Below are 144,179 nucleotides of genomic sequence, written 5' to 3' on the forward strand. Positions count from 1 at the left end.
TGTATGAAATTATAATCCAATGGCACAGTTAATAAAATATTCTGATATATAGTTATCTTATTGGCATTACAAATATTTAATGGACTAAAATAAAATGTATTTAATAGTATAGAAATACTTATACTTTATACTTTTTTTTCCCTGTTTGTGTTTATTTATTTAACGAGCAGTGGTACTGCGCTTGCTACAAGCCAGCACCGTCTTAAGTCTCTACAAATATTAACTCGAGTTCTTATGGTGATTACGACCAACCGTCTGCAAGCCTGCAAGCGGATTCACACAGATGTCCCCCCAGTCCCAGGGTCCTTTCTTTGAAAGTGTTGGGGTGGGGAGTCTCGCCTGTCTCAAAAGCCTCGCTTAACTTTCTTAACTTTCCAGAAAATGTTTCTGCTTTGGTACAGTGGCAGAAATAAGGATTCAGAATTTAAGCTCTGCTACATATGTACCTCCCATGTGGTCTTTAGAAAGTACCTCTAAGCTTATATTTTCTCACCTGCAAAATTAGAATAATAGTTAAAACCACTTTTTATAAATCAAAAATATTTATAAAATGTCTATCAAAATTTTGTAAAGTAAAAATTGTTGAAAGTTTGTTTTGAGGCATAAATATTCATAAAAAAATAGAAGTTACTGGTTTTTGCTATGTGAACAAGGAGTCCAAAGGAGTTATACTATGAAAGCTGCTAAATACATACAGAATCCTACAGACTCATAGAGAATGGTCAAAGAGTAGAGAGTAGAGTGAGTATAAGTGTCACATAGTACATAATGGACTACAGTACACTCAGGACTGTGACAGATGTTCCTCTTGTGTATCTACCACCACTCCACCACTACCAGCAGGAACATCAACATAAGGATAGCTTTTATTTACTAAAACCTCACTATTTGTTAGATTCAGTGTGGCACATCCCATTTATTTTTATTTTTTTTAAAGATTTATTTATTTATTTATTCAGAGAGAGCGAAAGAGAGGCAGAGACACAGGCAGAGGGAGAAGCAGGCTCCATGCACCGGGAGCCCGATGTGGGACTCGATTCCGGGTCTCCAGGATCACACCCCGGGCTGCCGGCGGCGCTAAACCCCTGCGCCACCGGGGCTGCCCCGCACGTCCCATTTAATTGTTACAAAATTCTTATTGCACAGTTGCCCACTATTGGGCGACCAGTGAAAGTGGTCAGATCTAGGATTTGAAAATAAAGCTTTTTGACGTCAAAGCTTATATATATCCTTACCATTATAACATTTAGTTTCAAATTTTAGTGGGTATTAAAACATATCAGAAATACAGATTTTGGGATCCCTGGGTGGCACCTGCCTTTGGCCCAGGGCGCTATCCTGGAGACCCGGGATTGAATCCCACGTCGGGCTCCCGGTGCATGGAGCCTGCTTCTCCCTCTGCCTGTGTCTCTGCCTCTCTCTGTGTGTGTGTGTGACTATCACAAATAAATAAAAAATTAAAAATAAAAAATAATAATAAAAAAAAGAAATACAGATTTTTCTAACCTTGCCCCAGAGTTTCTGATTTGCTAGGCTTGATTTACCTGCATTGTATCATCTTTTCCAGTGGTTCTCATGCTATTGGCCAGTAGGTATTTTTTAAGTAATACTATTTCAACTACTTCTTAGTCCTCATCCCTGACAAAGTATCTGCAAATGACTTCTGTTGGCAAGCCTCTGTGTTTGCAACAAAGGTGACAACAAGAGGATCATTGTTCCTCTATGCTGTGCTTTCAAGTTCTTAGTCTCCAGGATCAGCCTCTCAGATGATGATGTAGTAGAAGAGAAGGGATTGTAGATTGTGGCTTCTTTGGTGGAACAGAGACAGAGTTAGGAGCAATATGCATATTCTGGGTTGTAAATCTATTGTTGTAGATTAGAATTCAGGTCTGCAATAATGTTACTTTAGTATTTGCTGTTTTGAAGGGGTTCAGAATGATTCTGATAATTAGACAGGTTTGGAAACAATTGGGCTAAATCCCTTCAAACTTTTTTCGTTTCTATTCTGTTGTATGATTAAATAATTTCATAAGTCCTGGTTAGAGAATCAAACAATAAATCATATGCAGTTGTACCTTGTCTTTTTAAGATAGCCTTTTCATATTTTTAACAAGTGATATTTTGAATACTCGTTTGTACAAGGCACAGAGCAAGGTGCATGGGTAGATGCAAATATGGAGCAGACATAGGGTAAATGAGGCATGTCCAAGAGTAAAATGCACTACAAGTTGAAAGTTTGTTGAATATCAATATGCATGGGAGTGCTGTGCTGTGAGAATCAGGAAGGGAGAAAAGACTGAATTTTTAGTGGGGGCGGGGGGATTTAGAAAAATCTCACAGAGGAAATGATACTGGACTAGGCTTTTAAGAATGAATATGATTTTAACAAGCTAAAATAGCATGGAAAACCACACCAGGCTGAAAAAGCACTACAAGCCCACACAGGGAATATATTCAGATTTAACCAAAACATTTTTTGAATAGTAGTAATAAACTAATAGGTTTCTGATGTATTTTAAATATATAAAAAATTTAGCATTAGTAAACACTGTAGATCAAAACTTATCAAAGAGTGAACAAAAGTAGGAATAAAACAAGGTCCTGTGTATACACAGGCCATTGTCTAGTAAGTACAATGCAGTGCAGGAAGTGCTCTATAGAAGTTATCTGTCAACTACTAAAGGACTGTTTTCAGAACCATATTCTATGTAACATGAGAGTCACGGAAATTGTTCTTAGGTGCTAGGGGAGAAAAGCTTCTTGGTTAATAAGTATGGAAATTGCTGGTTTAAACAAATGGTTAGTTTTATTTTTTCCTGTGGAATTCTCCAGAGTCATTAATATATCATGCAGCATTTCTCCATGATTTATTTATATTATTATTATTTACTTATTTATTTTGTAGAGCATCTATTAACATCTTGAGAGCTGATGTTCTAGTGAAAACAGTTTAGAAAACTGTGCTGGAAAACACAGTAAAAGGAGTCTGTATCATTTTTTGGGAAAGATTTCATGGAAAACTAAAAAAGGACAGTTAATGATAGACAAATTAAGTTATAAATATGCATTTTAATGGTAGTATATAATTTTAGTTTATACATAAGTTCCATATTATTTAATTTTATCCAATATTATATCTATTAAATAGAAATTAGACTGGTCCCTGTAGAATATTGTCTTTGTATGAGGGTTTCTTCTCAGATGAGAAAAAAAAAGCTCTTTACTAGTGCATCTATTTTCTTTTCTTTTCTTTCTTTTCTTTTTTTCTTTTCTTTTCTTTTCTTTTTATTTTTTATTTTTATTTATTTATTCATGAGAGACACAGAGAGAGAGAGAGAGAGAGAGAGAGAGGCAGAGACACAGGCAAAGGGAGAAACAGGCAGAGGGAGAAGCAGGCTCTATGCAGGGAGCCTGACGTGGGATTCGATTCTGGGTCTCCAGGATCAGGCCTTGGGCCAAAGGCAGGCACCAAACCGCTGAGCCACCCAGGGATCCCCAGTGCATCTATTTTCTACTGTCAAAATTCAAGCACTATATAGTGGGGTACCTGAGTAGCTCAGTCAGTTAGACATCTGCCTTTGGGTCAGGTCATGATCCCAGGTTCTGGGATCCAGCCGGTGTCAGTCTCCTTGTTCAGTGGGAAGTCTATTTCTCACTCTCTTCACTTTTCCCTCCCCTCATGCTGTTTTTCTCTCCTAAATAAATAAATAAATAAATAAATAAAGTCTTTCAAAAAATTTAAACATTCGTTTTATAGGTTTTAAAATTTTATTTATTTGAGAGAGAGAGAGTGAGTGAAAACAAGAGCAAGAGAGAGAGTGAGAGAGAGCTTGCACAGGAGTAGGGCCAGGGGTAGAGGGAGAGGGTGAAACAGGCTCCCCACTGAGCAAAGAGGCTGAGTCCTGGAACTCAGTATCATTACCTGAGCCAAATGCAGATGTTTATTTACTGAGCCACCCAGGTGCCCCCCTTTTTAAAATAGGTTTTAAAAAATGTTTATTTATTTGAGAGTGAGAGTGACTGAGAGAGAGAGAGATCAAGCATTCATCTTACTGAAAAGTAATATTCAGCAATATTCAAGAAATCCTGTAGTCCTTATATTATTTTGAACCTCATCTATTTGGATGAATGTCCTCAAATATTTCAAGGGTAGCAAGTCAAAGGAAGACTATATTGAATGCATTTTTAAATTTTTAATTAGATTATTCTTTCATTATTAATTAATAGTGGAGCCCGTACTATATTTTTGAAGTTGTTTTTTTTATTTTCTGTTGTTGCTAAGTCCATGTGGATGAAGGTAATCACGAAAGTGTTCTTTGAACACTAACAGTGCTCCCCTCCTTCCTAGAATTTTCAGTTGTTTACACATTTTCTTGAAGGTTGAGTTAATTTATGTCCCCACAGAATGGCTAACTAAGGTATACCAACTTATGTAAGCTGACAGTTCCCTATTAAATATTTAGCTAAAGAAGATATGTTCATTTTGGTTAGTAGAACAATATTAAACTAAAGATATACGGCCCAGATTCATGAGTTTCTGAAATGGATACCAATATTGCAGTTCACAATAACGTAAACCTGTAAACATTTTAAAATCTAAGTGATCAACAGAATGAAGCTGATTTCCTTTGAATTCTGAAGAATACTAACATTGTATAGCTTTTTTTTTTAATTTTTATTTATTTATGATAGCCACAGAGAGAGAAAGAGAGAGAGGCAGAGACATAGGCAGAGGGAGAAGCAGGCTCCGTGCACCGGGAGCCCGACGTGGGATTCGATCCCGGGTCTCCAGGATCGCGCCCTGGGCCAAAGGCAGGCGCCAAACCGCTGCGCCACCCAGGGATCCCCATGTATATCTTTTTTTGAGCATGTTTTATTGAAGACCAGAGAGCTGAGAATATTGGCCCAAGGTTAACAAATGTGTCCTAGAAAGAGCTAGAACCCAAAGACTAATTTCCCATTCCTGCTCTTTTGATTACATGTATTCTGTCCTCTTTCCTAATACTTTGCTTTTATACAGTTTATCCAATTTTGTTCTATAAATTCTCTTTAGGGCTCCATTATGTCAGAGGCTGTGTTGCTGTTATTTTCTTTCTTTGCTTATCTGAGTTATCAAAAGAAAATAAAAATAAAGCCATCAGTGTTTATTTAGCACTTACTTTGAGCCCTTCAGTTTTTAAGCTGGGTGGGATTGATATATAAGCAATATTCATGTCCACAGTCTTATCCAATGGTAGCACATACACAAGTCAAATAGTTTCACTCCATCCTGAATGTTATGAAGAAAGTTATAATTATTAAATTATTATGAAGGAATTCCAGTCTTCAGTTCTGTTCATTCTGATGGTTTTAAAATCAGCAACATAATGTCCTAACACTTATATCCAACTGTATACTTGATGTCTCTACTTGGATTTTTTTAAAGATTTTTATTTATTTCTATTTATTTATTCATGAGAGACACAGAGAGGCAGAGACACAGGCAGAGGGAGAAGCAGGCTCCCTAAGGGGAGCCTGATGTGAGACTCAATCCCAGGACTCCAGGATCATGCCCTGAGCTGAAGGCAGACGCTCAACCACTGAGGCACCCAGGTGTCCCTCTTTACTTGGATTTTAATCAGCATAACAAAATTAACATGTCCAAAGCCCATTTATCAACTCATCCCTTTCTCAATCTTGCTGACTTCAGTACATGATAACAGCATACATTCAGTTTCTCAGGCCAAAAATCTTAGAGTCTTTCTTGATTCTTCCCTTTTTTATACCTCATGTCTAAGCCATCTTTGTTGGCTTTACTGTCAAAATTTATTCTGAATCTGGCATCTACTCATGATCTATCATTACCCTTCTATTCCATTGTCCATACTACTGCAATAACGTCCTAATTGGTTTCTGCTTCTGCTCTTTTGCTACCAAATCCCCCACATGTCAGCTAGAGCAAAACTTTTAAAACTAAAATTGGATCATTACATTCCTGTTTTCAAAACCTTCCTAGCACACTCAAAATAAAATCCAAATTTTAAACTTTTTTTCTTGGCCCGTAATATTTGATATGGTCTTAACACCACTGTGTGTTGTTATCTCATTTCCTACTTGCTCACTCACTTCTAGCATCACTGGTGCTCTGGCTGGATTTTGACCTACCCAGAACACTAGTACCTCAAGGCCTTTGCCCTTATTATTCCTTTGGCTTGGGGTTATTTTGCCCAAATACTTGTGTTATTTTCACCTTCACTTATCTTTGTTATTTGTTCAAATACCCTTTCTGTGGAAATAATTTCCCTGACCATCTTACCTGATATAATAATCTCTACATTCCCTTACCAGTTATCCTTGTTTTATTTTCTTTTATCTCTCAGTACCACTTAGCATTATGATATGTAGTATATTAGTTATTATCTATCTTCTCACTTGAATGTCAGCTCAACAATTGCAATTGTTTATTGCTATATTTCAAGTGTGCAGTATAGTGAATGACTCATAGATGACATCTAGTAAGTATTAAGTATTTAAATAACTTATGTAATTAAGTAATTAAATGCTTGCAAATGTGAACAAAAGCAGACACACACACATATCAAACTGTAAGTAATTCTAAGTTCTATAAAGGACAATTGGCTGAGTCAAGGAGATCAAGAAAGGCTTCTCAGAGAAAGAGCATCTCCAAGCCTAGAACCAGAGGGGACAATGCAATTAACTAGGTCAAGAGAGAAATGGAAGTCTTTTGAGTAGTTCAGCAGCATGCCAAGTATGAGAATCTCAAGCAAGAAGGACCATGTGGCTGGAGCAGAGAGAACAGAAGTGATCATGAGCAGAGGAGTGTTATACACAGAGAGATGGAAAAGTAAGTAGGAGCTGGATCCTACAAGGCTACATTGTCTATATTAATCGTGTGCTGTTTTTATTTTAACCACAATAGGAAGTCTTTTTGGCATTTTAAGCAGGGTGATGTCATGATCAGATATGTGTTGTAAAAAGATGTGTATGACTATAGTGTGGAGTTTGAAGTAGGGAAAAGTGATGCTCAAAATGTTCTAAGAGAGGTATTATCAATAATTTACCAAGGAGGTGATAGTAGAAGATGTTCTCCTTAGATCTGAGTGATAAAAGAGTATATTGTCTATAGAGAATTTAAAAAGAATAATATAAGCAATAAAAAGTCCAACCATTTTTTATTATCACCATGTGCCAGTAATTCTAAACAACGTTGGTGATTAAAATAGTCTGCTCAGTTGGTATAGCACTGGAGATGGTATATAACAGCTTGGACCAGAGAGTTTGGCATTTATTCATTCAAAAATATTTTTGAGTATCATCTACGTGCCAAGCACTACTGCAGACATGGGAATGCATGGGCAAAATGATAAAAATGTCTGCCCACAAGGAGCCTACATTTTGCAAGGAGATTGACAATAGTAAATACATATCTAGCATGTCTGGTGATGATGAGTTTTGTGTTTTTTTTAAAGATCTTCTAGATTTATCTTTGAGAGAGAGAGAGAGAGGTGAGAGAGTGCATGTATGTGATCAGGGAGAGGGGCAGAGGGAGAGAGAGGATCCCAAGCAGACTTTGTGCTCAGCATGGAGCCCCATGTGGGGCTTGATCTCACAACTCTGATAGCAAGATCTGAGCTGAAATCAAGAGTCCTGCACTTAACTAATTGAGCCACCCAGGCATACTGGTGATGAGTTTTTTGATATGTACAAGAGAAAGTTTTTTTTTTTTTAAGATTTTATTTATTTACTCATGAGAGACACAGAAAGAGAGAAAGCAGAGACACAGGCAGAGGGAGAAGCAGGCTCCCTGTGGAGAGCCTGATGCAGGACTCGATCCCAGGACCCCGGGTCATGACCTGAGCCAAAGGCAGACGTTCAACTACTGAGCCACCAAGAGAAAATGTTAATTAAACAGTTGGCCATAAGGGCCAAGAGCTCATAGGAAATAGCTGGACTCATAATAGGATTTTGAAGGTCATATGTTGATAGATAGCTATCTGAATTATGAGTATAAAAAGGAGGTTGGGAAGTAACTATGGAGTGAGAAGAACCAGTCTAAATCCTAACATTGAGATGCCCCAACATTTACTATCCAGATAAAGATGATTCTTTAATGGAGACACAAGGAGTTGTTAATTAGATACAGGGCATACCAAGGACTGTTGAAGACATTATAAGATGATTAAAAGATCAATAGTCGAGAGAAAGTTGACTATAACACCAGTGCAGCTTCTTTCTTATAAAACTTTGAAATTGTCTGGATTGAATATTTGTATTTTCCCATTACAAAGATGAACAGGCTTCTGGGATAGCTAGGCTAATCTCCCCAAACAACTAATTTCCCTGTCACTCCCCTTCTAAAACATCCTTCAATGGCTTCTTTCTCATGAAATGGAGTAGAAAGTTCAAAGGTCTGACATTCAGTGTGCTCTGTGACTCAGTCCTAACTTTTCTTTTCAAGTATGACCTCTACTGCTCCCCTACATGAGCCTTTTGCTCCCTTAGGTGAACCTTCCGCTCTTGGCCATCTAGCCATTAAGTGTCCTTTAATAGCCTGGGATATTCTTTTTTTTCCTGCCCTTGTATCATTTCAGGTTTTTGGAATCTCTTCCTCATTCAATCAATGTCAGATCAATTCTTGTCATTCCTCTTCTAGAAAATCTTCTGATTTTTACTCTGGGAACCATGAGAATAATTTGTTGATACTGTAATATAATCAAGGATGGAGGCTGTTTATTATGTGCTTGTGTCCCTCACAACATCTAGCTCACATCTCTATGTGTTCAATATTAAATAGATACTTATTGAATAGCTATTACGATCCAGGCGCTGGAAAGAGCCAAACAAACAGCTGCTGGTTGAACTATTGTAGTTGTTTTCCTTTTGAGTACTGGGATGAGCCTATCCAACAGAGCACAGAGCTCTGGTATTCAAGGTGGTGTGGTATGGCAGAGATGGTATCTACGCTTTTATGAGTAATTTCAGCTTTTTTTTTTTTCCGGTTGTTTCTTACATGGCTTACATTAGTTTCCACAGTATCAGTGTTTGAAAGGAAAGAACAATTCCTTCTTTCTTTTTAAAATGATGAAACCTTAATATTTAAAAGCCTTTCTGTGCAGAGCTGTTGGTATGAAATATCACAACATCACGTCTGATAGTTCAATTTAAATATTAATGAAAACCTTAAGCTTTATCTGGAATAGTTAATTTGGAATTTCAATTCTTATTCATATTCTTGTGCAAAAAGAAGGGAGAATAAAGGGGGAGCTTGTGTGTTTTAAAGGATTTGTGAATAAGATTCCCCAGCAGACGCACTGTTTGCAGACAAAGCAGCACAGATGTTACTTGTCTGTCATAGAGAATGCCAGTCTATAATGAGACTCACTTGACTTGGTGTGTGTATGTATGTGCATGAATGTTGTGTGTATGACACAGCTAACTCACTGCAAAACCCAACAGTAAGCACCAGTCAATCTGCCATATACATAATAGAGTGTTCTGTAGGAGAACAGCAGAAACACAGCACGAAAACAAGGCTCTAGTCTGTGAAATCTAATTTAAAATGGGGCAAAATAAGTGTAGGTTTAAGATTATCTGGAACCTGTGAATCTATTTGCTGATCAATAAATGACATTAAAGTTTAATTATATGACATAAAATACTAAGCATTTACAAAGTATAATTTTATATAATGCCTAGGAAAATTCTTAGGTAGATGGTGTTTGGGGAATGTATTTCTGTGTCCCTGTGGATTCAGGCATAGGAACAGCTTACTGCTTTTCAATCTTTTTATGAATGCCCCCCAGAAAATATTCTTGAATTTGGCTCATTGTGTTATATGAACAGTGATTGATCTTGTCAGGAGAAAGTCAACCACACTTAGCCCCTTGCAAAGCAAACAGCACAGCCAATATCTTAGTCAAGTTCTCTTTGCTGCTGCTTCAGCTGTCAAAGTCACTGGTGCAATGCAGCATTCAAGGTAATTTCCATTTAGTGGTGAAAGCTGTTTTCTTCAATTTCTTGGCTTCTTTGTCTTTTTACTTGCCCCCTATCCATCTAATACCATTCCTGTGTCATTGGCACACTTAGATTTGCCTCACCTCGCTGATTTCTCCCCACCTGCGTGACATGCCTAGAGCCCCAGTGCTGCTGATGCATTATCCATCCAGGGCTTTGTTGCTCGGTGACATTCCAGAGCAGAGCTCAGCCCACGGGCATCTGCCAATGTGTAGGAGCTCTCCTCTCCGGCAATTATTCAGTTTGATTACACACGATGATAAGCTATTAAGAGGCACTCATGCACAGCCCTTTATTTACCAACAGTTGAAATCTCCCGTTTGTTTCCACTGTGTAAGAAACTAATTGTGGTGAAGTAAACAAAAGGGAAGTGCAGTCACCTGTGGTGGGGAATAGTGCTACAAGGTAGTGAGTGTAAGTCTCCCAAATAAAAATGGTGTCAAAAGACCAGTGAGACCCATCTCCCCAACTAATAGGTAGAGCAGCTGAAAAGAAGTCCATCTAGTGAGTATGACCATGTAATCTAGTTTTCAGAACCCCTATCCCTGTTTCTAATCAGTCAGATGAGCATTTTATTAGGCCAGAAGGGGATGATCTTATATACATTCATACCTCATCAACAAAATGCAGATTGGGATTTTGAAACGTGCCTACACGAGAAAAATTCCCTTTAACAAAAACTATAATGAGGGCTATTTAAATTTCCATGTCTCCATTTACAATCTGTAGAGTGCTGCTTTATTAATTTGGTTACAAGTGTATTTTCTGTGTAAATATTCACAGCAAATAATGTTTTGCATAGAAATTCCAATTATTATCATTCTCTAACTCTAAAAAAAACGCCTAATGGCAGACTTATGTGTTGAGTGCATGTAATTGCCAGTCGTTTGTGAGTCTCTTTCCATTGTGAGATCTAAACAAGCAGTTTTAGAACAGAATCTTTTATTCTGAAAAGAAATCAATCTGTAACTAGGCACTCTTAATTCCCTCAAACCGGTCACCTTAAATAATTACAAACATCCAGTCTAAAAAACTCCATCTATAATCCCTTTTTTCTTCCTTTCCACTGTCCCATCTCTCCCAGCCCCCAAAACAAGCATTTGGAGCCTGGAGGAAGAAAGAGGAAATTAATTTGTTTATCAGGTAGTGTTGGAAAGTAAATGGCTTTCCTTTGAGGGTTTCTTTCCTTCTTTTCAGTGCATTGAATTTAGAGTCCTTCCTCCCCTACCTTTTCTTCCCACTTGTTAATGCACTGCCTCCTCCCAGGGCAGCATCAATAAAGAGACCTAGAGATCCTGTTTTGAGTTTGTTTACTCTCAGTCACAACTGGGAATATGATTTCTAGCAGTATACAATGAAATCTTGTTGTTGCAGGGGAGAAGAAGGAGATGAAAACTGTAATGTCCTGTGGAGTTCACTGCAATAAGAATATATTGTACCCATGTAAATAAATACTACACTTATTTATGTATTTATGTTATTTTCTGTATGTCCGTATGGGAAGTTGGTTCAATAACATGCACAGTCCATGCACTGTAGGTAAGGGTAACTATAGGGATGACAATACTAACATATTTTTGTACACACCCACAACTGCACATAAGTACTAAACTGGTATGTCTATTTCATTTTACGCATGTTTTTCAGTGACTCATCTCTGTAAGTAAGTAAAATAAATGTTTTAAAAAAATTTTTTAAACAAGTATTTTAGGTGTAAATAAAACTAGCTTCTTTAAGCACAGTGAGTTTTTTGGAAAACTAAACAAAAACTTTCTAAACATTCTGAGTATCTTTCCTAAGTAAGAAAATCACATCAAATCGCAACTATTTTTGGTTGGATACAGAAAGATAAGAGCTCTAATTAGAATACACAGAATGTTTAAGGTGCCTAGGAGATGATTTTACTCTGAATCATCTATCTTCACAAACTAATACTCAGAAGATCTAAACATTTCTAAGAGAACTATATTTTAGTTATTTGGATATGAAAACTTTGTGAAGTTAGCAAGTAATTTCTGGAAACCTTAAAACATTAGAATATGAGTATTGCAAAATTTAATACTTGAAAATCTTTTTAGAAACTTTAGAAATATTAAAAAATTACTCTTATGTTTCAAATTTTTATGATGATATAACAATATTACTACTTACTGCTTTATCCCTTCTAAACCAAGTAAAGAAAGATATTCCATTGTCCAAATTCCCCATTTCCCAATCTGGTTGTGGTATTGTATGTTCATAAACAGTATTCACAGGGGCTAGGATTTCTGATCTAAATGTTTTAATATTTTTCATTAGAAATGACCCCAAATTCATTTTAAATAGAATACATATAGCTTTAAAATTAAGTTAATAAGTTTATTTAAATGCTGTAAAATATATATATGTGTATATATATATATATATATACACACACACATATATATAAGTTCATACACTCTATTTTAAATAAAATTCATAGAAAAAAATTAACCAAGACACTCTGCAGGTATTTTAAGAAAGATGCCAATATTGAGATATAAACTATATATATATAAACATAAAACAATGCTTTTATATTGAATTCCTTATGCGAACTTTGATTTCTTCAGTTACTGACTGAGAAAATATTCTTCTAAGTTTTATTCTAAATAGAAATTTCCCTTGATGATGGCATTTAATAAAGAACAATTCTCATCCTTCAATCTACTAGTACATTGGTTTAGATTGTCATTCCATAGATAGACTATGATAGACTTTCCATAGACTATTTTTCCATATTCCATAGAGCTCATATTATACTGGAAATCTTAAGTTGTTTGGTTTATAGGCTATTTCATTATTTTCAAGATATGTAATCAGAAGGAATGTTTCCTAGTAGAGTTTCCCTGGAAGAGGGTGGGGCAGGGGGGAATAAATTGCAAACATCCACAGGGCAAGGAATTTGCTTTATTTGTGTCTTCTCAGTGTGCAAATACATGTGCTGTCTGAAGTGAGCCTTCAGTGAGTACTATAATGAGTCATTCAACTTTAAAGCAGGTTGTATTCTCAACTGAAAATAACTTAGGCTTGTCAGTTATAAGCGTTATAATAAAGTACTCTTAATAAGTAAATTCGCTGATGTTAGAAAAGTAATTAAACATTATTAAAAGTGCTTTTGCTATAGATATTCCATAATTAAAGCAACAGATAGATATGCTAACAAAAATATTGTCTCCTTATTGTCTTCAGGACATGCACTCACTCATTTTTATGTCCATTCATTTATTTTCTCATTCATTCAGTGATTGTTTTTTTATTTATAGGCTGTCTAGTGTGTGTACATAGTACTGGTTTTCATGTGGCTTACAGGATGGCATTGAAGACCGATGTTAAAGAAATAATTACACAAATAATAGTAAAATGCAACTGCAAAAAATGCTGGTTGCTCCTAGAAAGGGAATAAGGGAAACTAAACTTGTCAGGGATGGGGGAGGATTCAGAGGATGAAGTAGATTAGGGAAGAAATCTTTGAGGAATCTTTGAGGAAATATCACTTAAACTGAATCCAAATGCAGGAGAGTTTGCCATCAAAGAGCTGAAAATAGGGAAGAGAAAAGTGAGCCTTTAGGGTAGAAGGAATGATGAAGTAATGTTCTAATTCATGAAAGTACATTTTACACAAGGCAAGAATAAGGTGAGTGGGGTGTGACAAGGAAAGAGTCAGGAGATATAAATTGAGAATTAGAAGGAGTCAAAAGAAAACGAATGGCCTTCATGAAGTTGTCAGTTCTTTTAAAGATATTTTTAGTATTCTGAAGATATTTTAGGGAAGTATGAAAAATATCTAATTTCAACCTAGAATAATTTTTTAATAATTATTCTATTCTTTATCTATATGGATTGCCAATAACTTACTTTTAAGGACTTGAAATGGGAAAATACAGGAGCTGGGTATGGGAGTTTATGATTAATTGAATAAGCCTGGCTCTTAGACTAGGAAGAGGAGAGTGGGTGTGATGAAAATTTAAGGAGATAGAGCCAAGCCTAAACAGCTATCCCCAGTGAACTCAATTTTCCAGACAAAAACCACGCCTTAGATTTGCTGCTACGGGAAAAGAATAGCTCAACTAGCTCAGGGCAAGCAGTGGTAAGGAACTGACCTCACCAAAAGGACTCTACAGTAGGGGTCACAAAATAGGATTTCTCAGTGTAAACTCCTATTTCTAGCTTTTCTATGTAAATCACATAGATGACAAGCTATTGTTTTTTATTATACTGAAATGCACAGCCCTTGTGTATCAACAAAATCTAAAGCAAGATATATCACTATAGCAACTGTAACTCCGATCTCAAACCAGAAAATGGACATTCTGTGATGTGCATGGTTTTACTGAGGTAGTGGCCTCATGCAGTTCTTAGGCCTCTGGTAGCAGAGACAAGGTATGAGTAAGAGTAAGAAGTCAATACACAGTGTTATCAATAGGTTGGTTAGTAGGCGGCATCTCTATACAGCTCATTTCCTCTACTTTGTCCTGCCATTATACTCAGAGATTGTTATCTGTCTGAAAGCATGGCTTTGGCATTGTGAGGAAGAGGTTGGCTACTGACAGACGTTTCCTCATGGCTTTGACTTTCTGTATTACCCTGAATTGATTGTAGGTGATTTTATACAGATTACTAGGCAATATCATGTATTTTCTTTTCAATGTTAACCTTGGTACACTTCAGTTAAGAAATTGACATCAAATTTTCACCTAATCATGTTTGTCCATATATTCGCTTATAAATAATATACTGTAAGAAATTTAAAATACCTAGAAAAGAATTGTGGTACATTCTTATGCCATATTAATACATTTGCACTTTTAGATGGATTAATATAAAGATGATCAATACAGGATTCCTATTTGTAAGTGATATGTTACTAGGAATCTTGTGGGGAAAGGCTTAAAAGATACGAGCTATGTTGCTCATTAAACAGCCTTCTGAAGAAGCTTATTTTTAAAAATATTTTGTAGCATTCAAACAAAGAACTTATGAAAAAGGAAGTTTTCACTTTGAATTAGTGAATTGAATGTATCAAGAGAATCACAACTAGAAAGCAATATTATTTTAAGCCTTTCTTACATTGATAGAAAATGTTAAGTCTTTGTTATAGGAGAGCTTCTAAGTTGAAAAATATGGCTTTTTCATATATTCTTGAAAACTAATAATTTGATATTAAAAATCTGGAAATTCTGGTCAAGCATATGAAACAGTAAGTGAGGATATTAACAACTTGGTTATTCACAACAATTTAAGCATACCCAGTTTTGTTTCTTTTTTTCTTCACATACATGTACAAACAAAATATCTTCAATATCAATGATTTATTCTCTCAACAACTCTGTTAAGGAGAGAAAGGAGAGTTGACACGAGCAAGTGAATTATGAAGGAAAGATGAGGGAGAAATAAATCACTTTCAAATATTTTTAATGACTAGAAGGCATTCCTTTTATTTACATTCATTTTGCACTTGACTTCTCATTAACATATGCCCTTATTCATCTTTTCATTAGCAGGCATTCATAGCAACCTAGAAAGAGACAGACAGACATTGTAAGCTTTCTTGCATGATAGAGTAGAGGACAAAGTTGTCTTGTTTGTATAACTTTAGCCTTTTTGATATTACTGAGGAGTAATAGAGCAACCACACAAGAGCAACCCTGAATTATAGACATTGGGATGATGAATGAGCAATTCATCCAGAGCTTCCTTTGGGTAGGCAAACAATCTTAGACCTGTGTGTGAGCTACTCTTCAGGCAGCTGGGGAATAGGTCAAGTCAATGTCATTATTTCCCTGAAAGTACTTTCTGTTCTAGGCATGGAGTCTTTTCAAGGCAGCAAGAAGTATCACACAGATGACTCAGCGTCATGCACAGGTGCTAGTTGGATTCAGCCCTTGGACCTGGGATTATAGCCTATTCAGATCATCAGTGAGATGTTAAAGAATTCCAGTCCAGGTTCAAAAACAAAGCAAGCATTCTCCTGTTTTGTTTTCTTTTGTTTTGTTTTCCAGTTGGTTTCCCATGATCCTTTTTACGTGTAAATTCTATTTATTTTCCTAAAATTGATAGTCAAATTACTGCCTTAGATCCTGACTTATTAACTGTTTAATTTCTCTTTGTAACATTACTAAGCTATCTTATTTCAGCTTTACTGTCTTCATCCATAAACATGAGGGTACTATAACCTAATTCACAGTGATATTTCCAGGATTAAAGAGATAACACATAGAAAACTATGGCAAAATCTTTGGGTCAGAGAAAGTCAGCCTTCTTCCAACAAATAAATCAGAGTTTAGCCCTCTAAGCATTTTGTTCTCATTCTTCAACTGTTTCTGGTAGATAGCTTTATTAAAGATAAAAACCAGGGTGCCTGGGTGGCTTAGTTGGTTAAGCATCTGCCTTCAGCTCAGGTCATGATCTAGAGTCCTGGGACTAAACCCCTCACTGGCTCACTGCTCACTGGGGAGCCTACTGTTCTCTCTCCTTCTGTTCCTCCTCCCTCCTTGGGTTAGAGCCTGCTCTCTCTCTCTCTCTCTCTCTCTCATAAATAAATAAATAAATAATCTTTTTAAAAAAAGATAAAAATGTAAAACCTTTACTAATATGTCTGTATGGAAAACTGAAACTTCATTAAGTAGTTTTATACCAGATTTCATGGTCTGCTCTAGCAGTTTCCTAATACTCTATTATGACCCTGTCTTAGTTTGGAGAGATATACGTAACTTCACAAGAATACATCCGAAATTGGAGAAGGTAGAGGCAAAGTAAAATCTCTGATTCCTTAACATCAGGTAACTTATCTATTGTAGTCTCTCTCTGTCCTGTGTGGTTAAACTAGGCTATTCTGATTCCCTTTGACTTATTGAAGAGAAACAATGACTGGAAATTGAAGTAGTATTTCCAAATTCCTTTATGGTCATGAGGAATCATTTTAAGGTAGAACCAAGTCCTCTTACATGTGTAAACTCATAGCCTGCTTTAATAATCAGTAGGACAAAACATAAAGCAAATGTTCTGATTAGATAGAAGTTGGAATGTATTTGAGATCTTTAAAAAGTGTTTTTTTATTTTTTTGCATTGTTAGAAATTATAAACAATCAAACTTGTGTACATGAAGCAGAGTGTGGTCAAAAGTCTTTATCTCAAATTTTATCTTAAATAAGTATAGCTAGTAATGCCATTTTAATGTAGAAATAATCCTTTCACTGCTATTAATATATTTATTATTATTATTATTAAGCTTAATGCTTCCTAAAATTCCACTGTGTCAGAAAACCCAGGATGACCTAATTTTTTCTTAATGGTTACTAGGGGTCTTGTACAATTCAATGAAATTTCACCTATAAGTGGTCCATTGTAATAAAGTATGTAACAATATGATTTTAGCTAACAATATGATTTTAGCTAACAATATAATTTTAGAATCATCTCCCTCCCAGATCTGCTTTAAGGTTATCCGTATTGAAGGGACCAAAAATATACATAATAATCAAGGTATGCAAAACTTATTTGGTAGAGGTTTGTAGAAACAAATCTTACTTCCATATCCTAATGATTACCCAATATACTTATGAATCAAATTCTATTCCTTTTTCTAATTTTGTAGTAAGTTTCATAACTTTCTTTACAATTAGTTAACTTACTGCCAAGATTGACTATGGTCATGAAATTATAAATCTTGGGGAAAATATTCTGGTTCTTTACCAAACATTACAATGAAATAAATTATCTTAATTTCCAAGAATACTTTATTATTTTTATTTTTTCTCTAATAATATTCTCAGTTCCTGAGTGCAACATGTTTTGGGGAAGTAACTTTATTTATTTTTTTAAAAGGTTTTATTTATTCATTCATGAGAGACACACGGAGAGAAGAGGCAGAGACACAGGCAGAGGGAGAAGCAGGCTCCATGCAGGGAGCCGATGTGGGATCACACCCTGGGCTGAAGGCGGAGCGAAACTGCTAAGCTACCTGGGCTGCCCATGGTGAAGTAACTTTAGAGTGTACACTCTAAGACTTAACTTTGCGGTTGGTTTACGGTAGAAGCCGAATGAAATTTAACTGATTCAATTTGTCATAACATACAAAGGCCAAAAAAGGATAATTGAGAAAATATTCTGAAAATAGAGTTTAGCTTGGTGATCTCTTATAGTATTTTGCTAAAATTTCGGCTGTCAAGGGATAATGAGCCAATGAAATGAACATAACATTAGCTAGATGTTTCACTCATGTAAAGATTACTATCTTAGTACCTATTATATAGTATTCATTCAACAAATATTCACTGAGGATTATCAGATGCACAGTATATTGTTAAATGTTCAAACATTTGAAGTAAAATTGTTGGACGGGGGTAACCTCAAATTAAAACTCAGATAAACATTTATACAAACTAATCAACAATTCAAATCAAAGCAAACATATTGATAATGATACAGGAGTTCAGAGAAAGGGGAAAATGATTTATGAAGGAAAGCCAATTAAAGATGTGCCACATTAGCAAGTGTTGAGGAGAATGGGCATGATTTGTATACACAGACAGAGGAAGAAGATAACAAACATTCTGAAATAAAGGTAACATAAATAGAAGCCTGAGATTAAAAGAGTGTGTTGTATTTAAGAGACAGGAAACTATAAAGGTCTCAATGGAATATTTATAGTAGTGCAAAATAAGGTTAGACAGAATTTTGAAAGCCAAGCTGAGATTTGAGAATTTATACAATGAGCACTAAGGAGTTATGAGAAGTTTTGGAAGAAACCCTTCCCTGATGATTGTAGGGAAAATTAGTTCAATATTTCTGAAAAGTTTCATATTCTTTTACCCAAACTTGGCAATTCTTGTAATTTATCCTGAGAAGAGAAAATCAGAGGTGACTTAAAAATGAATGTTTTACCTATTAATAACATTGAGAAACTGAATTTTGCCCATTTGTTCAACAACAGGGATATAGTTAAATGAATTATAATACCTCTTGGAACATGACAAACTTATTAAATGCCAACTTTTAAAAGAAAATCTATGACACAAAAAAAATGTAATCTATTTGGTAAATTAGGATAAATCAGGATAAAAACAGATACTGATAGTATTGAAAAGTACACAAAATTATTAACTCTGCTTATCAATGGCTGAGGAATATTCTGGGTGATTTTTCATCCTTTTATGGGTTTATAAACTTTGTACCATGGAGTTTTCATAATTTTGTAGTACATAATATTTTCCAAAAACTAAATAATCATGAAGTAATTTGTGGCAAGATATTGACATAAGGACTTCTATATTTTAAGAAGAACAATGTGTGAGAATATACTGATGAGATATGGGGAAGTAGGAGGCATATATAACTGTATATACTTGAAAGGATGATTAGAACATAAAGAATAGGTGAGGGAAAGAAACATAATCAGGATTTGATATCTGCTTGGAAAGCAGGTATGAAGGAAAAATGTTGTCAAAATTTCAATCCTTAAAATTAATTGAAATGAAAATCAGTACTTTCAGCAATAAAATCAGTGATTATTTTAATATTGAATTATTTTAGGATCATAATAGTTACCCAGAATATGAGGATAGAGCTTATTTGAAAAAGAGGAAGTTAAAAATATGCATTTAAAGATCATCATGTAGTATTTTAAGCTGTTAGAGATGATCAGCTAGAAAATGAAAAGACAGCAGAAAGAATGGAAGCCCAACTTCAGCCTTGGAGAATAAAATCCATAAATGGAGGAGGATAAAACAGCAAATAACCTAGAGAAAGGTGGTCAAGGAGCAGGAAGTTGGAGAACAGAGGAATCTACAATGTCACTGGAAAACAAAAAGAAAAAAGGAAGGGAATGTTTCAATGTGACAGTTGTTAGTGTTGTCAAATACGGTAGTGTTCTGAAGAAAATGTGTTGCAAAAGAATGTCACCAATATAAAACATTAATGAGGGAATGGGCAGAGGAGAGGCCTGTGTGCATCCTTAGTAACTGCAGACTTGAAGTTGAATTAGAAACTGTTGTTTGAAAATTTGGGACAGCATGGAGAAGTTGTGAATATTTAGGAATTGTCTTTTCCTTCCTACCTGGAGTCCACGTGCACAATGATGTTCATGAATGAAGTGCGTAATACTTTCTCTACTATACTATTTGTATTAGAGGCCAATACCTTAGACAGAACCAAGAATTTCACAAAGTGTTTTCCTAAAACTTCGGTTCCATAGGATTTCACTCTAGTGTGAGAATTACATAAATAAAGTGTTCTGGAGTAAAGAGATTTGGGGAAATACTGAATTATACAAAATTAAGTAAGAAGGTTTCTTTAAAGAAAGACTTCATGTAACTTACTATTTTTATATGTACTGTGGATTTCCATACGGGGCTTTGGAACAAAATCATTTCCAAAATTAATAGAGCATAGAATTCTTTTTCCATGGAGCATCTCCTAAACTAGTTTTCTGTGGACTTGATAGTGGGAAATGACAGACTTACTGTAGTGAGAAGTTTGGCCTCTCCCCACCCCAAGGGACACCTGTTCTACAACTTCAGTTTTGATTTCTTTAAGCTCAGAACAACAGAGATGCTAAATACCGTACATTTATAGAAATTCTCCTTGTCATTCCCAGTTTTTATTTAGAATTATTTAGTAAAATATTCTTCATAAGGTGACTGCAGCCAACATAAGACCACATAGATGCTGTTCTTCTTTAAAAAATAAAATCTGTCTCTCATGAATAAATAAATAACAATCTTTTTAAAAATCTGATTTTTGATCTTTGATGATATTTAGCATTCCAGTGCTTCTCTTTAAGAAGAGCTATCATTTGGATGTAGTAAATAGTTGAACAATAATTTGAGGAAAATAAATTTCAAGGCTAAATGATTAGCCTCACATTCAGTATTTCCTTTTCTATTATCCCACAAATATGGACTATTTTTCATTCATACGCCTGAACTGGATCAACATTCTCCACTTTCTCTACTTCCTGCCTTTGGTTCCCTAAACATAATCTCATCAAAGGGATGTCTGTGACTCCTAGGCCAAAACCCCCATAGAACTCTGTGCCTACTGCTATCAAATAATTTACCACTTTGTATTGTAGTTGCCTGTTGTCTAGCCTGTCTTTGTACTGAACGGGTTTGGAACCACTAAAATTATAGTATCTAGGGTCTAATCATTGCTTAATAAAGGTTCAATAAATGATTAAGAGTTAATTAATGGGTCTTTTGTGCATTTATGAATTCTGAAACTATACATAGTGTTTGGTTATAGGAGATTATTTAGAAATGCAGCATGTATTTTTTTTTTTTTTTTTACTTTTTGAATCACTTCCTTTGGATTTCTCCCACGCTAGTGAGTATTCCAGAATTCAGGGATTTTTATTTAAAGCTATATTTTACAAATATGAAACGAGAAATTTCTCCCAATGCTTCATCTCCCGTCTTCCTCCTTTTTTCTAATTACCTTCTTTTCCTTCATCCTTTAAAATGAACAGATGGGCTGCTCCAAAGTTTTTGCAAATCTACTTGCTAAACATTCTTACAGACTAAGCAACAATTGAAAATGAAATCCAACAGTTGTTTTACTGTTTTCCCATCAACTGGAGCAATAAAATGATTCCATGGGAGCATTTCTGTCACTAGAAGTGTGATAGTGTCGTATTCCATTTCCTTGTACTTTCATAAGTGGTAATAGATGATTTCTTCTTGTTTCTCCCTCTCTCCTTTCTTGTCATCTTCTGCATATGCCAGTGATTTCAAATTCTTTTAGCTGCAGAAACTTTCTTTAAAGATATCTTATGTACATTTCTAGTTATGGAAAAGTAGAACTGCTCTGTATGACAATTGGGGAACTATAGTGTTAGGTGAACTCCCACCTTGTTTTAAGCATCTGTGGTGGCCTCTGTGATGTATCCATGGAACATAAATTCAAAACCAGTGAGCTAAAAGTTTAGCTTTATTCTAAAGAATGCAGGACTCCATAGTTGATATTTTAATCTAAATAAAGTCTGCCTTTCTGTAGCAGGACTCGCTAGACTTCAAAGTTATGGCCAATTCTTTAATATTAATAATCAAGTGATAGAATATGTGAAGTCATTCAATGAACCAAAAACAGTATCATGCTTTGGCTTGTTTGTTTGTTTTATGGAGGACCTATAAGCTGTGTTTTTGTCTGAAAATTAATAAATAAATAGACAAGAGGAAATAATAGGGATCTAAATTATTTGGAGCATTAATACAAATGAGACATAAAGAAATTTACCTCTAGGCTAATAATCTGAATTTTTCAGAACAATAACAACTAAAAATTGTCAACCTCTGACAGCTGTTTGATGGTTGATAGAAAATGTGGTAGGACTCTCCATCTCATTCACATTATGCAGGTGTCCACATTTTAAAAAAATCATAATTGGCACTAATTAAGACTATTGTTGGCAGCTTCAGCAAGAAGGCCAGACACTGAGTGGGCAGGAAGACCTGCCTGGCCTCTCAGCCCCAGACTTCCTGGCAGGTCACTGCTGAATTGCATTAACAAAGCTAAGTTATTCTTGCTCTTCTTATTCTGTAGAAAGAGAAACTCAATTTGCTATTACTAGCAAAATAAACAATTCCAGTACATTTATTACTATACATGTATTACATATATTGGAAAGTCCAGGCTGCTCAGGATTATCTTTGGTAATAAGAAGGGGCACACGTATTATGCATGGTCCCTTATGAGAAGGCAGTGTAGACAGATCACTGGCATGAGATCTGCAGTTAAAATCCACACGATTGACAGGAGAGGTAATTCTTATTAAGTGTGTGATGGACCTGGATCAGCTGATAACCATGAGCTTTGCTTGTAAGTCTTGCTGAAAATGCCTTTGTTATTGCCTTTGTATTTCAGTTGTAATGTGTGACTCATATTTGCCGCTGGACTCATTTGTGACTTTTGTCTTGTTCGCAAATGAGAATAAAGTTGGCAATTAAACTTACTGTCTTGGGATTCTCATCCTGAAAAGTACTTTTATATTTTCAGGGATGATAAGATGGTAGCATAAAAGATTCATTCTCGTTGGTTGAGGAAGAGAGGGAAAAGTGTGTCTGTGTAGGCCAATCAATGTGAAAAAGGTGCCTGGTGTTGGATTTCAGTAAGTGTATTTACAAATCATTCAACCTTACAGACCCACGCTCAGTTTTACATTCAGATGCAGGCCTGGATTGGGGATGGGAGGGAAATAAAGCCCTGAAGTGGGGTACCTAATCATATGAAGGTTTGCAATTTTGTTAGGAATAATAGAGAAGCAATATTGAGAGCTATGGGGTTAATGAACACGGATGTGGCTTTCATGTGCAAATTTCTTTTGATTAGATGGAACAACAATTCCCAGAGTTGAGACTGGTGTCCACACACCCAGGCCTGCATCTGCATGTAAATGGCTTCATTAGAGCCAGATCTGTGTGCACCGATGAACTGTACAAGGCAGTCACAGAGTCTCCGCTTCATGGGCTGCTTTCTTGCTGTGTCTGTTTCCTGTTCAGAAAATAAGTGATATATTCCTCCTCTCTGCCAAGCTGTTGAAGAAAAGGGATAGCTCGAGGACACAAAGGGGTGAGGGCAGTGTACTGTTAACGCATTTGGTCTCTTTTTCTTACTCTTACGGACTGAAGATTGGAAACCTATCCTTTTATATTTCTGAGTAAAATTAAACTTCCTCAAATTTACCGTGGCAGTTACCGAGCTTAGAGGTTTTGTGGTTTGCCATTTACTCAGTGCTGACAAGAGAATGGTCCTTGTGTTCAACAACGGTGTCACCGAATATACAAAGAATCCGACTGTCTGCTTATCCTACCTAGGCTGAATGAGACCTCTACTGCTCCCTGGGTTTTTACTTTATGATTCAGGGCTTATTGTTAAGGAGATCAGTCTCTTTTGTGAAAGAAAAGGATGCAAGATGTCTTCAATACTTGGTTAATGAAATTCTGAAGCATCAGTAGTTTGGAATTTCTAGGGAATTTTCATCAATCATAAGTTGCTTTTTAAATTAAACTGGTTTGCTTTCAGTGGTAGTACATTTATTTTAGATGGAGTTCATTGGTGCCTGGTTTTGGGGTAGTGCTAACTTGGTGGGCTCTGAAGTAATAAGACATATGATATATAATAAAAATAGTTGCCAGGTTATATCTGCTCACAGTTTTTAGGAGACCAGTTTTAGTAACTTTAGTGAGGCTTGATTCACAAAGCATAAAAAGCATAGGTTTTTAAGTGCAGTGAAGAATTTTGCTGAGCCTGTATACCATAATCAAGATATAGAACATTTTCTGACCCCAAAAGATTTCCTTGTGCCCTTTCCTAATCAACTTTCCCTACCCTACCCCCGGACTTTGATGACATTGATCTGCTTTCGATCAATGTATTAGATTTCTTCCCTGCAGCTTTAAATAAATAGTATCATGTGCATTCTTTTGCATCTGACTTTTGTTCTCAGCATAATGTTTTAAATATTCATTCATATCATTGTATGTATTTATAGCTTATTTCTTCTTACCGCTGAGTAATCTTCTTTGGGATATACCACGATTTGTTTATCCATTTATCTGCTGATGTTCTTCTGGACTATTTCCAGTTTGGAGCTGTCATGAATAAACTTGCTGTAAACATTTGTGTACAGATCTTTATTTGGACTTAAGTTTTTATTTCTCCTGAGTAAATACTTGTGATTGTTGGTTCATATGGTAAGATTATGCTAAACTTTATTAGAAACTTCCAAACTATGCTAATGTGACTCTACCATTTTGCATTCCCACGAGCAATGTGTAGGAATTCCAGTTGTTCCATATTCTAGCTGACATTCAATATTGACCATCTTTTAAATTTTAGGCCTTCCAGATGACTATTAAACGGTACTTCACCTCAGTTTAAATTTTCATTTCCCTGGGGGTTAATAACATTGAATATTTTTTCCTATATGCATTGGCCTTGTATATGTCTCTTTCTGTGAGATTTTGTTCCTGTTTTTGATACTTTTGCATTCCCCTTATTGGTACATGTGAGTTCCTTAATTATTCAGATCTGGCAAGCTCATTTTCAGAAATATGGATTGCAAATATTTTCTCCCAATTAGCATCATCCTTTTTCATTTTCCTGATCATGTCTTTCAAAGAGAATTTTTTTTTTTAATCATGAAGCTCAATCTATTGTTTCTTTTATGCTACTGCTTTTTTTGAACTCTCTAAAAAATATTTATCTTCTGTAAGGTCACAAAGAGTTGTTTCCTAGAAATTATAGCTTCAACTTTTTGTTTAGTCCTTTAAAAATTTTATTTTATTTTATTTATTTGACAGAGAGAGAGTAAGCAGGGAAAGCAGCAGGTAGAGGGAGAGGGAGAAGCAGGCTCCTCACTGAGCAGGGAGCCTGATCCCAGGATCCTGGGATCATGACTGGAGCTGAAGGCAGATGCTTAACTAACTGAGCCACTCAGGCGCCCCTTTTATGTTTAATTCTAGCTCCATTTCAAGTTAATTTTTGTGTGTGGTGTAAGATAAGATTTGAGGGTTTTTTTTTTCTTACAGTGTTATTTTATCACTGTTTTTTGAAAAATGTTTATCTTTTTAGCATTGAATTGCCTTAGCAACTTATTAAAAATCAAGTAAATATATCTTTGTGGGGTTATTTCTGGACTCTTCTGTTTCATTAATCTGCATCTCTATCTTTAAGCCAGTGCCACATTGTTTAAATTATTGTAGCTTTAGAGTAAGTCTTGAAATCAAGTAGTGTAATTCTTTCACTTCTGTTTTTCATCTTCAGTTTCAATTATTCTTGATCCTTTGAATTTTCACATAAACATTAGGGTCAGCTTGTTAATTTCTACCAAATGAAAACCTGCTCAAACTTTTAATGTACTTGAGTAGAATCTGGAGCTCAGTTTGGGAAGAATTAAATTTTAAGATACTGAATATTATAATTCATCAACATAGTATATCTCTCCATTTACTTAGATCTTAGATATGTCTCAGAAATCTTTTGTAGTTTTCAGTGGCAGATCTTAAAAACACTAATTTACCCATAATTTTTTTTTAACATTTCATTTGCCCGTTCATAAGTGACACAGAGAGAGGCAGAGACAAAGGCAGAGGGAGAAGCCTGTTGGGGGACTCAATCCCAGAACCCCGGGATCACGACCTGAGCTGAAGGCAGGTACTCTGCCACTGAGACACCCAGGCTCCCCTATCTATAAATATTTTGTGGTTTTGGATGCTGTTCTAAATGTTATTGTTTTAATTTTGGTCTCCATTTTTTTCTAGAATATGGAAATATAAATAACTTTTGCATGTTCACCTAATATCCTGATAACCGGCTAAGGTCATTTATTAGTTATTTTTTATTGGAAGTGTTTTATTTATTTTATTCTATTGTGTGATTTTTGAATGATCATCTGTGCCAGTTACTGCGCTAAGCAAAGAACAAACATTGCCTCAGTCAATAATTAAACAATTCTTGAGATAGATTCTATTACTATTTTTAACAGCTTTATTGAGGTGTAATTAATGTACAAAGAACTGCACATGTTTATTTTATTTTATTTTATTAAGATTTTACTTATTTATTCATGAGAGACACACACACACACACAGAGGCAGAGACACAGGCAGAGAGAGAAACAGGCTCCGTGTAGGGAGCCCAATGTGGGGGACTCGACTCCGGGTCTCCAGGATCATGCCCTGGGCGGAAGGCAGATGCTCAACTGCTGAGCCACCCAGGAGTCCCAAGAACTGCACATGTTTAATGTGTACAATATTGATGAGTTTGTACACATGCAAACACTAATAATACCATCCCCATAATCAAGATAACAGATCTATCCAACACTTCCCAGCGTTTCCTATATCCCATTTTTGGGGGGAGGAGGGGTAAGTAAACCACAATATGACAGCTCCATTTTAAACAAGTCTTGAAGTGCATAATACTGTATTGTTAACTCTAGGTACTACCATGTGGTACAGCAGATCTCTAAAACTTATGTATCTGACATAAGTGAAACTTTATACTCTTTGAATAACATTTCCCCATTTCTCCCATCCCCCAGCCCCTGACAATCAGTACTGTATTCTCTGCTTCCATCAGTTTGACTATTTTAAATACTTCATTTAAGTGGAATCATGCAGTATTTATCCTTCTGTGACTGGCTTATTTCACTGAACATAAGAAATGTTAGAGAGATTGTGGAGAAGTTGGAACCCTGTTGGTAGGAATGTAAAGTGGTGCAGCAATCATGCAAAACAATATGGAGGTCTCTCAAAATATTAAAAGTAGATCTACCATATGATCTAGCAATTCCACTCTGGATATATATAGAAAATAATTTAAATCAAGATCTCAAAGCTCTCTCATGCTCATTGAAGAAACACTGTTCACAATACCAAAATAGAGAAACAACCCAAGCATTCATCAATAGATAAATGGATATAGAAAATGTGGCATACACATACAGTGGAATATTACTTGATATTTAAAAATTTAAAAATAAGGTAATTCTTGGGGTGCCTGAGTGGCTTAGTTAGGTAAATGTCCAACCATTGATTCCAGCTCAGGTTGTGGTCTGGAGTCATGGGATTAAGCCCTACATTGGGCTCCACACTCAGTGGAGAGTCTGCTTGAGATTCTCTCCCTCTCCTTGTGCCCCCCACCCTGCTCTTTCTCTCTCTCTCTAAAATAAATAAATAAATCTTTAAAAAATTCTAAAAATATTTAAAAATAAAGAAATTTGTAACATCATTTATTCTTGAACGGTATTCTTACTCTTAAACCAAACTTTACTTCTTGAAATAAGCATCATGATGTAATATCCTTTTTATACATGCTGGTTTTCATTTGCTAATGTTTCGTGAAGGCTTTTTGCATCTATGTCCATGAAGGTATTATTTTCTTGTAGTGTCTGCCTGATTTTGGTATCTAGGTAATGCTTTCTTCATAAAAATCACTGACAACTTTTCCTTTCTTCTCAATTATTTGATAGAGTTTGTGAAAGACTATCATTAATTCTTCCTTAAATGTTTGATGAATTCGTTTAGTATGGACTGTCAGGCCATTTTTTTCTTTGTGGGAAGGTTCTTAACTAAAATCCAACTTCTTTAGTAGATATAAAATACTTAGATTTTCAATTTCTTTCTGAATCAGTTTTGTAATATGTATTTTAGTGAATTAGTCTGTATCATCTGAGTTTTCAAATTTAGCAACAGTTTTCATATAATTCTTTTATTATCCTTTTAATATCTGTAAGATATATGATGTCCTATTCTTAAATTCTAAACATTGTTATTTTTGTCTGCTTTCTCATTTTTTGCTGTTGTTTTTGGTAAATCTAGCAAGTGACTTACAGATGTTGTGGGTCTTTTGCAAGGTTTTATTAATTTTCTCCACTCTTTTCTATTACATTTGCTTTCTTTAATATATTTAATATTTTCTACTTTTGGCTTATTGTATTCTATTTGCTCTTCTTTTTTAGTTTATTCATGCAAAAACTTAGATCAGTGATCTGAGACCCCATTTTTGCTAATCTAAGCATTTTAAATTAAAATCACATTTTTCCTACATACACTGCTTTAGCATCATCTCACATTTTTTGACATATTGTATTTTCATTTTCATTCAGTACAAAATAATTTCTAATTTCTTTTGCAGTTTCTTCTTTGAATCAAGGGTTATTTAAGCTTGTGTTTTAAGCTTTTCAGATACTAGGGATCTCTATATATTTTTCTATTATTGATTTCTATTTTAGCTTCAGTTTGGTCAGAAAATATGCTCTTATGATTTCAGTCTCTTTAAATTTATTGAGTCTTACTTTATGGTCTTTCTTTATGAATGTTTCATATGTTCTTGGAACTAATGTGTATTCTGATGATGTAAACTGGAGTATTCTATAATGTCAATTAGATCAAGTTAGTAGGCAGTGTTGTTCAAATTTTCTATACGATTTCTTATCTTCTGCCAAGAGTATTAAAGGCTTCAACTGCAAGTGGAAATTTATTTCTCCTTAGAGTTCTGTCATATTTTGCTTCGAGTATTTTGAAGATTTGTTACTGGGTATATATATACATAGAGCTTTTAGTTTCTATTAGTGAATTGATTCTTCAGTCATTATGAGTTATCCTTTGTTATCATTCATAATATCCCTTGTTTTGAGGTCTGCCTTGCCTAATATTTACAGGACTCCAACTTTCTTATTATTGTTTGCAAGATATATCTATTTTCCAGAATTTATTTTTAACTTAGCTCTTTGTATTAAAAGTGGGTTTCTCATGGAGAACAAATAATAGGTCTTGCTTTTTTATCCAGTGTGTCAAACTCTCCCCTTTCATTGGGGTTACTTAGATCATTTACATTTAATGTAAGTATCAAATTTGTTAGGTTCATATCTACATTATGCTACTACTTGAAAAAAAATTCCCATCTGTTCTTTGTTATTTTTTTATATATTTAAAAAAGTTTTTTCCCCATCTGTTATTTTCCCCTTTTTTGCTGCTTTATTTTGCATTAATTGAGGAAATTTTTATTTTCCTTATTCTAAATCACTGGTTTATTAACCACATCTTTTAGGAGTTGCTCCACATTTTGCAATATGCATCTTTCACTTATAACACTCTACTTTCAAATGATATTATACCAGTTTATATATAATAACAGTTTTCTAATTTAGGCAATTGAATTAACCTTCACATAAGGAAAATTAATGTGCTTCAGAATCCATATTTCAACCTATTGGTGCTGGCCTATTTTTCATGGGAAACATATTATTGCTATCCTAAATATACATGCTTTTGGTCACAAGGGTACTGGGATAAGGTGGCAAGGATGTAATGACAATCTTTTCATGAAACCTAAGACAGACAATAGGGTAGGTACTTGAAAGTTGTGTTTTATGTATCAGTTTATCCACAGAGCACAGCACAGTGTCAGATCAGTTTCATCTGGAGTTCTAAAAATATATGTAGTCAGAAGATGAATATATGACCCACAGGATGGCTAGCATAATTTGGACAAATAGCCAAGAGCTCTAGTACATTATTAAGTTGTCCATAGTGCCTTTGCTACATCCTTTTAGTCAATCATCAGATTTAGTATAGTTTCATTTAAATAGTTTCATATATCTGAAAATATTTTTATGAGGAGGGAAGTTAAACTTGTTGGGTAAAGGTCTTTAAAATCTTTTCATGTAAATCTATCAAATGGACTCCTCTGAACTTAGATTATGAATTCTCCTGTGATCCTGTGAAAAATTTGGGAAAGACGTAATTAAATCAGAATGGTCTCTATCTCTTTGCTTTTTCCTATGGCCCCCAGAAAGCCATGACTAATGAAGAAGGATGCAGTGTTAGCGCAAGGTTTGAAGGTAGGAGAAATCCCAAAGGCAAAAGGATGAATTAGAATATTCGGAGGAAAATTGTCTTGTATTGTGTGTCTATATTACTTTTTAAAGAATGTTACTTTTTAAATTAGATGCTATTTAGATATAATTTTTCTAAAGCCTACTACCTTGTTCTGTTTTTGGTTGTTGTTAAATTTAATGTTAAACTTAACTTTTTTGGAAGGCAATAGGTAAAAATTATTTCCAAGACTTATTTTGGTTAACTTTCACAAGTTATGAATTAAGACATTATTTCCAAGAGTTATGATCATTAGCTATTTCTACTGTCAGAAGAGGAAAAGTGATATGTATTAATTATGTGATGTATCTAAATAACTTCTTTTTAAAAATATTTTATATATTTATTTTGTTTTAGAGAGAAAGAGAGGGGAGTTGTAGAGAGAGAAAAAGAGAGAGAGGAGGAATCTCAAGCTGACTCTGTGCTAAGCACAGGGCCTGACATGGGGCTTGATCTCATGACACTAAGATCATGACCTGAGAGGAAACCAAGAGTTAGACACTTAACTGACTGAGACACCCAGGTGCCCCTAAATCACTTCTTTTTATATTCATTTCTTCTCTGCTATAGAAGTCAAAACATCTATTCTCCCCCTAAATTCTTTAAAGATTCTGAAACTGATCCTTATCATTTTCTAGTTAAATATATGTGCTTTATAAATGACATTTTTAAAGTTTTAAAACGGAATTCTCATAAAGATAAATTCTTCTCTCAACATTTTAAAAAATAAATTTGACTCTAGAAATATCTACTTTTCAAGGTATCATTGATGACTGTATTAAATGCCATGTCTTTAGAGATTTCTTGTACTCTGGAGAAATTCTTTTGCTGAAATAGTTCAAGTCACATAGAAATTTTGTTTCCTCTCTGTGACTGTAAACTGCCAGTAACCCTTAGAACTCTACCACATCAGAGGTAGGTAAGCTTTCTTCCGGAATTTCATCAAGGCATATTCATCTCATTTGAAACATTTATCGGAAATTTAAATCTCTTATATTATTTAACTCTCATCCCCTATGATTCACTAAATCACTCAATTTATTGACGATCTATAATGAACAAGGTCCAAGGGAGTAAAAGAATGAAAGAAACATGGTTTCTGCCCACTTGACACTTAATTTGAATAGGGGAGCTGCTATAGACAATGTTTTTGTCCCCCCACACACATTCTTTTTTGAACTCCTAATCCCCAATATGGAGTTATTGGGAGATTGGAAGGAACTCTGGGATGCAATTGGGTCATGAGGATGGAGCCCTCATAATGGGATAGTACCCTTATACTAAGGGACACATGACAGCATGACAGCATGAGATACATGAGCGTTCTCTCTCTCTTTCTCTTTCAACCATGTGAGAATACAATGAGAAAATGGCCATCCACAAGCCAGGACATAGGCTCTCGATAGACAGGACATCTGTCAGTACCTTGATCTTGGATTTTTCAGCCTTTAGAATGGCAAGAAGTAAATGTTTAAGTTACACTAGCCAATGGCATTACTATAGAAGCCCAAACCTAAGGCAGGAGTTAAGACATAAACATGGAGAATGCAATGGCTTTTGGAAGAGATTTTAGAGGCAAGAGAGAAAGCTTTTGGATGGTAGTTTGAGCGGAATGCTAATGACAGGCAGGATTTTGATGCACACCTTGGTTGGAAGGACAGTTTATGAGTTATGGAATTATGAATACAAACATGTTGGAAGAAAGAAAGCTCATAATCTAGCAATGGCCAGTGATTTTGTTCCTTTTAGTGGTAATAGGTGCCCAGCAGAGAAGTAGAGGGTAAAGCTCTATAACAAAATAGTGATTTCAGAAGGTGATTGCAAGATTATGTAATCTAACCTAATTTTATAGATGAAGAAAATGAAGGACACAATTGTTTGCTGTCCAGTGTGTAGCTCAGATTTTTTTTTTAATTCCATTTTGCCTCTTCAGAGTGTTCTATCTAGGGGTCATACTTCAGGAAGCCCTGATCACTTTGCTATGTGTTCACATTTGATTTGGTAAAAAATGGTCATCACTTAAGGTTTTTGAGGAGACAAGTAATATGATCAGAGTCGTGTTGAAGAGGATTCCTCTGACAGCTATCTGGAGGATGGATTAGGATGGAAAGAGCCTGATGATGGGAAATAAATTATGAGTTGTTTTAGGAGCCCAGAAGAGTAATAAGGGTCTACACTAGAATGATGACAATATTAGTAAGAAAGAGGAGGTGGAGATAGAGAGATAGAGATATATGTGCATCTATAATACACACACACACACAAACACACACACAGACTTTGCTTAGTGTTATCAAATGAATGTTTGTCTTCCACCAAAATTCATATGTTGGAACCCTAATCTCTAATGTGATGGTACTTGAAGTGGAACCTTTGAGGCATAATTAGATCACAAAGGTGAGAACACTCATGAATAAGGCTTAGTGACCTTATGAGAAGACACATGAGAGAGATATGAGGATGCAGCAGGATTACTTCTGTCTGCAAACAAAGAAGAGGGGCCTCACAACATAGAATTTGCAGGCATCTTGATATTGGACTTCCCAGTCTCCGTGATTGTAAGAAATGAATGTGCATTATTTAAGCCACACAGTTAATGGTAATTTGTTATAGCAGCCTGGGCTAAAGCACTTAAGGTAGAAGTGCCTGGATGTATTGTCTGACTGAGTGTGGGATACCAGGGTGAAGAACCAGTGTACAATGACTTGGAAATGTAGAGTCATGGTGATCTGGAGTAAGGCAGCATTATTACCAGAAATAGGCTGTTGATCTAACAAGACTCACATGCATGTGTACACATGTGCCCATGCAGAGACACATGCAGACACAGAATCACTCTGAAACGCTTTATTTCCACTGTAAGGAAGCATCTTTCAAAGAGCTGGGTCAGCTACACAGCCTAAAGATTGGGACACAGAAACAATTCCTGTGGAGCCATGATCCAGAAGGGCCAACTGTGTGATGGTGATATATAAGATGACAGGTCACACACTCAGAGGGTGGAAGCCCGTCTCTCTCTCCTAGGGCATAGCACATAACAAATGGAATGAGGAAGAAAGAACCTAAGATGTATTCAAATGTGCTGGATTATAATTATTTTTTAAATTAGAGCTGAAGAAGACGCCATGGACCAACCTCATATCTTATGTAATGGGAAGCAATACAAATAAACACCTATATATTTTATGTCAAATGACAGAGTTTGATTAGTTGGTCTATAGGTTGAAATAACTTGCTCTAGAACCATGTATCCTGACTCTCACTGCAATTTTCTTTCCATTGCTCTAAGGATTTTGGCTAGAAACACAGAGGCAAAATTGTAAAGAAAATCATATGAAATTATACGAAAGGTCTAGGTTAGGGTAGAGAAATTATGTTAGCTGCTTGAGAACTAAATTTTTCAATCTGCATTGTGAGACATGCAACCCTCTTTTCTGTGGTACAAGCAAATGCTTCCATTTACTCATTTTTGTGACCTCCAGTTACTTTTGCTAAACTTCCTATTCTGTTAATTGAAAGGGAGAAAATAAGGCATTACAGAAGCACCTTGTGTGTTTTCATGCTTCCTACTTGGGAGACCAAAACTTATAAAAGGCTGGTTTTATAGTAAAAACCTTCACTACTGTAATCTTTCCATATGCATCAGTTCAGTTCATTAGTTTAGACCATCTACTGCCCTCTTGTGGCCATATAATCCACCTCCCTATGCCCCAACTCCAAGCTCTTAATGCTTTGTGTCAGTTGAAATGGTTTCATCAGTCAGACAGAAACTGACATCTCAAACTATAATTAACCTCCTTCTTACTATGCTTTATTACACCATTGTATTTTGATTCAGTCTGTCTCTAAAACATGTAGATATTATATAATGCTAGTGATCAGTTTGAAGACAACATACCTTAATACATTGTGGATTATGTCTTCTGGAGGATTTGGAAGTAATGCCTTTCACTTTCTCAAGCAGAATCTTAGATAAGCCATTTTATATTAGCAAATAATGTTTAAATATAGAAATAAACATCACTTACCACACAGTAAAATATATAAAGTTGTAAAAACACTCTAAGAAAGCCATCAGGTAAATTCTTGATTAAAGTGTTTTGATTAAAGCTTATCTTCATATAATATTGCTAATAATAATGGCAAAAAAGAAATTGTTTTAGGTAGAATTATTAATTATGTCTCTTTAATAGGTTTTGAAAAATTGGTTTTCTAAGAGATTTTATATTTCAATACCAAGTAATACATGAACCAATACGTTCATCTCTAAAGTCATTACACTTCACTTTATAGCCTTCTCTTTTATATCAAGATTCCAATGTTCTTTTTTGGTCAAAAGAATAAAGCCAAAGCTAAACCAAGGATAAAGAATCCTTTTATTAAATTTGACGTGTATGTCCCTGGTATTTCTCATTGCACTGCCTCTGATTTTCAGCTTCTCATTACCATTTTAAATTAGGAGCAGAGATATTTAACTTATTCAATATAATGCTTTAATGAAAACTAAAGAGCTAATTCAGAGTAGCACCATATACGCAGCTACTCTGAATACTCAGAAAAGCTGACAATTCCGTTTTAAGGGGAACTTTTTTTTTTGGCTGTTGTTTAAAGACTGTATTAGGTAATTCAGATGTTTTTATTAAAATGATTCCTAATTAAAATATCCAAGAATATGGGGAGAAAGGAAACTTTTAAATGTTAAAAGCCTGCTGCTACTACAGGGTTGATAATCGATAATTTGTCACTCTGGAACACCCAAGAAGAGGTCAAGATTGTGCTTAGGGCTCAGCAAACAAAAACACCAGATCTTTTTTGAAAATGATTTTATATGTGATTTAAAAAAATCAAAGTCTCTGAGAAGAATCAGAAACATTGCAATTCCAAATACTTATTTTATGGTTTAGTACTATTCATGGTTTGAATGTGTATAGAATGCATTCTTCGTAAGTTATTTAGGGTCTCTAAAGGTCTTAAACTAGCTCTTAGAATCATCGCACCAGGGGCATCTGGGTGGCTTAGTCAGTTAAGTGGCCAATTCAATTTCAGCCCAAGTCATGATTTCAGGATCCTGGAATCAAGCCCCACATTAAGCTATGCAATCAGGGGAAAGTCTGCTGGAGGATTCTCTCTCCCTCTGCCCCTTCCACCACTTGCATTCTCTCTCTCTCTCTTTCAAATAAATAAATCTTAAAAAAAAAAATCATTACACCAAATAATAAAACTGGTTCTTTGGAGACTGAGAATATAGAAACACAGAATAATGAGTGAATTAGCAAAATATGGGTTGTGCAAATATTTCTAAGTTAATGGCTGAAATGTTTACTTAAGCATAAATCACTGGGAATTAATCATGGCATACAACTGTTTACCAAAGATAAACACCCTTTCCCTATGTACCTTACTATCCTCATCTCTGGAATGGGAAAATGACTGTGAGAATACCTGAAAGTATGAGATTATCTATCTATCCATCTTTATCTATCCATCACTCTATCCATCTTTATCTATCTCTCTCTCTATATATATATAAAGGTTCTCTCCTTCAGAACTGAGTGCAGCGGGCAGACATTTGTTATCTGGTAAATGTGACTACTTAGCATTTTAAGTTCTCCTATGACCTTTCTTCTTTACTATCATGGGATAATCTAACCTGTAAGACAGAGCCAAAGGGGGTTGTCAGCTTGTTTTACAGAAAAGAATGACTCTCCTAATTACTACTTTAAACACAGAACACTCCTCTTTATTAAATAAATACATTAAGTCTAACCTTAAGTATTCAAAAACTAATTTTTTTCTCATCTGAAAGATGGCTAGTCTGTGGATAGTGTGTAAAATCTGCTCCACTTGTTTAAACAAAATAAACATGATATATCTATTCTAGATCATACTAATTCATTATTTTAGCATTTCGCTAACTGAAACTAAATCTATCCAAACCTAAAAGAAAATATTTTTCTTTGCAGGTATTTGTCTTGAAGAAATAAATAAACAAACAAACATTGAGCAAGGAAAATTCTGGCCTGCAAACTCTAGGCATCCCCAGTCTGAATATGCACATAATACCAAAAAGTCAAGCTTTGTATTTGTAAAAATAAACTGCAGATATTTTTCTTTCAATACAAAAAATAGATGTTATTTCTTACTGCATTTCCTCAGGGTTTCATGGGAAGAGGAAATGAGCAGTTAAAAACAATCACGTGTGTAAAGTAGGAGTGGTCTCAGTTTAAACAAGATTCTAAATCATTGAAAGTTGGATTATAAAATTTATTACAAAAGTTGCATTATAAAATTAGAACTTCCTAACCCATTGTATTGCTCATTTTTAAATTTATAAAATAAGAAAGGTGCCTGGCCTTCATTAGAAATTCAGTGTAATCATTTGAGAAACAAAAATTTAAAGTTTGAATTATATGAACCTTTCAACTGCAATATGGGATGGGGCATTTATGAACCAAATCAGAAAGACAATATCTCAAAGGCGAGATTTTTTTTTTAAAGAAAGGTTTTTTTTTTTTTTTTTTTGAAGATTGTTATTTATTTATTCATAAGAGACAAAGAGAGAGAGAGAGAGGCAGGGACACAGGCAGAGGGAGAAGCAGGCTCCCTGCAGGGGACTTGATCAGGGGACTCCAGTATCACACCCTGAGCCAAAGGCAGACACTCAATGGCTGAGCCACCCAGGCGCTCCACAGAGGCAAGATTTTTAAAGAGCAAGTCATTTGGACCAATTACAAATATATGCCAGTAGGAATAATGGTTACATGTTTATTATTCAGTATGTATTAAAGAAGATGAATTCTTATTCAATTTTCATTAAGCATTACTATTAAATGATAGTATTATTTCTATGTTCGACTGACGCTCTTTTCTGTGAACAAACCATGATTGGTTATTGGAAAGATTTAGCTGTAACTGTGCCATTTTAAGAAAACAAATAAGTCACCTCCCTGAATCCCTCTCTTCCCACTTCTTCCCTTTCTCCTTCTCTTTCTTTCTTCCTCTTTCCTTCCGTTTCTTCCTTCATTCCTTGTCTCATTCTATTTGTCTCCTTTTCTTTTCCTTTCTATATCCCATGAAATGCCCATGTGCACAAGCAGGTTGGATGCCTTATCCTGTGAATAAACTGGCAGTGTTGATCTACAGCTGTATGCAGACCACATCTTTCTTCCAAAGCTGCAAGGCGCACATTTAAACTCAAATCTCAGAGACTGCAGCACCAAGATTGCAGTACAAATTGGTATGACCAACCAGGCCCAGGAACCATCGATCTTCATTCTTCCTGCCACCCTGGAAACTGAAACCTTTTGTAGCAAGAGGTAACTAAAATTCTGAAGTCGACTTGCAATAAAGGGAAGCAACAACTTTAAGATTGGACTGGAATATCTGACAGCTCTCTGAAACAAAACAAAAACAAAATGTACCCAGGTTTCAGTTACGCTCTATTTGGTTTCTTTTCTTGTTAAATAAGCCCTGGCATATAACTCATTAGACACCTTGTGGGCAGCCCCACAAAGATGTGGGCAGTTCAATTTAGAGTAAGTGGGAGGTGTATAATTCAGCATTTATGCTTCTGGATAAATCAGCCTTCAGCATATGAAACTTTTGCCATACACTTCAAATATTCTTATTTCCCAAGCTGCTGGCTCAAATTTGAATTTAAACAGGCATATAAACAATACATGGGGAGGGGAAGAACCCAAGTTTTTCTAAAACAATTTCCATTCATAACGAAACCTTGTTTGAGGCAGTAAACCCAGAGAACTTGTTCCCTAGTTTGGATGTGGACAGGAAGAATGTGCCTAGGAAGCCAAAACCAGAAGATCATGCATTTAATCCATTCCCAGGTGGTTCTAAAATATTTTTCCGTACCCTTGGAAACATTTACTGTTGCTCAGAGAATACGTGTTTAATAGAGAGGGCTTCGGCAGACTCTGCTGGGTATCTCATCACTTCTGTCCTGCTGAGGGCCTTTCCCACCATAAACAATATGCCCAAAGCAATGGTTACAATGTCTCCAAGAATGAATTGACCTAATCTGTTAAATGGGCAAGAGAGGCCTCTAGAGATGGTTGTGGATTTTCCTCCTATCAGGAAAAACAAAACCCAAACTGAATAAAAACTGGAGTGTCTCTTATTTGAGAATCATTCCTTCTCTTCTGAAGACGTTTAGAATGTTGTAGTATGTGATTTCCACAGTTATCAAAGTGAAGTTCATTACTAAGCATCAACAAGCAAAATAAAACAACAACACACTATTATTTCCGAACCAAATTGCCAAATATTTACAAATGAAGAGCTAATTTTTCCAATGCCAGCAATGGTGTTATAATACTACTGTTGCTTCTTGTGGTAGATTATTAGCAAAATATGACAGGACCTTTTCTCCTGTCTGAATATGCACCCCTGGTATCTTTACAATTCGTCTTGTCAAGAGGTGGAGTCTGTTTGCCCTCCTCTTGAGTTTGGGATGGCTTTGTGACCTGCTTTGAGCAGCAGAATGTGGTAGAAGTAGTTTGTGCCAAACATAAATATATTCTTATGTCTGCATAGAAAGTCCTGCAAGATTTTCTTTCTCTTTTGTCCTTGGCATGGTAGAGAATCGCCTTTCACTTTCTCTGCAGATCACTAGTCATTACCTTACTGAGGAAACCCACTCTCATCATTCTGATCCAGGTTAAGAATACTGGATTCTCCTATCTTCCCTCGGAGAGACTGGTCTCTATTGCTTAATTCCGTATGTAGCTTACTCTTAGAATAAACATTTTGATCAAACTCTGTAATTTGTGCAGGGTCAGACTAGGATGGGGTAATAAGTAAGGCAAGGGAAGTACTTGCCTCAGGTGTAAAATTTCAGGGGGCAACAAAAACACAATTATCAAGAGAAACAATAGTTTAATGTTTTTAAGAAATTAAAATGAATGCAAAAATTCATGGTGAGCAAAATATCAAAATTTTAAAGACAGAATGAGTATGAGACCACACATGTGGATTTGGGGCTAAGCATATCTAAATTCCAAGTCTTGATTTTGCTGCTTTTACTTGGGAGCCCTTGGAGGAATTTCCTCTACAAATCTCAATTTTTTTCTCCCATAGAATGGAATTAGTATTTTTATTGGGTTATTTAAAAGATGAAGTAAGATGAGCCTTCAAAATGATTAGTGTGTTCTTACCATATATTGTTACTCAGTAAATGTTATTGATTTCTCACTTTTTTTTTTTCCTGGGTATGTATTTTTAAACTTATCCTTCATTGAACAAATACTTTTTTGAGTGCCTATCAATGTTAAGATTGCTCTTAGCAGTGTTTTTGGAATTATGACTATAATTGTAACCAAAATCAGCCTGGCCCTTGACATTGAGGAGCTTACATTCCCATAGGAAAGACAGACATTAATTAAATAATCAGAAGCCTACATCTAAAAACACAATTGTGGTAGGTATGTAACAGATGGGCAATGCTTCCCTGTGTAAGTGCCAGTCTGAGATGTGAACATTAAGGATCAGGTGAAATGGAGAGAAAGCATTCCTAGATAGAGAATGGTTTCTTGCAAATGGTTTGATAAAGAAGTGTTTGAAGACATTGGGAGACGTCAGTAGTTCTAAGAATGGCCACTGGATTTAGTGGCATAGAGGTCATTGGTCACCTTAGGGAATATGACCCTAGGTGTCACTTAAATAAAAATAGAAAGAGAGATGACAAAGGGAGCCATGGAGTAGCAGTACTTCTATTATAGAAAGCATCCCCCCCTCCCAAGTTTCTAAATAGAGATAGGATAGAGAACAGAGGATGATTTTTTTGTTGTTGTCGATTGCTTGCTGATGAAAGACACTTGATAATGTTGAAAAAGCACAGCAGGAAATATTCATTCCAGATGAAGGAAGGAAGGAATTAAATCCACAATGGAAAGGAAAAGTAATCAATTCAGTCAAGTGCCTATGGAGGCAGAAAGGAATGGGCTTCAAACCGTCATCTCTAGATAGTTGGTGGAGATTGCCATGCAGGGAAGAATAAAATGGGTACAGATGATAGATGATTTGTGTGTTGGTAGGGTGAAGCCAAGGAGCAAATTTCCATCCAGTGTGTCCTTGTGTTACTATCACTATCTTATGATTGTGTAGTTCATCCTTGGTTTCAGTCCCAAGGATACGTAGGGCATCTTCTGTGTACTATTCTGCTAAGTGATGAAGGGCTTCCTTTGCTCTTAGAGTCATCTTGTGTGGAGATACAAAAACAAAAAACAAAACATTCCCCATGAAGTACTCATGGTGGTGGCAAAGGAAAAATTTCTGGCATTTGTATTATATTAGCTTTCTCTTACCACTGTAACAACTTACTACAAATGTAGTGGCTCAAACAAGACAAATTTGTTATTTCACTGTTCTGTAGATTAGAAGATTAACACAGATCTCACTAGGCTGAGATCAGGGTGTTGGTGGGTTGCATTCCTTCCCGGAGCCTCTAGGGAAGAATCTTTTTCTATGCCTTCTCTAGTTTCTAGAGGTCTTCTGTTCTCTGTAGTTCATGTTTCCTTTTTTGTATCTTCAAAACCCAGCAGTATTACCTAGGTCCTTCTAACACCACTCTCTCTCTCAGGTTTTCTTCTAATTTTCTTACCTGCTTTTAAGGAATCTTGTGGTGACGTTAGGCCCACCTGCATAATTCAAGATAATCTTTCTATATATTAAGGATAGCGGATGAATAATCTTAATTATTTAAGCAACCTTAATTCTCCTTTTCTATATAACATAATTTATTCATAGGTTCTGGAGATCAGTATATGAACATCTTTCTTTTTGGGGGTTATTCTCTTATGGGTTATTCTACATAATAGTAGATTGCCTGAGACCTTGGGTTCTAACCATGCAGTGTTCCTTAAGTGAGGTTTTTTTCACACAGGTGCAATGAAGACGGACTGATCAGCTATCCCAAACTCTGACTCAGTATTAAATGGCAATGATTGCAGGGCTCTTTTGCATTACTTATCTAGAACTTCAGAATAGATATACCTCTTCTCAATCCACTTTTCTAACTTGAAATCCTAGTCTCCCACTCCACTACTTGCAGAACTTCTAGCTCCTCTGTATTACTCCAGAAGAACTCTTTGCTTTTTTTGAAAATCTTATAGATTACAAATCATGCCAAATAGTGCTTCAATTATTAGAATAATCTGTTACTCTTTCTTGAAACCTGGAATGGCTCTGTCTTTTGAAACCCAGTGATTTGGGTGTCCACAACTTGTGAAGGAATAAATAAGGGTAGGACATTGACATTCTGATACTATCTTGGGGAAATCATCATCCCTCACCCCCATACCGTGAATGGGTTGAATGAAATGAGCTCAGTAATTCCTAAAACAGCAAAAACAAACAAAAAGCCCAGTGTAGTCTGATTGATCCTCTGTTAAGGGTCACTCTGTCTTTTCTTTTTGACTTATATATTTAACATTATAACATATTTAAAAATATATGTATACATATATACACGTAAATGATTTTTGAGGAAATATTACAGATATCAGGAGGTTACTCAAAGTCATATTCAAGCTAAAATAGTTTGTTTTTTAACACCAAAGACAAATTATAAATAATTGATGCAATGCAGTGCTCTGAAACTTAGACATCTCTTCTAGAAAACAGAACCATTGGCAAATACTCCAGCCTCTTGTGGAGTGTTAGACTAAATTATCCTTAGAAATCATTGATACAGTACATTGAGAGAGAAGGGACATTTGCTCATCTACCTATTAAGCTGTAGGCCTTGGAATAATGTTCCCTCTATCCTGTGATGCAGGACAGAAGGCTTGATATGCTTGACTTTTAAATTAAAGGGCTTCTTTAAAAGGAGGGAATATGTAATGGAAAGCAGTTAGAGTTGAGATTAGGCCATAAAGATGAGCTGTTGGCTTCTGGAAGCAACATCTGGAGATGGTTGGTGCTTAGGATTTGCATAAGCCTCTGTTTAAAGTTTGAGAAGTGGGCAGCCCTGGTGGCCCAGTAGTTTAGCGCTGCCTTCAGCCCAAGGTGTGATCCTCGAGATCTGGGATCGAGTCCCACATCAGGCTCCCTGCATGGAGCCTGCTTCTCCCTCTGCCTATGTCACCGCCTCTCTCTCTCTCTCTCTCTCTGTCATGAATAAATAAATAAAATCTTTTTAAAAAATTGTCAATAGTTTAAAAAATAAATAAATAAAAAATAAAAATAGTAATCATAAAGTTTGAGAAGCAAACACAGCCAACAGAAATCTTTGGTGAAGCTATTATCCAGAGCTGAAAGACAAGGTTTATTTATAGCTCTAACATATTAAATATTAACTTCTAATATCAAAGAAATAATCAGTCACTTAAAAAACATGTTTTACATTTCTAATCTAATTCAGGCTTTATGGCAATTGCCTAGAGATACAGTAAAACACTGAAATGTGTCTTTGAAGGTTAGAACTTGGGAGGATAAGCTTGGAAATCGAAAACACCGTTGTAGTTTGGGCCATCCGTTAAGCATCCAACTCTTCATTTTGGCTCAAGTTGTGATCTCAGGGTCATGAAATTGAGCCCCTACTTGGGCTCTGTGCCTCAGCAAGGAATCTGCTTGAGACTCTCCCCACCTCCCCTCGACTGTGTACACATGTGCTCTCTCTCTCAAATAAATAAAAATCTTTAAAAAAATAAAAGAATAAAACACCATTGCAATAAGATGTATTTTGGTGAATTTTAAAACTTGAGGGGACATTTGTCAGGCAGATAAGTGGGGATGGTGATGATCTATACACCTATGATTAGAGGGGTTAATTTCAAGTGACATTGGGAAAAGCAAGGGGGTGATGCAGTATACTTATGTGCAAGGAATGATTATAATAATGACTATTGCATACTACTACAGAGGTAGAGACAGGTAAATACTGAAGATAAGAAAATAGCAGAGACCTCTATATAAAGGGTATTCTAAAGCTTGTGACAGGGTTTTTAAATCAGTCATTTGTGTATCAATTTTACAATTATGACTTATGTGCATAATGCATGGGCTGTTTGCTTTGATATTTGCTTTAGTTCAAAGCATTTTTTAATTGCATGAACATACTTTTAAAATCTTATATTAATCCTATAAATAGCAAATTAGTACCTCTTTCTGCAAATTATAAATGGAAAGTAGTATCTCAAAAAAAATTTTAAAAAATGATCATTAATGGCTAATCAAATACAGTTATCTGCTAATCAGACTTTTAGGATTATAGGTGCCATTCACTGATTTAGTTTAGGATAGTAAGAGAAGCCAGTTTAGTGAAGATAAGAAGGTCGACTTTTGGTATGATACCTTTAAAAGGCCTGTGTTTGAGCACTCAGAAAAAAAGTTCAGAATCAGAGACCATTCCGGAAGTTTAGCTCAGAGTCACATGAAGTTACAGGGGGAAGTTGATACTCCAAGAGGGAATGACCACAAAGTTTTGTGAGGGTTTAGTCAGTGAGCAGATTTTTTTTCTTTTAGATTTATTTGAGAGAGAGCATATTCTTGCAGGAGAGGGGGGTGGGGGGCAGAGAGAGAGGGAAAGAGAATCTCAAGCACTCCCTGCTAACAGGGAGCCCAAGGCAGGGCTCAGTCTCACCACCCTGAGATCAAGACTTGAACCAAAATTGTGAGTCTGATGATTAACAGATAGCTTCCCAAGGGCCCGCAGTGAGCAGATTAATAGCAGACTCATCTAAGCGATCAGTATTACCTACACTAGAAAAAAATTAAGAATATTGTTGTTTTGTTGTTGTTTTTGTTTTTTACTTGCTTTCTTTTTTTTCTCTTGTATTCCAATCCAAAAGTAACTAAAATTGTCTTCTATCACCCAAGGGCAGAATTGATAAGAAAGGTAAATTTTATCTTAGGGGCATGCCCTCCTGATTTTCTGCTTCTACATCATGGTGATAACTTTCTTTTCTCCTTTCCTTTCTTTGATGTCTCCGTGTTTGTGGCTGGACTCTGGCCTGGGACCTTCATGCTCTTACTAAGTTTTCCTATCTTTCCTACATGTTGAAGTTGCCCTACATATGCAGTTCCTACCCCTACAGATTCCTGTAGGAACTGCCCTGTGTCACCTTTGAAATGATGTTTGCCTGTATTTACATTCTTTTAAGGCTTCAGTCCCTCTGATTAATAAATTGATGCTAGATGGAACAAATATTAAAGAATCATGGTAATATTACAATATATTTGTATAAAAGGAATTTCTTAGATCAACAAAAACAGGAATACTTTAACAATAACTTTCTGGAAAGAGTATCTTTACCTTTCTAATCTAACCTACCATTGACACTAAATGTCAGTGAATTTCAATCCAAATATTTAAGAGGGCATGGTCTGCATTTTCAGTCCATGGTGGCTCAACCGATACCCATCTGAGTTGTAAGATTTTTCTCATGACTAAAGTTGGAATTAGTGAGTGTATTGGATTTGTTTGTGATACCCATAAACTATTTGGGACTTGCAACAATACAATGACAATGGAATGAAAGCTTGTTAGATTGAGAGGGACAATTCAGGGAATTAATCTTCAGGCTAAAGTCAGAATTGTCAGAGAATATAGAAACAGTATCATCAGACAGTCCAGAAGGCTTATAGCAGGGTAAACATGTGACACACACAGTATCTAATAAAACACAGACAAGTCTCATGATAATAGAAGAGCTTGGTTCGGTAGGATTAGGCCAGATAAGAGTGCAGTAGTGTATGAACTCTCATATGCACTACATTCTTTCTATACCCTACACTATTTTAATTCTGAATTTGATTTGCTCTCGTTTATAGGCTGTATTGTAAGGGCTCCAAAGCCTTTTCTTCATTGGAATGTCTTTACCTCAAGTCCTAAAAATACTCTTTCCAAAGGCACAACTCTTTCCAAATGTACCTTCTTTTGTTTTTCTCCTCCAGCATTTGATCTGCTGTCTTGCACATAAGACTGTACCCAGTACATTGTTATGGCTGGATGGTGTAAGTAATTTTTTTATATAGTTCTAAAAGGTCTTTAAAAACACAGTAAGTAGGAATGTAGATGTAGAAGAGTTAGTTTGACGATAACCAAAGCCTGTAATAGACAATGTGCTTTTAAAAAGTGATGCCATTGAGTTTAGAATAAATTGGGAGAAATAATTCACCTTTATGATGGATTAAGACAGTTCTACTAATGAAACATGCAAATGTTGATGACATATCTTCTAAAATGCAATTGGGTAAGGTAATAGAGTTGATCAATAAATCAGCTTTGAACAAAGAAGAATAACCATAAAAATTTAGTATGACATAAATTAAATATATGTTTTTGAAAAAATGAATTCTGAGAGATGATGATTAATATAATTAGTTGTTTGATTTCAAAATAATGGGGAGATTTATCCTCATTATTCTAGGATTAGACAATTAAAATCATAAAATATATTTTTCCCAGTCTATGATACTGCAACATGATATCAAAAGTGGAATGCAGGGTCAGAATTAAACAATAAGAATTTCCAAAGATAAGAGACCTAGAGGGTAGTTTCTCTTCTATTTCCAAGTACTGTAAGGCAAATCATCTTTGGTTAGGGGGGTTTCAGATCTCTCTCTAAACAATTCAAAAAGATTTATTGAACCCCAAATTTATTCCAAGCATTTTTAAGGCCAGTGGCCATCAACCTGAAATGTTTTTTAGCTTTAAAATTCCCTTTCCATATCTAGATTTTATGCTTTTATGACTTAAAACTGTGCTTTGCAATATTTGAACCTGCTAAAGCTGTGTTTTAAACAAATCTGACACAGAATCACAATATATACTCAGATCAGAGCAATGATTCAGATGTGGAGAACTTATTCTCCATCTGCTTGACAATCCCTTCCAAAATTTCTACTACACTACCACCAAAGAACTCTATGCTATAGTCAATTATAATTTAATATGAGCTTGACTGACCTAGACTACACTCATCAATATTAGTTTAATAGAGAAAAAAAGTAAATAAAGTAGATGTAATATGTGAAGATAGACATCTTTCTCTTGCTCTAAATCTATCAATGTTTTCATACTTTGACAACTTCTATTTTTGGCCTTTGAGGTAGTCCTTAATTTAGCCTTACTTTTCCAAGGTTAGTTCAATTTCCTACTACCCCTCAGCACAATGCTGAAATAGTTAGGCTGATTCTCCTTAAGAACTCAGCCCCGATTCTTGCCACAATACATCTATTCAGATGAGTGCATTGTTTCATGAAGTCATCTGCATTCTCTTCCTAATTCTTTTTCAGGATCAAGTATCAGTCCTTGACTGAAATCTTCTGTCCTTATTTATTTAAATTCTAATGAATTAAGCACTAAATTGTATTTCACTTTGTATTACTTCTATTATTTTATGTAGAGCTCCTTTGGCTTCCAAACTATTCTTTTGATAGCCATGTGTAATCAACATGAGAAAAATCCTTAATTTTTTCTATCTTTCTTTAACAATTTGTCTGCCTAACAAAACCCTTTCAAATTGCCTGAATTTAATTTACGTAGTGCTCAAGGCCTGGCGGTGCTTCCATTTTGAATAATGTAGCTTTTCAAAGGATTTCTGATTGGCCCAAATCATGAAGATAATGAGACATGACTTACAAATATCTGTTTCAGCACTGTTCTGTTGCCTTAAATTCCAGTATTTACTTCTTTCTGGAATATGGGCTATGCTATGGAATCCCTAAGTCTATAGGGATATTACAGTTTTATTAACATTTTGCATACCTTATGCCCAATTTTAGAGATAATTTAGGTCTCCAAATCATGATGTCAAAGGGGGATAATTTTTAACACAATGCTAACAACCAAGAAAGTCAGATTTGATGACTGGGTCCTAAGAATGGGGATTTCTTTTTCTTTTTTTTTTATAATAAATTTATTTAAAAAAATAAATAAATAAATAAAAAATAAATAAATAAATTTATTTTTTATTGGTGTTCAATTTGCCAACATACAGAATACAGTGCTCATCCTGTCAAGTGCCCCCCTCAGTGCCCATCTCCCATTCACCCCCACCCCTCGCCCTCCTCCCCTTCCACCACCCCTAGTTCATTTCCCAGAGTTAGGAGTCTTTCTGTTTGTCTCAGAATGGGGATTTCTAAGTGATGTTGGTGCTCTGAAATCAGAAAGAGAGAAGATGGGAATGATAAGTACCTAAAAAGTCTGGAAGAGATGGTTGAGACCTTAAGAATTAGAAGCTGGCAAGGGTGAGGCAATTGTCTAGGTCTCTAAAAAATAGCAAGGTTTTAGAGGCGTCTGGATGGTATGGTTAGTTAAGTGACTGACTCTTGACTGTGGCTCAGGTCATGATCTCAGGGCTGTGATCTCAGAGTGTGAGATTGAGCCCCAGTTTGGGCTGGGCTCCATGCTCAGCATGGAGTCAGCTTAAGGTTCTTTCTCCCTCTCTCTTTGCCCTTCCCACTATGCTCTCACTCTCTCTCTCTCTCTCTCTCTCTAAAATAAATAAATAAATCTTAAAAAAAAAACAACAACAAAAAAAAAAACTAGCAAGGTTTTGGCTCCTGAAAAAGAGCTTAAAACCCAACCAGTAATGAAGGCAGAAATCTTATACACTGGACTAGGAAAGGGAGGCAGTAATGATGATGTTAGAAAGGGGCTGTGGATCTAGAGACAAAGGAGAATTCAGTAATCAGACTCAGGAACTTCAATGCTGAGTTTACAGTGAGATAACAAATTTAAATCACCAGGAAAAAATGGCTTCCTTATGCATTTTCTGCATGCTACAGTGTTTATGAGCATGTGGTAAGCACTGGATGATAGATGGCATGCAAATGCATTTTTAGTCTTAAGTTAAACCAGCCAATACTATTTTTAATTTTTATCTTTTCTATTATGTTTATCTTTTCTATTATGTTTATCTTTTAATAGGATATTTGTGTTTTCATCTTAAACATAGAAAATAGCATCATTATTTTATGTATTTCTTCACAAAACAGAATTTTTTCATTTTCTATGTTTAGCAAATAGTGCAGATAATAATTTCAGCACATTTTTCATCCATGAAAGCCCATGTACTGAATGCAATAGAATAAAATCTTATAGGTGATAGGTGAATTTACCTTTTACATGTAAGGATTATTCATGCTAAAATAAATGTAGATTAAAAGACCTTCAGAAGTATATGTGTCACTTATTTAAATTTATTAATAAAAACCTTTAGGTAGGGAGGGGACAATGACTCTGCAGCAATTGTAAGTAATAATATATTAATCTCTCTGTTTTGCTTATACTGATAAAATGTATGATGTATTATTGAAAACACATGTAGAAAATAAGCAGTAATGAAGTAATTTAAAAAAATAGTAGGGCTTTTGTTTCTTAAATAATTGTGAAATATTATGGTTAAGGCATAGTTAAGAAATCTGTTACTAGTGATGTCAATATTATGAAATTTCATTTCAGACCAAGTCTATATAAGTGTTGACAAAATGTGTTCTGTAACACAGAAATGTTTTGAAGGCATAGTTGACCATCTAAGAGTTACAGCACTGATAGAACTGGTGGAAATCCTGTATTTTATAAACAAAAGAATGGTCTGTTTATAGTGTCCTTTAAAATATGTAAGGCACTTTCATTGTGTTTTTGCCACCAAACTTGAGGAAAATCTAAGGTAATGCATTGTACTTATTATATTAATATAGAACCAGAAGTTCAGCCATTTAATTGATTTGTTTCAAGTCATACTGAATTGCAGAGTCTAGACTCAGACTCAAGTTGTCACCTCCTAAGCATTATTGTCTTTCTCTCATAATAGCCTGTGTCCTTCTGTCATAATAGTCTTTGTCAGAAGGTTGCAGATGTAATTGGATGAGGTCTTGTAGTATGGAGGAAGATGCCAACATTTTTCTGGGTTTTTAAATAGATTTTCAGATCAACATTATATTTTAGGTTTACAGAATACACCTTGTCAAAACCATAGATGGTGTTTGCTTCATGGGACCTAAATGGAAATATGAGGAGTGCTTCTGGTATGATGGTTTTACTGGTGCTTTCAATTAGTGAAAAATCCATTGAAATTCACTCTCATATGTGCATTTTATGTATGAGTATTATGATTTAAGAAAACTTTAAAGAGTTATTCAGTTTATTATGTTTGAAATAAAAATAATACAAGTATTATATACAATATCAGAAAGATTTAGAATTGTTCTTGAGAGAGATCATAACTATACATCATAGACAAATCAAGAAGTAAATGCCAAGGAAATTAATGTTAGATAGAAAATTCTCAAGTTGAGTTACAAATAGAAATTGAAAGGACAATGTTGAGTTCCTAATCCTGAGACATGAGATAAAACATTCTGAATAAATGCCTTGAATGTTGTAATCGACACAGCCATTCTATACCGCCAAGGATGATTTAAAATGCATTCACATCTTGCTGAGATATTATCTATCATATATAAGAAATTTAAGCCAAAGTACCTTACTTAACAAAAAAATACCTTTTGTGACAAATGTGAAACCAATGTGAAAATTCAGGGTATCAAGAAGATTTTGCTCGGTAATAAGATAGTTTGATACCATGTATTGGAAGAAAAAAAGGAAAGAAAAGAAACGGCCTCAGGATTTGAAGGCTGATCTTATTAAGAAAAATATATATAAGATAGGCGAAACTTCTTAGTTGCAGTTCTGATCTGAGATTTGACATTGTAATTTTAATATCTATGTTACTGACAACAAAAATTACCTTGCTTGTGTATTGGTTTTGGAAATAGATGTGGTACTTGGGTTGAGATTTTAACACGAAGTAAAATGTAGCATTTTATTTCATATGGGAAGCAATTGTAAGCATATAGCATAACTTCATGCATTTACAAAAAGGGTAATGGGTATTTTGGGTAAATCTGACCTTGTTTAGAGCCATGAGAGAAAAACTTGTGGGCTAAAAGCAAGCAGTGAAAAAAGAAATATAAACAATATGGAAAGATAGACCTCATTGTTTCTGGTTAGTTTGAGGAGAGTGAATCTTTGTGTGAACTCTACGGATGAACAAAGTGGAAAGAAATGTGAAGACCTAGTTATAGTTCTTGGGATCTTTCTTCGGTTATTTGATAAATAAAGGTAACAGATCATAAGGATGTTTTCTTCTACTTAAAACACAGAGGCTGGACAGAAGAGAAATTACAGGATTGACAGAATGTGACCATCCTATTCATTCTTGACTCAATCAAACATACTAAAGACATACTAAATTCAGCTGAAAGTGCTAAGAACTAAAGACATGGTTATTGCTATTGATGTTAGATGGGCAATGAGTGCAAAATGTCTGAGTGCTTCCAAACTACAGCATCCAAGGTCACTAGATGATGGAGAGTCTGGGTTCCTTATCACCCTCAGGAAACTGATAAATTTGGACCTTGTTTCAACTTTCACATTATCTGGAGACTAATTATTAAAAGTTATGTTTATTACTAATGTACGATGTTTAAAAAGGAAACTAGATTTAAATCTAAAACTATCTTTAAAAATAAAGTCAAGTATAAAAAGTGATGTTAAGACACGTAAAAGGACTGGTATCTAAAATATACATAGAAGAATTAAAACTCAACAGAAGTAAACAACCCAATTAAAAAATATTAAATATCTGAACAGATACTTCATAAGCAAAGATACACAGAAGACAAAGCATATGAAAAGATACTCATTGTAATTTCTCATCAGGGAATTGAAAATTAAAACAATAATAAGATGCCACCGTGTACCTATTAGAATGGCTAAATCTAAATATCTGACAATCCAAATGCTAACAAGGATGTGGAGCAATAAGAACTCTCATTCATTATCAGTGAAAATTTGAAATGGTATAGCTCCTTGGTATTTACCCAAATGAGTGGACATCTTACCTCCACATAAAAACTTGCAAGTGCTTATAGCAGCTTTATTCATAATTTCCAACATTTGGAAGCATTCAATAATTCAGAAAGTGAATGCACAAAATATGACCCACTCATCCAATGAAATATTCTTCAGCAATGAAAAGAAATGAGTTATCCAGCCATAGAAAGATATGGAAGGCTCTTAAATACATATTGCTAAGTGAAAGAAGGTAAGATGTTTTTTGTTTTTTGAAAAGGCTACATAGCATATCATTCTAACTAATAATAATATCATTCTAAGTAATATTTCAGAAAAAACAAAGCTGTGGAGACAGCAAAAATATCAATGGTTGCCAGAAGTTTGAGAGAGGGAGGGAGAAATGAAAAGGTGAAACACGGGATTATTATGGCAGAGTAACTACTCTGTATGATACTATAAGGGTAGATACATGTCATCAGTCAAAACTCATAGAATATATACAAAGAGTGAATCCTGATGTAAACTATCGACTTTAATAATAATGCATCAGTATTATCTCGTCAGTTACAACACATTTATCACACTAATGCAACATGTCCATTAGATGGGAAATTGTCTATGTTTTTAGGAGGAGAGGATATATGGGAACTCTGTGTATTTACTGATAAGTTTTTCTATAATCCTAAAATTTCTCCAAAAAACACTATCAATTTTTTAAAAAGTGATTTTTGTTATTAATAATTTGTTTCCACTATCAATTTCCTCTTCAAACACTATTGACTTCACAATTGCATAATGAACCACTCATCTGGGAACTTTTATCAAGTCTTAAGTGGCTTTGGCTGAATATATTAAATATAAGCCTTAGGAAATGAATTGCTGAGGACTATATTCTAAGTTATGAAGAAATATTTTTTGAGTTATGAAGAAATATTTTTTTAAATTAACAAAAGTTAAAGGAATTTCATTTCTCCCTTTTACATGTCTCTCAAAATCATCAGTTCTACAGAAAATAATGTAACAATGCAAATGTAGTTTTTGTATCAACAGCTTTTGAGTCATGTTTATCTTGTGTAAAGGTGAAGAGGTCTTCGTTGTATATCTAGAAATCCCACACTATTGGTACTTTTATGTTTCAGCATGTTGATGAAACCATTTGTACCTCCGTCTAATTATGATCTTGAGGTTGCAAATAAGCCTAATTTCCTCCGACACTTTCCTTCCACCAACACACCGAATAAAACATTTCTTACTTTAGGATGAAGCTGTATAGTCCACTGTACATAGGGACATAGGGAAGATACGGAAGTTTCAGGCATAGATAAAAGATTATTTGCTCCAGGACCTGCAGCTAAGCGATGGCCTCAGCGCTGATATCCAAGAGGGTCTTAACTGCTATGTTGTCAGAGAGGCGGCGTTGGGTCATTACAGAGAGTGCATGGGAAGAACATACAGGAATGAGCTTACAATAAAGTGAGCTTACAATTTCAATAAAGTGGATAAAAAAGGATGAGTACATTCCCATTTCAAAGTGGAGATAAGAATTGTTTTGAAGGACAGCAAGTCTAAGTTAAATGAGTATTAGGAGACAATGTTAGTGTCTGAAAGTTAGGATTGCTCCAGCATTCCCCTGAGTTCTCTTCAGACTGGTTAGCATGCATATTATATTTTCTTCTTCCATCAGCTCTTAGGACTGTAGCAAATAAAAAGGAAGACAGACAGGAGTTGTTAAAAGCCTTTCCAAATTCTCTCTCTGCTCTCATAGGCTCCTTCTTCACCTCTATCCCAAACTCTGTCTAAATCCATATTCAAATGCATTGATTCTTATCTCTTTGGATGACCTCATTTTTTTCCTACAGGTTTTGAATGATCTAGGAAGCACACCCATGCCCAAAGAGCAAGAGTATTAAAAGTCACACAATCGTAGCGATGTTAACATTTATGGAACACTTAGAATTTGCTGAAACTTCTAAGAGTTTTTTTTACATGGATAATTTCATTTAATTCTCTTACCTTTTCTTACTCTCATTTAATACTTAAGAGTAAGTTAAAGGAATTTTATGGGGTCTGGAATCATCATATCTCTTGCTGAAGTTACACCTAGTGAGAAAATTAGGATTCAAACCTAGGTATATTAACATAAGGGTTCACATGCTTAACTGATAAATGAAACTGTCTCACTCTAGTACTGTATTTTGTCTGTTTTGTTATTGTTTTTTCTTTTACCTCTTATTTTCTACTCCTGTGCAAAACTTGTGCCTACCAGTGCTGAATCAGTTAAACTAGTGTTATCCAGTCTCCTAACTATGAATGTAGAAGAAAAGTCTGAGGAGAGAACCTGCATTAGTTTTATCGATCTGCTTTTGCAGAATTGAAAACAAAAAGCCATCTTGAAGCACATCAATAGAATTATGGTTTCCCCTGTGAGAATTTACTGCATTGGCGTTCTGATTTGTTCTCTTCTAAAGAAGGAGCACAGAAAAAAAAATTATTAGGTGCTAAAATTGGCTGGCCCTGATGAATTACTGACAGTTCCACATATCTTTCTAGTGTTTTGTTTTCCCCAACTCATGCTAGCATTACTCATCCTGCATTTAAACAAATTATAAAGGGTTTATTCAGATTGACTCTTAAAAAAAAAAAAAAGATTAAGGCCCTAGGACATCAAAGCAGCACCCAAATTACAAGTCATTAAATGAAGTTCTGCGATTAATATATATTTTACAGTATAGCTTTCCTTTCCTTTTATCTCTTCTATCTTAAATCCATTCTGTTCATGAAGACATTGATAGGGCTATTGCATATCCTACTTATGCGATGATGACATTGAGCTAATAATGGTGAGATGTTACTGCTTCCAGGGAACTTTCTGGGATGTAAAATTCCACACACACAAAATATATACATGTGAATTATGCATAGAATCCTTATATATGTTATATACAAGTTTCCATATATGTATATGTGTGTTTGCTTATTAAAAACACACACATACACACACAAACATGTACCCTCATGCACACATACATGTGCCCACAAGAGATTTCAGAGCCTAATCTCGTGCCTGCCACATGTCAAGTGTCTTTATGCAAATCAGTTTTAGTCATTTTTTTCCTGCAGATTAGTTTTAAGGAAGATTACAAGTGAAATTCCCACATGTTGAAATCAACTAGATCATCTATAAAATGTACCTTTCTCAGAAAGATTTGAAGAAGAGATATCTTCTACATTAAAAGCAGTAACAGCAACAAAGTAGTTGTATCCAAGTGTTCTTCTCTCTTGTGGTCTCCTCAAGAAGGGCACCTTGTAGTTTGTGTGTTACTTGCTCTGTGGAAGAAAAGTTAGAACAGTTGTTTGCAGATAGTTTGGTGTCTCATAAATCACTAGGCTTCAATGATCTCCACAGTGATCTCCTCTGTTCATCTGCATGGCTTGCCCAGCTTTCTGCTTACCTTGGAGCATTAGTTTCCTAGCTAGATTCTGGAAGCTATCATTTCCTTTGGCAACAAAACATTGAGCTCTGGGACAGTGTGGACATTGACTGAGGACCACAGACATTGAAGCCCAACAGCACCCCTTTTCCCACTTGATGGGATACAATATGCCAAAGAGAGGTGGATGAAGTATCGTTGCTTTGCTAGAAAGTATTGAGAAGTCATGATTTTTGGAAAGTTTTGTAACACAGGATTTCTTTAAAGTTTGGGCTTCTATTTGAAATGTATTTAAACCTTGATGTGAAGTCAACCATTCCATTGTTAAGAATTAGGATAGAATTGGGAATCTTTCCTTGCTTAACTTTTTCTCTATTCAAAAGTGCCTTATGGACTACAGAGAGTATTTTTGAGAAGAGGCTGTGAAACTACAAGTCCTTCTGAGTTGACCTTTTTGGTGAAGCAGTGATCTAATGCCACTGGGTGAGAGTAAAACGGTTTATGCTTCGTGCTTTTAAAATGGGTTATTAACGACATGAGGCTGCCTTTATTCAATTACCTTTTCTTTTTTAACAAACACCATCTGTTTGGGCTTGGCAAGTCTCCCACAGGAAAAAGAAAAAACAATAATGATGTCCTGAAATAGAATAGAGAGTATAAGTTTTTCCTTCATAATTGACCCTGGTAATTTACTGAGGTTAGGTTGTGCTGGTTCAGAAACACAGCTTCTAAGTTAGCCATACTAATTTAGTCACTTAGGTTTAGTTACTTGGTGCAAAAGTTTGACATATTAAAAATAGATATATACTTAAAAAAGCATTTCACATTGACTTTTATTTATTTTTCCCAACAGAGATGAGGGATGAATGACTTTACAATTCTGTCCTCCCATTTTATAGGTTAGGAAATCAAGGCAGAGATGTTGCAGCTTTTTAAAAGATGATATGGTCAGCCAATGATAGAGCTAAGTCTCAAATTTAAGTTTTCTGGCTACCAATCCCATATTATTTCCATTACACTCTATTGCTAGGCAAGCAGAAATGACATGAGCTTTATTGGACACCACAGAGGTATGAACTTTACGACTGTAGTGTAGAGGAAGAAGCATCAACTGCTCTACAGATCTGAGTAGGGCAGCACTTTTTGTACCTCGCTATGGTACAGGTAGGAATGGTGGAGTGGTCACGACTAAGCAGGCTGCCTCCAAATAGAAATTTGCTGAGACTACTTGATGGAAATAGTCCAACCATTTTGGAATGTTTGACCAATAGCCTGGATAATGGCAGACACAAGAGAGTCAGCCAATGTAAAAGACACAGCTGCTCAGGGTTTTGATGAGATTACTTCTTTCAGCATCATCAATTATTGGGGTTGATCATACTTAAATTCTGAAAGAAATCAGGCTAAAACCAAATGAAATTAAAAGTAGACAAAAGAACAGTTAAGATGAAAGGAATAATCCTTGATGTTATAATGATCTTGGTGGCCGCTTGCTGGATGTATTCTTTTTTAACTTTATAAACAGTATAAAGGAGTTGTCAATGACTCTGCCTGAGGTGCTTACCAAGAGCTATCCCTGTCCAGAGTTCACTACTGTTGACCTGGAGGGTTTCTGTCTATGGGTCTAAAAAAATCTGATGGAGGCACAGTGAGGGTAGCCTCAGGTCAGGGATTCTGTACTTGTGTGGGGTAACTGTTGGACTTCTCCTTTGCCTGCAGTTGGAACTAGAGACTTCAAAGATCCACTGGCATCCTTACTGACATTGTCCTGATTCCTAAGAAATTGTCTCTAAATTTTAACTGTGGCAGTATTTAAAATTAAATGTTTTGTTTGCCTTTCTGAGTGCTGAGCCTGGATTAATTTATATATGACTGAGATCGAAGAGCTGGATGACCAGTGTATGGAGCATTCATAGGGAAGATACATTTTGTGTGAGTCTGCTGTCTTCAGCTGGCTATGGCTAATTCTCGAGAGCATCCATAAAACAATCTTTCTTTAAGTCCTTTGCTCCTTATTCTAAATTCCTTAATGAGCAACACAGAGCTCTGTAATAGTTCTTGAAATAGCTCAAGAGGAAATAAAATGGTTTATATGAGTACAATCCCAGTTTCAAGGACAAAAGTATATTAATTAATAGGAACGTATTTCAAAGTCTACTTCTAAAGCTTTCCATTTTATTACTGTCTTGGCCAAAGTACAAAGTGATGATCTTTATTATTTAACTCCAATGGAGCTCCCATACACTGTTTCTGATATTCTTTTTTTTAAGTAGATTATCTTGCTTTTTTTTTTTAACCTACCCCTTTGAAAGACAATGTGCTACCCTTCTTTTTGCTGTTCATCCTCTGGACCTTCTTTCTCCATCCCCATCCTTCTTTATGTTCTTCCCTTAATCTCCTCTCCTCATACTCTTCTCCACCTCATCTTTTCTCTCCCTCTGACCTTCCCTTTCTTCTTTATATCTTTGTGATACTTACTGTGCACCATTTAGGACCTAGAAAAGGAGATGTCATGTTTTTAAATAATGAGAATATGAACTGGTAAACAGAAAGCCACAAAAGAAAAGCATATAGAATGCAATTCATAGTCACAGGAAAAAGCAATTCCCTTTACCTTGGTGGTGGGGAAAGGATCAGTAAAATTTGGTGGATCAAGGTTCTCTGAGTTGAGTCTTAAAGTACAATAGAATTTGGCCATGTGGTCATGTTAGGGCAAAGGAATGCTCTGATCAAATCAAATACTGGGGGAATATTCCCTTCTCAAGATGAATGATAGATTCCAGACCTCCATTGTTTTGAGTCTGCATTCATTTTAGGCATCTGTTAGGAACAAACTGATATTTTCTCATTCCAAAGCTAATGAATACTTTAGTTCCTTTATGAATTAGGGTCTCCTGGCTTGTTAAATAAAAATAGTTATTTCTCTACTTCTAATATTTTTAGGGTACGTCTTGGTACCCATCATGCATTTCCTAATCTCTGAAGTTAGCACTCATTTGTAAAGTTGTTAGCCGTTGTTGCTAATGCCTATGTGCTTTTGTTTTAAGATATTGCTAAATATTCAAGCTTATTGAATGAATCAGAAAAGTGCAAGAAGAGTCTTGTGCTGGAAATTATTTGAAGACACAAATGAAGGGAAAATATGATTCCTGTGTTCTTAAGTTTATAATATTAATAGATAATATTTACAAAGTTTAATCTAGTCAGGAATAACCACAAAGCAATGTACAATGAGAACTAAGTAATACTGAAAAAGGGGCAGGGAAGCATGAAAAGGAGTGATCAAAGCAATAGTAGTTTATGGAGGAAAGATGTAGTGTTTAAAAATAGAGCTTCAAAATTCTTTAACTTTTCTTCCAAGAAAACTGGAGTTTATGTCTTCTTGCTTTGAACATGGACAGGTTTGTGACTACTTTGATGCAAGAGAGCATAGCTAAAGTGACCACTATATTATTTCTGAGGCTATGTCAGAAAAGACCATGTAGCTTCCACACTGTTCTCCTATAACCCTAGTTCCATGGAGGTTCCATTTCAGGAGATTCTCTAACAAAACCCAGCCACTATGCTGTTAGGAGTCTAGGCCACATGGAGAGGCCATGTTTTAATACTCTGGTCAATAGTTCCATTTGATCCATACTTGAAAATTAAGAAGACATCTTGGAAGTGACATCTCTAGATAAATGTTACAGCCCACATCATTTGGGTCTTTCTATTCGAATCTCCGGACCTCTTGAAGCAAAAAAAAAAGGCAATTCTATTGTACCTTTCTAGATATCCAACCTAATGATTTTCCAAGTACAATTAAATGGGGTTGTTTTATGCCACTAAGTTTGGAGTAACTTGTTAAACAATGAATATAAGGGTAACACAAGACTTTTTTAAACTTTATTTAAAAAAAATTATCCTTATTGCGTTCTAAACATTAAGTTGCTTTATTCTGGAAATACACATTCTTAATTTCTGTTTTTCATTGAACAGGTGATTGTGATGGGGTGAGTTACTCAGGCACAATTTCCTTATACTAGTAGACAACAAAAGTGGCAGTTATTATACTTAATCATAAATTTAATGACATAATTTGAAAGTTTCCTTTGTGTCAGGTATTGTGTTAGCTGCCTTATATGAATTTTTAATTTATTTAAAAATATCCTTCTTATTCCTCTAACGTAAGAATGATCATTATATTTTATGTATGAGTATAATAAGCTTTATATATTACATAAGTAATTGGCCCAAGGACATTCTTACTTTCTATTCGAAGAGAGCTGGGAAGTGATTTAGGCTGGGTTAACACCAAAATCCAACGTCTTAACTGCAATGAAATAGGGCTTTTGTTCTTGAGATAAGGTAGAAAAATATACAAGAGGAAGAAAGCATAAAATGGTTTCTGGTAATATTTCCCATGTATGGGAAAATAATGAATATACCATAATATCTTAGTATCTTTTTGTGCTTTAATGCAAAATTTGGTACAGAAGACTGTCTTGGACTCTCTTCCATAATATTTAGTAGGAAGAAGATCTTGAATTGCTATAAATGCTGCATAAATTCAAGAGGATGATCTGAAAAGAATTCAACCAGGCATTGGCCCTTGAAGATAAAGATTTCTCATAAAGTAAAATAAATTATTGTCCTTGCCTATTGCACTAAAACTCTAATATGACAGTAACCAGAAAGCTGAAAAAAGTCATTTCAAGTAGGCCCGGTTTTGCGACTCTGGCCCTACAGATTGATTTTATATGCAGGTTTAGCACTCGGCAGCTGCCAAAAGCCATCAGTGCAATAGCCCATTCAAAGAAACACAAAATTTGAAAAGAGGACAGCCAGCAAGGACATGCTGTAAAAGGCAAAGGAAAGATATGCTGGCCCATGCTCTCAATCTGGACATTTACAATATCTATAAAGAGAAAAGAAGACAGAGGAAAGACTAATATCAACTTTGAACATGTGAAATAGAAATCATCTGCTCATTAAATCTTGTCTTTCCAAGAGAATTTGGAGTTGAAGAGAACTAGCTGAAATTGTATCATTTAAAGTAAGAAATCTCATTTGATGTGGAGACAATGAGATTCTAGGAATGAAGTAAATATGAGAAGTGATGAGATCCCATGACAATTGGAATATAGCCCTCTTTTAGAGATGGCTTGAGTGTGGGAGGGAAGCAGTAGATGATTGAGATGATCACTGGGGATAATTTTAACACTTGTGTCTTGTGTTGAGATGTTATAAAGTCAGGGTATTTGCATCAAGATTTATGAAGTACCAGTATGAAGAGGACACTATAATCTTGGAGTCTAATAGGACTTCTACCATGTGAATCTTTAATTACAGCAGTGTGTGGATTTATGTCTCTTAATTTTCAAGGTAACTATATGTATCTCTAGAAAAGTGTACATTTTTAAAGTGGAATTTACCATGAGATAAACATAGATTTAAATATGAATCTAAATTCATATCTAAAATTGAAAGTAATGGAAAATTGAATCCATAATTATTCACACTTTCATTTCTATAATTCAGAAGGAATATGCCCTGATATTGTTGGTTTTATTTAACAAGGGGCCAGTGATAACTTTGAGAAGAGATAATTCAAACCAACTGAAGTTCTAGATAATAAAGGACTTAGTGTGTAACTGAGCAGAATGCCAGTGCACTGACCAGGGCTATGTGATGCTGGAGCATGGACCACTTTCTGCGATGGGTCTGATGTTCACAATATGGCATCCTGGTAGTATACTAAAGTGGCATTAGGAAAGGGAATGTGGAGCCTCTGATATGGCTTGGATCCCCACTGTGCTCTGCAGGCTTCAGTAAAGCTTGACAAAGCATGCTGTCTGCATGCAGGTTCAGATGTGCTTAAAGATCTAAGTAGTGTGAGCTCTGGAGTGACTCTAGCAAGGTGGAATGGAATTACAGATTTCCTTTTAGTAATTTCTTGTTTGGAATTATTTTATGGTATCTATCAGCTTACTGCCAGTAAGTTCACATTCACCTTAGGGGCCAATAAGGCATTCAAATATTTGAATCAATATAGCATATTATTGAATAATTATAGTTTTCAAAGAAGATGAACAGTGGGTATTTTGGGTGAAAAATAATGAATTATACTAACTTTAAATAATACATAATACTTGTGGGGTGGTGGCAGGATATTATAAGGGAAGCTTTCAGCAGAAATATTAAGATCAACACATTTATTTTTATTGCCATTCTAGATTAAGGCAACTGAAAAAATCTTATAGTGGAGCAATGCATTCTAAGACTGAGCTTATCAAATATGTGCCAATCTGGCTATTAGTAATGACCCTTTTAAACATTTGGCCACAGGTGGAACTGATTTTCCCCCAGAGCTTTCTTCATTTTAATTTAGCAATAAACAAAACAAAAATGTGCTTGCCCAGTGTCTGACAACTCTGGGAAGTGATAAGCTGAATGATTTAGAGGCTTCTCACCAGTGACAATTTTTTCCTGCCTTTGTTAATACTACAAATAATTGAGATGTTAATTCCTAGTCCACTGAATTGAAGCAGTGTCAATTTAGTATAACTTACTATGCATGGTATTTTAGCTGATTTTAGCATTCAAAAATGCTATTGAACAAGGAAACCATTTTTAACACCCTTATAGATTTCCTTTGGAAAGAGTTGAGTTTATAGGGAATTCACTTCAAGTAGTCACTTCAATCATCCCTTGTTTGTAGTCAGTGCTTTGGAAACAAAGCTTAGTAACATTTCCTTAAAAATTAAAGAGTTCATGATTTACCTTAGTAATCTTTTCTTCTATGTTAAAATTCTGATAGGCAAGATACTTTTTCTGGAAACCTTTGCCTGTAGTTTCAGTCCTTTTATGTCTCTACCTTTCTTTCTTTTTTTATATCCTTAGAAATAGAGAAAAATTTGTCTACCACCACTTATACAAAATCTTATACTCTACCTAAAAAGAAAATATATTTTGGAGGCTAAAGAAGCTGAATTAGAGCTCTAAGTCATAAAACTGTTTCTCAACCTGTATACACTCCTGCTTTCCATATATTCATTTACATGCTTATATTATGAGACTCTTGACAAAATACAACCCACTTAAAGGATTAATCAATATTGGAGAATGTGTTTAGATGATACATTTGATTGTATTTATTCACGTGTCCCCACATTTCCTTAAGTGAAAATCACTTCAAAAATCTCAGTCTTGAAGATATCTATATGCTGACTAGGGTTAGATTTCAGGAATTCTGATATGACATGGCGAGAGGATTCTTAGCTTATGCTTTGGGAATGTCAACACACCCAGCAACTACACAGTTAAGTTCCTTCTCACTGTGTGTCTTCATTCATGCCATCCTTGCTTGGAATATTCTCACCATGTTTTCTTTTTTGCCTTCACAAATCCCACCCAGCCCAATGGGCCAGTTTCTATCTAATTCATTCCCTCCTACAGTGCTTTTCTAACTAGCAAATTATCTATTAACTTTCTCCTCCCCTGAAATTCTGCCGGTAAACCTTTAATTATGCAAGGTGTTTTGTTGTTCTCTTAAGGTGTTTATTTCATATGCATTTCCAAATAAACCCTTATAGTCTTTGAGAGTTAAGACTATGTCTTAAACTTCTCTTGTGTATTCACAGCAATTAGCATAATGTTAAGCACATTATAATAGGTGCTTATGAACACTTGATGGAGTCACACAATCAATTGCTATCCTAAGTCCCACAGTTGATTTTTGCAGTTAAATAGTGTGAGACAGAGTGAGTGTCACTTGGAGTTTCAGAAACTCCTTGTCAGAATTCAGACCAAGTTGTAGTTGGGATCTGGAGGATAGACTCTACCAACCTCAGCTTGTAGCTGTCTGTTTTTACCAAGCAAGCAAACAAACAAGTAAACAAAAGATACTACTATATTTTCAGCCTTTCATACCCAAATTCTGACTATAAAAAGTTAGCAAGCCAAACTTGCTAAACAATTTTACAGAATTATCTTAAAATTTTTATCATTACATTAGCACCTGCAATCTTTGGAAATTGTAATTTCTTTGACACAATAATACTCTTAACCTCCAAACTTTTGTTTTGCTTCTTGTAAGAAGCAAAGATCTTTTTTTTTTTTTTTTTTTTTTTAGAAGCAAAGATCTTAAAGAACCATATTACTGCTTAAAAATCCTGGTGGTGGGAGAGTCCACGTGAGTTCTTTTTTTTTTTTTTTTTCATTTAGTTTTTCTGACTGAAAATAATTTGAATCTGAACAATGCTGATGTACTGAATAAAGGCTGTCCCACTTAACTTCACAAGCACTAGACAAAAGAAATTTTTGACACTTCATGTTTTGATAACTGAATGTAAACTTCAAGGGCAGGGCTCTTAGGTCTACACTGCTCTGTCTCCAGGGCTTAAGCAGTCCCAGGAACAACACAAACACTCATTTCATGAATATGTTTATCTGTATTTCTTTGAGATTGCAATTATGTTCTGACTTTGTGATTTTGTTAAGCAAAAACAGAGCGAATGAATCTTGGGAGGGAACGATCACCTATTCCTTCTTGCTTTGTATTGATCTTAGCAATATTTGTTACTTCTTTCTCTGCCAATCTTGGGTATTGCCTGTGAACCACTAACACTTTTTAAAATAACATAACTTTGAGATCATTTTGAATCTTACACCAACCTAATTTTACATTTTATATTGAAAATAAAGTTGTGGTCTTGACTTACCCACATTGTAGTGCATAATTTTCCACTGATATTACTTTCCTTTTTGTGAACATGTGTGCTATAGGTTGATGGCATTAAAGGCCAACATGTTCCAAATGTTTTACAGTAATGAAACCATAGCAATTAAGAAATACCTTCATTGCTTTTGGTAGAACTTCATAGATCTTAGCAGCTGCCTTTTAACTTGCTCCTCTTCAGAGTTAATGACTTTGCTTTTGAAAGACAGTACATATTTTTTTCCTCTACTTTAAACTCTTATTCGAATAAGAAATTCATTACACCCAAGAGGATAATTGCACAATGTCAGTGGAGGAATATCAATATTCCCAATATCCCCTTTTACCCACTGTGGTGAATACATGTCAAATAAAAAGTGTACTCTCAATAAAAGGAGTGCACATACTGTGCAACTGTAGTTTCAAAACACATTTTTTTAAATTCCTCTTACAACTAGATTTCTCTGTCTAAGCTCTTATTTAAAAGTTCTGGAGTTTCCAGTGGGAGGTATGTATTGAGATTGTGCAGTTATTGATTTGTAATAATAATGATAATACTTATCTATGTGTGAAATGTTACAAAAAATAGCTAGCATATATCATCACGTTTTAATTTTTAATGGTCACTTTAGAGATTGGTATTATTTTCCCATTTTTAACTGTGTAAGCAGGTTTACAAAGACAAAGTAACTTGCCTTAGGTCATAGAATTATTGCGTCTTAACTAATGGCTAGAATTAGAAGCCAGTCTGTTTTACAGTAATCTGTGCATCTTGTTCAGCAATACCATATTGCCTATCTCTGCTCTGGGCAGTTATTTTACACATCACTAACAAAGAGATCCAAAAAAATATGTATTGCTCAATTTACTTGACTGACGGAAGAAATTAAATAGACAATATTGTTAAAAGAGAATAGACATTTAATACTTTTATCTCCCCCAAAATTTATCCATCTTACAATAAAAGGGATTTGAATAGAATAGATTTAAGAGATTTTAGAAATAGGAAAAATAGTATGTCGTTTATTCAATCATTCAATAAGTAGATAGTTTGAGTGCCTCCTAGGTGCCATCATTGAAATAAGGCACTGGGTATACAGTTGGATATGCTTAAAGCAGACATTTCTTTAATGAAAATTAAGCAGAAGTCATATAGAGCAACACATCAAAGATTTAATTACAGAGACTTTGATGGCAATGCTGCATTAAAGTTCTCACTTCAGTTTAAAGCCACATTACGGAATTCTGTATTTCTAATGAGAGACAACACTGACCATATTATGTATTCTCATTGAACTTACTGTTCTTGCAGTGTAATATCTATATATAGTTTGCTATATGTATTTATTTGTATGCTTTAATTTTTTTTAGATTTTTTTTTTATTTATTCATGATAGACAGAGAGAGAGAGAGAGGCAGAGACACAGGCAGAGGGAGAAGCAGGCTCCATGCAGGGAGCCCGACGCAGGACTTGATCCCGGGACTGCAGGATGGCGCCCTGGGCCAATGGCAGGCGCCAAACCGCTGAGCCACCCAGGGATCCCCTATTTGTAGACTTTTTGATTGCAGGTCAATCTTCATAAAAACTGTGCTGATCCTACTTATTAATTCTTATAATTTGACTATAGATCATTTTGAATTTTAAAGTATATGACTCTGTTGTCTGATATCATGAGAGTTTTAAGTCCTACATTCAAATTCTTATACCTTTTATTCTTATACTTCTGCAGGGACTAGGACATTCAGCACTATGTTCAATAAAAGGGATAAGAATAGACATTCCTGTCTCATTCCCAATCTCAGAAGTATAACTTTTAATATTTCACCATTAATGAAAATGTTTGCTCTGGGATGTCTGTAGATACCACTTATGAAAACAACAAAGAAGTTCCCATCTATTCCTAATTCACTCAGTTTGAATTGATGAACCATTTTTAATTTATTCTTTTTTTCCTGTTTGTTGTTTTGAGCACATCTTTGTTCTCTATTTTATTAATGTGGATGCCCAGCGACTGGTTTTACCTACTTAGAACATACCGGACTGTTTGTGGTTTTAATTTCCTATTTATTTTGTAGGATTCAATTTGCATTCGATTCATTTTTAAAAATTTCTTTAATTAAAATATATTTGACATATAACATGTAAATTTAAGGTGTACAACATGTTGATTTGATATATTTATATATTTATAATTTCCATTGTAGTGATAATTAACACCTCTATCACATCACGTAATTATCATTTCTTTTTAATGAGTGATTGGAATAATTAAGATCCAGTCTCTTAGAAAGTTTGATGATTATAATATTGTAGTCTTTATTCATTACAGTGTACATTAGAATTGTAGGACTTATATTTTTTACTCATTGTAAGTTTGTACCCTCCAACATTTCTCCTATCTTCTCACCTCCCAACCCCTGGTAACCACTATTTATTCTCTTTTTATAAGTTTGAATTTTTTATTTTTTTAAAGACTTTATTTATCTATTCATGGAAGACACAGAGAGAGAGGCAGAGACACAGGCAGAGGGAGAAGCAGGCTCCCCGCAAGGAGCCTGACACGGGACTCGATCCTGAGTCTCCAGGATCACATCCCGGGCAGAAGGTGGTGCTAAACCGCTGAGCCACGCAGGCTGCCCAAGTTTGGCATTTTTAGATTTCACATATAAGTTTTATCACACAGTATTTGTCTTTGTTTGACTTACCTGACTCAGCATAATGATAATATCTTCAAGGTCAATGTAGGTTGTTGCAAATGGAAGGATGTTCTTTCTCATGACTGAATAATATATGCGTGTGTGTGTATATATATATATATGCGCATATGAATAAGGTATAAATGCACACATGTATATATGTATATATGTCACATATATATGCATATGAATAAGGTGTATATATATATTTATATATCACATCTTTTTTGTTTATTCATCCATTGACAGACATTTAGGTTGTTGTTTTCCTATCTTGGCTATGATGAATAATACTGCAATAAATATGGGAATGCAGATATCTCTTCAATAATCTGTTTTCATTTATTTTGAGTATATACCTAGAAGTGGAACTGCTGGGTCATATGGTAGTTCTATTTTTAATTTTTTGAGGAGCCACCATGTAGTTTTCCATAGTAGTTGAATCAATTTACATTTCCACCAACACTGTATAAGGGTTCCCTTTTCTCTACATCCTTGCCAACGCTTATTGGCATGCAAACTTTTAGGTATAAGATGAATAAGGTCTGAGGATATAATGCAAAACATGGAGGATAGCTGGCTGGTAACATATTATTATATAATTGAAATTTTCTGGGAATAGAACTTAAATGTTTCTTACCAGAAGAAGAAAAAAAAGGTATATGAGGTTATGGCATTTATGTTACTTACATGGTAGGACTCATTTCACAATTATACAAATATGAAATCAGTATAAGCTATATCTTAAATATCTTATAATTTTATTTAATAATGCTGGGGGGGACTTCAATAAGTGATTTTATCAGCAAATTAGAGCAGAAAACACAATTAGTGAACTGTAAGAGAGAACAATAGAAAATATCTATCTTAATTGAAAACAGAGAAAATATAATGGGAAATAAAGGAAAGGATTGTAAGACACTTGTGAGATTTCCACTGTCCAACACAATAGTAATTAGAATCCCAGAGCTAGAGGCATCAGAGAGAGGTACAAAACAATATTTGAGAATATACGAATTTACAAAGCTGATAAAACCTGACTCTTAATAGAAGGGTGGCTCAGTCAGTTAAGCATCTGACTCTTGATTTCAGCTCAGGTCATTATCTCAGGGTTGGGAGATTGAGCCCTGCTTCAGGCTCAGCACTGTGTGTGAAGCCTGCTTACGATACTGTTTTTCTCTCTCTCTCTGCCACTCCTTTTGTCTAAAAAAAAGTAGTACTGCACTGTAATACATCAAGGATGCATAAAATATATATGGTAATCATTAAAAATACATAGTTTGAAAATAATTGATAAAGGAAAAACATTGCATAATTGAAAATATTTGACTACTCTAGTGAAGGATGCAAGATAGAAAAAAAACACGAAACAGAATGAATTATATAAAACCTATTTTTGACATTTTATACATATAGATACATAAATATAAAATTTTACAGTATGTGTATATATATGTGTGTGTATAAAATTTTAGTGTGTGAATGTATATGTGTGTGTACACATACACCTACTTATATATCATATTATTATATTTGTATTTATATATTTGTGTTTAAAGCTTTTATCCCATTCTTTTTTTGTTCTTTTTCTTTTTTTTTAAATTTTTCTGAAAGAGAGAAAGAAAGAGCAGTAGTGGTATCCGGGAGGGACAGAGGGAAAGGGAGAGAATCTTAAGCAGACTGCAGGTTGAGTACGGAGACTGAAGCAGGGCTGAGATCATGACCCTAGCTGAAATCGAGTCAGATGCCCAACCCACGAAACCACCCAAGAGCCTCTATTCTTTATTTTTCTATGGATCCTTCCTTCTTTGGTTGTAATCAACTATTTTCAAATTCCTCTTTCCTTTTTGTTTTACATCTAATATCTTTTTTTTTTTTGCAGTATAGTTGATAATATAATGTTACATTAGTTTCAGGTCTGGTATTATTCATTCATTAAGTTCTTACAGACTTGAGAAGATTATGTATATTTAGCAATGTAGATAAAATTATGTATAAATTATATATAGTAGAGAAAAATTAATAAAGATGAACCTAAAATAGCAATAAAAATCATTATGTATCTAAGGAAAATGCAGGAAAATCAGTTCTGGAATTCTACACTGGAAACTACAAAACTAAGGGGAATTAAAGATGATCTAAGTAATTGGAGATGACTCAATTTTATAAAGATGTAAGTTTTTTCAAAATGTGTACATGGTTTTACTATAAAACCATTCACAGATTTTTTATCAGCTCTACATTCAAAATGTATAGATATAATCTGCCTTCTTATTACCATGCAGTCTGCTAGTACCTTGATTGAGTGCACCGTCATATTTTTCCAGGGCTGCTGCATTCATTCCTTCAGCTGGTTATATCCCTTCTGCCTTTCTTCTTCTTCATTCTATTCTCATTCTAGGAGCTACAGTGACACATGTCACCCTGTATAAAGCTCTCCAATGCTTACCAAGTTATTCAGAGTAAAAACCAGTATTCATAATGTCTTTCTTGATCTACCCCTATCCCTACTATCTCAGAGCTCATGTTCTACTACCCTCTCTCTGTTTACATTGCAACAGCACATCTGTCCTCTATTTGCATCTCGAACATTCTTGGCACTTGCTATATCCTTTAGCTAGGTGTTTTTTCCCCAGTTAGCCACAAGCTTCCACTTTTACTTCTTTAGAGTGTTTAGGGTCTTCAGTCCTGCCTGATAACAACATTTAAAAAAAATGTAGCCTCTCTACACCAGAATCTAGAACAGGGCCGGATACACAGTGAATATTCAATAATATTCATTCTTTAGTGTATTCAGTAAATGATTGGTAAACATATCTGATATACTATGGCTTGAAGAATGCCAACACTGAGAACATTCAATATTTGCATCAAAGAAACTGTCAAGTGGGGTTATAAGTATAACATAATAACTAACATTTATATAGGAGCTGCAATTTACAAAGCACATTTACATATTTCTTTCATTTGAGCCTCACAAACAACACTGTTGTGGAGAGAGCAGGTGTTTCACAGATGTAAACTTGGAGAGGTTAAATAATTTGCCCAAATGGGAAAGCTATGTCTCACAGCCTGGCTTTCTGACTTTGAAACTTTTTTTCCTTTAGTCACACAAGACTGCATTCTCTTTGGACTTTGGGGAATATAATAGAAGAGTAAAATAAACTCTATGCCTGTAATAAATTTGAAATCTTTGTGGGTCAAAGCTGTGGCACGAGGAACAAAAGGAATCCCATGATGGTCAGTTTCCTCAGGTTAGTTTACAATCTGTAAAATGGAAATCATGCATACACAATTACCTTTGGAGACACAGAAGATTAATGAGGCTATGTTTATGAAAAATCTTTAAATTATATAGAGAAAAGCATTATCTTAAAAAGTAGTGTGTGATTTAATAGTCTAAATATTGCTTAAGTTCTTTAATAAAAAAAAAAGAAAGAAAAAAACATTTTCCAATGGAGTTCCAATTGTAGACCATCCATCATGCTATTAGGAGACTGAAAAAAATTAAGAAACTAAATTCTTAAACTGTGTGGCAGTTGAATTTTGAAAGAAGAATATAAAAGATATCAGGAAGAAAGTTTAAAATAACTTTGGACAACAGAACTTAAAAAGATCCATTTTTTGGTCACTATTTTTTAAACAAGAGAGAACTATTTCATTTCCAGTCTCAGGTGGATCATTGATATACGAGAAATGGTATTTAATTAACAAAAACTGTATTTTCCTTTTTTGTTTTTTAATTACAAAAACTACAAAGTGACTTAGAAATTAGTTTCCTTAGGAACATAATTTCATTAAGACTATGCTTTTTTTATAGGTAGATTTATAAAAAAGTGACAAAGTAGTAGTTATATAAAAAAGAAAAAAAATTTCTAAAGTATAATCCTGCATAAAGTACTAGGGAAACATTCACCAAAGTAAGTCTTACCAGGGTTTAAAATAATAGTAATTAAACTACAAGCATTGGCTTTGACCTTACTAAAATATCTGGGTTTTATATTTAAAAAATAGATTTAACTACACATTCAAAATACAAACTTCATATATAGCCACTGAAATTTACTGAAAATGTATGAAAAATTAGAATAATGCAAAGATTATAGAATAAATGTTCAGCATCAGGAATTTTTTTTTTTTTTTACAAATTTAAATTAGGTTTTGAGGGCGTTTTATAATATATGTAAGTGGATTTACCTCTCCTACAGGAGTTTTATCAAATTTTCAGCTTAGGAAATATTACAAGTCATTTTTCATTTTAATGCTTTTTCTTAAAATAAAGTTTAATAATAATAATGTTCTTAATATTTTAGAAATGAAGTCATACTCAGAATTCACATTTCTCTAAATATTTTCTAGCACTGTATTTTTTATAATAGATAATGATGCAATACAACTCAAGTGAAATAGATTTCTGGTCAAAGGAGTAATTGTAACAAACGAAAATGTGATCGTTAAGTTATGTGTCAACTTGACTAGGCTATGGTGCCCAGTTGTTTGGTCAAAGGCCAGTCTTCATGTTGTTGCTAAGTCATTATTTAGTCATGATTAAAATGTAAATCAGTAGACTTTTGCATAAAGTAGAGTAGCATCCATTATGTGGGTGGGCTTTATACAGTCAGTTGAAGGCCTTAAGAGAAAAAGCTGAGGTCCACCGAAGAGGAAGAAATTCTGTCTCATGATCACTTCGGACTTGGGGCTGAAACATTAGCTCTTACTAGAATGTCGCCTGCCAGGCTGCCCTACAAGTTTCAAACTCGCCAGCTCCCAAAATCTCATAAGTCATTCCTTAAACACATGCACATTTATATACACACATGCATATATCCTACTGGTTCTATTTGGAGAACCCGAATTCAGAAAACACCCACCCATACCCACTCCCTTCCCCAAACAAATAAACTGACTTCTATAGAAACCATGCTAGCATAAGAACAAACAACAAAACCTTAGGGAGAATTAAAGAAACAGTGGAGAAAGGCACACAGCTGTTTTCCATTCTTGAATTTTGTTTTCAACTGGAGTAAAAGCTTTGATATAATATGCCTTGAAATTTTACTTGAAAAATTAATTGGATTTGGCTGGGATGAAAACAACCACATTATCAGTGCTAAAAAAACTGGCTTAAGACCATAATTCAAAGCAGAAAAAACCCATCACAGTGTATTCTTAATGAGTTAGACATAGAGAATTAGAACGTTTAGAACAGAAAAGAGATTAAAAGTCAGTAATATTTTTATATGTGTAAGATCTGATATTTCTCTCAGGAGACGAGATAATAAATCCTTTCCACATGATGTCAGAGATAAACAGTTGGAATCCTGGAAATATTTTTGCAAAATGGAAGGTGATGTTCTAAGCAGAATGAATATGGACTGGGTTTTATGATTTGAAGCTTACTGTATGAGAACAGCTTTGCTTAACTAAATATTCTTTACTCTTACACGCTAAGGAGAAACATAAAAGTCTACAAAAAATACGTAAAGAAGATTAAAACTGTAAGTTCTCTAGGTTTCTGCCATGGCATCTCAATATCAGTCTTTTTGTTCATTCTTGAAGATAACTGCTCATGAATGAGCTTGAGAACTACTTACTTAGCTTCTATAGCCAACCAAATAAAATAATAATTAAGATCACCAAATGGACTTTACAATTGGAGAGATACTGTAAAAAAGGATGATGACCAAACCAGTGAACATTAGAAAATGTGATCAGACTACAAATAAAGGATTTTGTTTCTGCATAAGTGCAGACATTTTTCAGAACCATTCCTGGCTATGAATGCTTTGAAACAAGTGAGAGGTTGGATGAGCTGATATTTATGGATTCTTAACATTTTCATTTCTTATAATTCCTGTGCTACTTATTTGACTGGTTGCTGGTGTCTTTCTCACATTCTCTTGATTTACTCTGCATTACAGATTTTCCTGTCTATTGACTCTTGTTTATATTCAGCAAATTGCAGGTATTGGAGGGTAAAAAAAATAAATCAGGGTATTTCCCCTCCTGCACCCCTTCTCGCCTATAGTAGCTTTTCTAGCAGTGACTATGTATCTGTATTAGTTCCTGCTCCTGATAGAAAGCCCTTGTTGCATGTTCCTGTTTCTGGCTGCCAGGCAGGACAATCCTACCTTCCTGTTCTTCTTATACCATTTCCTCTCACTGTTTCTTTTGTCCTAGGAATAGTTGGTGTCTTCCTACTATTGCTAGTATTTGTCATGCTTCATGGCACTCACTCTCAACTTTATCATTTGTATAATCAATTATGTTAAAGTTCCTTTGTATGAAAAAACTAAATGGATTTCTGTTCTTAGAGTTCTCAAAAGTGGTCACATAATTATCTTGTAAGAGAGCAGAATTTCTCTGAAATCAATTTAGGTATGATCTCATACAAAAACAGAAAATTAAGGTTTTCAGATTTCTCAATGTTTCTCCAAGAATTATCATGACATGTTGCACTTTTCGTTGTTAAATGCAATCTAAGCAACTCATATTTTTACTGTTGTTTATGACATTTTACATTCTATCACTTCTTTAACAAATACCTTGGCACTGATCCTCCTTATTTTTTATATTATTTTAGTTTTAAATAGGTGATTTATTTTTTTTATTTTATTTATTTATGATAGCCACACAGTGAGAGAGAGAGAGAGGCAGAGACATAGGCAGAGAGAAAAGCAGGCTCCATGCACTGGGAGCCCGATGTGGGATTCGATCCTGGGTCTCCAGGATCGTGCCCTGGGCCAAAGACAGGCGCTAAACCGCTGCGCCACTCAGGGATCCCTAAATAGGTGATTTAAAAATGTATTGTTGTTGATGAATTAGAATCACAGCTGGGACCTTTCTATTTCCTCTGTGGATCTTAGCTATTTTGAACTAATTGTGGGGGTTTTTTCTGGTGTAACTAATTACTCTGGAAATATCTCTAGACTGAGTGTAAATGCCGGTGTTGAGAAGAAAATTTATAAAGACATTGTATCTTCAATTGAGTTCTATTAAACAATATTTTACTAAACACTAAGTGATTACATTATAGATTCCTTATTACACTGTTCTTGAGATCCCTGCCACAGGCCCACCTTGTAAGCAAGACTGGAAAACATTTACTTCAAGTTATTTAAATGGTTTACTTAAAGGACATACATATAGAAAGCCTTTTTTTTTTTTAATTGTGAAGTTTCATGATTTATTCCTTTGATCTATATGTGGCTCATTACTTTACCCATATTTTAAACATTAATGTTTACCCATATTTTAAACACTAATGTAGTCCACAATATCCTCAAGAGTATAAGAAATCTGGCCTCTGTACTGAGCTGGACTTTGAGTGTAACCCAGTTAGACCCTAGGGAGAGAGTGAATATTAGAAGTAGCATGCACTAAAAAAGAAGTCCATTGGGAGAAGAGCAACATTCTGTTCTGCCTGGATCTGAGCTCAGTGACCCAGATGCAGCTGAGTGACCTTAGAGTTCCCAAAACAATTCCTTAACTTCCAGAGTAAATGGCAGCTGGGACTTCAAACTCAGAAAATCATAGTTTACATGTGCGGAAAATGCTGAAATGTTGGCAAGTCACATAAGGACTGGATGCATACTGAGTGCATTTATACATGTATTTGAAGATTTAAATTTAAAACAAATTAACATATAGTAAGAAAAGCAATCATATACATATGTATATATGCATAGATAGATAAATATCCCAATGTTTAAATCATTTACCTATGAGTTAATCTCAATATATTCTCAGCATTTGAGAATTCTCTCAATATTTTTATGATATATAGTCAGATTCTACAACCAAATATAGCATATGTTGGAAAGCCATAAGGTGCTTCAAGGTGAAATTCAAAGGAAATGAAAGATTCTTCTACATGTTTTTCTCCAAATGGTCAGAGCCCTTCTTTTTGGTACTTATGATTGATTCTTTATTCAGCATTAGAATTCTTCTCAATGTAGTAGCTAAGAATCTCCAGACTTTTCATAAAAAAGTTCTTCAGATATGATATTTCTTTTATAACACAAAAAGAATCAATAAGAGTCAGCTTTTTAGGATTAGAAGATTCACCAAATACTAGAGGGATTTAAAGGAGAGGTTTTGTTCCATTCTGCCTGCCAGAAGGTCAGGTTCAATTTGATGCCACACTTTTGTTTTTGTGGTTATCTTAGAGCTTTCACATAGTTGTAACTCAGAAGTGGAATTCCAAACAGCAAAGGAATAGAAGAAAAAAAAAAAAGTTTCACAGAGTTCTAAAGGCTTCTATGAAGGAAGATTTCTAAAAAAAAATTAAATAAATAAAAATAAATAAATAAAAAGTGAAACTAGGGCAAGAGAGTCTTAGAAGTTTTGGCTTTTGAGTTACAAGCACCACAGGAAAAAATATTTTGTCAATCTTGATCTAAATTTAACAGGCAATATGCAGGTGGTAAAGCATTTTGTCAACTACCTGTGGGTAACGAGGCATCTCTTGACTACATATGAGTTTTCAGATCTCTAATTATATGCCAGAAATTCTGTACTGATTTGAAACTAATATCTGTTATTTTCCTCATTATCAGTGATAGTTCGGTAACTAAAACTTAAGGAGGATTTAACCTACATTTTAAAAAGTGAAATACAATCGTTAAAGTTGTTGTTTTTAATAATTGCCAAGTAATGCATAATCAGATTATTTTCTTGTTACAGGGGTTTATTTAGTGTTCTATTGACCCCTTCGGAATTATATATAGTGTCATATGAAGAGATTTCAATAACAGTGCTTAGATTTGATGTTATTTAAAACTATATTTTTATAACAGCCATATGGCATGACTGTCTCTAGGGAAGTAGCTCTCTCTAATTCTTTTATGAATTGCTATAGTTTAGTGATAATGAAATAATATTATGGTTCTCAGTGCTTTCAGCGAAAGTCAAGATGTCCTATTGACTCAAACAGTAATTTAGTGGTATCTAGATTTATCATTTGTCAGGGTCAACCTTGCTCTACACAGCAGCAATGTTCTGAGATTTTAGTGTAATGATAGCAAAATGCACCACAGAGATACTCTGTTTTAGTTGCTTCAGATCTTACGTGTTCCAAGTAAAAGTTGCTTCCTTTGGGGGTGCCTGGGTGGCTCGGTACTTTTAGTGTCTCATTTTTTATTTCTGCTCAGGTCACGATCTCAGGGTCATGAGATTGAGCCCCACCTGGGGCTCTGTGCTCAATGGGGAGTTGGCTTGAAATTCTGTCTCTCCATCTCCCCCTCTCTTATTTATTTAGTTGAAAGACACAGAGAGAGTGAAAAAGAGAGAGAGAGAAAGAGAGAGAGGGAGCACAAGCGGAGTTAGGGGCAGAGGGAGAAGCAGACTCCTGCTGAGCATTAGTCCCTCCTGATGAGGGACTTGATCCTGGAACTCCAGGATCATGACGTGAGCCCAAAGACAGGCGCTTAACCAACTGAGCCACCCAGGCACCCCATAAATAAATCTTAAGAAAAAAAAAGTTGCTTTCTTCCTCAAATAACTACTCCATCCATAGTGGCTAAGAACACAGCCCCAGAGCCGTACAGCCTGAATTTGAATGCTGGCCCTGCCAAGAGCTAACTAAGTGACCTTTGGCAAATTTCTTGGTGTTTGCAACCTCCGTTTTCTTACTAGTAAACCAGGAATATTGATACAAGCCATCTCCTATTGTTAGGAGGATTAAATTAGTTTATATATTCAAACCAGTATTGCTACTTAGGGAATAATGGTAGTGGTATATACCTTGTCCTCTAAGGCTCTCTACCTCCCTCCCTTATCAAATTATGATCAAGAAGTACTTGTTCTTTTCTTCCTTTCTTTTTTTTTTTTCTTTTTAAAAATCTATCAGATTTGTCTTTTTCATGCCTTCCCCCATTAACTTTGAACTTGGGCTATTACACCTGATGTCTCTGTTCCATCTTTTATACTTCTACACTCCTGGTAGTAAAGTATTTGTGAGATTTCCAAGCTTAAATCTGTTCACTGGTTTCCAACTGATTACAGCAATGGCTGTCAAATTATTCAAAAAAGCTTCATTTAAGTCTTTTATATAAAGAAACTCTTCCATGGGCATTCAATATATACAAAAAAATGAACACTGAAATCCCCTGGTTGTAGTGGGAAGTGGAGGTGGTAATCTTCCCATTCACTCTATTTTACCTCCTCTTAGTCTTCTAGTGGCCATTCGGCTTTGTAACCTATTCACATCCCCACATGGCTACTCCTGTTGCCAAATAATCTTATTTGTGGATTCACAGAACTCACATTGTATATATAACTTATTCTACTTCAGTTTTATGACATTTATTTGCTGGTATTCTGTATTGCTAGTCTTTACTGGAATCCGGAGGCCATCTCCATGGTGCTCAGTGTTCCTACACTGCACTAGTGATGAGGAGGGGGAAGGCCATTTGAGTTAGACCCCTTATGGCCCTGGGCTGGTTCGCTACCCAGGGCACCTGTGGGACTCAGGTCTCCCAGGTGCCTCTCACCTGGAGACTTGCCCAGGATGCCAAGGCTGAGGGTTTCCAGGGTTTCCAGGTTCCTGCGAGGTTTTGACCCCGAGATACTGCGAGATCTGGCCTCAGGGGACTTAGCTACTAGGTTTTGGAGCTGGATGCACGCTGGCTGCCTTTCGTTTTTTCTGTGCTGCGCTGCCTGTGGCCCCAAGCAGCACTCAAGGATGATACTCTGGACCAATCAAAGGAAGGACCAATCTGCTGCCTGCAGATTCAGAGAGGCCAGCTTGTGAACACTTCCCTCCTCACCAATGTCCAGCCCCGGGGATTCCAGGACCTCTAGGTGTGTGTGCATCCGGACCACCCGTCCCCCATCAGCCCTCTTCCTGTAAATAGGGGTTACCTGCACTCTATTTATGATGCCGAGAAGAGCAGGAGGTTTGAGTGAGATGGTGAGACCCCCCCATAGCCCTGTGCCTGGGGAAGGTAAGGGAACCTGTGGGATTCAGGTCCCATAGGTATCTCTTATCACTGAACTTCCTAGCCATACTGGGATTGCAAGGCTTAGAAGTATCTGCAAAGGGCACCTGGGTGGCTCAGCAGTTGAACGTATGCCTTTGGCTCAGGTCTTCATTCCAGGGAGCAGGGATCGAGTCCCACATCGAGCTCCCTGCCAGGAGCCTGCTTCTCCCTCTGCCTCTCTCTGTGTGTGTCTCTTATGAATAAATAAATAAAATATTTTTTAAAAAATTAAAAAGGGGGGATCCCTGGATGGCGCAGCGGTTTAGCGCCTGCCTTTGGCCCAGGGCGCGATCCTGGAGACGCAGGATCGAATCCCACGTCGGGCTCCCAGTGGATGGAGCCTGCTTCTCCCTCTGCCTGTGTCTCTGCCTCTCTCTCTCTCTCTCTCTCTCTGTGTGTGACTATCATAAATAAATAAATAAATAAATAAATAAATAAATAAATTTTTGAAGATAAATAAATAAATAAATAAATAAATAAAAATTAAAGAGGAGTACCTGCAAGACCTGGCTTTGGAGGAATTGGCAACTTGGGCATTGGGGTGGGAGGAGTGGACCTCCCCAGGAAATGTCCACCAGAGGCCCTGTTCATCCCCAGAATTCCCAGACCTGACAGGTGATGGCACGGTGCCTAGATGTAGAGCCACAGAGGCTCACACATGTACTTTTCACTTTTGTCTCCTGGCCCGTGTTTGGCTCATACCCACTGTGGAATAGGGCCCGCCTTTGCTCACCAAACCATCTCCTGAGGTGGTGTTTCTCATATTGATCCATTGGTGAAGGGATCTGAATGATGGTTATCCTTGGGCCATTTATAGACCTCTTGTTTTTATCAGACTAAGGTCCAGTATCTCAGTCATGATTCCCAGTCCAAGATCCCGGGAGATCTGGCTTTGTTATCTCATGAGATCAGGAGTCAGAGGAATGAACTACACTGTTTTGGAGCAAGATGGACCCTTTTATCCCTGTGTATGTACCACAGGCTCCCACCTATGGCCAAAACTGTCAGTAAACCCCTATGTCCCCAACTGGGAGAGGACCCTAGGGAGCCAGACCATTGATCCAGAACACCAAGCATGCCCTCTTTCCTTCCTGCACATTTCCTACCCTCAGCCTTGTCAGATTCTAGGACTCTGTGTACAGGGTAAGCCCCAGCCAAGCAGGCTATCTTTCTGGAGCTAGCGTTTTCTTGAACTGCACATGTGGTGCAATGAGAGAGTGCACTTTGGTTAGTTCCCTTGTGAATCTGTGCTGGGAAGAGATGGCCTCTGTGGGAGATAGGTCCTCCAGGTGTTTCCCATCAGTGGTCTTCCTCGCTAAGTAGTTCCATTTCAGTGGAATAGGAAATGTGTTTGGGGACAGGGCGGTCCTTGGCCAAAAACAAACAAACAAACAAACAAACAAACAAATAAAAAGTGGACTCTGCATTTGAGAACATTCATGGAGTTTACCTTTAATATACTCCTTGAAACTTCTAGCATATAATTATGTATACAATAGATGCTTAATAATATGTGAACAATAGATCAGTCATGCTTCACATCTGTTTTCTGTTCTCACTTAGGCCAAGAGTTGCCCTGTGTCTTTTTCATAACCCATACCCTCCCTTGTGTTTCTTGGCCTTGAAATGCCTTCCCAGAGTTGTAACCCCTCTGGTCTGCCTTTCATTCTTGGATGCTGGGTTCCTAGGAATATCTTCAGTCTGACATTAAACAGTGTAATGCCTGGTATATTAGTTTTCTATGATTGCTGTGACAGATTACTACAGACTTTGGGACTTTAAATAACCCAATCTATTATCTTATAGTTCTGTAGGTTAGAAGTTCAACTTGGGTCTCAGTGGGCTAAAATCAAGGTAATGGCTACATTCCCTCATAGAGGGTCTAGGGGAAAGTCTATATCTGTACCTTTTGTAGCTTTTAGAGGCCATCCACAGATTCATTGACTCATAGCTGACTTTCTCCACCTGAAAGCCAGAATTAGAAGGTGAGTCCCTCTCAGATCTCATCATTCTGATCTCTTCTATTTCCTTTTTCTATTACAAAGGACCCTTACATTGGGCTCACTTAGGTAATCCAGGATAGTCTCCCCATCCCATACTCTTTAATTTAAGCATAACTGCACAGCCCCTTTTATAATGTAGGTGACATATTTACAGGTTCCAGGGATTAGGATGTGGACATCTTTGGGGGCCATTATTTTGCCCACTGCTCCTGGAACTGTTTACTAGAATGATGTTTGACAATAATACTTTGCACTTTCATAATATGTGTACCGTTTTCAAATTCCCTTTTTCTTATTTAATCTACATAATAATTGGCAAGGCTATTTCTCACATTTCTCACATAATTTTCCTTACATTGGTCTTAAAACTTTACCTTCTATATCTAGGATCATATAGATAGTTGTAAATATATATATATGAGTCTCCACTATATTATAACTTGAAGGTATAGATTCTATTTCATTAATTTCCAGACAACCTATAGCTTATAGTTTGTTTTCATTAAATTGGTGACTGAAGAAACTGAGGTTCAAAGGGATTATGTGACTTATCCAAACCAGGGCTTAAAATTATTGAAGCTACAGTTAATACTCAGATCTTTTGAATTACATATAAATCAAAATTCCTTCCAATTTACTCAGTGCTAAAAATGTATTGGTTGACCACATATCTTCTTCATGGTGTTTTTATATGGATTCGAAAAGGTATATTTATAAATACATTGGGAATGTATAGTGATATATGTTGCAGATCATTATTATGATCATTTTAATGTAAATTTCCCAGGATTGAAAAATTTCCCAGAAAGAAATGAAGGTGTTTGACAAGGAAAGGTATAGCAAAATCTTCAACACAAAAAACATTTGTGGATTGTTTCAGAATAGATTTCTATTTCTGTCAGCATCAAATGTACCAAAGTAGTATTCATTTATGCATAAAAATATCTGATGTAAGTAAATAAGTAATCAAGAAAATTAAGGATTCAAAAGTTTTTTTGTTGTTGTTGTTCTATCTGCTAATTTGATGATATTGAAGAAACAAATAATGTTAGGGAAGCATGGAGTCTTAAGGAAGAATGTAGATTTAGAAAAATTGAGGATGGGATGGCTTTAATACACTTACTGTAGCTGACAATTGAGAAGAGGGAAACCTTCATATTAAGGATACTATTTCCATTTAGTCTTTGTGTGTACACATCCATGAATTCTGAGCTAAAGAAGGCATAATTTGAGGTGTGAAATTTGTGGAGAAGATCTAGATTAGAATTACGACAACTTTGGTATTAGTGACTTCATGGTCGCTTGGAACCAGCTGGTTACCATACCTTTTATTTTGTCTGTATTTCATTTTTAATCCCACAGAACAGTCACACTCTGAAGAAGTGTATGCTTTTTCTGCAGACAAATAAGACTAGGCTTCATTTGAGGGAGATTTGTCTCTGGAGCTTCAATGAACCTTGTGTTTTTCATCAGGATTCTATGAAGACCTATTAGGGCCTAGGAGACAACAAATTGGCATAATGACTTGAGGCTCTGCTTTTTACAGCAAGGAAATGGCTCAGTGTTCACCTGTTGGGAAGGATAAAATGTCTTTGGTGTTGAAAAGAAAAGGGGAAAAAAAAAACCCTCTTAAGTTTGCGTAATATGCCACTAAAACAAGGTGATGGAATATCTTCAATCTTGTATAACACACACACATTCTTTGCTTGACCTGACTTTACTGACTTTCAACTTAACTTGCTTCCTAATTCTGCCAGTGCAAAAGAGTTCATCCTCAGTTAGGTTTTCTAAGTCCCTAAAACTCTTGGGGAATTTTATATCTAATACGTAAGAATATCCATTGGATGTATTTAATGAAAGTCTGTAGTTAGAGTTTGATACATAAAGCACATTTTTCCCCTCCTCAGGAAATGATCCAGTATTGACACAAAGTAGCTCTCCAGGGTTAATCTTCTGGGAAGTTCTGAGAGATTAAGACTTCATCAATGATAGCATGCCATTAGGATATGACTTTAATAGAATAACCATAATTGAAAAGCCATTGTCTTAATATGTTTAGAACAAACCAATGCATTGAAATCTTATTTCTTTTTATTTCTCTCTTATGCCAAGAAATGGCATATAAATCTGCATGGGCCACTGCAAATCATTTTCAAGAGAAACAACATGGAGGGACACCTATCAAGCAGAATTTAAGATCAGGAATGCAACTTTTATGAACTTAGTAATGTCATCATTTGTTTGAAACTAAGTTGTTCATTTTCTGTTGCATAGATTTTATTCTGACCTTAATGAGAAAATAGCATATTCCTCTGTGTGTGTGTGTTTTCTTCTCTGCAGCTGTAATATAAAAAAAGCATAAATCAAAGCTGTTTTGACAGATGAACAACACAATTTTGAAACAGGATAGAAATTAAAAAAAAAAAAAGACTGACTAGCTGATAAAAGATGAGTCAAACTAGGAGGATTGATGTTAGAGCTGAAGGCACCATTAGAGATTAGATGCTCATTGGCTTTTCAGCAAGCCTGGTGACTCATTCTACATAAATGAAGTTTGTGATATGTAATGAAAAGCTTTCTATCTTCACTGCAAGCAAATTAGCAGGTATTTTGTGGCAGGAATGTTAATGTTATCTTGCATTTGTTTCTGAGCAGGAACACATTAACAGCACAGGTTTGAAAAGAATTTCACTTTTATAACATCGGGTGCCGGCGGTATTAGAACAAGGTCACCTCTGTAAAGTAATGAGGGAAAATTAGGTTATAAACATGCAGTGCCTAAAAATATACTCAGTTTTCTCTGCAGAGTGAATGCCATATAAGATCGCCCCAAATTGCTAATTTTCTTTTACTTCAGATTACACTCAGACCCCAAACCGAATCCAAAGAGTTAAATAATAAAGCAGGATAGAGTGGAGGGCTGTTACTGAGCCTCAAAATGGGCAGTCTATCCAAAACAATGTTCACATTGTTCACATATCTGCATATATACGCAACTTGTTTCACAATTTATAAATCAGGACATTTGGAATGTTTTATGGAATAAACCATAAAGGTTCACATTATTGGGAAAAATAGAAAAAGGAAAATTGAAAAAAGGTAAAACATCTATTTTGGATAACACTATAACTTAAGACAAAGTCGAGTGGTTGCTGAGAATACTATCAAGATTAAGACAGATGAGCTAGAAGACAAAAATGACAATAAAGTTTGTGAAAAGTAGAGCAATGGGAGTGCAAATAATTCTGTTCCTTTTATGAATGCATATAAAAGTAATGTGTATGCAGAAGGCCCACCAGATCTGGATAATCAGGTTTTGGACAGGATATCATCTTCAAGGGTGGACCATTATGGCACCAATGACCTGAGTTTCAAGACTTGGATAATCATACTTGCAGCTTTTTTCTGGACTAGAAAGAAACATGCTGATATAGTTCCTCATCTTGCCCTAAATATACACCCGCTTGCCTAACCTCCTATCTCCTGGGCCATGTTTTCTGCCTTATTATTTATTTTTTCAACGAAAAGCTTGTTGCGATCCTCTTCATTTTGCCCAAATATGGTGAGACTATAGGGTGATTAAAATATAAGAAACCAATACTGGCCTCTAACTACAAAAATCCTTCAGAGTAATATAACAACTTAATTAAGCAATTAACTATAAGTAGAAAGGTGAAAGAAAGAGTATTTGGAATAGCAGTTAATAAAATTTTTGTGCAATTAAAATTTTATTTTGGTAAGAATTTAATTGTAAATGAAAATGCACTGCTGGTTATGGTAGCCACTTCTTAAGAAGATATAAATCAGGTCAGTTACTGATTGGTACTGACTATACCCAATCTCACTTAGTGTGTCTGGCATCTAGCAGATAAAATTTGTTTGCCTAGTAAAGGATTAAAACATCTCATCTAAACTTTTTATGTTACAGGCAAAAATCTGAGATTTGGAAAGATGAAATGACTTGCCCAAATTCACAAGGTAATTACTGGCAGACTCACTTGAACCTAGTATCTTTAGATTCTTGTTTTGTTAAAAACCAAACCAAGCAGCCAAACAAACAAAAAACAATATTATTGACTAGTGTAGCCTACTTCTCAACCCTGCCTGATTGTTGGTATTACTAATGTCCAGGCACTACCCCAGGACAGTATCTCTGGGGGTAAGTTGCACCATGCATATAACTCTTCTCAAGTGATGTCATGCAAAGCCAGGACTGAGAAATACTCAGCCATTTGGATATTCCATTAGAAAATGTTGCAATTCCTTTAGCCCAGGACTACAGTGCTATTTTGTGCAAGGTAATTTTGAGAGGAAAAACAGGAAGGTCTACTTAATTATTAGCATAGAAAGTACCCTATGTATGTCTTTAATGTTTTTGACATGTATTCAGTTAACAGCAGGGCATGTATCAGGGAAAGAGCCAGTGTTAAGGTAACATAGATCTCATTTTTGAAGCAATCTTTAAAATGAGAGGTCTGGCAAGATGAAACTCAGAAAATAAATCAATGCTTGTCTAAAGGTTATAGAGTAACTTGGGAACTATTTGAGCTCTAGTGATTACAAGATCAGAAGATTAAAAAATAACCCTGAGGGTGTGCTTTAGGAACCATTCCCTCCGAAGATATATGGGAGATTTATGATTGAGTTGAAATAATTTTTGATTGGAAATAATTCCAACCCACGAAGAACATGAGAGTAAAGCCGAAATAGTGGAAGGAACATTGCCAGAATATGTTTATTCACATTGTAAAGTCTGAACCATTTACCATTGAAAGAATAAGAACCACCTAATAAATTAATACAACTAATGGGAAGCCTAGCAATCAAACAACTGCTAACTATAATTAAGACAGTTGTAAGAGATGGGATCAGACTACAAAGAAGATCAAGGTAGTCCTCAAACTCAAGTGTAGATATTACTCAAATATGACAAATGTTTAAAAAGTTACGTAGCAAAAGAAGAAATAATTGACAATCTGATGCTATAATAGGTTGTTAGTTAAAAAGTCTTTATAGGGTCAAATGAATATTTTAAAAAAATAAATACTTTTGGGAGTTCAGAGGTAAAGAAAACAAAGGCAAATAACGGATTACCAGATAAGATCTAAATACCTTAACATGGAGAATATAGGTCCTTATTTACCTTTCCCTTGCCTGCTCTTCTAGTCTTCTTGTTCAGTGCTTCCAACACAGTGTAGCTCTTAATGCTACATTATGGGGAGGTGGGGGGTGAGAAAGGATAATAAGTATTGAAACTGGCCTTTCTCACCTAGCGTTCCCTAGCTTTTTTTTTTTTTTAATAAATTTATTTTTTATTGGTGTTCAATTTGCCAACATATAGAATAACACCCAGTGCTCATCCCATCAAGTGCCCACCTCAGTGCCTGTCACCCAGTCACCCTCACCTCCCACCCACCTCCCCTTCCCCCACCCACCTCCCCTTCCCCCACCCCTAGTTCGTTTCCCAGAGTTAGGAGTCTTTCATGTTCTGTCTCCTTTTCTGATATTTCCCACTCATTTTTTCTCCTTTCCCCTTTATTCCCTGTCACTATTTTTTATATTCCCCAAATGAATGAGAACATATAATGTTTGTCCTTCTCCGATTGACTTATTTCACTCCGCATACTACCCTCCAGTTCCATCCACGTCGAAGCAAATGGTGGGTATTTGTCGTTTCTAATGGCTGAGGAATATTCCATTGTATACATAGACCACATCTTCTTGATCCATTCATCTTTCGATGGACACCGAGGCTCCTTCCACAGTTTGGCTATCGTGGCCATTGCTGCTAGAAACATCGGGGTGCAGGGTCCCGGCGTTTCACTGCATCTGTATCTTTGGAGTAAATCCCCAGCAGTGCAATTGCTGGGTCGTAGGGCAGGTCTATTTTTAAGTCTTTGAGGAACCTCCACACAGTTTTCCAGAGTGGCTGCACCAGTTCACTTTCCCACCAACAGTGCAAGAGGGTTCCCCTTTCTCCACATCCTCTCCAACATTTGTTGTTTCCTGCCTTGTTAATTTTCCCCATTCTCACTGTGTGAGGTCTTCCCTAGCTTTATATAAGAGAAAAGACGCACATGGCTGGCTGCCTTTCTATTCATTATATTTAACCAATAAAATTTTGTTGCCCCTCTTGTTTGATTAAAAACTTCCTCTATTAATATGAGATTATGGTTGCTAACTTAACTTATTGTGGTAATCACTTCACAATATATAAAATTATATATATATATAATATAATGTAATTCAAACTATTATTTAGGTAGTTATTTAAAAAAATTTCAGAATTTGGTCCTTTATTTTTTTATTTTTATTTTAAGATTTTATTTATTTATTCATGAGAGACACACAGAGAGAGAGAGAGAGAGAGAGAGAGGCAGAGGGAGAAGCAGGTTCCCTGCAAGAAGTCCGACATGGGACTCAATCCTGGGACTCCAGGATCATGCCCTGGGCTGAAGACAGTGCTAAACTGCTGAGCCACCCAGGCTGTCCAGAATTTGGTCCTTTAAAGAGGAATCCTGCAAAACATAATGGTGAATAGAAAGGAATATAATGTGGTAATATAATTTAGGTACTGCAATACATGGCTTTTTATTTGCTAATTCATTAATTTAGTCAGTCCACAAAAGTAAGTGGAACACAATAAATAGGTACTACTATGAGCCAGGCCTCATGATGGCTCTAGGGTAAGATGAAACTCTTAAGATTTGATCTCTCACTGAAAGGGGCAATAATGTGATTGGGAATAATGTAGGCCCAAAACTAAGTAAAATGCAAGCTCTACTATTAGTGTCATAGGAGAGGTAAAAATACTCAGCATTTCTCAAACCTGGTCTTCTTCCAGTGTTCCTTATTAGAGAGTATAGGACTATTCATTCCGTTCGTTAAGTCAGATATATAGGAGGCAATATGGATGTCCCACTGCACTGCAACCTCACTACTTAGCCATTGGCAAGTTATTGACAATTTATATTCAAAGATTATTTCTATTCTTATGACTTTGCTCCATCTCCTGTGTTTCTGCTCAAATTAAACTTAGGTTCATCTCTCACCCACACTGCTGTAGTTTCTACCTAACTAGTTTCCCTACATATGCTTCAATAAGAGAGATCTTTTCTTTTCTTTCTTTAAATATTTTATTTATTTCTTCATGAGAGACACACACAGAGAGGCAAAGACATAGGCAGAGGGAGAAGCAGCCTCCCTGTGAGGATCCTGATTTGGGACTTGGTTCCAGGACCCCAGGATCATGACCTGAGTGAAGGCAGACACTCAACCACTGAGCCACCCAGGTGCTCCAAGAGAGATCTTTTCAAAATGCAGATGGATCATACTAAACTTCACGTAGGCAGAGAATTTGTCACTACAGTTCATTATATCTGTAGTAATTAATGTTGTGTTGGATACAAAGGAGATGCTCAATAAATAATCTCAATAAATAAATAAATTTTAAAGTTGGGGGAAATAGTTTGATGCAAGAGTTCTCAATATTGTGAAATTTTAACTCAACTGAGAGAGGCTAGTCCGCTCATCCTAAAGGGTATTGATCACACAGAGAGGCTTCCAGACCTGAGAAGAGCTGGCAAAATGCCATTAATGGTTCATAATGTCCTAAGTATATATACTTATTTTATAGATATGTGAATTTGTAGAAAAGTCTATGAGGACAATATTTTCTATGTAAATTTTTATGCAAGTTTTTATTAAAATCCACCTAAAGTGAAATGAATGAAATTATGTCACTAAGAATGTAATTGGTACTGCATTAAACCCCTAGTAAAGCAAAAAAAAAAAAAAAAAAAAAAAAAAAAAAAAAACAGTTTTTTTATATTTATAGCATAGCAGTTCTTTACAACTTGGCCATTTATTATTTATTCCCCTTTTCCCTTCCAAATAGCACCCCTGACTTCCCTCAGTAATCCACTCTTGCTCTACTTTCAGCCCTTGCTTATTTGTTGGTAATTGACTCCTTTCTGACTTTTGAAATTAGACACTACATTCTCTTGGCCAGAATAATTGTTGGGGGGGCAGGGGCATGTCACCTGACACAGTCAGAACTAATGAGTTGTAATCAGAGATCTCCTGGGACTATGGAACTTGCATTCACGAGATATGAAGCTGAAGCCATTGCATCCATTTTGGCACTATAAGGGGAATTCCTATCAAAGAATGAAGCCAACACAAAGATCACAGAGCTAAGTATTTGAGAGAGAGATCAGATCCTGGTAACATTAACGTGAGCCCCAGGATCAGGGCAGACATGAACAAGGGCTATTCTGTAGGTGAGCTAATCGAGTCCTTTTTTGAATAGATTTGTTTGGGTTTTTCAGTCACTGATTAACAAGAGAGAGAGCCCAAACTGGTAATATCAGCAGCTTCTATATTCCCTAGTGGCTGCAATGTAACAGTTCATCTGAGGCAATTGGTTTCCGCCTTGAAATACGAGAGATTGTCTTCTGGCCTGGGACATGGTTTCTTAGTGAGTCAGATAGACTAAAGAAGTGTGAGCTGTAAGCACAGAAAGTAAACTAGCCTCTGCTGTGCAGACTCTGCCGTGGCATGTATCTGGTTTCACTGATAATAGGATGCACCTGTTACTGAGAACCTTTTCACAGCCAAAAAGACGTCCAAAGTGAAGCCCAAGACAAAAAAAGTGACAAAAATCCAGACTGACAAAGCGTAGTGCTGCTTAACAGAAACTGTTGATTTTATGACCTTTACTGAGTAAACACTCAAAGTAGGGCCTCCATGCACATTCAACAACCATGTGGGAAACAGAGAGAGGTTTTACAGCAAAAGGAATATAATATTTTATAATGCATTTTAGGTAGAAATACAACCTCCTTTTTATTCTATAATTATTCTTCCTTTTATTATTTATCCATTGAATATTTTCGTTGCTCCTGTAAGGAAAGAAGGGCCACCTTGGGGCAGTCCATACTGTGACATGAGGACCAGAGGAAGGTAAGAACTTGGCAGCCTATCAGCTAATCCTAGCCAGCTCTCTGCCACTTAAAATGGTGAAAAGATGAACACAGCAGTTTTGTCACCATATCTGCTTGTACATGATTGTTTATGTGTGAAATGGTGTCTAGAGGGTGCCTTTTGATCAAAGGAACTTAGGCCACTAGCGGATAAGGAAGAAACATCAGGCTGGTAAAAGAATAGAAGCCAGAAGCTTGGCTGCTTAACTTGTGCATCATGGTGCAATCCTTTCTTTGAGAAGCTCCTGACAATACATCCTCCAGACTGCTATCTGCTCCACCTTTGGAAACCAAATATCTGACCGTGTATTGGGAATGAATGAGGTGGCAGACATTATTGCTGTCCTCAAGGGTCTTATTCTTGAACTATAAATGCTAATCCAAAATAATCTGGGCCAAAGTCCAATGAGAGACCAAAGAAACGCGATATAAAACCAGGAAGGGGAATGTTTCAACTGAGAGATTTTTCATAAAAGAGGTGACATCTAAACTGTGACTTAAAAAAAATTTTTTTAAACTTACCTGTGACTTAAAGGAAGGCTAAGGATTAAATATGTTGAGAAGAGAGAAGAGGGTTTCTGGGTTGAATCCTCGTATAAACAAAGCTCAGGAGAAAATAAGTGAAGTGTTTGTCGATGGAGACGGTAAAGAAAAGAATTTGTGAAATAATACGTCCTTACCAAATCTATTAGGGATCTTTTGGAGAGAATTACATAATGTTTTTCTGTTATAATTTAACCTCATAGCAATAATTTCTTGTAAATATATTACCTGAGGGAAAATATATGTTTTAATTCACACTTGGATATTTTTAGAAATTAAAAAAAATATATGGAGTTAGCTTATCATTTTTGATGATCTGTAAAACTTACTAGACCCAGAGGAATTCCAATTATTCTATTAAATTACTCTATAATTGAAATAACATCTCCACTCTCAATAAAACAGGTTCTAATGTCCAAAGCAGTGTGTGAGCTATTGCTGAGTGTCTTAATGGCTCCTATGTTTGCCTACATACTCTCATACTAGTCTCCAACTAATTACTTTATAAAGCACTTTGGGATAATTTGGTTGTGAATAGTATTGTATAAAGCAAACACATTTCTTTTCTCAAATAGTGGCTCATGTTGGGAGCTGAAGAACTACAAGTGCTTTTTTTTTTCCTTAGCAGTAGATATTTTATGTTATGCATACATGCATTTTCAGGTCCTCTTTTAGAATGACGTGTTTTCAGGATAGGGCATAAAGACTTTATGTAATATAATTAGTGCATCTATTCCTGCTGACATTGCTATGACACAAAATATTTATTGTGTTCTAAAGTGTTTTATTAATGAATATGAATTATTTTATAAATATTTCTCATGAAATACTTGTCCCTTTAATATTTATTACATTTACATGCAACAAACTTTCAAATAAAGGAAAAATCATCTCTCACAAAATAAATATCAACAATCTAAATTTTCTGAAAATTAAAAAAAATTATAACTAATGAACTGTATCTCGTCATATGCTTTCTTGAAGAATTAGTGGCATTATACCAGATTTAACCATCCCTTTACTGATAATCTTCTTTTCCCAAGTGCTGGAAATTGGATTTAGAATGTGTGCCTGGAATTGGCTGTTGTGCACATGCACTAGGAAATAGTTGTGTCCCTACAACTGTATGGCATCTGTGGAACCTACTCCGGTTCTGGATTAGTTGTGATCTGTTCCAGTCACTTCTGTGTGACTGCTATTTCCTAGAAACCACTCTTTCATTACTACTATTCTGTATTTTGACTTTGACTTCAACTTCCTATGGAAAAATTATGATTCATAATTTGCAAGAAATATGTGCAGCGTTTCCTTAAGTGTAACAGGATCTACTAATAAAGGCCTGGTAATATTATCTATCTACAAACAAACCTAGGCTTTGAGTAGTAAAGAAATAAAAGTAGAATATAAATTGTGCCCTTTAAATGAAATGGTCATTACTTATGTTCACTGATCAAAATGTGTATGCATATACATGTCTTCCTCCTCTGAATGACATATTTGAGAATCTCCATGCACTGTGAGTCCATTTGGAGATGGAATTAACATTTAGTCCCTTTGATAACCACTAACTGCCTAAATGAAGTTTAATGATCCTTTGTGAGTTATTAGTGGATTGTTCCATGGTGCAATATAGTTAGTGAAATCTCACAGTGGTGTAGTAACTGTATCCAAAGGAATCTGGAAATTGATGCATCTCTGTGAAAGGAAGTGATATCTTTATTCTTCCCATTATGTTCTTTTTTTTGTTTTTATATGTACCTACCACTATTTAGAAAATATGACTATATTACCTGAATTTTAAGTGGACTGCTCCATGTGAATTATTTCAGAATATGTTTATATTATTCTGGAGAATAATTATACAGAATTCTTAATTGTCTTGTGTACTTGGTGTTAAAACCCCTTAAGATTAAAATTTTAAAATGCAGTTTCATTTTATGAGGTTTTACATTTGTGGTGGTAAGGGAATTCTCAATGATGTTTCTCCAGCAGCAATCTGTATTTGGGTACATTGCAAATATATGGTAACTGGTATTGAGAGCCATTTGTTGACATCAGATTGTACACAAATCAAGTGCTGACACCAGCCAAATAAGAGCTGTGTACATGGTTTGGGAATGAGGTGTCATCATGAGCCAATGAAATTACATGTCACCATGAACTATGTTCAGAGGGATTCACTTATAATGACTGTGGTTATCCTTGAACATCTTGATTTGGAAACATGAAATTTCAAGGGATGCTTTTATTGCTATGTATTGCTAAAAATTTGGCTATTGATAAATAACAAAACATGCTAAAGTTAGGACAATCAAAGTCAGTGAATTAAAAGAGAAAGTTCAAGGGTTCTCTTCATTCATTATCCAATAGCCTAGAGACTGAACTGCAGTGTTGAGAGGCGAGTTGGGATTTTAACTCAGTATGACAATATGGCAAATGTCCAGACCATGATCACAAAACAGCTGTTTTCCTCCATAACAGGGTGAATTATAGTGCATAGTGGAGCCAAGAAACCTCTCAGCATTTGTGCAAAAGGTTCTTTTGCCAGCCAGGGAGTAAGCATCAACAAGCACTGGCTTTGGAAGTGCTGGCAACTATTTGACTGTTTGCCCATGACAGAAGTTTTCCCCATGAGAAGTTTTTTAAATGTTTCCTTAAGGATTTAAAATGATGAGGAGGAATAGAGCATCATAAGTGAAAACGTGGATGGCATTTTTATAAAAAGCGTTTTTTTGAGGGAGTTCTTATGTGATCTAAATGTGGTACTCAGATAACACATGAGATAATGAGATTAACATCATTAATACATGAAATATGTTACATTAATATAATCAAATCTGAATACTAGGAAACCATTAGGAGATATCATCATCAAAGTAAAAAAGTCTGGAGCCCACATGAAGTTACACTTCATCTCTGAGAAGGAGACTCAATGGCTTTCCATAAAATAGTAAGATCCAGAGATCATGCTGATCACACTCCAGAAACTTAAAAAAAAAAAAAATAGCCAAATCAAAGGATTTGTTTACTTAATTGTAGGAAGTTTCAAAGAATGGGGAAATGGAGACTTTTAACTGTGGAGAAAATATTCTTCCTATAGAAAAATCTGAAGGAAAGCTAAGAATATGACTTCAAGTGGAGAGTACTCGAAGGTCAGTATTATGCCTTTCCTTTTGGTAAAGTCTGGACTGAGGTCTCCTGGAGCAGAAGTAGTGGATTGTATTTTGTATCCTCAGTCACAGTGCCCAGTTTACTTGAATTGACTTTTCTAAGAATATATAGTTCTTTCTCATAACTATTTTCAATTTGTAGAATTGACACAGAATCTCAAGGCAAAACTCTAATAAAAATAGAATTAATATGAACAGCATTCTTCTTGATAATCTTTTCTTCTAACCTGTAGTTGTCATCTGTGAAAGTTTTCAAAGGTGTACATGGCTAGTCTTCACCCTCTGGACATTCTAATTCAGAAATTTGGAGATGGGATGAGATTTCTTTATTTTAAAAAGGTTCATGGGGGATCCCTGGGTGGCGCAGCGGTTTGGCGCCTGCCTTTGGCCCAGGGCACGATCCTGGAGACCCGGGATCGAATCCCACGTCGGGCTCCTGGTGCATGGAGCCTGCTTCTCCCTCTGCCTATGTCTCTGCCTCTCTCTCTCTCTCTGTGTGACTATCATAAATAAAAATAAAAAAAATAAAAAAAAAAGGTTCATGGGATTTCAAGGTATTAAATGATCACTGAATTGCAAGGATTACGTATTTTCCTTTGAGAACTCAAGCTTCTTATGAGTAACGATGGGTTTTGTGTGCCAGTGCTTTGCCTTCTGTAAGAACATGTTGCAACTCCATCGAAGCCAAGCCACACCTAGCCAAAAACAACTGTAGACAGCCTGTGCTCATTTTATCCCACATTTACAAATGCACTTCAAAACCAGTCTTGACTGCTCTGCTGTACTCTTGCTCTGTTCATCTGACAACCCTTTTCAGTGTAGCCTCTCAGTTCAGCGAAGTTTGCATATCCTGGCTGGTCACTCTATATTCCTCTTGTAGCTATAGTACATTTTATCTTTCCTGGTTAGATAATTCTGGGAATGCTGTCTAAGTAACAGACTCCTTTGTTTAGTTTTCTTGGATGCTTATGGAATTAAGAGCAAGGTGTGTTACTGTTTTTCTCTTGCTGCTTTTAAAATTCTCTCCTTGTTTTTAACTTTTGACATTTTAATTATTATGTGTATTGATATGACCCTCTTTTGGTCCATCTTATTGGGAACTCTTTGAGCTTCCTGGATCTGGATGTCTATTTCCCTCCCAGGTTAGGGAAATGTTCAGCTCTTATTTTCTTAAATAAGGTTTTGGCTCCTATCTTTCATTCTTCTCCTTCTGGGAGCCCTATACTGTGAATGTCAGTCCATTTGATGTTGTCCTCTAAATCCCTTAAGTTATCTTCACTTTTTTATTCTCTTTTCTTTCTGCTGCTCTGATTGGGTCAGTTCCACTGCCTTGTCTTCAAGTTGAAAAATCATTTCTTCTGCTTCATCTAATCTGATGTAAGCCTTGTAGTGTATTTTTCAGCTTGGTTATCCTTTAGCTTTGTGACTTCTGTTTGGTACTGTCTTGTATTTTCCATCTGTATGCTGAACTTCTCACTATTCATCCCTCTTCTCTCTAGTATAGTAAGCATCATTATGACTATTACTTTAAACTCTTTTTCAGATAAATTACTTACTTCCATTTCATTAATTTTTTTCTGAGGTTTTGTTTTGTTTTGTTTACGTTTTTTCTGAGGTTTTTATCTTGTTCTTTCATTTGAAACATTCTTCTGTTTCTTCATATTGCTTGACTTTGTTAGTTTCTATACAGTGGATGACACAGCTGCTCTCACACTCTTGAAGAAGTGGCCTCATGAAACTTGCCGTTCAATCCTGCTCAGATCTTTGTCATCTCTCAAATTTTTGTGTTTTTCCAAATAGCCTAATATATTTTTAATAGCTCCCAGTAGTTGAGAATGTGCCAAGACCTATCATTGTCCCTGAGGGGAGGATCTCAGCATCTAGATTGAGTTTGTTTGGAAGCCAGACTCTCACACAGCAGCTTTTAAAAGTATGCTAGTAGGTCCCACAGTGGGACCACAAGCATAAGTCCAGCTGGCCATCAGAGTCACGCAATCTGGCAGTGTCCTCTGGATAGCATTTGTATAAATCAAGGCTCCAGATAAGTATATGAGCTCTTTTCTAGGAGATACAAGTGAATTAGAACAAGGTAGAGGGAGAGCACTAAAATGGTACCCACAGCCTGTATTCTTTAAAGTTGCTCCATAGGCCATTAGATGTACACCAAACCTGAAGCCAGTCCCTCAGGCTGAAGCTCTAGGACTATTACCTAAAAGACAAGAAGTAACAAGTATGGACAGGGATGTGAAGAAAAGGGAACCCTTGTACACTGTTGGTGGGAATATAAATTGGTACAGCCACTATACAAAATAGTATGGAGGTTCCTAAAAAATTAAAAATAGACCTACCATATGATCCAGGAATTCTATTTCTGGTTATTTGTTCAAAGAAAATGAAAACACCCTCTTGAAAAGATATATGTACTCCCACGTTCATTGCAACATTATTTATAATAACCAAGATAAAGAAACAATGTAAGTGTCCAGTGATGATAAATGAATAAAGGAATTGTAATGCATGTGTGTGTGTATGTGTGTGTATGTCAGTGTGTAATGGAATATTAGTCATATTAAAAGAATGAAATCTTGCCATTTGTGACAGTGTGGATGGGCTTTAAGGATATTATTGTGCTAAATGAAATAAGTCAGACAGAAAAAGACAAATATGGTATGATTTCTTACGCGTGAAATATTAAAAAAAAAGAAAGAAAAAAAGAAACAAGGTCTTACATACAGAGAATAAATTGGTGGTTGCTAGACATGGGGAGAAAAATAGGTAGACGAATTGAAAAGAAAAAGTAAAACAAAACAAAACAAAAACCCAGAAACTCTCTACAAATTTAAGAGAGGTTCTCGGGCTCCCTGCATGGAGCTTCCTTCTCCCTCTGCCTGTGTCTCTGCCTTTCTCATTCTCTCTGTGTCTGTCATGAATAAATAAATAAAATCTTTAAAAAAAAACAAAAGGGGGATTCCTGGGTGGCTCAGCAGTTTAGCACCTGCCTTTGATCCTGGAGTCCAGGGATCGAGTCCCACATTGGGCTCCCTGCATGGAGCTGAGCCTACTTCTCCCTCTGCCTGTGTCTCTGCCTCTGTGTGTGTGTGTGTGTCTCAAAAGAAGAGATGATGACACAGACATGTAGGGAAAGACGAGGTGAAGATAGCAGTAGAGATTGAGGTGATGTGTTTACAAGCTAAGCCATGGTAGGACCTGCAAAAAGGTGATAGTTCAAGGAGTTCTTCTCTGGAGCTTGGGAGCATGGATCTGCTGACTTCTTTATTTCAGACTTACAGATTCCACAACAGAATTGAGAGAGGATACATACCGCTACCTTCTTCAGGAATGCTGTATTTATACTTGACCACTTGTATTTCCTGTGGATTTGAAAATCAGTTTTTTTTTTATTTTCCAAAAAATAAGTAATGAAAATTTTAGTCGATATTCATTTACTCCATTATTTTGCATATGTTTTAATTTTAACATTATTAAGTATTCTAATTCATGAACATAGCACATCTGTCCATTTATTCAGGTTTAATTTTAATAATGTTTTTTATTTTCTAGTGTTAAGGTCTGTTATATTGTGTATTAAATTTATTTCTTATAATTAATATTTTTCAGGATATAATTTAAGATTTAATTTTCTATTTGTTTATTCCTGGCATACAGTAATTAAAATGATTTTGCATATTGAACTTGTATTTTGCAATCTTACAACATGTAGTTTTTTAAATTTACCTATTGATTTCTTGGGTACTTTTATTTCTTCATAATTCTTATATTTTTTATTTGCTTTATTGAGCTGGCTAGTACTTCCCATTACAGTTTTGAATAGAAATATGACAGCAGGCTTCTTTTTCTCATTCTCAATCTCAAAGGTAAAAATGCTAAAAATTTCTCCATTAAGTATGATATTTGATTATTGCTCAAATAACCTTGCCTATTTGTGTCTGTAATTTTTATTTTGTAATAAAAGATGTCTATAAAATAATACTGTGAACTGCAGATGTTATTATCTTCTAAGGGAAAGGGTTATTTATTCGTGTTTTGGACAAACAGAGTAATGTTCTGGTCACCTCGGTCCTTTCAAGAAGTAGACAGAGAGATAGCTGGAAAACAGTTTAAATGAGACTAATTATGTATCTGAGTTGTCCTTGTATTCTTGTGTATTTTGATTTAGGAACCTGACAGATCTATCTCTGCTCAGCTCGATATATTAAGTACTGACCTTCAGAGCTTTTTAATTAGCTTTTTAGCTTCCCATTCCATAGGGCTTCATAATTCTGACAATGTTTTGAAGTGAAACCTAATCATGTGTTTGAGGTTCCTGAAGTTGTCAGTTGTATCACTACAGCTTCTGAATGCTAAAATGATTGCTGCTTTCCCTGCCCCCATCAATCACCTGACAGGACCAACTTTGGATTCTTACCCTCAAACTGCAGCCAGCATTGGAACACAGTGTGTGTGCAAATAGCTGTTCGGACTCAGTGTCAGTGCAACTCTCCTGTAGGGCTTTCATCTTTTGCCTATTTTGTTTTAGGCTGTCTTCCTCTGGCAGCTGTTTACTCAGGACCCCCTAGCTGAGAGACATTTCATTCTGCCTTATAAAAGCTTTCAGCCAAACTTCTGAATTCAGTTTGAGGGGAAATCGGGTTGTGCTCTAGAGTCTAAGTCTCTAGTTCAGCAAGGTTCTGGAAACCGTTAAAAGCTTTGCTGGATGTCTCTTCCCCAGAAGCTACCCTCTGCATAGTCAGACTTTGATCTTCAGTCTTCATTCAAAATCATAAATAAGTACCATGAGCCCCAGCCCATTGTCCAACCAAGATGAGGAGAAATTAAAATAAAAAAAGAAATGACAAAAAAAAACAGTTGCTCAGTATTAGCCCACTTCTGACAGGTTTTCCACTTTCTGGGATTTTAATTTATTTGGTTCTCATTATAGTTGACCCTTAAACAACATAGGTTTGAACTACATGTATTCACATATATATGGATTGTTTTCAACAAATACAGTAAAATACTGTAAATGTATTTTCCTTATGGTTTTCTTAATGTTTTCTTTTCTCTAGCTTATTTTATTGAAAGTATGCATATATAATACATATAACATAAAAAAGTGTTAAAAAAAAGTGTTAAAAAGTGTTAATTGACTATGTTAGCAGTAAGACCAAGATAAAAGATCTGTACACTGAAATCTATAAGGCATTGATGAAAGAAATTGAAGAAGACACAAATGATGGAAAGATATCCCATGGTCATGAATTGAAATAAATACTATTGAAATATCCATACAACCCAAAGCAATCTACAGATTCAGTGCTATCTCTATCAAAATTCCAAAGGCATTTTTCAAGGAAACAAGAAAAAAATTCTGAAATTTGTATAGAATTACAAAAGACCCCAAATAGCCAAACCAATCTTGAAAAAGAACAAAGCTGTCAGGCTCACACTTCCTGATTTCAAAATATATTATAAAACTATAATAATCAAAACAGTATGGTATTGACATAAAAACAGATACATAGATCAATGAAACATGATAGAGTCCAGAAATAAGCCCATATCAGATAAAGTTTAACCCAAAGGCTGTAGCAAGAGATGAAGAGGGACACTATATCATACTTAAAGGGTCTATCCAACAAGAAGACCTAACAATCATGAATATATATGCCCCTAATGTGGGAGCTGCCAAGCATATTAATTAATAACCAAAGTAAAGAGATACTTAGATAATAATACACTAATAGTAGGAGACTTCAACACAGCACTTTCAGCTAATGACAGATAGTCTAAGCAGAACATCACCAAGGAAACAAGGGCCTTAAATGATACACTGGATCAGATGGATTTCACAGATATATACAGAACTTTCCAACCAAACGTAACTGAATACACATTCTTCTCATGTGCACATGGAACTTTCTCCAGAATAGACCACATACTGGGTCACAAATCAGGTCTCAACTGATACCAAAAGACTGGGATTGTCCCCTGTGTATTTTCAGACCACAATGCTGTGAAACGAGAACTCAATCACAAGAAGAAATTTGGAAGAAACTCAAACACATGAAGGTTAAATAGCATCCTACTAAAAGACGAATGGGGGAGGCCTGGGTGGTTCAGCGGTTAAGCGCCTGCCTTCGGCTCAGGGCCTGATCCTGGATTCCTGGGATCGAGTCCCACATTGGGCTCCCTTCATGGAGCCTGCTTCTCCCTCTGCCTGTGTTCTGCCTCTGTCTCTGTCTCTGTCTCTGTCTCTCTCTCTGTGTGTGTGTCTCTCATGAATAAATAACTAGAATCTTAAAAAAAAATGATGAATGGGTCAACCAGGAAATTAGAGAAGAATTAAAAAGATTCATAGAAACTAATGAAAATGAAGATACAACCGTTCAAAATCTTTGGGTTACAGCAAAAGCAGTCCTAAGAGGGAAATACATTGCAATACAAGCCTCCCTCAAAAAATTGGGAAAAAAACTCACGTACACAAGTTAACCTTGAACCTAAAGGAATTGGAGATAGAAGAGCAAGTAAAACCTACACCAAGCAGAAGAAGAGAGATAATAAAGATTTGAGCAGAACTAAATGAAATAGAGTGTATGTAGAACGGATGTACAAAATGTAGAACGGGCTCATTGAACGCGGCGCCAGATCCGCAGGCGGCTGTTGTCTCCACGAGCCGAGCCCGGCCCACACAGAAGCAATTATGTCTAAGGGACCTGCAGTCGGGATCGATCTTGGCACCACCTACTCCTGCGTGGGTGTCTTCCAGCACGGGAAAGTGGAAATAATTGCCAATGATCAGGGAAACCGAACCACCCCAAGTTATGTCGCCTTCAGACACCGAACGATTGATCGGTGATGCTGCGAAGAATCAAGTTGCGATGAACCCCACCAACACGGTTTTCTATGCCAAGCGGCTGATTGGACGTAGATTTGATGATGCTGTCGTCCAATCTGATATGAAGCATTGGCCCTTCATGGTGGTGAATGATGCTGGCAGGCCTAAAGTCCAAGTAGAATACAAGGGGGAGACCAAAAGTTTCTATCCAGAGGAGGTGTCCTCTATGGTCCTGACGAAGATGAAGGAAATTGCAGAGGCCTACCTTGGGAAGACTGTTACCAATGCAGTTGTCACGGTACCTGCATACTTCAATGACTCTCAGCGTCAGGCTACCAAAGATGCTGGAACTATTGCCGGTCTTAACGTACTTCGAATTATCAATGAGCCAACTGCTGCTGCTATTGCTTATGGCTTAGACAAGAAGGTTGGAGCTGAAAGGAATGTGTTGATCTTTGATTTAGGAGGTGGCACTTTTGATGTGTCAATCCTTACTTTTGATGTCAAGTCCACAGCTGGAGACACCCACTTAGGTGGAGAAGACTTTGACAACAGAATGGTCAACCATTTTATTGCAGAATTCAAGCGCAAACACAAGAAGGACATCAGCGAAAACAAGAGGGCTGTCCGCCGTCTCCGTACTGCATGTGAACGGGCTAAGCGTACACTTTCTTCCAGCACCCAGGCCAGTATTGAGATTGATTCTCTGCATGAAGGAATCGACTTCTATACCTCTATTACTCGTGCCCAGTTTGAAGAATTAAATGCTGACCTGTTCCGTGGCACCTTGGACCCTGTAGAGAAAGCTCTTCGAGATGCCAAGCTGGACAAGTCTCAGATCCATGACATTGTCCTGGTGGGTGGTTCTACCCATATCCCCAAGATTCAGAAACTTCTGCAAGATTTCTTCAATGGAAAGGAACTGAATAAGAGCATCAACCCTGATGAGGCCGTTGCTTATGGTGCAGCTGTCCAGGCAGCCATTCTTTCTGGTGACAAATCTGAAAATGTTCAAGATTTGCTGCTATTGGATGTCACCCCACTTTCTCTTGGTATTGAAACTGCTGGAGGAGTCATGACTGTGCTCATCAAGCACAATACTACCATTCCTACAAAACAGACACAAACCTTTACTACCTACTCTGACAACCAACCTGGTGTGCTTATTCAGGTCTATGAAGGTGAGCATGCTATGACCAAGGATAACAACCTACTTGGCAAGTTTGAACTCACAGGCATACCTCCTGCTCCTCGTGGCGTTCCTCAGATTGAAGTCACTTTTGATATTGATGCAAATGGTATCCTCAACGTGTCTGCTGTGGATAAGAGCACAGGAAAAGAGAACAAGATTACCATCACTAATGACAAGGGCCGCTTGAGCAAGGAGGACACTGAGCGCATGGTCCCGGAAGCTGAGAAGTACAAAGCCGAAGATGAGAAGCAGAGAGACAAGGTGTCTTCCAAGAATTCACTTGAGTCTTACGCTTTCAACATGAAAGCAACTGTTGAAGATGAAAAACTTCAGGGCAAAATCAATGATGAAGACAAACAGAAGATTCTTGACAAGTGCAATGAAATCATCAACTGGCTCGATAAGAACCAGACTGCAGAGAAGGAAGAATTTGAACATCAGCAGAAAGAGCTGGAGAAAGTCTGCAATCCCATCATTACGAAGCTATACCAGAGTGCAGGAGGCATGCCAGGAGGAATGCCTGGAGGCTTTCCTGGTGGTGGAGCTCCTCCCTCTGGTGGTGCCTCCTCTGGGCCTACCATTGAAGAGGTTGATTAAGCCAACCTGATGACAGGTCTAGCATTGTTCCACACATTTCAAGGACCCAAATTTGTAGCAAATTCCATGGCAGTTTTAAAGTCAAGCTGCTATAGTAAATATACTGGGCATTCTTGATACTTGAATATGGAATATGTGCACAGGGAAAGGAAATAAACATTGCCCTTTATAAGCACTGTATTGTTAAGTGGAAAATGCAATGTCTTAAATAAAACTGTATTTAAAATTGGCACCAAAAAAAAAAAAAAAAACAAAACAAAAACAAAAAAAATAAAATGTAGAACGGATCAACAAAACCAGGAGTTGGTTCTTTGAAAGAATTAGTAAGATGGATAAACCCCTAGACAACCTTATTAAAAAGAAAAGAGAAAAGACGCAAATTAATAAAATCACAAATGAAAGAGGAGAGATCACAACCAATACAAAGGAAATACAAAGAAATTTAAAAACATATTATGAGCAGCTATACGCCAACAAATTAGGCAATCTAGAAGAAATGGGTGCATTTCTAGCTGTATTCTCTGTTTAATGATGATTTTGAGTGTCTTTCTATATATTTTTCTTATAATCTGCATATGTATGTCTTTTATGTGTTTCTTATATATTACTGATATTTTTGTAATTGGCAGATAGGAATTTTTAAACACATATTTTATATTTTAATTTTTTGTCAGAGTAAGTGTGACAAATATCTTATTGAGCTGTCTTTTCATTTTCTTGATATGTTCTTGGTATATACAATTAAATAACTCCAATTCCAGTTTAATCACTCTTTTTTATAGTCTGTGCTTCTGGAACATTTTAAAAAATATTTCCCTGTCCTAAATACTTGAAGATTTGTCACATTGTATCTTCTCAAAGTTTTGAAACCTTACTCCTTACATTGTCCAATTTATCAGATGGGAATTAATTTTTTAAAATATAATTCTAGATAAGTATGGTAGATAATTTCATGTATTAACTTTTTGGGCTAAAGGATCCCCAGATAGCTAGTAAAACATTTATTTCTGAATGCGTTTGTGAGGGGTTTTTTTTAGAAGATACTAACATTTGATTCAGTAGGCTGAATAAAGAGACACATCCTTACCTATATGGGTGGGCATCATCCAATCCACTAAGGGCCCTGATGGAACAAAAAGGTAGAACAACTTTGCAGTCTCTTGTAGAAAGAGCATTCATCTGTCTTATCATTGGTCCTTGAAGCCGCTGGTTCTAGGGCCTTTGGACTCTGAGACTTAAAACAGCAGTCCCATGTTTCTCAGGCCTTTGGACCTGGACTGAATTATATACTGGCTTTCCTGGTTCTCCAGCTTGTAGGCAGCAACCATACAAGCAAATTTCTATAATAAATCTTTTCTTATATATAGCTATATGTATCCTATTTGTTCTGTTTCTCTGAAGTCAGTTTCATTGACTAATACAGAAAGCATGCGTATTCAGTTTTGTTTTTTTTTCCTTCCAGCTATTTTTGAAAAGAATCCATAGAAGAGTTTTGAGTGCAGTATTTTTCTATATGTTCATTAGATTAAACTTGTTAAATTGTATCATTCTAATCATTTATAAATTTATATATTACTTGATTGATCTATTAATTGCTGAAATAGGTTAAAATGTCTCTCTCTAAAGGTAAATTTCTAATTTTATATTTTAAGTTTGGTTGATTTTTTGCTTTATATATTTTGAACTTACGTTATTAGATAAAATGTTAAATTTGTTATGTCTTTCATGTGAATTTAACCTTTCACCTTAACTTCACATACTATAGAAAGCACTTCTTCCTATATTTTATTTTCTTATCCTAACTCAGGACTATAAATATAACTTCTCTGCAGATAGCTTCCCTTATCTGTATTCTAAATTCTGACCTCCTCCTAGAGATATGTTGCTGCACTTCCAACAACTTGCTAGATGTTTTCACTGGTACATCCATTAGAATTTACAGTTTGTACATTCAAGCATAGTCTGTCCCCAAATGTACATTCCATTAGTACATTCCATTAGAATGTGCAATCTACATTCAAGTAAAGTCCATCCCCAAATTAAATAACCATGTTCCTTCTTAAACCTACTCCTCTTTCTATTTTATCTGTTTCTTTTAGTTGTGTCCTTTTGTGTAAAACACTCATGCATAACATGATCTTTTCAGTCTCCTTTGTCTTATATTTGTATTTGCAGTTTAGTTGTCAAGTGGTATTGATTCTACTTCTACAGTAGAATTGTGATCAGTCCATACACTCTGCAACAACAGTTGAAAGCCTTCAGTACTTACTCTTTGATCATGGTAAATCAACCTGATTTCCCTACTTCCAGCATCAACTCCATCCTATGTTTTTTATACATTAGCTTGCAAATCAAATGTTCTGAACAAATACTTATATCGTATGATGTCTTTTTTTAAATGACTTAATAGCATAGTGATTAAATATGTGGCTTTGGAATATGATGGTCTCCTTGTATTAAATGCCTTGTTTGCTTACTGGTCTAATTCAGATCCACTCTCTATTGACTTCCACCTGGTTTTAGCCTACAACAAAGGGCTGAAGTGTCACGAGCTGTCATATTCCTTATATTCCTTCAGCTTCTTGTAAATTGTTTATTTACCTTGCCTTGTCCTTGTAGTCATATGCTGGCTATGTTTTACTGCCAAAAGCCACAGCTCCCATCACCCTCCTTCCAGTTTCTGGTATTGGTTTCTTTCCTGTATGCCTTCAGATGTAGGAATAGAACTATCTCTCTCTCCATCCTATCACTAGGGCATTGCACTATCCCTAGTAGTTTTCCTACATGATATCTTTATAGATAATTCCTCCATTAAACTCTTGTATAATATATTAATTTTATTGTACTGTCTTTTCCTGATTGGAAATTATTTAAGTCCTGGCCTTGCCACTTACTACTGGATAAACTTGGGGAGTTTATTTAATGTTTTTGACTCTTACTTGGTCATCTGACATGTGCACTAAGCCATTATCTAGAAAAATTGTTGTGTCATATATAATACTCAATGAGTAACATATTATTTATAAAACAAAATAGAAATTCTTTAGCTTTTAACTAAAGATTAGTCAGAGAGAAAGGAAAGGCAAAAAAATATTCTTTCAGTATTTTAGGCAGACCATGCTGGGACACACTCTACAGAGATATACAGAACCTCTCCAGTGAAATCGAGCCACAGTTGTCAACAGTGAAAACCAGCTCAGTAAAGACCCTTGAGCTGGCTTTTCCTCTTTGCCTGTTATCGCTATTCTGTCTTCCCCACTCCTCTATTTGATTATCTTCCCAAATAAACACTTTGTATTTGAATCCTTACTTCAGGCTCTTTATTTTCAAGGGAATCCCAAACTAACACAAAATTACTGGGATTAATTTTTTGGTAATGTGGTCAAAAGATGTTTTGGTTGTAAGTTTAAGATCAAGCTCTCCTCGCTAATACACAGTGTCTGAGAATTGCAGAAGTTAATATTTTACTTTTCTGCAAGAAGCATTTCTTGTTTCTTAAATATTTATCACCAACATTTTATCAACATTTATTACCAACATTTGGGACTGGAAGAAAATAAAAACTGTATGTCTATATGTAGTGGTATTGACTCTGTGGTAAAGGTAAAGGTAGTGAAGATATAAAACTCAGCGTGTAAGTTTACCAGGTAAATGATGGAATATTTTGGTATTGGATGTTAATATTTAATTCTGTTGACATAAATATAGTTGTTTCATTTGGAAATATCTAATTTGTGGTGGTTTCAAATAAGTTTTATATGATTTCATTTATTATGTGGCACACATTTTCCATTACTTTATGAATTTTTATATACACTAAAAAGCAGAGTGCTCTAAATCACAGCAAAAAATCCATAATAAAATGTTACTCTTTTTGGAATTTATATCTCATTTTTGCTAGTTTTGACTCGATCACAATCTAATCTACATTTGATGTAATTTAACAAATGACAGTGCAGTCTAACTGGATGCCCATACTTAAACAATTCTTTTTTTATGTATAAATTTATTTTTTATTGGTGTTCAATTTGTCAACATATAGAATAACATATAACACCCAGTGCTCATCCCATCAAGTGCCCACCTCAGTGCCCGTCACCCAGTCACCTCCCCTTCCACCACCCCTAGTTCGTTTCCCAGAGTTAGGAGTCTCTCATGTTCTGTCTCCCTTTCTGATATTTCCCACTCATTTTTTCTCCTTTCCCCTTTATTCCCTTTCACTATTTTTTATATTCCCCTGAGCTCAATATCTGATTTATGAAGACTGAGCATCTGATTTAAAAATACCATTGGATATAAGAAAAGCATAAAGCTTGAACAGAGCAGGGCCCAATTTCCTTAAAATCTGTTAATGCAATAACAAGAGAGTATCAGGAAAAAAAAAGATTGATTGCTTGCTTGATTGGTTGATTTAAATATGTCAGGTAGACCTCAAGGACTTACATTTCCCTTCCAAAGCCTAACACTATAAAACACTCTGGAATCCTCCAGTGTGGTAAATATCTTATTCTGCGCAGACTGAACCTCTCATCAAACTATTAGTGCACCTCAATAAGCAACTAGACAGTCAATGAGAAGCTATGTTTATTTACTCACTTATAGCCTGTTCTAGTGTACCTTTGTCACAGCTTGTTTGCTAGTTCAATATCAAATCAGAGTGAAAACAATAAGTAGTATTTCCAACTAGTCATAAGAATGGTATTTACCTTTGGAGAAGGAGAGAGGAAAATGTCATGATTGGGAGAAGAATTATTCAGTAGCATGTATAATATTTATTTTGTTAAAAAAAAAAACCCTGAAGTAAAAGTTAATGTTTAACAGTTTAGCATTGAGTTTTAGGGGTAAAAATTAGGATATAAGCTAATTTTGTGGCAAGTGGATCCTAAACACAGAAGCTAAAACACAGGATAAAGCTTATTTTTGTTATACTACATGGTAGTATAGATGTAGGCAGATCTGTTTCACAAACAAGATCAAGAGATAATCTGGCTTTCTTATGTTTTAAGCTCTACTATTCAAATGGGTGTTTGCCTAAATTGGATTGTTGGAGCTGGCACATCAGCAGCACTTCCATCTCTAGCCTAGGAGAAGGCAAATAGAGAGAGGCAGTAGAAAGCAGGCAATTTTCTTTTAGGAAAATTAAGAAGAGATTGTATATATTGCTTTTTAAAAAAAGATTCTCATAGAAAAAAAAGATTAATTTACTTATTTTAGAGAGAGTGCACAAGTGTGAGGGGAAGAGGAAGAAGGAGAGAGAATCTCAAGTAGACTCCATGCTGAATTTGGATCATAGCCTGAGCTGACACCAAGAATCAGATGCTTAACCAACTGGGCCACCCAGGTGCTCTTGTACATATCACTTTTATTCATATTCTATTTGCAAAAACTGAATCCTTGTTCACATGCAATATAAGACTATCATAAAATATGATGTTTAGCTGGGCAACTATATGTGTACTGCTAGAGCTCTGAGAATAGAACTTAGTTGCTATTATTAAAAAGGTCAGAATGAAATCTAGGGCAAAATTAGTTATTCCTATAATGCATGTCTATTACATTATGTGTTGTTAAGTTGTGTTATATGTTATACATTTCTATTTTTCTTAAGCTTGAAATTTAAAATTTGAAAAGATAGTCTGTTAATCATTTAGGGATCTGAATTAATTTAACAAGAACATATCTTGCCATCTAATATACTTCATGATTGTTGCTTTTTATTACTAAAGTGATAGAAGAGGTGAGCAGTTTAGACATAATAAATCTGAATTTCCGTAAGGCATTAAACAATGTATTTAAAACAACATGGGATTCTGTAGACCAAATGAATTATAGGTTGGCATATTAAGAGTTAATCATCATTCCCAAGTATATTATTAATAGATCATAGTGAACTTAGAGGGCAGTTATTGATGGTATTATATAGTGTTTCATCTTGAATTATTCAGTAAATATTGGAGAGGTGAAAATGAGGTAGGGAGAGGAAAGCAAACTGATAACTATAAAGGGTCTGTAAGCACCGCTGAAATTTAAATGTGGAATGTAACCTATTACATGTGTAATTTTTAAATTTTATTATTAAAGCCAGACAAATGTTATTCTCACAATTTTACAGGTAAAATTGATTGTATAACTTGCGTAAGAGTTAAGTTTACTGAATCTATAAAAGACAAAATTTAGGATAGCCAAAATGTTGAATGTGTAATCAGAATTAGGAACTAAGGGATCCCTGGGTGGCGCAGCGGTTTGGTGCCTGCCTTTGGCCCAGGGTGCGCTCCTAGAGACCCGGGATCGAATCCCACGTCGGGCTCTCGGTGAATGGAGCCTGCTTCTCCCTCTGCCTATGTCTCTGCCTCTCTCTCTCTCTGTGACTATCATAAATAAATAAAAAATTTAAAAAAAAAGAATTAGGAACTGAAAGTAGTATATGAATTTAGGTAGGTAATTACATAAGACATTATGTTTAATAAAAATCTTTATGTAAAAAATCTTATCACAAATTGGATTTTGAGATATTTATTGTGTAAAAAAATGTATATATTTTAAAATCAGTTGATAACTCAGTTGACGGTTGTGGTTGCCAATACCAACAGAAGCTATTGCAAATATTATCTGTAGAAACCCTGATATTATGCAGAACATGGAGGTTAATATCCCTGTGATATTCTGTGCTATTCATGTAGTGTGGCCTATTGCATTCACTTTGAGAGTTTGTGTATTAAGAGATGCACAAACTGCCTACCATGTGTCTGGACTAAAGGGATCAGAATAAAGAGATATTTGGAAATTATGCTGTATGTAGAATGATAGAGAAGACCAAGAATATGAAGTATGTAAAACCTTATTGTCAAAATTTTGAAGAATTTTCCTGGAAAATATGCAATGTATTATTTATATCCTGTGTCACTTGGGTGTCAAAATTAAAATCATTGGTGTATAGGTAAGCAGATAATGACTCATTTAAGAAAACATTTCTAAAAACTTTACAGTTATGGTTGTTCAGAAGTGTAAAGTTACTTCCTCTCAAGAAAAGAGTTCTAACAGAGACTAGACCCCTCTCTAAAGTGTATCTGAATTTAATGATAGGTGAAAATGGTATTAGGTGTGTATCCTTTTACTTTTAAATCATAAGAAATATTCCTATTTCATTCCATTTGTCTGGCATTTTTCAGACACTGTTCATTGCTATCATAAAATAATAATGTATATATAATATATATGTAATAATTGTATTTTATCTTATCTTTTATCTTATCTTATCTTAGACAACTGTATCTTAGATAATTTTGCAGAAGGGAAAATGGCCAAACATGATTACAGAAAATACTATAGCATTTTTCTCATAAAACTGGAAGACACTAAAGCAAAATTTTTTTCCCGCTTTTTTCCCAAGAATATTTAATATGGGAAGAATTCTCAGTCTCCTCATTCCATGGGTCTAAAGTAGGGCGTTTGTAAATGTGGGAAGGTATTTTTGGTTGCACAGTGACCAAAAGATAGCACTAGAATTTGTTGTGTAGGAGCCAGGGATGCTAAATATGCTGTTCGAAATGCTAATGGTGCCTCTAAACTCATTAAGAAACACTGTAGGAGATGTTCCACCTTAAGAAGTGACTTTTGCTTCACTTACTCATTCAGGAAGAATAATAGTGATTAGTTTTGTCCCAGTTACATATAGCGATAAACACATAGCCGGTGCTCATGACAGTTGTAGTAATGGTGGAGAGGACTTAGGAGCAGAACATAAAACCCTTTGGCAGTGGCAAAGCTGGGCTTTTTCACATCCAGCAAAAAGTGTCCTTTTTCAAAGGCTCTGTGCCTTCTTGGGGAACTTTGGGAAGACTGAGCAATTTGTCCTTTCAGATGGTAATATGCTGCATCACCATCTTACCTATTTAATTATCTAAATTTCTTTATACTTTTATTTTAAAAAATGTAAATCCCTTAATTATGTCTTCTTGTGTCTTTCTATTATCATACCACTATTTCTCTGGATAACCTGAATCACTAAGGAAAAGGACTAACTGGATCAATATAAATACATTTCAAAAATCAAAATTTTCTTTAAAAAGACGGTCTGTGAAATTATCACTGGAATTATTAATTGAGTAAATACCAGTTATTACCTTGTTCAGTTGAAGAGCGACCAGGGCTGAGATTCAGGAGAAATGTGGCCTATCAATATCAATTTCATCTCTAAAAAAATATTTAATATATCTTTGACTCAATCATATCATTGGAAGGTAGAGATAATCAATATTTGTTAAATAGTTTTATAAAAATAAGATGTTTTATGGTGGGATCTTTTAAATGTTACATAAAAGTAAAACTTTTGTTATTAAAGATAGTTTTAGATTCAGAATAACTTAACAGATGTTTTGCTTTCTCATTTCAAGATACCAAATGTGTAACTAAAACTCCTTGGACAATTTTATAATAATTTCAGATATTGTTGTAAAGAAAGACATATCTGTGATAATGCACATAAACCAGTCCAGTAAGGGAAACTAAAGAAGGGTGGATATTATCCCACTAACTTTGGGTTTTCTCCCCTAACAAGCAACACATGCACAACAGAGTTTGTGACACTTCAGAATTCTCATTGAAATTCAGATTATAATAGTAAATAGTACCGAACAAACCACTGAAATCCATTCAGAGCACAGGAAAACAAATAAACAAAACACCAGGCTCCAGCATTGTCAAAACTGTACTGCTGAGTTAAGAAGTCAGGCAAGAAAATCAATTTTCTCTAACACATGAATTAAATGAAAAAAAAACTCAATATGAAGACAGAGGAAAAATAGCCCAGCATTACTCAGCCAACCTCAAAATGCTCATTTTAAAGTGAAGGAGGAACAATATCCATCTACATGTTTTTTTTAATTTATTTATTCAATAGACATTTATTAAGCAACTATTACAGACTAGAAATAGTGTTAGGCATTTGAAATACATTGCAACCTCCAATTTGTGGCTTCTGTTTTACTGGAAGCGCAAACATATTAGCAAATACGATGTGACAAAGGTCTTGATAAAGGATAAGGTGCATAGGAAACAATTTTAAGAGTTACCTAATCCAGATTGAAGGCCTAGGGAAGAATTCTTGGAAGAGGTGACATCTGTGATAAGCGTGCAAGTTAAGAATGCATTAATCAGATGAAGTGATGTAGGAGCATCAAGCACACAAAGTAACAAGTATACAGATGGGCGGTGAGAACCTCGGCTGGCTTGTAATGCAAAAATGAAATAATTCAACATGGTTAAAGCATAGGATGGAAGCCAAGCAAGAAGTGAAGTTGGAGGTGACCATAGATCATTATGTGTACCTTTCTGACTATTATGAATGGAGAGTCAGACATTTAAGAATCTTTAGCAGGGAGTTGGTATTGTTAGGTAACGCACGGGTGGCCACCACAATTGATGTGAGGATTTTCTAGGTATTATTGCATGCAAATCTTATTTTAATAAGAATAATAGTAAATAGAGGAGTTGAAAGCTGTATATAGTACTTCCTGTGTTTTGGTTAGGAATAATATAAAGTTGGAAATCATGGTCTTCATGTATACTGTACTGCTAACACAAACCATGAGGTAATGGAAAATATCATACTTTGAATCACAAATTCCTTTTCCTAGACCATCTCACTGCCAGAAAAATTTGCAATTCCACTAGTAAAATGTGGAATGTAAAAAGAAGTATAACTGCTTTCTATCAACCCACAGAAGCAGTAAGATTAATATGACAGTTATACATCTCAGAACTGATGGGCAGCTTGTTTACTTAGATGTAGAATATTGATAACCTTACAACTGGATGGATGTTATTAAGTATACAAATATAACCTACTTCCCTTACCTATTAGGGGAAATATGGTAAAGCTTAAGTGTGCCCCTTTTGGAGCCAGTGATTTACAATAAGGATTTGTAAATGTTGCTTTGGAATCCTGAATAAGAATTTCTGACCATGTGTAACAAGATTTTTATAGTTAGAGCTAATTATTGAAACTGCATGGATACCTCAAATAATAGAAATTATATTTGAAGATTTTTAAGAGCTAGAGATAAACAACAAAAACAGTCTGTAAATTCACCTCAGCCTATGGAATTCCTGCAAGTATATATTTTCTTTCACATCAACACCTTTCCATGTGTTCATTGTGCCTGGCCCACCTGTCTTCGACTTGCTCTTTCTCCTACCTACTTAATCCTCCAGGAAGCTTTGTTTGTCTTCAGACATTGTCAGATGCTCTTTTCTTTGTATCAGCCTTCTTATGGGACCTATTTCTCCTCTGTCTCTAGAGAGTGAGCTGCTTACGAAGCTTGCACACTGTGAAGGAAAGAATATTTGAAAATATTTGTAAAACTGATTAAAACATATATCTCTTTATAACCAAGAATTGCTAGTAATATTCCTCCTTGCCATGTTATTTGACAAACCACAACTTGTCAGTGTTGAAATTACATGAGGAGAGACTTACTCCATGTACTCTCACTACTGTTTTCATAGTGTTAAGGAATATTTTATGCTTTGAGAGAAAGATGTCACATCCAATAAATTATGGTTAACCAGAATATTTAAGGAAGAGTATTTTAGTTACAGGAATTCCTCATTCTTCTTCCATCCTCAAATGATTCACATGCTATTTTTATTTAAAACCTTATTACAAATGATGTAGAATTTTATCTGCCAACTTTCTGGTATCTTCTAGATAAGATACGAATGCTATCACTGTGGAGTGAAGCATTCCTTGTGTATTCACCATCTGGTAAATTTCCTGATCTGTACCTCAAATATTGGGCTAAATCCCACTGAACCTAAGATATACACCCAATCCTTCCTTGTAAGGAGGGCACTGTTGACTTTGCTGCCATTTTTTTTGTTCATGTTAACTTCAGCTTACATTATTCCCCACATCATTTTGAGTATTAATCTATAGTTTTTAAGCATACTTGTTGCTATGCTATATAGATTTGATGCTCAAAATAATAGAAACACAGCTTGCCTTCTTATAGAAGGAATTTAAAGATAGTGTGATAGTCATGTTTCAGAATCACTGACGCCAACCGCTTAAACAGATGGCTTGTTTTCATAGATCTTTGGATGTTAAGAGGTAAATTCCTCCTAAATTTGAGAACTATCTTTTCTTGGTCAGAAGAAGAGTATATCTAAGAAGATCTTTTGTGGATAAGAGAAATTGTTTCCCCTTTAGAAAGGACCATTTTTAAATCAATTACACACTGTTCCTCAGAACTTCCTGTCTAGAGTGTGCTGATGGTAGAGTACAGATCATTTGCATAGCTGTTACCTGAGATTTTCTGGTCTTCCCATGTGATACTGACTTCTGTGTTTGCAAGCATTTGGAGCAAGTTGAATACTTTTTCGTGGAAATGTAGTTTATTTACAATCATTAGCACCAGTGCTGCGATACCTCATGCCATCTTATAACTTTTGCATGCGTATTTTGCCTTATTCTGAATTCCAAACATTAGGATCCAGATTTTCCCATTGCACTACCATTTTACTGTTACTAGTTATTTAACTGAAAAATGGAGTAAATAAAGAAAAGAAAGTGTAGGCCAAATCAAACTAGACTATCTTGCAATCTTAAAGTCTTATAAAAATGCAAGTAGGGATTTTGAGAACAAATTAATTATGATTTGTTTTGTTTTGTTTGCAGATGACTGGTACCTTAAAGATGTTTCTAGATAGAGACATCCCTCACGCATCCCCAACCTGTTAGGAAGATTGCCCTAGTTAATTTAATATGTGGGAATTTGGGGAGCTTATCCATGGACAGATCAAACATCCTCTCCTATAGTGTTTCTTACATATACATATCCTAACTGATACAGTACCATATGTCAAAAGATAATAATACAAATTTAGAGCTCAGCATATATATAATTTAAGTAAGCAATCAAATTTAGTATTTTTTTAAGGAAAGGAGAATCATGCCTCTACCCAAAAACGAGTTCATCATGAAAAATGTGGGCTTTTTTACTTTACTCACATAAACAAATTTTATCATTCATAATAAAATATGCAGAAAATATATGATGAGAGCTGGCCCATTTTGAAAGAGCAATAAGTAACCTTACATTGTGCGGTAAAAAAAAAAAAAATGAGGACAGTTCATCAGGAAGAGGTACTTTCAGCGGCATATTGTAGAAAAACCAAACTTGTTTTCTAAAGCTACTCCACATGTTACAGACTAATTTATTATTACATTATTATTTCCCTCTAAAATTTGAAATAGTGTGGTTGGAAAAGATTTTATACTTATCAGGAGTTCTAAATCCTTAAATTTTCAGTGCTTTGCATTTTCAATTCTTTATATACTAAAAGGAACAAAATGTTCCAAGCTCTCTCTTTATTTTTATTTCTGTTCAGAGATGCTGCAGAAGCTGTCACAAAGAGGATTATCTAAACATGTGCTGAATTTAAAACATGTATATGGATAAAGAGATATATGATTCAAGAGGAAAGAACAATACCTCCTGTATGAAAGTGCTTTTATCACTATAACTGATTCCATGCAATCATTATTATGCAGATAAGTTGAAAGCAGCTAAATATTGCGAGCTTCTAGCACAACATAATTAAATAAACACATTGTCCTTTGTGTTTCCAGGAAAGTGGCTATAGAACTTGCAGCCTTTGGCAGTTCTCCAGGGCTGGTGGGCATCTGTGGCAGGGTATTTTTGTTCTCTGACAAATGAAAACTATAATTAACAAATGGTCTTAAACTCTGAAGTGTGAGGGGGAAAAAAAAAGATATGTTTCAGTGTGTATTAGTTCACATTAGTTCTTTGTTAATTTTTGGTATGTTATCCCAACAATATTTTGTGAAATATCCAGCTGTATAATGAGGTGCATGTTTGCAGTTGTCACACCATATCTTGGGATACAGCAAGAACACAATACAAGGATGTCCAGATCAAAGTCATTTACTTCACAAAGTAAAGTAAATAAGAAGAGATGACTGTGGGGCTGTGAGGGAAGTAGAAGGCAGGCTATAAAGTTGGGAAAATTTTGTAGGGAAAGAACAGAGCAAATACTAGAAAGGAACCAACAATATGACCAAAAAAGTTTATCAGTCCTCAGATAAGAGTAGAGAGAGAACATTTTAAAAATGACTAAAAAGGGGATCCCTGGGTGGCTCAGCAGTTTGGCGCCTGTCTTCGGCCCAGGGCTTGATCCTGGAGACCCGTGATGGAGTCCCGTGTAGGGCTCCCTGCATGGAGCCTGCTTCTCCCTCTCTGCCTGTGTCTCTGTCTCTCTCTCTCTGTCTCTCATGAATAAATAAATAAATAAATCTTTTTAAAAAATGACTAAAAACCCACATGAATACAAGGTTGTTTCTCCATGATTTATCTGAGGACTGCAACATGCATAAGAATAGCCTTGAGGGATCCCTGGGTGGCTCAGCAGTTGGGTGTCTGCTTTCAGCCCAGGGAGTGGTCCTGGAATCCCGAGATTGAGTCCCACATCAGGCTCCCTAAGGGAGCCTGCTTCTCCCTCTACTTGTGTCTCTGCCTCTTTCTCTCTCTGTGTCACTCATGAATAAATAAATAAAACTAAAAAAAAAAAAAAAAAAAAAAAAGGAATAGCCCTGAATATGTAGGAATGGTAAATCCTCTACCCACTCTTCAGTCTTCTACAAGTGTGGCCATTTGGCCATTATTTGAAACAGCGTTCCTCAATCTCCGTGGTACTGACTTTTGATGCCAAATGATTCTTTGTTGTGAGGGGCTACCCTGTTCATTGTAGGATATTCAATAGCATTTATGGGGTCTACCCAGTAGATGCCAATAGCACGTCCCCTAGTTATGACAACAACAACAACAACAAAACATCTGCAGAGATTGAGAAATGTTTCTGGAGGACAGCTGCACTTCCAGTTGAGAACTGCTGATTTAGAGTTTCCATCTCAAATGCTATTACATTTTCTAGGACAGAAAGGCTTAAGGGATTGTATTCAGCATTTTTGGTTTTAGCATCAAATCATGCTTCTTCATAGACTAGTCTTGAGCCTGCATTCAACTTCATGAGACTCAGATCCCAACTTGTGCTTCATTTTTTTTTTAAAGTGAACTTCTCCAGCATTCCTCATGCCCATGTCTCTATATTGTTAACTTGAAAACAACCCCATCACTCTAGTAAACAGATCACTCCCTTACTCTTATGAAGGTCTGTTCTTTATTTCCAGAAATATAGTAGCTCTTTTCTCCCCTTGTACTCCACTACAATAACTGCATTAAAATGTTCATGATGATTTTTGCTGGTAAAGCTGGCTTGTTCACCTAGGATCCAAAGTAGGACATATATTCCACAGACATGGCTATGAGTAGAGTTTTATGCTTTCTTCAATGAGGAAAACAGATTTATTGTCAAGTACCATGTAAAGAATGAGAACATCCACACCACCCTGGCCAAAGCAAAGGCATAAGGCATTAAAGGCAGAGATTGCATTAGAATGCCAATGCTCCCTTTTGGAACCAGAAATAAAATTATTGAGCAAATTTACTGAGACACATATATTGAGAGTAGTTTGTCATACAATTTTCTTTTGGTAACTTTTTGTTAGAAAGACTAGAGGAGAACTAGAACTTATTCCTTCTGCCCTTCTACACTTGCTGGTCAAAGGGATTTTCAGAGCACTTGTTATCTAACTTGAATGAGAATGGGTACAAGAGAAAGTTTGTTTTACATATGGAGGATTCATAGCTGTGTACTTGTGTAAAACATTCAGTAGGCTTCAAAACAACCATTGATATCATATTATTTCCCCTGTATGTTTTGTTCCTACTCTCCTCTGTTTTGCTCTCCATTGATGATCAAACTTTGTACTTAATTAAGAAGCCAGAAATAATCTGAAATAAAAGTCATGTACTTTTTTACCTTCCCATCACAAAACTCTGAACTTACCTGCATCTGGAACCCGCGACACTGTCTGATTTACCCACTGTTACTTTGGATGAAGTATCCCTCTTCCAATTAAACATGTTGGGTGTATCCTGCACTTCACCTTCTCAAAATGTGACCTCTGTAATTACCCACCTCTCTCCTATTCCTTTAGGGAGATAAAAGCAGCCTGAACTAAAAAGTTATTTGTGGGATCAGAAAGAGTATGTAGATGAGAGATGTCGTGGAGTGAAGATTGTAGCATATTTTCTAAACAAGCAGAGATACCATGGATTGGACCAGAAATAAGAGAAGGACATATAATCTTATGATCTTTGATTCACACACACATATGCAAAATTACTTCCTATCTTTCCCAGGTAGAGAAAACTGTAGTAGCTTTCTCTGCACTTAGAAATTTTCTGATGCATCCATGAATTCTTCAGTGTTATTTTTAAAAGTACCCTTTTACTTTTTACCTCCCATTTATGGCAGTATCTTTTTCACATTCTAGTTAAAATTGTGCCCTATGCCAAGCACCTGACTTGTTCAGTAGGTTAAGTCTCTGCCTTTAGCTCATGTTATGACCCCATGGCTCTGGGATCCACCCCCCACTTTAGGCTCCATACTCAATAGGGGAGCCTGCTTCTCCCTCTCTCTCTGCCACTCCCCCCCTTAACTCATGCTCTCTTGTGTGCTCTGCTCTCACAAATAAGTAAAATCTTTTTCAAAATGTGCTTTATGCATAAGGGTGATTCATATATTCACCTCAGTAATGGAATCTCAGTGTTTTCTCTTTGTGATGATAGAGGTTTTTCCTTGTGCTGTATTACCAAAATAACTATAAGGGCCTTGGAGGGAGAAATATAAAAAAGAAATCTAAAATGATGGTTGTGACTAAATTTCACATGTTCCAATGATTATTAATTCTTCCAGTATATAGTTTGATAATATTTATTCCTCTCCCCATTGAGTTGTTATGTCAAAATATTAGACTTGTTTTTCATTTTTCTAAAGCTTTTTTGTTTTGATAAAATTCACTTATCAGTACATAGCTTTTATTTAGGAAATTCAAAGTGTTATAACTGGTATTATTCTACTTGGTTCTTCTCTGAAATTGATAGCCATGATGTCTATTCCAATTTGAAACATATAAGCAGAATTTAAATCTGTGGATTTCTACCGGTTGTCAATATCTATTGATTTAACAATCTTAAACATACAGCATTGCTTCTACACAAACACTGACACACACATACAATTTTTATAAATTTTTACAAACTGTCACAAAATGGAGCAGCCCTGGTGGCGCAGCGGTTTAGCGCCGCCTGTAGCCCGGGGTGTGATCCTGGAGACTGGGGATCGAGTCCCACGTCGGGCTTCTTGCATGGAGCCTGCTTCTCCCTCTGCCTGTGTCTCTGCCTCTCTCTCTCTCTCTCTGAATAAACAAATAAATAATTCTTAAAAAAAAAAAAAAAACTCACAAAATGACAGGCTTTGTAAGGCAAATCCAACAAGATCTTTTCTTTAAGATATAATGAATTGTGTTTACACACTTCTTTTTGTATCAGCTGTTCATCATAGACTTGGAAGAGAGCAGCAGAAAAAGGACAATGAACTGAACAAGGGAGGAAAGCCAGTAATATTGCAGTAAGTTACCAGTGTAAAAGAATCTTAAAAATTTAGAATCCACTCTATTTGACTGATCTCTATGGTTGAATGAGCATATATCAATTTCTTGGGATGCTATTGGTTTCAAATTGTGTGTCATTTTCCCCATGAGCACACTTAAATTATTAGTTGAAAGTTTGATTTAGAATATATTTGCTATTTCAAATGAACTCAAACTCAAATTTTAAAAGTTTCTATAATCAAACGTGTTCTGAATCTATGTAAGGTAATTTATGATTACCTGAATCAAGTAGAAGTAAATACTTAAGTAGAAATGCCAAGACATGGTAAGTATGCTATGTTTCTTACATTTCCTTATTATAATATCCATGTATACTATTCTCAATGAAACCTGAATTTAAAAATGTGAATAATTCTCTTTGTAAAAATCATAGAGAAAAGTGAGGTGATCTGAGATTACCAAAAATATTAAGTAAGCAGCATTAGCCTTTAGGTTGGTCTGGAGATAATCACATCATGGCTAGCAAAGTTTTCTAGCTCTTGCACTATGTCTTAACTCTTCATTTAAGCTTTTCATTTATTCCTCACTTCTATGTTGAAGAAAATTAATATACATATATACACAAACACACACACATATATATATGAACTCTTGAAGTTCTAAATTTCCCTAGTTTTTAAAAAGTAATTTTAATTTCTCTTTGAAAGATTCACAATAGCAAAATAATCGTTGTAAAACTATGTTTTGTCTTAAATTTTGGCTCTTGGTTTGACATAAAAACTTCCTGGAATAAGTCCTCTCTAAAACACAGTTTTCTTGAAAGTTTCTTTTTACAATGGATTATATTAATAATTTCAAATCATGCCTTAACCAAAATTTTTTCAGTAATAAAATATCTAGATTAGTTTTAACCACATAAGATTCATAATATGTTGCATCACATACTTTAAAATGTATTTATTTAAAAAAATAAATAAAATAAAATGTATTTATTAAACAGGTCCAAGATTGAATTTTTGTATTTCTTTTGTGGCTGCTAAAGAGGCCTACTGACGTGGCTCTTCGTGTTGATTGTTAAGCAGAGTAATTTCTTAGAACCCCATTTCACATATAAAAAGCATCAAGAATAGAAATCCTTTTCATTTTCATTCTCTCAGTCATCCTGTTAAAATAGCATGAGTTTTCCTTAAAAAAAACTTTCCAAAAAAAAAACTTTCAATATAGACTTATTGGTCCAGCAAAGCACCAAAACAGGCATTAGTATGAAGCAGTGACCTGGCAATTAGAAGATCTAGATTTTGTTTCTGCCTTTATCACTTGTTCATTTTGTCACTTGACCATTACTTTTTCTCTATATACCTGAGCTTTTATGTCTACAAAGTGTCTAGTGTTGTACAATATATCCAGGAGATCCTCAGGAAATAGTAAAAGATTACCAATGGTAAACCTGCCTCTTACCTCTTGACGACCATAAAGTATGCTTTGTGATTGCATAAACAAAAGACTGAAATTGTGGATGGACTTTTGTTTTTTCCTAGCAGTAGTCTGTGCATTATTCTCTGCTTAATTATGAGTAGGACATAGAAGAAAATATACACAGAGGCAGTGGACTTCTAGATCTTTCTTTGATGTCCTTACCATTTAAAGCAGTTCCTCATCCTCTTCTGGTATTTCCTACACTACCCCAAATGGCAGATATGAAGTTAAATATATTGTAACTTTTCCAGTACTATAAGGTTATTCTAAAGTTGCCTTTCTCTAATAATAATATTCTGTGAACTTTTAAATGACTTTTATTTCCTTTCCCTACAGATGTGTGCCTCATATGTTGCATGTATTTTATGAGCAGATTTTATCTGTTTATTTTGGGCATTACTCTTAACAACACACAAACTAGTATTGTAAATGGGCTGAGAATGATAATGCATCTTCCAAAAACAGAACTAAGTTCATACTTGATGAATATGATTTTTTTTCAGTTGTAAAATCATTTCAAAGGTGGGTTGGTAGTTAAGCCCTTAAACTTCTTAGCACCTCTCTAAAATTCGATCTACATTTTCAAATAGATGTATTTACTTTAAAATTGGAAAGGATTTAAATCTCTATTAAATTAGTCATCTGTAGGACTTTCTTTTAAATAATTCTGTTATTTTGCTCTGTCTTATGTAAAGCAATTCTTTCAGCCTTACTTTATATTCTCAGGTTATCAAGATAATGGGTTTCATCCTTTTAATTTATCTCAATTCTTACTTTTTTATAAGAATTTATTATTTTCATAACAATAAGGGAGAGCCACTCTTTATCAAATTGCAGTTCTCTGGTATTTATGGAAATAAACATGTATTTTTGCTAGTGTTTCCTAGAATCTGAGAAAAAGAGTTGCTATCACTCTGGCTGTTTTTTTGTTTTTGTTTGCGTTTAATTACGCTCACTTTGTTTTTGGCATATGATGTGTTTTCTCATTTTTAAATCAGGTTTATGTTTCTTTATTGACTGATTATGCTTGTACACAAAACCAGGACATTGCAGAAATACTCGGCAGATGGTGAAAAGGTCTGAAAATCTTCCTGGAAAGTCAATAGTTGGAATTCAAAAATAGATCCTGCATATAACAGGCATTTTTCCTATTTCTACTATACCTGAGAGGAGATTTCATTTTATATGCATAGAACAAAGTCTATTATATGTATTAAACCAACTTTATGACAATAGGGAATCTTTGTGGGTCTGAAAAATCAATGAAATATTTATAAGAAAAAATAGCTACTGAGAACATTCAGTCCCTGGTCATCATCCTGTGTTATAGGTGGTGGCTTCAGCCATTTTCGAGTTACAAAATAGAATTTATTACTATTAAATCTTCCTCATCACAAAGCTGAACTCTTTCCAAATTGATACAAGTTATTGTCCTGCAAGGAGGTAACGCTCATCTCCACTCAGAGCACAAATAGTTAATGTTCAGCACTTGGGACCAATTTGGCTGACATGAAAGAGCCCAGGAGCAGTAATGGCTCTTTTCTGGTCATCTGTGTTTCACTGCACTTAAGGTTCTAGAATGTCTAGAGTGCTTCAGATGTGGATTTATTTTGTTATTGGGCTTAATGCACCCACTTGAATATTTAGATGAAGCACTTTTCTGTCAAACAAATTTATTTTTTGAATATCAAGTGCTTAAAAATAATACTGATAGATAGCAGTGGATAAAGTTTTTTTCTGCTTAATCAGTTTTTATTTTCTTTTTTTACTTATCCTGGAACCACTAAGATCTGCATAAGGTTTCACATCCATTTTGAACTGGAGCAGGTATAGAAAAATATAACATATAAAGACAAGATGGACAAATTGACTTTCAATTTACATGGCCGAGTTTGCACAGCTGTTATGTGTGGCCATGCAGCTTGGGCATTGCATAACTTTAGAGAGTCCTGGTCACCTCTAGTCTTTGCAGGGGATTCACCCTGTACCTGGAGAGTGCAAAATCGGCACAATATGTGGAGACATTGAAACAGATAGATACAAAGCAAGTCAAGAGTTTGATTAAACCATTATTACAAAATTGCATAACATTTCCATGGTTGGTTACCTGGGTAAATCAGACCCTTGCCTTATCTGAATTGCTTTCTTTTGTTAATGACATTTGATCTTAGGCTACAAAAACCTAAGAGTTCCTCTAGTTTAAACTTCTTACTATATAGAAATAAATACCCCTACCATCCAGGGACTGAACTAAGCCACAAAGCTAGTTAGTGGTTGTCAGAGCTAGATGGAAAATCCAAGTCTGTAGACTTCCTTTCCAGAGATCTGTTTTCAAACTTCTATGCTCTCTTTAGTTTATTAATATGTTGACAGCCACCTCTCACCTGAAGATTATAAAAGACAACACAGGGAAGTGACCTTACAATAATAGAATCCTGGTTTTAGTCTCTCTTCAAGTCCATTCTGCTATAGGGATTCCACAGTTTTGATCTTGGCTTGTTAACCTCATTAGCAGTGATTCTCAACACCTGTGCCTGTGGTTAGTTGGGGACCTAGGGTGTATGACTTCTTTGTACAGAGCCGACAACCAATCATCATTTCTCTTGTGACCTAATAGAATATGAATAGCCAGAAGTAGTGAATCTGGAATCAGTTATGGATGCTGAACAGATTCTAAAAATTTTATGTATTATATACATATATATATTTCATACAATAGATGTTTTGGACAGTAGGTGAAGGCATGGCAAAAATAATTTATTTTTCTTTTCTTTTTTTTTTCCTAGTGAGGCTGATGGGGTTTTGTCTACCTTCCTAATGAGATGCTGATTTACATGTTTTGGAGACCACTTTACTGTATTCTCTGTGCATGGTTTCAGCCTTGCAAATCTGAATTGGAGGCATCCATGAGTCCAGAGCAGATGTGTGCAACTGGGCAAACCATTTTGCCATTGCTCTTCTTGGAATGATAATCCACATGCCGGGATTTCAAATGATTTTAATACACATTTTCTTGATTAATAGAAAATGGCAGAGTGTAGGTGACTGAACCAGTTCGTGCTTTGCTTGATTAATTAATAAGGGACTCTCTTTTCCCAGCTTCGACTCATTATGCTAATGAAGTGTCATCAATTAAGGCTTTCCCTTGATTATTGAATCTGTCAGGTAGCGCTCAGTGAAAATGCTGCATTCCTTTGCTGTCTGGGTGGAATTGCCATTACAGCCTCTTATGAACTGCTCCTTCCATTAGCTGCTGTTTGTTCTATTTTCTCATTATTGTGTCTTTTTCTTGACCTTAAGAAAGATGACTATGGAAGACTTGGAATAAACTGGAAAATGTTATTTTTGGGAATATGGATCAAGAAAATATGGTAACACAAAGATATACATCATTCTTCATTCAGAACTCATTTGTAATTAATGATATAGTAAAAAATGAATCAAAAGAATACAGTGAACTTTCTGAAGTAAGTCTTTGATATTAGGTTAGGTAAGCAGTTGCAAAATAAATGGTCATTAACAATTTCTCACCCTATTATTCAAATTAAGTTTTGAGAGGAAGGTTTTTCCTAAGGGAAAATGCTCTGAGAACAAAAGAATATGTATTTAAATGCTTTATTCTCTTCAGGTGAAGTTCTAGTTTGTTGACAAATATTACTTGGATTTGGATCCTAGATGAATAAGGTAACAAAATGTAAAAAGAATAGAATATATCCAAATACAGTCTCAAGTTAAGTTTAGGAAACATTTTTATGTCTTTGCTCTTCACTGAAGATGAGGCTTTGGTATGGATGAATTCCATCCACTCATGTTTTCAGATCCACTCATTAGGGACCATCTTACTTTAATATTAGATAGTACCCATTAGTGAGAGCCATCCATTAAAGGTTATAAGTAATGGAAGACCTGAGTAATGCACTTACAATCACCTATCCCAACTTGATTTTTGGTAACTCACATCTTAAGGGAGTAACATTAATGCATTTGTTTAGTTTTCTCATTTCATTTAACCTAAAGCCAAAAACAAAGTTTTATAGTTCTATGGAACATATCTGCCTTTAGGGGCAAAAGATTTTAAATCAGTGGTGTCATCTGTTTAATTAATCCATCAATGTCTCGGTTTTCTAACTGTAGAATGAGGAAATAATACTCATTCATGGGTGGTTTTCTAGGTATTTTGGGTATAAATAAGCAGGAAAGAAGGTGGGATACTTTACTACTTGCTTTTAGTGAACACATTTACATACTGGTGCTGTGAGTTTTAAAATTAGAGGAAGACGTTTGATAAAGCTTATAGCTGAGTGTATTGATGCTTAGTTACCCCTATCAGTTATACTAAAGTTTAATTCTCTTGTCAGAGAGCAGTCTTTTTCTGCTTTCAGGAATAATGTTTCCAGTTCAGTGGAACTCTAGATGTGCTATCTACAGGTCACATCTTTAACTTTCTCCTGGATCCCAGGCCTGTGACAGCACTGAGGAAAAACTGATTCATAAAGTGAATGAAGTGTGCTGCTGAGCAGAGGAAGTATTGACTGCCTCAACATGGAATCTCTGTGTTATCTTCTCAGAAGGATTCTGGTAAAAAAAAATATATCTAAATCTAAGGATAGACAAATGGGAGGTTGGTAATCAACAGAACTCAGGTCTCACGTTGTAGCAGTGCAACTCCTTTAGAGGACTAGCCCCAAGGAGCAGATTCTCCACATTCTCCCTAGAGAAGGGCCATCCACTCAGCTCTCATGGCCAGTATTCAGCTTGATGGTCATACTTGCATTTGCACATATGGTATGGAGAAATGGCAAAATAACCTTCTAAAGCAGAAACTAATGGAAGATCAAATTACCCAGGTATAGAGAAAACTTGGTTTAAAAATTTAAAGGCAAGCCACGGTGCTTGCATTCATTGTCATAATTTTAATCTTCTATTCATTTTGTTTTGTTTTGAATTCAAAGTCATGATGATTGACTAGGTAGGATAGATGGGCCGAAAGATAACTTTTAGAATACATTACTCTCCATAAGTTTCTTCTTTTTAACAATAAAATTTTATACTTTATTGTAAAAAAAAAAAAAACTTAATTTCAACTTTTCAACAAAGGTACATGCTCATGCTGTCATTAAATTTGAAGTTATTTATAACACTGCAGTGTTGGTTGAGTGAGAGAAATAGAAAAGTATCATAGGTTTGAGGATTTGAGATATGACTGTCATTCATAACTAAAGTCACGCTGAGTATATAACATAATCTCCTTGTGTCTTGCCTGATTTGAAATAAACACTAAAATGTGTAGAGAGGATTGCCGTATTTATGAATCTTAATTATTTCTAGCAAAATAGACTTTGGAACCTGAATATATATGAAGTTTGCATAGCATAAGGTAAACAAAAAAATATTTTCAGATGGACAATGTTGTGTGTTTAATCAATAACCAACAGTTAACCAAAAGGAACTAGGATATAATCAGTTTAATAAGCATGTATTATAAGAAATCACCTTACTTGAGATTCCAGTGGGCCACTTAGTCCTCTAATAAAATTCATTTTTGGTGAAAATTGAGCATTATGTGAGACACAGCAAAAAGAAGTAGTTAAATATGTACACCCTGGAGCCAAACAGCTGGGGGATAAATCCTAGCTCTCTCCTCTTTACTGGCTGTATAAAAATGAGCAATCTTTTTAACCTTCCCATGCTTCATTTTATTCTTCCATAATAAAAGTAATACCTACCCAGTCCAGTTGTATGGCTTAAATGAATTAATAGATGTAAAGCTCCTAGAATATGTTAGCACTGATTAAATACTATAAAAGTATTTGCTATTATAACATAGGGCAATGTTATACTGGCAGTTTTTACTGAATTTAAGATCAGATAGATGGGTGTTTATATTTTATCACTATAGATAGTTTTATTATTTTATTTTTTGGTTTTGGATCTTGAGTAAGTACTGGGACTATTGAGCCTCGATTTTCTCATCTGTAAAACAGACACAACGACAGGATCTACTGTATGTTCATGAAGATTGAATAAGCTCTGTTAATTACTGCTTAATAAATATAATCATTATCTTTAATTTTTATGTACACATTGCTGCATTAATATAGTGTATTATCCTTGGCCACATTCAGGATATATTAAAATTCCTTTGTTTCAGATCTATATACTCCAGATTCAATATTAAATATGTACTATTTAGCATTTATTTTGCAATCCAGTATTCCTTTCCCTTTCTACAACCAAGTCCTGAATTATATCAATAAAACAAACATGACAACTCTAATAGAAATGAGTTATGTAGACACAGAAAATCTTTCCTACTGTTAAAAGATATTGGTTTTCTTAAAAAGGAAAGTAATATTTGCCTTGTGACTGACATAATTGTATCTAAGCCACAGAGTGATCAGAAATTAGAGCTTTATTGAAACTTGAAAGTTTACTTTGTGCCTTTTTTTTTTTTGGCCAGATGCACATTATTCTATGAAACAAAATATAAAACTTCACAGCCTAATAACAATTTCATCATCACTGATATCAAAGCATGTATAAGCAAGGAGACAGTAACTAGGAGAATATATATATATTCATTTAGGAAACTGAAGGAAGAAGTCTTTCCTCTCAGATTATGAATGACATAAATTCAGTGGCTACTGTTACTCCTCTGTTCAACATATTTTACTTTTACTTTTCTTTACCCTCAACACTTTTATATTTGTATCCATACTTGATTCCTCATGAGTTATGCCACTTTTAAGAACTTCAGAAGGGAGGTGAAGACTACTACCTGGTCACCTGCTCTTTTTTTTTCTGGGTGCAAAACTAAGACCCTCTTCTTGATTTCCCTTGTGGGTTGTTGTCAATGTAACCAAGTATCCTCTGGTAAAATGTAAGGAAAGTGATATGCACATTTCTGGGCCCATCTTATAAAAATCACCCATGAGCACTGCTTTATACTTTTCTACCTTTCTTCTACCCTAAATAGAAACTCCAAGAGTGCCCCTACCCTACCCCCAGGATTGGTCATTGACTAGGCATGTCCCTAGACAGTTTGTATGAGAATGATAATATTTTAAGTTACTACATGTTTAGCTCTATTGTCTGGCCCAGCTCACTCAAACTAGCAGAAAAATAATACCGCGATGGGGTGCTGCTGTAAAAAATTAAAATGTGTTATAACATAAAATTTTGCTCTACCAACAAAAAACAAGTGGAGAGGGCAGCCTGGGTGGCTCAGCGGTTTAGCGCCGCCTTCAGCCCAGGACGTGATCCTGGAGACCTTGGATCGAGTCCCATGTCAGGCTCCCTGCATGGAGCCTGCTTCTTCCTCTGCCTGTGTCTCTGCCTCTCTCTCTCTCTCTTTCTCTGTCTCTTTCATGAATAAATAGATAAAATCTAAAAAAAAAAAAAAAAAACCCAAGTGGAGGTCATGTGATAGGTGGTGAGAAAAATGTATACAGCAAGTGACAAAGTGGAATCAGGGGCTATGTGGTGGCAAAACATCTTGAAAACTCTCAATTGTAATTATTTGGAAGGTAGAAGAAATGCCTGCTGGACCTGTAGCTCTAGGGTAAGTGATGAGAAAAAGCTAGAAAGTTAATAAATGTGTGACTGTTATTTGCTACACTGAGCCATGTATTACGAGAAAGAGCTGAGCTCAGGCAAGAATTAGCTGGTTTTAAACAGAGATTGAAGGGAATAGACAAAGCTAGATTAAAAGCATCACAAGGTTTGAAAATGCAACTGCTCTGAATCCTGAACTATAAGAGAAAAGACTGAAAAAAGCTCTGAAAACCAAAGGCATGTTAAAACAGTATAGTCAAAGGGCTTCAGCTTGTGCAATAATCAACTTGAGAGGAGCTGTTTTCTCATGCATTCATACTGTTTCAGATGACCTTAAAGTAATCTTAAAGTAATATTGGTAGGAGAAAGAAAACGGCAGAGAGAGAAAGAGAGAGAGAGATGGAGGAAGAGGAAGAACAAAGAAATAAAGCCAATTTAATAGAGCTGACTTTAAAATTATGGCTGGAATAAATTTTGGCAGCATTTCCTGGAATATGGAAATAACTGGAACTTGGAACTTATCAGAAGCATATACATTTTTAGTGGAATTATACTGTCTCAGAAACCACAAGCCCATAAAATTATTAATACTTTGGGTATTTTTGTGATGTGGATCCATGGGTATTTTAGCATTAGTCTTTCAACTTTTTTCTAAGCCTGATGTTATGCTAAAAAGCTATAGAGAAGCCCTCATCTCCCTGTAAGGGGTACAAGGTAGAATGTGATTATCACATCTAGGCAATTTCACCAGCAGGAAAATAGCTGTCCAAACTGAAATTTCCAAGTATATACTTCACCCCACCCTCTTCAGATGTGGCCATTGAAGACAACAAGGATAGACTTCTCAAAGGCAGAGCCAAGGGCCACAGAGTCAGTGAAGAAGAAGGGAATGTCCACTCTGAGAGCAGACTATGGATATAATCGTAAACTTTCTCCCAGGAGAGGGCTTTCCACAGTACCTAAATTGCAGGATTTTATCCTACCATAAAACTAGGAACAGTGATGTGTTTTTCATTTTTTCCTATATTAAACACTGGAGTTTTCATGCAACAATCCTACTCTTGCCCTGATGTTGAGTGTGGACAGACTTATAACTTCTCTTTCAATTCATAGGTCATTAGAGTACAAGCAACCAAATTCAAACCTAATAGACTTGGGGCAGACTTCCCTAACTAGTGGGTAATTAGGTTGTATCACTTGGGAAGGAATAAGTATGCATGGATGGAGGGACCAACCTGGTTGATGGCTCTTTGCAGGCCTCCAAGAAAACATGTTTTTCTTTCTCCTGAACTACATTTTCCAGCTTCTCTTTCAGACAGATATGTACATGCAACTGTATTCACTCCTGTGAATATCCCTCGCACACCCCAAATCTCTTAAAAATACTCCTCCATGCTCATTTCCGATTCTGACTGACTGGGAATGTGATCTCCAAGGCAACCTTACACACTCCATATTGAAGGTAGAGAATGTGCCCTCAGGTTGGATTCTCAAGTGATTTTGGGGAGGAGACATTCCCTGTACCCTGTAAACTTGGATATTCCATGGAGCAAGAAATAACATCCGACTGTACTGATCATTTATATATCTGGGTCCAATTGATTTTTTAGCCTAGCCTACATAATGAATACAAAGGATAAAATCTATTGGAACTGTAAAGGTCTAAGAAATATCTTAATCTAAAATTATCTAAACTGGTTAGAGTGCTAATTTTAAAAAATCTCAAACTACCTCCAACATGTTTCAAATTTTATATAGTAAGGAAAGATAAAATTAGGCAAAAACACGTTTAAAAATGAAATGTTGTTTAGATTTCCTCACACTCTATTGATGACACTTAAAGCACATCTTGAGTTTATCTTTGTCCTAATTTTGAAAAAGAAAAGCTGAAAGGTATTCACAAGTTAATTTGTAACTGTATCTCGAAAGAGCAGAAAACACCATTACTACTTGTCACCTTACTACTGTATTCTAAGATTCTGAAGTGTTAGGAGTCTATTATCATGTCACTTGAATGTAAGTTTTTTTTTCACTACTGAATCTTCATATCCCTGGAAGCAGAGTTTTGTCACTGTGATTCATAATGTATTTTAGCAAAGTATATTTTTTGCAAACCAAAAAAAAATAGTTTACCATTCATATTTATTCCAACTAGATATTTTCCCTTATAAACTCCATTATAGAAAATGTAACATGAAAAGGAGGTAAGTGTAGCCCTAAATTAGCTATTAATCTAACACAGAAATAAAAATATTTAAAATGAAACTTTACGTCAGAAAATATACTTTTAAAATGTCAATTTATGTTATATTAACATTGTTTTTGTTTTCATGGAGAAACTTTATATTTTAATTATATTTTTAGGTGATCTCATTTGTAGTCTCAGGTGTCAGTTTGTTTTTGGTTTGTTTTTTCTTTTACTCGTATTATTTTTCTTGATATGTCTGGAAAATTGGACAGTAAATTAGGAAACATAATGTTCTGATAAAAAACAACAGGGCTGCTTGTGCTGAGGTAAATGCAAGCAGTAATTCTGCACTGCAGTTATTATTATGGAATCAGTAAGTATAGAACTAGAAAACAAATGTATCTTGTTGGAGGTTTAATCAACTGGCAATCTCCAGTAGTGTCCTTCTGTGAAACAGTCATTTTTATGAAGAATTTATTAACTTACATTTTATTTTTGAATCATTGCATGCAAGAGCAGTGTCATTATTTAGTATAGTCTGCTAATTTCCATATAGATCATGTTCTAAAGGTACATCCAGGAATGAAAGGACAAAATGGAAACGGGGCCAGATTTTCCCAAAATATTTATTAAACTTTATATTTAGAGCCATTACTCTTTTAAGTAATTAAAATGTGATAAATTATGTAATGAAATGAATGTCCTAGAGGTTTACAACATGTTCTTTAAAAACAATAAGATAAAACTAATACATATTCATCCTAGGATGGTAAAAAGAAGAAAAGAAAATTTACCCAAAATTTTACCAAGGTTTGGTCACTTTCTGTATAGCTTCTTCTTCCTATTTATCTATCTATTTATCATCTATCATTTATCTCATCTATATTCTTTCTAAGCTTGTGTGTGTGTGTATATGTGTGTGTATTTATTTTTACCAAACTGGATATGAAATTTATACAATTTTATTTTCTTCTTTATTTACTTCACTATGTTGTGAGCATTTTCATATCATTAAATATTCTTTTTTTTAAGATTTTATTTATTTATTCATGAGAGACACAGAGGGAGAGGCAGAGACATAGGCAGAGGGAGAAGCAGGCTTCCCATGGGGAGCCTGATGCAGGACTCGATCCTAGGACCCCGGGATTACAACCTGAGCTGAAGGCAGTTGCTCAACCACTGAGCCATCCAGATGCCCCTATTTCACTAAGTATTCTTAAAAATAGAATTTTAGATAGCTTCATGGAATTCTTTATATTGATGTACTATGTATTCATTTACTTATAGTCATTTACTATTTCTAATTTTTCTCTTACTAATATTATTTCTGTAAACATTTTTTGCGTAATTCTATAGCTCAGTTTTTACTATTTTATAATTGTAGATTTTTAGAGATGAAATTCTTTTGTCACAAAGGAAAAGCTTCTTTTAACTTCTCTTGAATTTAACTGCCAAAGTAAATTCAGACTAGATGTACTAATTTAATTCCAATCTACAGTGTCTAAGAGGACCTATTCATTGTACCCTAGACAACATTAGTATTATTCTCATTATTAAAATATTTGATAGCTGATCATTGAAACTGTATCATTACTTTTAATTGCCTTTTTAACTCAGAGGTTATACTTAACATATGTTTATCTATGTTTATCTGTCATTTGTATTTTTTTTACAATTTATATTTTACATTTACATTAGTAGCATAAACCAGAATGATGTTTACAAATTGAAGTCATACCCAATATACGTTTCCTTTGTTTCTAAATTTAATGGAACTGCTCTAATGGTTTAGCTGTAAAGTGTGATATTGACCAAAATCATGGGATTTTAAACATAGCCGCTAACCAAAGAGCAAAGGGAAAATCATATGGTTACCTGTTTTTCTTTTAGTTGTTTTTCTCTGCTATTTCACTGCCTCATTTGTTTCAAAGGAAAATCTTTCAAAGGATAATTTATATAGAAACTGAAATTGTCTTTTTCTAAGTGTACAGCAGTATGGAATACTTTTCCTTATGAAAACATATGTATTTGGTTTAATATAACAAAAATTATCTAAATTACATCTCAGTGAACTAAAGTGTAGAATTCATTACTCATTTACAGGATAGATCAAGTTTATGTTTCATTTTCAGTTTTAAAGGTCTGGATATGCAAACTGATTTTGTAAATTTTAAAGAGAGTATTCTTAATCTACCTAAAATAAACTATTTCTAAGAATTTTAGAAAGTTTGTAAATTTTAAAGAGAGTATTCTTAATCTACCTAAAATAAACTATTTCTAAGAATTTTAGAAATGCAGTTTGCATGCAAATATGTTATGTGCTAAGTTCAACTATTTCTTTTCTGTTTCATAAGCAAGTCTGACAATAGAGGCCTATCCAGCAACAGTAGTAGTTCTAAATCAGTTATACTTTAAAAACAACTCAGGAAACATGACGGAAAATGTTTTCTATTAAAGAATTCTTAAAGTTTCTATGCTGACTCTAATAATACTATCACTGTATAAAACATTTTAAAATCTCTTCTGACACTGTCTTCACTTGTTCTAAAATGCTCTCTTGAATATCTTTATTAGTTGCAACTATATTTTGATTTTTCAAATCAGAAAACCATTTGAAGCCATGTAACTATCTATATTAGGATATATGGGTATTGTTCCAACACTGTTTCACAAAAGGTGCCACATGAACAAATGACTTTTTGATGAAGAATATCGTCACTAGACATTGATACACTTCATTGATGTGCATCAAATGTAATTTTTCAAAGTCCTCAAAATTTAAATGTTACAATCTTGATGGATCACATGACATTTTTCAGCTTTTTAATGGTATAATTGACAAATAGGAAGAGTATATATTTAAGGTGTACAACTTGATGATTTGATATATGCATATTTAGTGAAATGATAATCAAAATCCAGCTAATTAATTTATTCATCACTTCTCTTAGTTTACCCTTTTTTTCCTTTCCATGTTTGTGGTGAGAACATTTGACATTAACCCTCTCAGCAAATTTCAAAAACACAATAAAGCATTATTAACTATATTCACCATGATGTATTAAATATCCAAAACTTATTCAACTTCTATAACTGAAACCGTACACTTGACCAACATCTCCCCATTCCCTGAAAACCCCACCACTGGCAACCACCATTCTATCCCCTGCTTCTATGAGTTTGTTTTAGATGCCACCTATAAGTGAGATTATGTAGTATTTGTCTTTTTGTGTCTGGCTTATTTTACTTAACATTATGTTGTTTGGGTTCTTCCATAATGTCATGAATGGAAAGTTTTTCTTCTTTTTTAAGGTTCAATAATTTTCCATTATAAAATGGAAAATTTTACCCATTTTTTTACCCATTCATATTTTGGATATGTATGTAAAGCTGTTGTGAACATGAGAATGCAGATATCTCTTCATCCCGATTCCAATTCTTTGGAATATGTGTGCAGGAGTGGGACTGCTGGGTCATGTGGTAGTTCCGGTTTTTTTTTTTTTTTTTTTTTTTTAAGATTTATTTATTTATCTTAGAAAGAGAAAGAGAGAGACAGAGTGTGAGCAGGGGAGGGACAAAGAGTGAGGAAGAAGGAATCTCCAGCAGACTCCAGCTGAGTGTGGAGCCTGACATGGGGCTTGATCCCATGGCCCTGAGATCATGACCTGAGCCTAAGTCAAATGCATAAATGACTGAGGTGCCCCACTGTAATTCTATTTTTAATTTTTTGATAACCATCCACACTGTTTTTCATAGCACCTGTACCGTTTTACATTTCCAACCACAGTGCACTGGGTTCCAATTTCTTCACATCCTCACCAACATTTGTCATCTTTTATGTTTTTAGTAATAGTCATCTTAACAGATGTGAAGTGATATCTCCCTGTAGTTTTGATTTGATACCCAACATATCTTGATCCTTAGAGTTTTTGTTCTGTGTTCAAAATAATATATATCACAATCTTAGAAGACATTGTTCTTATTCAAAGGAATTCATTTCCACATGTTTACATGCTGCCTTTTATGCCAAACTTAGTTAAAAAATATAATTGAGCATAATTTGAAAAGTGAAATAAAATGGTATGTAACTTTTTCTAGAGGATATGGGCATATTTGGTTAAAGGGTTTTCTTTATGTGATTCAGTAACTTTAGCAACAACATTGAAAATATACTAATTTTTAAAATGTTTAAGTAACCAGTTAATTACCAATTACCTGCTTAGACATATAGGCAACAGCAAAGATTTGAAAAATAGCCTTAGCTGGATAGCTTTACATAATCATCACTTATCAAGATGATAAAGCCATGATATTATGTCTGGGAGGAATAAGTATTTAGAGTGCTATACTCATATTTATTCAACCCTGACTCTAATAAAAAGATTGGTACTAATACATGTGTAATATCAAATGGAATCCTCAAAGACCACTGATGATGTTGATGATAGGTAGAATAGTGGAGTCTTCAGGGAGAGAAATGAGGTCAAAGTTACCTCCCCTCACCAGCCACTATAAAATAGTATTACTGATTTCAGAGTTTATCTATAGTTAACTTTTCTTTCAAACTCTAGACTTCTGAATCTAACTTTCTACTAGATATCTTCATAAGAATATTCCACAACCACACTCATAAAATTCAGCATCTTTTTTTTTTTTTTCAAAATATTTTCTACTGCCATTGTCTCTGCCCCAGTTTAGACACTTGTCATCACCCATTTTCCAAAATTTCTCACTGGAATTGTTAGAATTGTCTCTTAACTGGTTGCCATGCTTCTTGCTATCTCATTGTTTTAATATCTATATGGAGTTATTTTTTAAAGATTGTATTTATTTATTTGAGGGAGAGAGAGATCACAGATGGAGAAGAAGCCTACTCATCACTGAGCAGGGAGCCTGATGTGAGACTTGATTCCAGGACCTCCTGAGGTCATGATCTGGACCAAAGGTAGAAACCCAACCAACTGAGCTAACCCAGGGGTCCCCTAAGTTGTATTTCTGACACACAAAATTGAGCCATTTTTGTGTTTTATTTATTTATTTATTTACTTATTTATTTATTTATTTTAAATTTTTATTTATTTATGATAGTCACAGAGAGAGAGAGAGAGGCAGAGACATAGGCAGAGGGAGAAGCAGGCTCCATGCACCAGGAGCCTGACGTGGGATTCGATCCCGGGTCTCCAGGATCACACCCTGGGCCAAAGGCAGGCACTAAACCGCTGCGCCACCCAGGGATCCCCATTTTTGTGTTTTAATTGCTTAAGTGGCCCCTTAGCTCAATATGACAAACTAGATATTCATGACATACTATAAAAGCCTATCTCAGCTAGGCACTCTGCACTCACGTTTTATCAAAATAGTTGCTCTGCTCTAAACTCATGCCACTTTTGCAGATGCCTTTCTCCATGACTGTAGGCTCTCCAACACTTGCCTGAAGAGGAATCCAACAAATACTTTTCAAGTCTCAGTCAAAACTCATCAGGGAGCGCCTAGGTGGCTGAATCAGTTAAGCATCTGACTTGAGCTCAGGTCATGATCTTAGGGTCCAGGAATCAAGCCTTGCTGAGCAAGGAGTATGCTTCTCCCTCTCCCTCTGCCCCTCCCCCTCCTCCTGCACTCTCTCTCTCTCTCTCTCTCTCTCTCTCAAATAAATGAAATCTTAAAAAAGAAAAACCCGATTCATCAGTAAAGTCATATCTGACTCCTCAAGGTAAACTTCTGTTCTCCCTCCACACACCAACGGTACCATTAATTGCACTTAAATTTTGTTTCTCAGTTTTCTTCTCTCCATATTTAAACTCTCTTGAAGTAAAATATCATGTTTTGTTATCTTATATTTACATCAGGGAACAGAGTGGTTAGCCTATAGTAGAATCTTTCACAATGATAGTCTCTTTGGGGTCCACAGTGGAGTTGGGTATATTCACACCATTGGTGGGCTCTGAGTCATCCATCACAAATTAAATTAGAGGAATTGCCCATTCATCTACTTTATATGTTGAAGAACTGAATATTTTATTTTAATTGATTTAAATTTAAACAACCATGTGTGGCTGGTGACTTTCTATTAGACACCTTGATTCTAAGCAACTGTCCTGTTGTGGACAATTACTGCAAGTTACCTGTCATTAGGTGGTATGGATTAGTTTTCCTCGCTTTAATTGAAAGTTGAATCATGCCCCAGTTTTTCTCAGGAACTTTCTATAGTTATATCATTCATCAATTTGATGAAAATTATTTTGAATCTAGTTTAATTTCCTGCCACTGCCACTTCTTGGAACAAATAGTTCTTTAATTTTATTATCCACTATGAATAAGGGCTTCCTGATATTTATTCAAGATAACTTTGCTCAATTTCAGTATTTTACCTCTTATCCACTGTATCAGAATTAGGTAAATAAAGGCATTGATAATTTATTATATTCCTTCCTACATAGATTTTAATCCAATTTTTCTGTACCTTCACCTTTCATTAAAAAAATATCTTTTTAAAAATTTTTATAAATTTATTTCTTATTATTTTCTTTTTTCTAGTACAGAGGAAGGGAACAACAACAGACAATGCCAAAGAAAGAAACAAATCCAACATCTACTCCCATTCTCCCTCCTTAACAACCATCTTATCTCCATTTTACAAAGGCTGTTTTCCCATCTTAGCAAGGTTCATCCATTTAGGAGTTTGAAATATGAGAAATGGCTGCTTTGGTTGTTCATGCTTCATGCAGTTGGCACTGAGCCTTTGAGTGATAATACAGGGGGTCAGAAAGCTGCTCTCTACAACATGAAACTTGTTCTTTAAAAACATTGTTTTATATAGATTCAGGACATCATATTTGGGTTATTTCTACTGCTGTCATTAAAATGTGTAAGAACTTGTTAAATATTTTGGTTGTGCCAACACAGCCTTTTGCCTGAGGGCGAGAGAGACAAACAAAACCAAACAGCAGTGACAGTTAAAATTGATTACTAATGTCTTTCTTTTGCTTTAGATAAAGACATTTAGATTTGAATTTTGTGCTGTTATAATTTTTTTTTTTGAACTTCCCTATCCTGGCTTCCATTTTTCTGCTTATTTTCACTTAACCATTAGATCCTACTTATTTCATTGTGTCTTCACTTATAAAAAAGGTTTTATGTTATTCAGCAATTTTAAGACTTAAAATCTTAAAGACTTTATAAATTAAAAAGATTATGATACACCCTGATCTCCATACATAATCCCAAATAAAAGCAACAGAAACATGTTAAATGGCTCTGCCAAAGTTCAAGTTTCTTTTAATTTTTTTTAGTCATTCCATAATCCTGAGCTTATATAATGTATTTAAAAAACTTTTGAAATATTTTTTTAAAATTAGAAAAATTTAAGTAGGTTATATTGACCCCTTTCAGTGTGATCATTCTTTCTCTTTAATAATAAATTAATTATAAAATAAATTAATGCAACACAATTTACTTCACTTTTGCAAAGGACTAGATACGTTGCTTTCTGTCAGATCCCATAAATATATCTAAAACTCATCTGTGTCTGGTTCTCCCTTTTTTTCTTGGCACATCCCCAACCCCTTGGAGTTAGGCGCCAATAAATGACTCATTATGTTTAAGATGTTTTAGAGTTCAAGTTTTGCTTGCATCTAACAGTTACCTCTCATCTTTGATTTATTAGTAACTTTTGATACTGGGTAACATCTCTGATATTTAGAGACTCATTTAATTATTCTATCCTGTGTGTCATCTCTAAAGTAAAAAGCAGAGTTGAATCTCATGGTCTAAGAATATAGATATGTTCAGCTTTAGTGGATAATGCCAAACAATTTTCCAAAATGGTTATATCAACTCATATCCCCACAAACAGTTCATGAGAGTTCCATTTGTTCTACATCTCAACAACACTAGGTTTTGTTAGTTTAAAAAAAAAAATTAGCCTTTGTAATATATTTACAGTGGTATGGCATTTTGGTTATAATTTTCATTTTTGTAAGCCTATCTATGATTTGAAATATCCTCTTTTGAGAATTGTCTAAGTCATTTTCCTTAAATGACTTTTTTTGCTGACTTTTTCCAATTAATTTTAGAGATTTTTAAAAATATAGATGGATGTTAGTCTATTGTGGGAGGAAGGTATTGAAAGTATCTTCTAATTTGTGGAGTTATCTTTTGATAATTTTAATTAATCTAATTAAATATTTTACCTTTTGGTTAGTGTTTTCAGTGCCCTCTTTAAGAAATCTTCAAATACTGCAGGGTCATGAAGATTTTCTCCTGTAATAAAGTATTCTTTCCTAATATACACATCTAAGTTCTGCTTTAGCTTTATTGGAATTTTGGATATGACTTAGAGTTCATTATCTTTTTTTTTTTTTTTAATTTTTTTATTATTTTTTTTTTTATGATAGTCACAGAGAGAGAGAGGCAGAGACATAGGCAGAGGGAGAAGCAGGCTCCAAGCACCGGAAGCCCGACGTGGGATTCGATCCCGGGTCTACCAGGATCACGCCCTGGGCCAAAGGCAGGCGCTAAACCGCTGCGCCACCCAGGGATCCCTAGAGTTCATTATCTTTTATGCAATATCATATCATTACAGTTTAAGTATTAAAGTAATTTAGGGGTTAATATAGCAATTAGAACCCACATGGATATGGGAAGAGATGGGGAAGTATAAGCCCAGAAAGTTGCAATTGAGATATAGAAGAAATAGTCACTAAATAGCTTTCATTGAAATATCTGGGTATATTGGAAAAGCCAAAGCTTAAAAGAAATCGGAAAGGCTTCATATTTAGCTGTTAAGGTACATATAATATGCTTCACCTAGAATCTGCAGAAGCTTCCTTCTTAGTGGTAGAATGCATGAATGTCAATAATTTATCTTTTACTTTGGAGAGGTTGTATCAGTATACCACAGACCACCAAACACCTAAAAACTATACTGATATAGTAGGCCCTAGATTTAGTGTAATTTTTTTTCCTGCTACCCTTGGAAGTTTATGTGTCTTACCAAGGCCATTAGATCCACATACTGTCTTTTTCTCTCTTGCTCATCTGGTTTAATTAATATGGTACCCTCAATATATAGTGAATCAATATGAGCCTGTAGTGTGACCCTGTGTTTAGTTATCTTTAAAATTTTGGGTATTCAATTTTTCTGATTCTGAGTAAGAAGCTGTAGGTCCCTTTGAAGGAAAGAATGGGAAAATTAGTATTCTATTTACTTGCCATGATTTTTCAAAGACCTTCCTCCTAGAGACTTAATCTTTCCTGTGTCCATGAGTTTTGACCTTCCTCCTAGAGACTTAATCTTTCCTGTGTCCATGGTTTCAAGGTTAAAACTGGCTCTAGTCAAAAACTGGGCAAGAGATTCTTTTTTCCTGTTTTGCTTCTTGTTGTTTTTGTAGTGGCTGCAAATTTAAGCATTCTTCTAATTTTAGACATATATATTTTTTTATTTTGATGTAATTTCTATTGAAGTATAATTAACATGCTGTGTTATATTAGTTTCAGGCATACAACATAATGATTCAATAACTTGTACATTATTTGGTGTTCACCATGATAAGTGTAGTCACCTTTGGTCGCCAAATGACATTATTACAATCTTATGAACTGTATTCCCTGTTATACTTTTTCATCCCTTTAAGAGGAAATTTGTAGTTCATAACCCCCTTTATCTGTTTCACCCATCCCACCCAACTCCCCTCTGGTAACCATCAATTTGTTCACAAGAGACTGATTTTTATAGGGGCAGCTGCCTTCAAAGTGTGGCTATCTATCCTTAATTTTTTTGAACATTTAGATTGAGCAGTTTCTTTATTGGCAGCCCATTAATTTGTGCCTAGGGACATACCGATCTGTTAACAATCTCCTTAGTTCTCAAAAGGTCATGTCCCTTTGGCTGCTACTTCAACTTTCACACTCATTTAAGCACTGCCATCTGGCCTATGTTACTTAGGGCTTCTATCACCCTGGATCCCTGTTCTTTTTTTTTTTTTTTTTTTGGATCCCTGTTCTGAAATAGCATCTCCTATTATGTCCTATACCACTGAGTCACTTCTGAGCTTTTCAGTGATGGTGGTGCCCCTTTCCCTAGAACATTCATTGTTTCTTTTGTTAAAAAAGAAAGTGTCCCTTCCCTTATATTCCCTTTCACTATTATTTATTTTGAGTTCCCTCTAAAACCTAGACAATTGGTGAGGTTTTTAATCTTGGTAGCTCATCTACTAAAGTATGTCCCTTCTCTGAGAATTTTAATCTCTTCTTCCACTATCTTTTATGGAAATTTTTGACATTTTACTGTTGGCCATCATTTCCTGCAACTTCCAAGAGCCTTCCCACTTCCAAGAACAGGATGTCATTACCATATTCTTGAGGCCTTGCTAAGATGATAAATCTTGTATCATGAGAGTCTCATATCTATAAGCTTTCCATTATCCAACTTTAATTTTTTTCCCTGCTTCCCCAGACTCTCTAGAATCTTGCCAATATTTGATGGCTACATCTTAAAGATTCTTTCAACTATATTCCCTTTCCTCTCTTGGGAGGCCCAACACTTCCCTGTTGTGCTCTGTTGTAGCTTAACTGTATTTATACACCTGGTGGTCCATAGGAAAAGGAGTAGTGAGGGTGAATCCTGAGGAAGGGGCATACTTTCTTGAAAGTCAGTGACTTCTATTCCATCTTCAAGCAAGAAGGCACACTCACCTTTAACATGGAGAAATAGACCATTTCTGAGGACCACAGGGTTCAGAAGAATCTGGAGATGCAGAATTTTTTAGAGCATCAATCGAAATATCTCCCATCTCATTTCTTAATGTCCCTCTCTCTCCCAGTCAATGACCTGAACTTGTTATAACATACTAAATGAGGTTGAGAATTCATACCCTTTTCTGGCTATTCTTATAAAGAAATTTATAGATAATTCTGGGGTCAGATCTTTATCTTTTCATGCCCTCTGGCAGCTAAATTTTAGAATCTAGTTACATGTTGCTAAAAAAATCTTTTAGCTTTCCAACTAATACTTTAATTGATTGAATCTCATGGTCTAAGAATGTAGGTATAAGATTTTAATTGATAATCATCTTCAGCCTCTCATTAACTTTCTTCAATGCATTTAGAAGAACCTAGAGAAAGCCACTCATATCCATAAATACTATAATTTACTTAACTGAATTTCTTAAATGCCTATTTATTGTTCCCATCAATATCTTTCCTTCCTTCATATCCCGTATCAAGTCATCATTAATGAAAGTTTTAAAACACTGCACGTTACTGTCTTTTGTTGGCTCTCTATGTTCCATCTACCTACAGTGATGGGCATCTTTCTTGCTAGCTGGTCACACAGCACCAAAATCTCATTTTTGTGTCAACTTTTTCAGGCCACTTCTGACACCATTTGTTTTATGTTGCTTTTCAGAGATTGAGATTAAGGTTTCATTCAGTGAATTAATTGAGTACTACCCCTGGGGCCATTTGTGGAGGAGTGAAGGAAGTAGGATTGAATAGAAGAGAAAATGAATTTTGATTCTATCTCAACAAAGGTTTTAGCTAGTTCTAGAGGTTTAATTTAGAGTTACCAACTTGCAGCAAAATTTATAACTATGCTTTAACTAGTCACTGGATATTGCTTCTAGAAGGAGTTGTGACCTTGGGCAAGGTTGCATACTTACACTGAGAGAAGTTTATGGAAAGTCATTCAGCTGAGAGTTTCTGGCCATAGAAATGTTCAGCAGCTGGAGAATGAGTGTCAGTTCCCAAGAGGGTACTTGAAAAGTACATCATGGCAAGAACTATAAGATATTTAGGAAGACTAATGGAAGTAGGCAAACAGTCGTAGATTTTTGTATCTTTTGTAATTCTCATCAGAGTGTACCCACCTGAGAGGAAGTACTCAAATATTAGATAGAAAGAAAGACTTGTCCTTTGGACATAAGGCAAGTTGTCTCCTTAGCCACTAAAGTGCTTGCCCAATGAACTTATGAACCGAGTGGACAGTGGTGGCAGAGATGGAAGTTATAGAGGTACCCAGTGGCTTAAGTCCCTCCTTACTAAATTTAATCCACATACTGTCCTTGGTGAGAAATCCTACTTGCTAATAGATAAGAACTTAACTCTTTCCTCTCTCAATAGTACACAATTCCTTAGGGATGACCAGCTGGCTGCTTAGTAGAAAATTAATTTCATGAGTCTCTTTCAAACTTAGAGAGGGTAATGATTCAGACTTAATGGACTATACACCAATTCTGAAAATGGGTTTTTTTCCCAATCCATAAAACTGCTACCAGTACCTTCTGGACTTAGAGAATGCCAGATTTGCTGACCTGGGATTCCCATATAATGTTGCCTATAATAAAATAACTACTTTACAGTAAGGGACATGAAATAATGGTTACATGGTAATAAAATGAACAAAGTCTACTTTATAAAGAATTATCCAGGAGCAGCTAATGTAATAATAATTTAGTAGTCTATTAAAAGCTCAATGGATGAGCCAACCCAAGGACATCTATTGAAACAGTCTATTTTTTTTAAAGATTTTATTTATTTATTTGATGGAGAGAGTGAGAATGAGAGCGAGAAAGAGAGCAAGGGGAACAGTAGACAGAAGGAGAGGGAGAAGCAGGCCCTCTGCAGAGCAGGGAGCCTGATGCAGACTTAAGCCCAGGACATTGAGGTCATTACCTGAGCCAAAAGGCAGATGCTTAACTGACTGAGCCACCCAGGCACCCCAGAGCACTATATTATATTTTTTAGTATGATCATTGAATCAATGGCCAATACATAGTATTATGTCTCTGGACATAGTTTCTAGAATAAAGAGTCTATAAATAAAATGACAATAGGATTAAGCAAGCCCCTTCATCATCACTCACTTTTGTTATTAGGTTTTCTATCTTTATCACTTTAAGTTTTGATTGATCAGAGATACTGGATAAACACTCTGATCAAGTTACATGCACATGTTCTTCATTCTGGTGTAGAAGAAGTCAAATAAAGAAATTCACATATTCATCAGATTATCTTGATTATCTTGAGGAATAGGGTCGTTTCAAGATTAGAACATATAGAAATGTGTCTGGACAAAGGTGCTCACCACTGCTATTCAATATAATATTAGAAGTACTAGCTAAAGCAATCAGACAAGAAAAAGAAGCAAAAGATATCAGAATTGGAAAAGAAGTAAAATTGTTTCTACTTGCATATGACATAATTTTATATAGGAAAATTCTAAAGACTCAACCAAAAAAAGTGATAAATCTAATAAATAAATCCAGTAAAATTACAGGATGAAAAATTAACATACAAACATCAGTTGCATTTCTATACACTAACAACTAATTTTCTGAAAAAGAAATAAACCCCATTTGCAATAATATCAAACACAATAAAATACTTAGGAATAAATTTAACTAAGGAGGTGAAAGATCTGTACTCTGAAAACTACAAGACATTGACAAAACAACTTGAAGAAGACAAAAATAAAGAGAAAAATATTCTGTGTTCATGATTTGAAATAATTAATATTGTTAAAATGTCAGTATTGCTAAAAGACATCTATAGATTCATTGAAATTGTTGTCAAGATTCCAGTGGCATTTTTTATATAAGTAGGAAAAAAAGCCACTCCGAAAATGCATATGGAACCACAAAAGATCCCTAATAGCTAAAGAAATCCTGAGAAGGAAAAACAAAGCAGGCAGCATCGTACTTCTGATTTCAAGCTATGTTACAAAACTATAGTCATCAAAACAATATGAGGCTGGCATAAAAACAGACAAATAGAACAAAAGAACAGTATCAAGATCTCAAAAAAAACAAAACAAAACAAAACAAAAAACCCAAGAGTTAACTAATATTTGACAAGGGAGGCAAGGATACTTAATGGAGAAAAGACAATCATTTCAATAAATAGTGCTGGGATAATTAGATATGCATGTGTAGAAGAGTGAAAGTGGACATGTATCTTACACCATTCACAAAAATTAACTCAATGGATTAAGGCTTAAATGTAAGGCCTGAAACCATGAAATTCCTTGAAGAAAACACAGGAATAAAGCTCCTTGATATAGGTCTTGGTAATGATTTTTCTGAATATGATACCTAAAGCACAAGCAACAAAACATAAAATAAATAAGTGGCATTATATTCAACTAATAAGCTTCTGCAAAGCAAAAGAAACCACCAACAAAGTGAAAAGCAAATATATTGAATGGAAAAAATATATATGTAACCATATATCTGATAAGGAGTTAATATACAAAATATATAAAGAACTCATACAACTCAAAAACAAAACAAAACAAAAAAAACAAGAGGCCAGATTGCATAAAAAGTGCTCAACATCACCAGTCAGCGAAATGCAAATTAAAACCGCAATGAGATATCACCTCAGAGCTACTAGAATGACTGTCATGAAAAAGAAAAAAAGATAAAAAATGCTACTGTGGATGTAGAGAAAAGTGAACCCTTCGGCACTATTGGTAGGATTATAAATTGGTGCACCCACCATACAAAACAGTATGGAGGACTCTCAAAAAATTAAAATTAGAACTATTTTATAATCCAGCAATTCCACTTTAGGGAATATCTCCGAAAGTAATGTAAGCATTAACTCAAAAAGATATCTGAACCTTCTGGGGCACCTATGTGGCTCTGTTGGTTGAGCACCTAACTCTTGGTTTTGTCTCAGGTTATGTTAGGCAGCATGGAGTCTGCTTGGGATTCTCTCTCTCTTCTTCTCCCTCCCCCTCTGTCCCTGGCCCTGCTCACTCACTCATTCTCCTTCTAAAATAAATAAGTAAATAAAATCTTTAAAAAAAGATATCTGCACTTTCATATTTATAACACTATTATTTACAGTAGCCAACACATGGAAACATCCTAAGTGTCCCTCAATGGATGAATGGAAAAAGAAACTGTGATATATATTTACAATGGAACATTACTCAGCTGTTAAAAAAAATGAGGAAATCCTACCATTTTTGACAACATGGACAGACCTTGCAGGCATTATGCTAAGTGAAATAAGACAAAGACAAACATTGTATGATTTCACTTATATTTGGGATTTAAAAAAAAAGAATTCACAGAAAAAAAGAGATAAGACTTGTGGTTATGAGAAGCAGAGGGTGAGGGAGGCAGAATTGGAGAAAGTGATCAAAAAGTACAAACTTGTAGTTATGAGATAAATAAGTAGTAGAGATTTAATATACAAAATGATGACTATATCATATGTAGGGAGAATTGATAAGAGCATAAACCCTGAGAGTTCTTATCACAAGGAATTTTTTTCTTTTTATTCTTTATTTTTTTATTATACCTATTTGAGAAAATGGAGATTAGCTGAATGTATTATAATTATTTCACAGTATATGCAAATCATGCATGTGCACCACGCTGTTCTCTTTAACCTTCTACAGTGATGTATGCCAATTATTTCTCAATAAAACTGAAAAAAAATGTGTCTGGAACTCAGGATTTGCTGGTAGATTTTTGTTTCTCTCTCCCTAATGATAACAGTGAATGGGCAATTTTATATAACACACAATGACAGTGAGGATTCACACTACCTAGGAGTGAAGGTATGAACCTTCCTCTCAGGAAAAGCAGGCCACATAAAATTCTGCCCAATGATGAGGGAAATCAGAATTGTTTAAGCACATTATTTATTTTCTATCCTAGGGTTTCTCTGATGACATGAATATCCAAATATTCACTTTTATCTCATTTTGGAAAAGTAAGCATTTCCGGAGGCAGCCCTCAAATACAGGAGAGCCAATGGATACATGCTTTTTAAAATTGATCCTCAGGTGTATAATTTTAAGAGGCATTATATATATGCTATTTGGAAGGTTCCAGATAGAACTAAGTCATAGCTACCCACAATAAGTTTGATAAAATTAAGTTAACTTTGATAAAGCCCTCCTTTATCAACTTTCTCTCCTTATCTCAGTTTCTCTAGCCTTACTTCTACCCCCTTGGTTTACCCTCAAATAAACTCCTTAAACAGAAATAATTGTCTTAGTCTAGGATAACAAATTAAAGTAGCCTGGAATAATAAAAAGAAAGGGCTAA

At 35.3% G+C, this 144,179-nt stretch overlaps 2 long non-coding RNA genes and 1 pseudogene across 3 annotated transcripts; 2 read left to right on the forward strand and 1 right to left on the reverse strand.

Annotated features, from left to right (window-relative positions):
* The first annotated feature begins 32,823 nt into the window (after positions 1–32,823).
* On the forward strand, positions 32,824–88,324 carry LOC118355574 (uncharacterized). Of its 2 annotated transcripts, XR_007412224.1 has the most exons (4): positions 32,824–32,968; positions 37,508–37,726; positions 82,971–83,020; positions 87,953–88,324. It is a non-coding gene; the product is annotated as an uncharacterized LOC118355574 (long non-coding RNA). The 2 variants fall into 2 exon arrangements; XR_007412223.1 differs by lacking the exons at positions 37,508–37,726; positions 82,971–83,020; positions 87,953–88,324 and adding an exon at positions 36,374–36,536.
* LOC125755526 (uncharacterized) lies at positions 54,429–61,539 on the reverse strand. The gene is made up of 3 exons (XR_007412225.1): positions 61,425–61,539; positions 55,222–55,299; positions 54,429–54,558 (listed from the first exon to the last, which is right to left on the reverse strand). It is a non-coding gene; the product is annotated as an uncharacterized LOC125755526 (long non-coding RNA).
* Positions 88,325–98,366: 10,042 nt separating the features above from the next.
* Positions 98,367–100,592, forward strand: LOC112657424 (heat shock cognate 71 kDa protein-like; annotated as a pseudogene).
* Positions 100,593–144,179: the final 43,587 nt, after the last annotated feature.

The sequence above is a fragment of the Canis lupus genome, chromosome 8, assembly GCF_003254725.2.
Source record: "Canis lupus dingo isolate Sandy chromosome 8, ASM325472v2, whole genome shotgun sequence".
Classification (NCBI taxonomy): domain Eukaryota; kingdom Metazoa; phylum Chordata; class Mammalia; order Carnivora; family Canidae; genus Canis; species Canis lupus.